The sequence below is a fragment of the Notamacropus eugenii genome, chromosome X (genome assembly GCF_028372415.1).
Source record: "Notamacropus eugenii isolate mMacEug1 chromosome X, mMacEug1.pri_v2, whole genome shotgun sequence".
Classification (NCBI taxonomy): Eukaryota; Metazoa; Chordata; class Mammalia; order Diprotodontia; family Macropodidae; genus Notamacropus; species Notamacropus eugenii.
In genome coordinates, this window is record NC_092879.1 from 92,338,493 (window position 1) to 92,472,116 (window position 133,624).

General features: G+C 44.1%; 2 protein-coding genes across 13 annotated transcripts; one reads left to right on the forward strand and one right to left on the reverse strand.

Annotated features, from left to right (window-relative positions):
• The first annotated feature begins 30,108 nt into the window (after window positions 1–30,108).
• Window positions 30,109–63,984, forward strand: SRPX2 (sushi repeat containing protein X-linked 2). 5 transcript variants are annotated; one of them, XM_072625905.1, is made up of 12 exons: window positions 30,110–30,291; window positions 30,875–31,077; window positions 32,013–32,107; window positions 39,240–39,320; window positions 47,464–47,655; window positions 52,178–52,354; window positions 52,663–52,789; window positions 52,948–53,069; window positions 54,267–54,446; window positions 55,026–55,159; window positions 56,837–56,958; window positions 61,437–63,984. In XM_072625905.1, exons 3-12 carry the CDS (start codon window positions 32,026–32,028, stop codon window positions 61,615–61,617), a joined length of 1,398 nt encoding a protein of 465 aa, XP_072482006.1. In that variant the 5' UTR covers window positions 30,110–30,291; window positions 30,875–31,077; window positions 32,013–32,025; the 3' UTR covers window positions 61,618–63,984. The 5 variants fall into 5 exon arrangements, 4 of the variants coding, with proteins under 4 accessions (XP_072482007.1, XP_072482006.1, XP_072482004.1 ...); XM_072625906.1 differs by lacking the exon at window positions 30,875–31,077 and having other exon boundaries at window positions 30,109–30,291; window positions 54,327–54,446; XM_072625903.1 differs by lacking the exon at window positions 30,875–31,077 and having other exon boundaries at window positions 31,905–32,107.
• A 572-nt stretch (window positions 63,985–64,556) lies between these two features.
• Window positions 64,557–113,457, reverse strand: SYTL4 (synaptotagmin like 4). 8 transcript variants are annotated; one of them, XM_072625896.1, is made up of 19 exons: window positions 113,270–113,457; window positions 112,452–112,565; window positions 111,234–111,454; window positions 97,582–97,754; window positions 97,061–97,276; window positions 96,813–96,922; window positions 93,688–93,790; window positions 90,474–90,578; window positions 89,766–89,871; window positions 88,984–89,074; window positions 88,778–88,881; window positions 86,074–86,172; window positions 80,098–80,276; window positions 79,667–79,769; window positions 78,989–79,150; window positions 69,336–69,444; window positions 68,870–68,969; window positions 66,966–67,174; window positions 64,557–66,141 (listed from the first exon to the last, which is right to left on the reverse strand). In XM_072625896.1, the coding sequence occupies exons 4-19, from the start codon at window positions 97,689–97,691 to the stop codon at window positions 65,993–65,995; spliced, it is 2,055 nt and encodes a 684-aa protein (XP_072481997.1). In that variant the 5' UTR covers window positions 97,692–97,754; window positions 111,234–111,454; window positions 112,452–112,565; window positions 113,270–113,457; the 3' UTR covers window positions 64,557–65,992. The 8 variants fall into 8 exon arrangements, with proteins under 8 accessions (XP_072481997.1, XP_072481996.1, XP_072481998.1 ...); XM_072625895.1 differs by having other exon boundaries at window positions 99,301–111,454; XM_072625897.1 differs by having other exon boundaries at window positions 97,582–111,454; window positions 112,452–112,560.
• Between the last annotated feature and the right edge of the window lie 20,167 nt (window positions 113,458–133,624).

A 133,624-nucleotide genomic window follows, 5' to 3' on the forward strand; every position in this document is an offset into this window, starting at 1 on the left:
AACTGAGCCTGCCCCAGTGGCTTGTGGTTAGTTTTGGGGAAAGAAGCCCAGAATCTCAGAGCTAGAAGAGACCTTAGAGGCCATCTAGTGCAACTTGAATCTAAAAAAGCAACACAATAAGGGCTAGTTCAGCCTTTGCTTAAAGGCTTCCAAGGAGAGGAGAGGCTCCCTCAGCTCTACACAAGAAATTCCAGTAGCTCCCTATTAACTCCATGATAAAGTTGTCTGTCACTTAAAGCCCTTCACAACCTAGCTCCTTCCTATCTTTTCAGTCTTCTCCACACATAAAACACTCATCTCTCACCTCCAGACCTTTGCACTGGCCATCCCCCCATGCCTAGAATGCTCTCCCCCCTCACCTGCATTTCATTCAAGCCAACTCAGATCCTGCCTTCTACCCAAAGCCTATCTTGGGCCCCAGAGCTGCTGGTTCCTTCCCCTCTGAGATTTTCTTCCATCTACACTGTCTACATTTTGTATGTGCCAACCTACATGCTGTCTCTCTATTTGGATATAATGATCTTGAAGGCTTTTCTTTGAATCACTTTGTATCACTAGCACTTAGCATGGTGTCTGACACATAGCTGTTGATGTTCAGTCATTTCAGTTGTGTCCATGGGCATTTGTGGCAGAGACACTGGAGTGGTTTGCCATTTCCTTCTCCAGCTCATTTGACTGATGAGAAAACCAAGGCAAACAAGATTAAGTGACTGGTCCAGGGTCACACAGCTAGTAAACGTCTGAGGCCAGATTTGAACTCAGGAAGATGAGTCTTCTTGACTCCAGGCCTGGCAATCTATTCACTTCACCACCTAGTTGCTCTCTGGCACGTAAAAGGTACACAATAATTGTTTTCTGACTGATTAACTGAAAAGGAACCCTCTAATTGGCAAAATAAACTATTCCACTTTAGAACTGATTTAATTACAAGACACATTATCCAGTAGACAATGGTCAAAGTATATATACAGGTAATTTTCAAAGGAAAAATCCAAGCTATTAACAATCTTATGAAATATGTCACAAATCATTAATAATTAGAGAAATGCAAATTAAAGCAACTCTGATGTTCTACCTCATACCCATAAGACTAGCATAGATGACAAAAAGGGAAATGACAATTGTTGGAGGGGCTGTGGAAAAACAGACATTATTAGAGTAGAGGGAAAGAAGGGGAGGGGTGAGCATTGTTTGAACCTTACTCTCATCGGATTTGACTCAAAGAGGGAATAACATATATGCTCAGATGGATACAGAAATTGATCTTACCTTACAAGGGAGTAGGAGAGTAAAGGGAAAAGAAAAAGGTGGGAGGCAGTTTGGATAGAAGAGAGGGCAGATTAAGGGAGGCAGTGGTCACAAGCAAAACACTGGTGAGGAGGGACAAGGTGAAAGGAGAGAAAAAAGTATAAACAGCAGGAAAATAGGATGGAGGGAAGCACATAGTTAGTAATCATAACTGTGAATGTGAATGTGATGAACTCTCCCATAAAATCTAAGTGGATAGCAGAGTGAATTAAAAACCAGAATCCTACAGTATGCTATTTACAAGAAACACATCTGAAGCAGAGAGATACACACAGAATATATTATGCTTCAGCTGAAATAAAAAAAAATGCAGGGGTGGCTAGTAATCCTGATCTCAGACAAAGCAAAAGCAAAAATAGATCTAACTAAAAGAGATAAGGAAACTATATTTTGCTAAAAGGTACCATAGACAGTGAAGTAATATCAATACTAACCATATATGCACCAAGTGGTATAGCATCCAAATTCTTAGAGGATAAGTTAAGTGAGTTACAGGAAGAAATAGATAGCAAAACTATACTAGTAGGGAAACTCAACCTCTCTCTCTCAGAACTAGATAGATCTAACCACAAAATAAACAAGAAAGAAGTTAAGGAGGAAAATGGAATTTTAGGAAAGTTAGATATAGTAAACCTCTAGAAGAAACTGAATGGGGAAAGAAAGGAACATATCTATTTCTCACCAGTACATGACACCAACTCAAAAAACTGATTATGTATTAGGGCATAAAAACTTTACAGTCAAATGCAGGAAGGTAGAAATATTAAACACATCCTTTTTTGTGTCATAATGCAATAAAAATTACATGAAATAAAGGGCCATAGAAAGATAGATTAAAAATTAATTGGAAACTAAATAATCTAATCCTAAAGAATGAGTGGGTCAAACAACAAATCACAGAAACAATCAATAATGAGACAATATAACAAAATTTATGGGATGCAGCCAAAGGAGTACTTGGGGGAAATTTTATATCTCTAAAAACTTACATGAATAAAATAGAGAAAGAATAGATCAATGAAGTGGGCATGCAACTAAAAAAGCTAGAAGAAAATAAATTAAAAATCCCCAATTAAATATCAAATTAGAAATTCTGAAAATCAAAGGATTAATAAAGTTGAAAGAAAACTATTGAAAGAATAAATAAAACTAAGAGTTGGTTTTATCAAAAAAATCCAACAAAATAGATAAACCTTTGGTTAATTTGATTTTAAAAAAGAAAACCAAATTACCAGCATCAAAAATGAAAAGGGTGGATTCACCACCAATGAAGAGGAAATTAAAGCAATAATTAGGAGCAATTTTTCCCACCTATATGCCAATAAATCTGACAATCTAAGTGAAATGAATGAATATTTATAAAAAAAATAAATAAATTGTCCAGATTAACAGAAGACTAACCCCATTTTAGAAAAAGAAATTGAACAAGCCACCAATGAACTCTGTAAGAAGAAAATCTCCAGGACAAGATGGATTTACAAGTGAATTCTACCAAACATTTAAAGAACAATTGACAACAATACCATATAAACTATTTGAATAAACAGGCAAAGAAGGAGTCCTACCATATTCTTTTCATGACACAAATGTTGCTGATACCTAAAACAGGAAGAGCCAAAACAGAGAAAGAAAATTATAGACCAATTTCCTTAATGAATATTGATGCAAAAATTTTAAATAAAATGTTAGCAAAGAGATTACAGCAATTTATCATGAGGATAATACACTATGACCAAGTAGAATTTATACCAGGAATGCGGGGTTTGTTCAATATTCGGAAAACTATCAGCATAATTAATCATATCAATGACAAAACTAACAGAAATCATATGATTATCTCAACAAATGCAGGAAAAGCTTTTTGAAATACAGCACCCATTCCTATTAAAAACATGAGAGAGCATAGAAGTAAATGGAGCTTTCCTTAAAGTGATAAGTAGTACCTATCTAAAGTCATCAACAAGCATTATATGTAATGAGGATAAGTTAGAAGCTTTCTCAACAAGATCAGGGGTGAAATAAGGATGCCCATTATTGACACTATTAATCAAAATTATGCTAGAAATGCCCATTTTAGCAATAAGAGAAGAAAAAGAAACTGAAGGAATTAGAACAGACAATGAGGAAACAAAACTGTTACTCTTTGCTGGTGGTATGATGATATACTTAGAGAATCCTAGAGAATCAATGAAAAAAACTACTTGAAATAATTAATAACTTTAGCAAAGTTGCAGGATATAAAATAAACCAACATAAATCATCTGCATTTCATATATTACCAACAAAACCCAACAGCAAGAGACAGAAAGAGAAATTCCATTTACAGTTACTGTAAACAATATAAAATATTTGGCAGTTTACCTGCCAAGACAAATCCAGGAACTATATGAACACAATTACAAAATATTTTTCACAAAAATAAAGTCAGATCTAAACAATCAGAAAAATATCAATTGGAGGGGGGTGGAGGTGCAGCCAAGATGGAGGAATAACAGCATGGACTTTCTAGAACGCTCTCCCCAAGCCCAATCAAATACTTATAAAAATGGCTCTAAACAAATTCTGGAGCTGTAGAACCCACAGAATGACAGAGTGAAGCAAATCTCCAGCCCAAGACAGCCTGGAAGGTCACTGGGAAGTATCTATTTTGCCACACTGGGGACAGGGCGCTGTCCACTGCGGGCCACACCAGCACAGATGGGAGCTGAGCAGTCCTTGGGACAACTGAATCTCTCCAATTGTGGTGGTTTCCAGACTTCATGACCCCAAAAACACTGAGGACAAATAGGAAGGTCAGTGGAAAAAACCTGTGGGACCAGTGTAGGACAGTGGAGTGGTCTGGTCCCAATCCCAGGGCGCTGGAGGCTGTGGAGGAGCCTGCAGAGAAGGAGCCCACAGTAGCAGCAGCAGCAGTAGCAACTGTTTCTGGAGATCTAAGCTCACAGATTGTGGGGGAATCCAGTGGCTGACAGTATACTCCCACCCCCATTGGAAGCAGAGATCTACCTTGACAAAGAACTCAAAAGTCAAGTAAATTGCTGGGAAAATGAGCAAAAACCAGAAAAAGAATCAGACTATAAAATCTTACTTTGGTGACAAGGAAGACCAAAACATGCAAACAGAAGACAACAAAGTCAAAGCTCCTCCATCCAAAGCCTCCAAGAAGAATATGAATTGGTCTCAGGTCATGGAAGTGCTCAAAAAGGATTCTGAAAATCAAGTAAGAGAAGTAGAGCAAAAATTGGGAAAAGAAATGAGAGTGATGCAAGAAAATCATGAAAAACAAGTCAATTGCTTGCTAAAGGAGACCCCAAAAATGTTGAAGAAAATAACACTTTAAAAAACTGACTAACCCAAATGACAAAAGAGATCCAAAAAGTCAATGAGGAGAAGAATGCTCTAAAAAGCAAAATTGGCCAGATGGAAAAAGAGGTCCAAAAGTTCACTGAAGAAAATTCTTTAAATATTAGAATGGAGCACATAGAAGTTAATGACTTTATGAAAAATCAAGAAATTATAAAACATAATCAAAGGAATGAAAAAATAGCAGACAATGTGAAATATTTCATTGGAAAAACAACTGACCTGGAAAATAGATCCAGGAGAGACAATTTAAAAATTATGGGATTACCTGAAAGCCATGGTCAAAAAAAGAGCCTAGACATCATCTTTCATGAAATTATCAAGGAAAACTGCCCTAATATTCTAAAACCAGAGGGTAAAATAAATATTGAAAGAATCCACTGATCACCTCTTGAAAGAGATCCCAAAAAGAAAACTCCTAGGAATATTGTAGCCAAATTCCAAAGCTGCCAGGTCAAGGAGAAAATATTGCAAGCAGCCAGAAAGAAACAATTCAAGTATTGTGGAAATACAATCAGGATAACACAAGATCTAGCAGCTTCTACATCAAGGGATCACAGGGCTTGGAATATGACATTCCAGAGGTCAAAGGAGCTAGGATTAAAACCAAGAATCACCAACCCAGCAAAATTGAGTATAACACTTGGGGGGAAAATGGTCATTCAATAAAATGGAGGACTTTCAAACATTCTTGATGAAAAGACCAGAGCTGACTTTCAAACACAAGAATGAAGAGAAGCATGAAAATGTAAACAGAAAAGAGAAATCATAAGGGACTTACTAAAGTTGAACTTTTTACATTTCTACGTGGAAAGATAATATTTGTAACTCTTGAGACTTTTCTCAGTATTTGAGCAGTTTGAGGGATTATATACACATAGACAGAGGGCACAGGGTGAGTTGAATAGGAAGGGATGATATCTAAAAAAATAAAATTAAGGGGTGAGAGAGGGACATATTGGGAGGAGAAAGGGAGAAATAGAATGGGGCAAATTATCTCTCACATAAAAGAGAGAAGAAAAGGCTTTTTCAATGGAGGGGAAAAGGGGGGACATGAGAAGGAAAAAGTGAACCTTCCTCTCATCACATTTGGCTTAAGGAGGGAAAAATATGCACACTCAATTTGCTATGAAAATCTATCTTACACTACAGGAAAATAGGGGAGAAGGGGATGTGGAGGGGATGATAGAAGGGAGGGTTAATGGGAGGAGGGTGTAATTAGAAGTAAACACTTGAGGAAGGATAGAGTCAAAAGAACAATAGAATAAATGGGGGGCAGCATAGGATGGAGGGAAATATAGTTAGTGTTTTACAACATGACTTTTATGGAAGTCTTTTGCATAACTACACATGTATAACATATATTGAATTGCTTGCCTTCTCATTGGGAATGGGTGAAGAGGGAGGAAGGGAGAGAAGTTGGAACTCAAAGTTTTAAAAACGAATGCTAAAAATTGTTTTTACATGTAACTGGGGAGAAAGATACACAGGTAATGGAGTATAGAAATCTGTCTTGCCCTACAAGAAAATAGAGGAGATGACAATAAGGGAAGGGAGGGGTGTGACAGAAGGGAGGGCAGATCAGGGAAAGGGGTGATCAGAATGCTCGCTGTCTTGGGGTGGGCAGAGGGAAGAAATGGGAAGAAAATTTGGAACTCAAAATCTTGTGGAAAGGAATGCTGAAAACTAAAAATAAATAAATTTTTTAAAGGATCACCAAAAAAACAAAAAAAATCAATTGCTATGAGTAGACTATGTTAACATAATAAAACTAAAAATTTTACCTAAATTAATTTAATTATTCAGTGCCATACCAATCAAAATACCAAAAATTATTTTATAGAGCTAGAAAAAAATAACAAAATTCATCTGGAAGAACAAAAGGTCAAGAATATCAAGAAAACTCATGAAAAAAATGCAAAGGAAGGCAGACTAGCTGTACTAGATCTAAAACTATATTAGCAAGCAGCAAGCAGCAAAACTATTTGGTACTGGCTAAGAAATAGAATGATGGATCAGTGGAATAGGCCAGGTACGTAAGACACAGTAGTAAATGACTATAGTAATCTATTGTTTGATAAATCCAAAGACTTCAAAATAAGAATTCTGGGATAAGAACTCACTATTTGACAAAAACAGAAAGTAGGCATAGACCAACATCTCACACTGTGTACTCAGGTAAAGTCAAAATGGGTATATGATTTAGACATGAAGAGTAATACCATAAGCAAATTAGGAGAGCAAGGAATAATGTACCTGTCAGATCTATAGAGAAGGGAAGAATTTATGACCAAACAAGAGATAGAGAACATTATGAAATGTAAAATGGATAATTTTAATTACATTAAATTTAAAAGGTTTTGTACAAGCAAAGCCAATACAATAAAGATTAGAAGGAAAGCAATAAGTCTTGAAACAAATTTTATAGCCAGTGTTTCTGATAAAGGCCTCATTTCTAAAATATATAGAGCTGAGGCAAATTTATAAGAATTTAAGTCATTCCCCAATTGACAAATGGTCAAGAATATGAATAGGCAGTTTTCAGATGAGAAATTTAAGCTACCCACAATCATAGGAAAAAATATTCTAAATCACTATTGATTAGAGAAATGCAAATTAAAACAACTCTGACGTACCATCTCACACCTATCAGATTGGCTAATATGACAGAACAGGAAAATGATAAATGTTGGAGATGTGGGAAAATTGGAACACTAATGCATTGTTGGTAGAGTTGTGAACAACCATTATAGAGAGCTATAAAACTGTGCCTATCTTTTGATCCAGCAACACCACTACAAATCTATATCCCAAAGAGATCATTAAAAAGGGGAAAGGACCCCCTATGTACAAAATTATATATAGTAGCTCTTTTTATGGCAGCAAAGAATTGGCAGCTGAGGGGATGTCCATCAATTGAGGAATGGCCAAACAAGCTGTGGTGTATGAATGTAATGGAATACTGTTGTGCTATAAGAAATGATGAGCAGGCTGATTTCACAAAAACCTGGAGACTTAAATGAATTGATGCTGAGTGAAGTGAGAAGACCCAGGAGAACATTGTACACAGCAATAGCAACATTGTGCAATGACTAACTTTGATAGACTTATCTCTTCTTAACAATGCAAGGATCTAAGACAACTCCAAGAGACGCAATGGAAATGCTATCCACATCCAGGGAAAGAACTGTGGAGTCTGAATGCAGATCGAAGCAGACTATTTTCACTTGTTTTTTTTTTTTAATTTCTTGTGATTTTCCCCTTTTGTTCTGATTCTTCTTTCACCATATGACTAATGTATGGAAACATGTTTAATATGATTGTACATGTATGACCTATATCAGATTGCTTGGGAGGGACAGAGAAAAATTTGGAACTCAAAATCTTAAAAAAGTGAATATTGAAAACTATCTTTACATGTAATTGGAAAAAACTAAAATACTATTAAGGTGGGGAATGCCTCTGATTGATTCTGTAGAGGTTTTTGGGCCTTGTTCACACCTAGTATTTAATTCTGACAGACTAACTGATTCAAGAAGTCTGGGGTCTCTGTTATTATTGAAATAGAGGTATGAGACACCCTTCTGACACTGGTATTTACTCATCTAAACACATGGCATTCCCTCTTAGTAGTAAAGTCTTAGAGTAGACATTTACTAGTGTGACCCTGGGCAAGTCACTTAACCCCATTTGACTCAGTTCCTTCAATTGTAAAATTAGCTGAACAGTATCTTTGCCAAGAAAACCCCAAAAAGGGTCACAATGAGATGGACGCAACTGAAATGAATGAATAGTGTGGTCTGAGCACTTCAAAATCTCCTTTGGTTGCTAAGGTTTCAATCTCTCAAGGATCTCTGTTCTCTTTTTAAAAGTGAAGTTTGGGTTTGTTTGGGTTTTCTTACTATGTTGATCACTCTATTTCACTGTAATTGGTTTCTTTAATAATCTGATGTATTTTATTTCCTGCACTGAATAGGTCCTACTTCCTAATTTGCATAATAGTGTTAATAATCCATGAGGCACCTTCTTCCCAGAGGTCGTGAGCCTCAAGCTCAATGCAGGGAAAGTGCTTCATAAACTTAGAACCCAAGGCAAACAGGAGTGGTTATTGTGAAGGCAGTGGCCACTCGTGCTTAATTAGAGGAGGCACTTAACAAATGCCAGTGAATCAAATTGACTGATGAATGCAAGTTACAGTGAGTCAGGCTTCAGGTTAATATGAAGAAAAATTTCTTTACAATCTGAGCCTTGTAAATGTTGAACAGGCTACATTCTAAAATTGGGCCTGGCGGTCTTGGGACTGCCATACTTATGGAATCGATGTGAGTAGGCCTGATGGTCACCTTTTAAGAACATACTTATGGAAAAATATTCATAATGATCTTTTTCAAAGTAAAGCTGTGACCCCCCCAAATGATATTTTGTCTACCACAAGCTTGTTTTTCTTCCTGATAACAAATCCCTAAAAATAACATTTTGCTCTGACCCCTGATATGCAAATTGTCCAGCTCCAGGGAGGCCACCCCAAATCAGTGTTTAAGAACATCGTTCTCAGAAGGGTGCACCAGAGGTTTGTTATATGTTTTCTCCCATTCATTTCAATTCTTCTATGCAGCACGACTGTGGTGAAAATGTATTTAATAGGAATGTATGTGTAGAACCTATGTAAAATTGTATGCCATCTCAGGGAGGGAGGGGGAAAGTATGGGGGAGGGAGGGAAAAAGAAATCTAGGTTATATGGTAGTGATTGTGGAACACTGAAAATAAATAAAATTAATTTAAAAAAAAAAGAAGGGTGCACCAGAGCACCCCCTCCCCTCCAGTGGAAACATATCTTCCTGCAGGAGCATCCCTCCCCTGAAATGGGAATACTCTTTCCTGTGGAGTACCCACTTCCTACTGGACACACCTGGGTCTCTGTGCTCCCCTGATGCAGTGCCAGCCTTACTCGAGTTAAACTCTGAGTTTGTGTGTCTGCCTGAATTAAGTGATGAGTCTCCTTTTCCTCTCTCCCCTTTGCCCTCTCACCCACTGCTTGCAATAAAGTTTTGCATTGGACCGATTCCCATTGTTATTGTCAGCACCCCAAATCATTGAGGTTGCTTTCCCCAAGGTCTCTGACTAGCCCCTGGGCTTCTCCTTATACATAAACTGGATACTGGGACAAGAACTTAATCTCTTGACAGCAGCACCTATGGGTGGAGGGGAGGTTACAGGGCATTGTGAATCTAGCTGTAGAAAGCAAAGGCCCATAGGGGAAGCCTATGGCCTCCCAGAAAAGACTGCCTTAAACCAGAGGACTGCCACAAAATAGTCTGCCTCAGTAGACGCTGAGGTCCCTCTCCCTGGAGGCCTTCTGGCTATTTGGAGTCCAAGCCCCTTTCTCCTCTAGGATTTGCTGAATGAGCACTTTCTGTGCTCAACGTTCCTGTCCTTGGTCCTGAGAGGAATGCAAAGCACAAAAAGACTTTGGGCCCTTAAGCAGTTACCATCTAGATCAGGAGGTCTTAACTTGGGCTCTGTGAACTTGTTTTGAAAAAGATATTTCTGTAAATACATTTCACTAGGATTGCCTTCCTTTTTAATCCTACGTGTTTTATTTTACATACTTAAAAACATAATTCTACATTATTAAAAATATGAGAAAGTATCCATAATTATCACCCGACTTCCGGAGAGGGGGGCAGCAAATGCATGCATGACCAAAAAAAAAAAAAAAAAGGTTAGGAAGCCCTGCATTCAAAGTTAAATATGTTCCCTGGATTCTCAGAACTGGAACATAAAGCACCGTATGAGTTCAGGAAATGATAAGAGCCCTCGGCAATGCTCCCTGGGAAGGAGCATTAAAAGGGCTGCTTCCTGGCCATTAATTTGAGCCAATTACCCTAGCCATGTATAGACTATGTACCTATGTCATAAAGGTAATTGGGACCTGCTTAAAAGGGAGACATTGGCTTTTAGAAAGCAGCAAAGCTGGGAAGAGGTTGTCATGACAGTGATTTGGTAAGAAGACAAATAGAAAACAGACACGGATGGTTCCAGGATAAAAGCTTTTGTAAAAGCTGGCTTGCAGAGAGGGCCAAAAGGACCTAGCAGAGCAAACAACTCACTAGCATAAATGGCCTCATTACGGCTGCATTGATTTCTACGCCTTAAAAAAACAACTTTCCAGAACATCACTGGCTCTTGGTTTGTCTCCAAATCTGCCACAAAATTTCTGACAAGTCTTTAAGAAAAAACTGTAATGACCAGTTTATAATTGCTTGAAAATAGCTTTAATTTTGAGGGGAAAAAGTTCTTTGGAAAGCTTTCCTTCTTTTCCTTTAAATCCATTTTGAATTTCTAAGAGGGAAAGGCTACGAATTTAAAAGACTGAAGGATGTTTTCTTCAGATCCAATGAGCATCATTAGGCAAAATTGTAAAGCAGAACAAATTTATCATTGACTTTTCCCCATGTCGACTTCTGCATTCCTGGGTGGGGAGGGGGAATTTCTGGGCTCCAACCTAGGACCTGGGAAATAGTGACAAGAAAGAGTGCTGGGCTGGGAAACAGCATCTGAGTTCTTGACCTTGGGCACATTACTTCATTCCCTGAGCCTCAGTTTCCCTCTCTCATAAAGTCAGGGTAATGGACTGGATGACCCATGTTGTCCCTTCCAGACCTAAATCTATGAGCCTCTGACACCCACAGCTGCCCCTCGTGCTCCAAGGTGACAGCTAGTCATCTTATAAACTGCCCAGTTTAAGGTGATATTAGTCTAGATGTGTCACTTCGCCCTGGGATAGTTTTATTTTGAAAGAGATCCGGGTGAATAGGGGAGCCTGAAGAGTCAATGCCTTAAATGACTGTAATGGCAAGTTTTTCTAGCAGTCTAGCTGGTGGGAGAAATTTAGGGAGAGAGGGACAGTCTTTTGAAATTCTGTAAATCTGGGGCTTTAAACTCAACTTTCCCTTTTGTCCTACTCTTAGGGCACCAACACTCTCACTCTAGCTAGCATCTTTGTTTCTCTTTGAATAGCCCAGATGACAAGATTAGATATTCATTTGTACACAATGCATTCCTCAGGAAATTGGAAGCATGGCATGGGTCAATCCTCATGTCATGGTGGCCATCTAGAAATGCCTGTGGCAAAAACTTACTCAGGGAGAACCTTAACATGATGTCTCTTCAATACTCCTGACCCCCTCCACAGGCTACTGGGAAGTACAACTCAACTTTTCTGTTTCATATGCTTTCAGCCAAGTACTTGAAAGACCTGAGTGTGGTCAGCTGATAAGAGAAGACTTTAGAGGGCCTTCAAGATTCTGAAGAACCTCCAAGTCAGAGATGGACTGGGCTTGTTCTACTTGGACCCAGAGGAGCAAATTTAGGCATGTGTGAGGAAAACCTTAGTAACCATTGGGCTATCCTAAAGTGTAACGGGCTGCCTCGGGACATGGCCTGCTCCCTCTCTTTGAAGATCACCAAGCAGAGGCTGAGCAACCCTTTGGTATGTGTATCAGAACAGATATTCCTTTGGAGTGTGGGCTGGATGAGATAACAATTAGTCAAGATCCCTTCCAACTCTCAGTCTCTGATTCTGTATGTATAGGAGAGACAGCGACAGAGACAGACAGACAGACATGGAAAGGGAGAAGGAGATGGAGAGGAAGAAGAAGAGAGAGGGAGAGGGACAGCGAGAGAGAGAGAGAGAAGGAGAGAGAGAATTTTGGATGGCTAAAGAAACTTATCTGAATTTTGTGTGCAACAGCATTTTCTAGATTTGCTTTCTCCTCAGCAACCTCCTCAGATTTGGAGGGGAGAAGAACATGAGAGGATAAAGGTCTTGGGAGATTAAATGTTTTGATTTTGTCTTCTAATCTTCACGAAAAGTTTTGGGGAAAAGAAACTGAAAAGGCATCTCCCAAGTCATCTGGGGAAGGCATCAACATAACACACTGGCAATTCTTCCTAAAGCTAAAATCAGGGCAGATATGAAAACATCTTCAGCCTAATCAGCATCATCAAGAAACCATCCTAGGTTCAGACATAACAAAAGTGAGCTGGGCAATGTTTTAGTGTGCTTTTTAATGGCGTATGTAGACCTTGCTTCCTCTCACTCTCACTATATGAAGATAGCCTGGTATATTTTTGATGACTTCATGAATCTCACCACTTTAAGACTAGAAAAGGATCTTGGGAAGAAGCAAAGGGAAAGAAAGGTCACAGCCTCAGCTACACCTTCTTCAGATCTGAAGCCACTGGGTTCTGTTGACATGGTTCACATGAAAAATAGCTCACACTTACAGAGAGCTCAAAGGTGCGCAAAGCTATGTACATAGGTTGGTTTATTTTATCCTTGCTACAACTTTGTGAAGTTGGTTTAATTATTATTCCCATTTTACAAATGTGAGAACAGGGTTAGCAGCGCAATAGAAATCCAGAGTTTCAGAATTGTCCAAAATTTCCCACCATCAAAAAGTCAGTTAGTTCTTGGTTCAGTGCTCTGAACAAAGGCATGGGATACCCAAGGAAGCTATCAGAACACAGAAACGACAAAGACAGGTAGTCCATTAAGCAAATAGAACCCATCAAGCCTGATAACCAACTAGCACCTGGATGAGCTGAAAGAAGAACCCTAGGAGAACTGGACTTACAGGTAACAGGGAGCAAGGCAAATTTTCTTCCCCCAGAAGAGGGTAGCTAGCAAACATGAGAGCTTATAGGGCAAAAGAAGCTCTCTCATATTCACACTGTAGGTGACTAGGGACATATATGAATAAATGAATGAGCACTTATTAAACACTTACTATATGCCAGGCACCGTACTAAGCTTTGAGGATACAAAAGAAAGTAAGCAAGGAATTCCCTTCCATCAAGGAACAACATTCTAATGAGAGAAGGCAACACAAAGGGGGAAAGGGTGCACTCAATCAATCAATAAATACTTATTAAGCACCTACTATGTGCAGGGTAGTGCACCATTGGTAGCATGGTTTAGAAATGGCTAGAAAGTGAAATGGAGGTCTGGTTCTGATCAAAGTAAGCCAAAATCTCACCTTTCCAAACCTAGGCTCCAGAAGTAGAGTATAGTATCTGGTAAGATGAGAATAGCAAGCACACAGGCCACATGGCTTAGAAATGGCTGGGAAGTGACATGGTAGCCTGATTCAGGGGAAACTAAGGCATTAGTGTTAGAGACTAATGGCTATTCATTTATAGTTTCCTGCTTCATTTTGATCTTTTCCAAAAAATTCCTTCTGTAACATTGTGAGCTATGAGTTTCCAAGTGCCCTGGAGGCTCTTTCAGATGTGCTTTCCTAAAGTAGATGGGAGAAGCCTCCCTCAGAGCATTCTTGGGTAGAACACAAGAGGTCTCTTTCAGATTTCTCCTCTCTGTTATCACAGCTAGTCCCTTACCTCTACTCTCCACATTGCCTTGCTTCTTTCAGGGTTTGGGGTCATGGGCATCAAGAGCAGCTGATGAGGAGTCTTCCCTTCAAAGGTATGACTCTTTTTTAGATTTAGAGGAGTCCTTAAAAAGATAACAAAAACAACAACAAGAAAATTGTGAAATAGGGAAGGAAGTTTATCTTGGGACAGAGAGGCTGGAGAAACAATGGGAAACTCTCTTTTTCCTTCCTCATATTCCAAGCAGATTCCTAAGGGAATCTGGGGAAAGGAAATCATCCTAGACCTGAGCCCATGGGTAGTCTGAAAGTAGAAGGGAAGGAGAGGAGGAAGATTGAAAAGCCATTTGGCCCAACCAACCTCAGCTTCCTCTGGATCCCAGTCCTGGTCTTGTGGGGTGCCAACTCTCCACAGTCAAGGCTGTGTACTGTACCTGCAGTTGAAGGACAGAGATTAGACACCAAAGGAAGTAGTTGAGAAATATGTCACAGGAAATAATTCATTGGAAGCAGGGTTTATAAAAATCACTGTAACAGGAAGTGAATAGAATGTATATTGCAGGAAAATGCCTAAAGGTAGGTGTGGAGAGAATCACTGTAACATTGTAAGATGGGGCAAAGCTATCACCAAAACATAACAAGTAGCTGAGACTGATAGAACAGTAAAATCTCTAGAAATTGACATAAAGAAAAAAACAAAGAGGAAGTAGGTGGGGAAAATATCACAGTAAAATCTCTGAATACTGCTATAAAAGCATCATAATAAAAGGAAGTAGGTTGGAAATATTTCATAGTGTAAAGCACACAAACTGGAGTAAAAAAAAAAACAGCACTGAGACAATAAGTGGGAAGCTATCTGTAGTGCCATGGGAAGTAGGTGGCAATGACCACAGTATAGTATCTAGAAGGAAATATGAAGATCGGGAGCATAGGAACAGGAAGTAGGTTGGAAATATTTTGTAGAATAAAGCCTGGAAGTGGGTATGAAAAAAAAATCAGAGCACTTAGGAAAGAAATGAGAAGATTATCACTGTACCACTACAGGAAAACGGTGGGAAATACATCAAAGTACAGACTTTGGAAGGAGGTATAAAAAAAATCACAGCCACAGGAAGTAAGTTGGAAATATTTCATGGTATAAAGTCTGTAATTGATGAAAAAATGAAAGGATAAGGAGAGGAAATAGGAAGATTATCATTGTAGCACTACAGGAAGTAGACAGAAATGACATCACGGTCTCCTGAAGGAAGTGTGGAAAAAAATTACAGGAATAGAAAATAAGTTGGAAACATTAAAGAATAAAAAGTCTGGAAATTGGTGTGGAAAAAATCACAGCACTCAGAAAGGAAGTGTGAAGACAATCACTGTACCACTAAAAGAAGTAGATGGGAATTGCATCACAATATAGTTTCTGGAAGATGTGGGGGAAAAAAATCACAGGAAGAGAAAATAGACCAGAAATATTTCACAATATAAAGACTGGAAGTTTGTATAAAAAAATCACTGTACTAGGACAGGAAGTAAGAAGACTATCATTGTAGCACCACAGGAAGGAGGCAGGAATGATATCACAGTATGGGCTCTAGATGTTCATGTTTAAAAAAAACACAAAAACTGGAAGTAAGTGAGAAATTTTCATGCTATAAAGACTGACAAATGGGGAGGTGGAACCAAGATGTCAGAGTAAAAGCAGGGACTCATCTGGTCTCTCCCAAATTCCCTTTCAGACAACTTTAAAATGACACCTTAAAATGAATTCTAGAGCAGATAGAACTGAGAAAAGACAGAATGAAACAATTTTCCAGCCCAAGATAACTTAGAAAGTCAGGAGAAGAAGTCTATCTCACTAGGGTACAATGATGTCTCCATCCCCAGAACAGAATCCAACTTTAACGTAAAGTTGAAAGTCAAGGAATATGGGAAATGAAAAAAAAGAAAAGAAAAAATGAACCTGACCATAGAAAGTTACTATGGTGACAGGGAAGATCAAAGGTGACCCAAAAAGAATTCCTGAAAGAGCTCAAAAAGGATTTTCAAAACCAAATAAGAGAGGTAGAGGAAAAATCTGGAAAAGAAATGAGAGTGATGCATGAGAATCATGAAAAAAGAGCCATCAACAAACTCCCTAAGAAAAAATCCTCAGGTTTATTCCACCATAAAATTCTCAAGTGAATTCTATCAAACATTTAAAGAACAATTAATTTCAATACTATACAAGCTATTTCTTTTTTTTATTTTGAATTTATTTATTTATTTTTAGTTTTCAACATTTACTTCCATAAGATTTTGACTTCCAAATTTTCTCCCCATCTCTCCCCTCTGCCCACTCCAAGACAGTATGCATTCTGATTACCGTTCCCCCAATCTTCCCTCCCTTCTATCACACCCCTTCCCTCTCTTATCCCCTTCCCCTCTATATTCTTGTAGGTTAAGATAGATTTCTATACCCCATTGCCTGTATGTCATATTTCCCAGTTGCATGTAAAAACAATTTTTAACATTTGTTTTTGAAACTTTGAATTCCAACTTCTCTCCCTCCCTCTCCCCTCACCCCCATTGAGATGGCAAGCAATTCAATATAGGCTACACATGTGTAGTCATGCAAAACACTTCCATAACAATCATGTTGTAAAAGACTATATTTTCCCTCCATCCTATCCTGCTCCCCATTTATTCTATTCTTTCTTTTGACCCTGTCCCTCCTCCAAAGTGCTTACTTCTAATTACCCCTTCCTCCCATTTGCCTTCCCTTCTATCACCCCTTCTATCATCCCTTCTACCCCCCACTTATCCCTTTTTCCCCCTACTTTCCTGTAGTGTAAGATAGATTTTCATACCAAATCGAGTGTGCATGCTATTCCCTCCTTGAGTCTTCCTGACTTCAGGTCTAACACACTATCCACTGTACCACCTAGTTGCCCATAAAATGACTGGAAACAATATAAAATACTTGGGAGTCTACCTGCCAAGACAAGCCCAGGAACAGTATGGACACAATTATAAAACATTTTTCACACAAATAAAGTCAGATCTGAACAATTAGGAAAATGTTAATTGCTCATGAGTAGGCTGAGCCAATATAATAAAAATGAAAATTCTACCTAAATTTACTTATTCAGTGCCATACCACTCAAACTACTGAAAATTATTTTATAGAACTAAAAAAAATAATAAGAAAATTCATCTGGAAGAACAAAAGGTCAAGAATATTAATGGAATCAATGAAAAAAGCAGGGGAAGAAGGTGGTCTAGCTGTGCCAGGTTTTAAACTGTATTACAAAACAGCAATCATCAAAATAATCTGGTGCTGGATAAGAGATAGAGTGGTGGTTTAGTGGAATAGATTGAATGTGCAATACACAATAGGTAATCTAGTGTTAGATAAATGCAAAGATCTCAGCTTTTTGGACAGGAATTCATTATTTGACAAAAACTGCTGGAAAAACTGTAAAGCAGTTTGGCAGAAACTAGGTATAGACCAACATCTCAAACTATACACCAAGATAAGGTCAAAATATGTACATGACTTCGTCATATGAGGTGACACCATAAGCAAATTAGGGGAGCATAGAATAGTTTACCTGTCAGATCTATGGGTAAGGGAAGAAATGATAACCAAACAAGACATATAAAGCATTATGGAATGCAAAATGGATAATTTTGAGTTCACTAAATTAAAATGTTTTTGCACAAACAAAATCAATGCAGCCAAGATTAGAAGGAAAGCAGAAAACTGGGAGAAATTTTTACAGCAAGTTTCTCTAATTAAGGCCTCATTTCTCAAATATGTAGAGAACTGGGTCAAATTTATAAGAATGAGTCATTCCTCAATTGATAAATGGATATGAAATAAATGTGGTTGATTTGATTGATACATGGATAAAGAAAAGGATATAAACAGGCAGTTTTCAGAAGAAGAAATCAAAGTTATCTATATAGTCATGTGAAAAAAATGCCCTAAATCTAAAAGTAGGGAAATGCAAATTAAAACAACTCTTAGTTACCACCCCATAGCTATGAGACTGACTAACATTAACTGACCCTAAATCACTATTGATTAGAGAAATGCAAATTAAAGCAACTCTGAGGCAACCTATCAGATTGGCTATGATGACAGAAAAGGAAAATGACAAATATTGGAGGGGATGTGGAAAAACTGAGACACTAAGGCATTGATGGAGCTGTGAACTGATCCAGCCATTCTGGACAGCAATTTGGAACTATGCCCAAACGGTAATCAATACATGTATACCATTTGATCCAGCAATACCACAACTAGGTCTGCATCCAAAGAGATTTTTAAAAAAGGACTTATATGCACAAAACTATTTATAAATGCTCTTTTTGTGGTGGCTAAGAATTGAAAATTATAGGGATGCCCACCAATTGAGGAATGGCTGAACAACCTGTGGTATATGATTGTGATAGAATACTATTGTGCTACAAGAAATGATGAACAGGAAGACTTCAGAGAGGCCTGGAAAGACTTATATGAACTGATGCTGAGTGAAAGAAGCAGAACCAGAAGAACTTTGTACATAGCAACAACCACAGTGTGCAAGTAATTTTTCTGGTTGACTTAGTACTTCATTGCAATGCAAGGACTTAAAAAATTCCCAATGGACTCTTGAGGCAAAATGCCCTCCACCTCCAGAGAAAGAATTATGGAATTCGATCGCAGAATAAAGCAGATCATTTTCATTTTCATTTGTATTATCTTTTGTTTTGTTTTATGATTTCTCCCATTTATTTTAATTCTTCTAAGCAACATGACTAAGGTGAAGATGTATTTAATAGGAATGTATGTGTGGAACCTATATAAAATTGTATGCCGTCTCAAGGAGGGAGCAGGGAGGAAGGAGGGAAGGAAGGGGAGGGAGGGGGAAAAATCTAAGATATATGGAAGTGATTGTAGAACCCTGAAAACAAATAAAATAATTTAATTTTTTAAAAAAAGAAATGATGAGAGGATGGGATTTCAGAAAAAACAGGAAAGACTTACATTAACTGATGCAAAGTGAAATGAGGAGAACCTTGTATATAGTAACAGCAGTATAGTACAACGATCAACTATGAATGACTTAGGTACTTTCAGCAATACAATGATACGAGACAATTCTAAAGGACTTATGATGAAAAAAAGCTATCCACCTCCAGAAAAAGGACTGATGGAGTCTGAATGCAGATTGAAGCATCTGTTTTTTTAACTTTCTTTATTTTTCTTGGGATTTTTTGGTCTGTGTTTTCTTTCGGTCTAGTCAACATGACAAATATGGAAATATATTTTGCATTACTGCACATGTATAACCTATATCAAATTGCTTGCCATCTGAGGATGAGAGGAGATGGAGGGAGAGAATTCGAAACTCAAAATTCTAAAAAAGAAAAAAAAAGACCGTAAAATTGTTTTAATTTGGAAAAAAATAAAATATTGAAATCACAGACTAGTCCTCTCTTTTTACAGAGGAGGAAACTGAGGCCCAGAGAAGTCATGTGACTTAAGGGTCTCAGATGTAGTAAATATCAGAAGCAAAAACTGAACCCATATTTTTCTTCTAGGAAGTTGCAGGGATTATGAGTGGAGCCATAATGCTGTTACTTTCCAGTAACAGTGAGAGCTTTTATTTGATTGTTATTCTGAGAGCAAGAGTAAGGGTAAGGGGGGAGAGCTCCCAGGCATGTGCCCAGTGGCAGGCCAGATGGCCACATGCCTTTCTTTGCTGAGTAGGCCCTGTTTTCCTGGTGGATGGCTAGACTGGATGTGGAGAGCAGTCTGGAGCCAAAAAGGCAGAGCAGATGAGTCAGCTTAGTTAGTCATCACCTTCTATGTGCCAGGCACTGCGCAAAGGGGAAAAAAGAGGCAAAAACAATCGCTACCCTCACAGAGCTCACACTCTAATGATAGAGACAACATATACAAAGAGCTACACAGAAATAGCTTATCCATGGGGTAGAGAGAAAGTAATCTCAGAGGGAAGGTGACAGTATTAAGAGAAATAAGGAAAAACTTCTTGTGCAAGGCAGGGTTTTATCTGACGCTTGAAGAAAGCCAGAAGGCCTAGGCAAGGAAGTATCCCCGTGGAAACATAGGGAACACTCAGTGGAAATGTCCCGGTTGGGAGATAAAGCTCCATCAGAGGCAGCTGGTGTCACAGTAAATAGAGTACTGGGCCTGAAATCAAGATGACTGGAGTTCAAATTTGAACTCAGACAGCTGTTGTCAATCAAGATCAAATGCAATAATTGTAAAGTGCCTAGCACATAGTAGGTGCTACGCAAGTGCCTATTCTTTTAACACAGTGCCTGGCACGTAGTAGGTGTCCCATAAATGACTATTCTCTTCCCCTCCCTTCCCCTTTTGTGATAGGCTAGTGTCGAGATCATAGAGCTCATGGAAGAAAGTATGAGAAGACTGAAGAGGGAGAAAAGAGCCAGGTTGTGATGGTGTTTAAAAGCCAACAGAAAATGTTATATTTGCTCCTACAGGAAGCCACTAAAGTCTATTGAATGGAAGAAGGTGACATGGTCAGCCCTGTGCTTTAGGAAGGTCACCTTGGCAGCTGAGTGGAGGATGGATTGGAGTGGGGAGTCTTGAGGCAGGCAGGAGAACTACTGCAATAATCTAGCCATGAGGGTTGCCCCAGAATGGTGGCCACATCAGAGGAGAAAAGGTGATACATATGAGAGATGTTATAAAGGTGGAATTGATAGGATTTGACAACTGATTGGATATAGGGGGTGATAGAGAGTGATGAGTCAAGAATGGCTTTGAAAGCCTGGGGGACTAAAGGATTGACCAGCAGTAACAGGGGTGGTTGGTGGCACGCTGGATAGAGCACTGGGCCTGGAATCAAGAAGACAGGAGTTCAAAACCAGTCTCAGATACCTACTAGCTGGGTGTCCTTGGGCAAGTCACTTCATCTGTTTTGACTCAGTTTTCTCAACTGTAAAATGGACCTACTTGCCAGTTGTTGTGAGGATCAAATGAGATAATAAAGCCCAGATGTAATTGTCACTGTGTTCAAGAAGCTTCACTATACTTGATTCTAGGAAAAAATACAAATTCTCCTCCTCCACATTGAAAACCTTTCACAACTTAACTCCAGCTTACCCGTTCAGACTTATTCCACATGGCCTTCTATGCCCCAGCTCAGCTGGCCTACTGCTGCTCCCTATACACAATCGTCTACTGCCCCCTGCCCCAATTCTATACATTTGCACCTGCTGCCCCTGGGCCCGTAATCATCTCCACTGTCATTCTAACTTCTTGGAGGCCCCCAGTTCCCTCCAAGGCACCCCCAAGCCTCTTCCACAGTTGTGACAAAGCTCCATGATGGCATGGACTCTTCATCTTTGCCTTTGTACTCCCCATGCCTAGGACAGGGTCAGGCACATAATATGCACTGGAAAGATGCTTGCTGGATTGAATTAAATATATGCAAATAGAATTGAAAAATGATTACATTTTGTGATGCATGTGGGTAATACGAACTAAATCTGGAAATTCCAAGTCTTCATGCTAGATGACTACTCCTTAGATATGGGGGGACAGCGCAGGAATAGATTTTTGTTCATATAGGGATTAGACCAGACCAACAAAAGGTTTCTTCCAACAGTGAGATTCTGTGACTGACAATAACTCCGGAGCATATGCCACTGAGCATTTAAAAATGCACGAGATTGAAGCTGTGGGTGGTTAAAAAGGCCCCCCTCCCCACTCTGGAATAAAAACGGCTCTAAAATACACACCCTCTAGAATGGGGCACCAGCCTCAAAGTCTGACCAAGTAATTTGGCATCAACAGCAGGAAAGAGGACACAAGTAATGTGTGCCTGAAGCCTGCTAGACTTCTCCATCTGCCTGTGCTGTGGGTATCTCAAACCTGGCATGTTCAAGACAGAACCTGTCACCTTTCCCCCAACTCTGCCCTTTCTCCTAAGCCATCCTCTCCACTGGCATCACAACTATCTTTGGTGAAGCCCTTGCGATCTCTCACCCAAACTTTACACTGCCTAGATCAATGGAACATTAATGGCAATGAGTGTTTAGCTATGATATAGAAGTACTCTCTGACTGAGAATTATAATAGCAAAAGGTACTGGTATAATGGTGCATTAATCTTACAATCTTCATCAAATCCCCTCCCACCTGATGACTCGCCCTGGCCATCTTGCCATCTGCATTTCTTCTGCTCCCTCTGGATCAGTGAGTCTCCTGAAACTTGCCCTGTGTGACTTAATTCACTCAGCTTTGGAACAATGACCCTGGGACCATACTGTCCTAAACCAGCAACAACATGCACAAGCCATCATATCTAGCCTGCCTTAGACATCCTATCTGACCATCCACCCTGGCCCTATCAATGGACTCTCTATCTGTCAATGGACTGTCCTATGTTCTGTTTCCAGACCAGAACAAGCTTCCCTGGCCAGCACTGCTTTATATGCGTTGTCTCCCCCTATCAGAATGTTAGCTCCTTGAAATCTTGCTTTTATAACACAGCGCCTGGCACATAGTAAATATGCTTTCAATTCATTCATTCATTCCTTGGGTAAACTCTTCCATCTCACTTCTTTCTAGATGGCTTTTCTAGGACATTATCCACCACATTTTAGCACTGAAAATTTCCAGCCTGTGGGAAGATGAAGCAACTGCATCATGGAAGGCGACGCCACTGACCAGGTCAGCCAGAGCCAAATTGCCAACATCTCTGTTTCCCTCATCACTACAACGAAGTCTGCACCAATCCCAGGGCAGCTCAGAGCCCAAGGCAGGAAAGACTTCAGTGCCTACAGGAGAGGCAGCATGGACGACTGAATGTTTTCCATGCCAGCTTGGCTAGGGCCATCACCAACCCAAGATCCTTCCTAAAAGGATCTTTGTGAAAAGCTCACTTTGGGGGGAAGGGATGTCATGTTTTCATGCTGACTTAGTGTGACATTTTTCAGAAAAGATTTCCAAGTAAGCCCATTTGTACATGAAAGCAGCAAGCAGAAATCAGAGAAGTTACAGATTCAAAAATAGCCACAAACCACACAAGAATGAATGAACTGTCCAGCTGGAAACAATATAGCTCCCTTCGAACCAAGAGACAAGCTCTGATCTCATTCAAGGGGAAAGTCCCCAAAGACTCTAGAGAGGTAGGTTGGAGTTGAGGGCCATGGTGAGCCCCTCCATGCCTTCAGTGTGTCTTTCTACCAACCTGAAAGTTCTCTCTCCCAAGAAGCTCTTGGACCAAGTCCAGGCCTCATGGAGGTGCTCAGGATCGTGCCCACATCCAGTATTCGGCCCACTAATTCAGTCACATCTCCTTAAGTAGACACAGGAGTACTTAGTGAGTGAGACTGTCTCCTGGGGGAAATTCCAGTTACTTTCTATGACACTATGTCCTTATCTTCTCTCCCTTTGCCCCTCCCCTCCCCAAACCCTGTAAATTCTTCCTTTGAGCTTCTCTGCTCTCCCTTCACACTGCTTCCACCCTGGTAGAGGGTGCCTGGAATGCTCCAATAGCCTGGGAGATGCTTTGTCTGTCCAGTCTCTCTCCTCCAAGGGTTCATTGGTCCTATTCACTTGTGGCACCTCTCCTACTTCTTCCTCATTCTACTACTCTGTTGAAATCCCCTCCCAAGAGGAGAGTTCATTTATAAAGAGTTCATTCCAGTGCCTGGCATACAGTAGGTGATTAAGAAATGCTTGTTTCCCTTCCTCTTCTTTGTTTCATTTTCCACACCCCTCCCCTCTGGGACCCCCTTGCTGTCCCTACTTTGTTCCTCTTTCCCACCCCCACATGTCTCCTCTCTGCTTTGCTCTTTTCATTTTTCTTTTTCTGTGGCTTCTCCTCCATCCAAAAATGATGCCAGGTTAGGGCTCACCACCACACTGTCTGGTGCAGCCCTCATTTCCTAGACCACAGACTGCACTAAATGGAGATGGAATGATTCATATGATTCCCCAAAATTTGACATTCCATTTGAATGTTGCGTCAATGAGAACATCTCACACTGATTTGAATAGGATTGAGGTACCAGAAAATGGTGGAGAAAGCAGTGGTTTGGATGCCTGGGTCTGCCACCACTTGGCTCTATCGGCATCTTCAAGCTCAGGGCTATTTTCAACCTCCCGGTCTTTGATATTAAACCTCTCTGTGGTGACTAAGATGTTGGTACTTGAAGGAATGTCAGAAGACATTCAAAAAATGGAAAGTGATCTCCAAGAAGCTGAAAATGGCTAGACTGGAAATGTCTTAACTTAGAAAACAGACAAACAAAAATTGGCTCTGAATGGAGAGTTTTAACAGCACTGGAAAAAGAAAACTCTTCTGGTTCCCACATGTCCAACAGTGAACTCATTTACTCACATAAACCAGACCTCCCTTTTAAAGGTCTTGTTTCTGACGATGATACCACCATTCAACCAATCACATAGGCTTAAAACCTTGAGTCCAACTTTAACTCATCTCTCTCCTTTCCCCAAGCTCAGCAGCCAGTCAGCAAGATCCATTCATTTTTCACGGGAAGTGTCTCTTGTATAATCCAGGCCTTCCTTACCCCATTCCTATGTTACTGCAACCATCTCTTGTTAGTCTAGTTAGCCTCTCAGACTCCAATCTCTCCTCACTCTGATCCTTGTGAATACTACTATCAAATGATTCCTCCTAAAGCCCCAATTTTCTCATGTCACTACTTTGCTCAAAAACTTTCAATGGCTCCCTATTCCTTCTCAAATACTCAAACTGATCTATGTCACTACTGCAGGCATTTCCTCTAATAATGCAGATGGCGACCCATCTATATGTAGCATGGCCTCTCAGTACCTGTCCTCAACTTGTGTGCTCCACTTTAGTCAGTTCCGTCTCCTCCATGACCTAAAAATACTATATGGCTTTTCTTTCCTCTGTGATTTCAGTCCTGATATTACCCTCCCTTCTCTGTTCTGAATGTCCAAATCATACCGACCACTCAAGGTGTATCTCAAATCTAACCTCCTCCGTGAAAACTTTCCTGTCTCCCATAGCAGCCATCAATATCACTCTCTTCTGACATCCTCTATACTCCAAATCTGTACCATATGATTTGGCTCTGTATTGTAGAATGTCTGGCATTCTTATTGTTTTTGGCTTGTCTCTCCAACTAAACTAAAAGTTCCTTCAAGGCAGGAGCCTTGCCTTAGCCACTTTTGCATCCTCCCACCCCACAGTGCCTAGAACAGAGTCTTCTTCAGAGTAAGGACTCCATAAAGATTTCTTGAGCAACCTAAACATTAAAGGTCACACAACAACAACAAAAAAAGAGAATAGGAAGGTGCATCTTTCAGATCTGTGGTAGGAGGGAAAATTCTTTTTTTTAATTATATTGATTTTTTTGTAAATGTCACCTTTTTCTGAATGCATGTCTCTTTTCTCTTCACCCACTCAGGGTGTCATCTCTCATAACAAAGAATAAAAACGACAGAGGAAAAAACCAGTTCAGCAAAACTAACCTCCACATCATTATCTGCCTCCCAATTTTTCCCTGCATGTCTGCCTAGAAACAGAGAGGCTGTTAAGCCATCGGCATAGCAACTGAAAAATGCGTATAATAGCCTTATTTTTGAGGGCTTGGGTGGGAGGGGAGGGAAAGGGCTCTGGGAGCAGCCAGTAAGCATTCAGACAGAGTCAGTCTGACTCAGTCTCCTAATTCCCTAATGTCCAAAGGCAGAGAGGCCGCCTCTCTCTCAGCCTGACATTGGAGAGCTTCAACAATCTCAGCCCAAATTAACATTTCACCCAGAAGCTCTTTCAAGCTGGCCATGAACTTGGTTGATACCAGCCCTGCACAGTCCAGGGAGGGAGATGTTAATGTCTGGCAAAATGATGCTAGATGAGTATGAATGGGGACAACAGACAGCATGGCATAATGGGTATATCTCAAGGTGCAGCCCTGGGTTCAAGTCCTGCCTCTGACGCATCCAGGCTGGGTGACTCTGGCCAAGTCACCAAACTTCTCAGTGATTTGGGCAATCCCCTAAAACTAAGACACTGCAGGAAAGGTGCCAACCTGCTTTGGTAAAAGGAGTTCCCAGGTGAGCTACTTACGTGGTGCAATAGGTAGAGTGCTAGGCCTGGAGTCAGGAAGACCTGAATTCAAAGCCAGCCTCGGACACTGTGGGACGCTGACTAAATCACCTAACTTTGGTTTGCCTCAGTTTCCTCAACCAGAAAATAGGGATAATAACAGCACTTACCTCTCTCAGGGTTGTTGTGAGAAACAAATGAGATGCTCTTAGCCCAGGGTCTGGCATAGAGTAGGTTCTATCAATATGTTTATTCCCTTTCCCTTCCCCCTCTACCAATGAAATCACAGGCCTAGTCACTATCCCTAACACGAAGAATACAGAGAAATCTGGAAGAACAGGGAGACGTTCTAATTATAACCATAGATTAGGAAAGGAAATGAGACAAAGAATTTCCATCAGGGCCTATAGGGAGTGACTAAAAAATCCTCGTGATACTCTATGCAATGAAATTAATTTAACTACAAATTGCACTGTGTATATTTAGTTGGTTGTACTGATACTCAATATTATATTTCTAATTAATTTAATTGTTTAAAATTCAGCATGGCTTCATCCAGAATAAGTCATGCCCAACTAGGCTAATTTTTCTTCTTCTCCTTCTTCTTCTCCTTCTTCTTCTTCTTCTTCTTCTCCTTCTTCTTCTTCTTCTCCTTCTTCTTCTTCTTCTCCTTCTTCTTCTTTTCTTCTCCTTCTTCTCCTCCCTCTTCTCCTCCTTCTCCTCCTCTTTCTTCTTCTCCTCTTTCTTCTACTCCTTCTTCTCCTCCTTCTTCTTCTTTAGACAGGAAGAAATCAGAGGAAAGGTGTCCTTCTGGTTTTAGTAAATCTAGATTCTGACAACCCTCTTGACAAAATCTCATGCTATTCTGATAGAAGAAATGGAGTGAGGTGATCTGGAATACATCTGAGTCTCCATACTGAGGTGCTACAGCTAACCCCTAAATCAAGGTATAGATGCATCTGGCTCAATCAATTCATTTACAACCCATGTATCTGAGCTCTACTCTTGGACTTAACTTTTAAAGGGAAAGAAAAGTGACAGAGGGAACCAGAGAAGAGTCTGAACTGTTTATGGGCTCAGGTATGAGTCATTTTCATTTTTTGTGAGATTATATAAAGCCTATCCTAGATTCCATACATTGCTAGCCTGAGTACTTGCATGGGATCCAAGGGTTCCTTACCTTTTCAGAGACACGAGAAAAATTCTGAACTCCCTAGAGGAAATTCTGGGTGGGGAAACAAGCCAGAGCATGATTAGTGAGAATGCCCCAAGGTTTGAACTCAGTACATGAAAACCCATCCTAGGTCACAGATGACATTATCTATGACTTAAATAAAGGCAGGGGACACAAAAGTGGATGTGGATAACTAAGCCAGTGGATCACAGAGTGAGGACCTCAATGGAGGTCTTCAAGCCAAGGCCCCCATGATCTATCATTTGTTGGGTATGTTGGTGAAGGGACTCTTATTCAAGTACCAGTTGGACCAAATGGCTTCTGGGGACCCTTCTAAACCAGAGCAACTGTGAATTTTATTATTCCCATTTTACAAGTGAGGAAACTGAGGTTCAGAGAACCTGACTGACTTGCCAAGGTCATACAATTAGTAAACATTAGAATTATGATTTGAACCCAGGTCTCCCTATTTTTCTAGGTCTGGCACACTTCCTGCTATATCACAATGCCTGACATTGCTACTCTGTCTCCCTTCACTTCTCTTCATGAGACTTCTGCTACAATTTAATTCAATTCAACATTTGTTCGACACTTACTAAGAGCAAGACACTCTTCTAGGCAAAGGGAATGCGAGGATCACTTGATGTTCCCCTCTCCCACTGTAGGCTTTTTCTCCTTGTTTTTGTTCATGGATTTCCCCAACCCTGGGATGCACCAACTCTTTCCCCCACCCCCATTTCTGCTGATTGAAATCGTCCCTATTCAAGAACTAATTCAAATGCCACCTCTTCCAGGAAGCCTTCCCTGAATCCCCTAGGCTGAAGTGATGCCTCTCCCCCCACTGCCCTTGACTTTGTGCCTTTCTTTTGCCCTTCTGCCATTCTACCTTGTCTTATAGCTAGCTGCTTACAATGAGCCATCTCTTCATTAGTATGCAAGTTTCTCATTGCTCCCATCTTAGAATGCCTAGCACAGTGCCTTGCTAATAGTAGAAGGGAAACAAAACTAGGAACCAGTTTAGAGATTACTACTGCATAGTCATACTCATACATAGTCATAGTCATATGCATACTACTGCATACATATTAGTAAATATGTAAACATACATATTTACATAGGTAAAGGGGACAGTGGTCTAGATACAACTAGAAAATGAATTTTAAAGTATTTACTAAGGGCTCACTACATGCCCAGAACTGTACTAAGTACTGGGAATATAAATACAATAAATACAATACTAGACAGTATCTGCTTTCAAGCAGTGCATGGGAATGGGAGTTGACAAAGGGGGGAAGAGCCAAACTAGGGTCTAGATGGCCAAGAAGAGTTGTGGTAGCATGGTTCAAGGCAAGACTGGGTGAGGGCCTAGGATTCCAGAAGAAGGAGTCCATGTTCCGGTGGCAGTAAGAAGAGGAGGAGGACCAGAGCACAGGGAGCAGAGTTTGGAGACTACTAGGAAGAAAGATCTCCTGTTCCAGAGCATAATACTGTACAGTAAAGTTGACATCTGGTAGTTTGGTTGTTTCTTTTTTTTGAATGCAGATTTCTTTCAAAATTCTTTATGTAAAGTCCCATAATTCAAATTTACATAAAGTGAGAACTATCTGTAGTTTGGGGGGGGGCGGTGCGGAGAAAAGGAAAGTAAATTACCTGAGGGACTCTACTGGCTGGGTATGATATGGGCCTTACTCACAAAAGAACTGAAATAGCCCAAAGGCTATGGGTTAACTCATAAAAGAATCATAAACTCCCACTCAGGGAAGAAGCAGCCCAGTAGCAATTCAGCAGAGAAGCAGCAGACTGTAGTAGCTGTTCAATGGTAGCACAGTGGAGAAAATGACCTAGGAGATGAGGTCAGCATTTCCATGAAGAAGCAACTGTCCTCATCAAAGGAAGTGAGGTGTTCTAGCTAGGAGTGTGAGCTGCATCAGCTTCTAGTGTACTCTCTCCTACGAATGGAAAGGAATCTATGGGAGAATAGGTCCTTGTGTGTTTAGATTTTTTTTCTTTTATGTTGATGTTCTGTTTAAATGTCTTTGCTTCGAATTTTTTAAAATAGCATTTATATAGCATTTTCACTTTACATGTTAGCATATCTGATCCTCAGAACAACCCTGAGAGGTAAGTGTTATTATTATCCCCATTTTACAAATGGGAAAACTGACACACAGAGATATTAAGTGACTTATCTAGGGTCATACAGTTAAGTAAATATTTGAGGTCAGATTTTGGAGCCAGGTCTTCCTGACTCCAGATCCATCACTCTATCTACTCTATCATCTAGCAGTCAATCAGAATTAAGGTGGAAAACATTGGCTAGGGGCTTGTGAGCCATGATTTTGAAAAATGTTGACCCAAAGAGTATTTAAGAGCAGCTTTTAGGGGGCCTGGTTGGGGGAGGAGGCTTCACAGATATTGTCCAGCTCAATAAATAACCAAATTGTCTCTCCTAGGACTGCTTTCTCTCCCCTCTTGCTGTTAAAGGGATGTCAGTGTTATTCATCTTATCTACGACCCAGAGACTAGAGGAGGTAAGTGGTTGATGAGGTAGTTTGTACCAGTGTCTGCCCCTTGACCCCAAGGACAGTCTAGGACACTATCCAGGGTGTCAGAAGTTGACCACTCTGTTCCCTTTCTCAGAAGCATGCTTAGTTCCTGACTCAGAAGAGCCTCACACTTTCAAGCTGTCTCTCTGGACTCCTTAACAAGCCACAGTTATTACTATCATCATAGGCTGAAGGCCAGTGACAGTCATTCCTCCCCCTGGCCTTCAGCCCTCATGCCTCTTTGTCTCCACCTCTCTGTTCTCCTCCTTTGCGGGGGAGAACAACTATAGCTCTGGGGACAGTATAGCTTTAAGGGAACTTCTGGCAGATGCAACTAGGCTCACATCTGGACAGTGTTCAGGCTAGGACTGGGAGCTGCTGCTTTTAGGAATGTTAAAAGTAAAGTAAAAGTTTTCCCTGAAGGAGGAGGCAAGAAAAGAAAGACCCCAAGCTCGGTAAGGTCTGGCCTTTCTTCTCCTGCACCCCATCCCCCTTGATTCACTGGCTGAAGGGAAGGGAAGGAAGAGGCAGCTGGGCTGGACCTTTGTAGCTTCTATGCCTGAACTCCTTGGGACAAGCAGCCTGTTCTCCCCACCTTCCGAAGGGCAGGGGGATGGAGATCCGGGGGAACTGTGATCTGCAAAAGGCCTGGTGGGGGGGACGGGAGGGGAGGAGCCTTGAAAGAGAAAACAGCTGCCTTTAAACAAAGAAAGTGGATCAGATCTGGGGCTCAGGGCAGAGGATGCCCGAGTCTGACCTCACAAGCTGTGGAACTTGGGGCTGTCCTGGGACCTCTCTCTGTCTCTCTGTCTCTGTCTCTCTGTCTCTGTCTTCCCTCTCTTTCTCTCCACTTTGATCTCTTCCTTTCCTACTGCCTTTCTAACTTCTATTTCTTTCCCTCCACTCTCTTCATTCCCTCCTTTCCCCTCAATCCTTCCCATCTCTCTCCCCTTTTCTACCCCTCCTTCCTTGCTCTTCCTGTCTTACCCCTTTTCCATCTGGCCTGATTCCCTATCTCTCTTTTGTATAAAATGGAAGGAGACAGACAGAGAAACAGGCAAAGACACAGAGACGGCCAGGGACAGGGAGACGGGACTCCAGGAACAGCTCCCGAAGTGAGCAGCGAGGGTCGATGGGTTTCCAGATGGCGAAGTGTGACACAATGAAAAGACCCGTGGGTTTAGAGTCAAAGGAACCACATTCCAATCGGCCTTTGCTATTTTCTACTTGTGTGCTCTGGGGTGAGATGCTTAAGCTCTATGGGACTCAGTTTTCTAATCTGTCAAATGGGGAGGGGATATTCTAGATGACCCCTGAGGTCCCTTTCTCCTCTAATCTGATGACCTCATTATTTCTCTGGTGCCAGAGCTGTTTGCTTCCCTGAGGGGTTAGGGATGTTTGGGAGACCTTACGGGGGCAGCTGGTTTCTGTGATCCACTGGGTAGCACTGCCAAGGCCACATTCTTTTTCATTTCCTTGGGGGCTCACAGAACACATCCCAGCAGCAGCTACAACCTGCTCACTTATTTATTCCTCGTACATGTGCTCTGTTCTTCTCTTCTTGCACCTTGATTTGTGGCCTGGCCTGCTGGGCCACCTGGGCTAGCACAAAGTCCCAAAGCTGAGGCTAGAACCACTCTAGGGGTGGGTAAAGACCCTAGAGAGCTGACTCCTTTCACACATGGCTTGTTAGGAAATACTGATCTCATACACAGAGCCTGGGACTGGGAGGGGCAGCTCCTGCATGTCTCTTCTGTCTCTGGCCTTCATCTAGACCTAGGGTTGGTCTTCTTCCAGGCTTGGAGCCTCAGTTTACCCATCTAGAGCACACACCTAGTGATATTTGCACCCTCTCTCACCAGGGTTTCCTGAAGATCCATGAGTTATAGAGAGGAAGGATGCCCATCACCCACTCAGACAAGGGACATTTACTAAGTACGGGTCTCCCACTGTACTAGGTACTGGGAAGTGCCATCCCTAAGGAGAAGGGGCTCTCTCTCTCTCTCTCTCTCTCTCTCTCTCTCTCTCTCTCTCTCTCTCTCTCTCTCTCTCTCTTTTTCTCACGCAGCTTCCCCTGAAGCTTCTCCTGGCACTTTGAAGTTTGTCACTGTTGGGCCTGAAAGTGCCCTGTGTCCAGCACTCTGGGCCACAACCTGATAACTCCTGTCACTCAAAGGTCCTAGCCAAGGATGCCTCTGCAGCTGGCCCTGACAGGAGCTCTCTGTCTTCTGATGCTCCTGACCCAAGTGGTGACCCCCACGTGGTATGGAGGTGAGTTGGAGAAGCTGGTTATTGTTTGGACTATTGACGATGATAATGATGATGATAGGGAGGGTAGAGAACAGGATAAAAGAATAGAAAGTGGGTTTAAACCATGAGAGAAATGTAGATTAAATGCAGAGATACATGAGGTTTGGTGTAGTGGAGAAAGCATGCCAGAGGCTCAGAGTTCAAATCCAACCTCTGCCATTTACCAACTGTGTGACCTTGGGCAAGTCACTTTATGTCATTGAGCCTCAGTGTTCTCATCTGATCAGTGTTCTCATCTGAAGAATGAGAAGATCACATATCCTCTAATGATCTTATGAAGCATGAGATCAACGGAAAACAGAAGACTGAAGCAAACTGGAATGTGTGTCTTCAAACATAAACAACTCTGTATGGAGGCTGAGGCTTAGCCTAGATGACCTCCAAGGCCCTTCAAACTTAAGAATTCCTTGGTGTCTCACCTCCCTCTGTGCTCAGAATCCTGAAACACTTTTTCTAAAATGAATTCTCTGCATTCTGGTCAAACTGATCTGATCTCAGCACTCCATCAAGAGAGAGACCACATTTAGTTAGCAGTCACTATGTGCCAATCACTATGCTAAGCACTAGGCATATATATACAAGCAAAAAAAAGACAGTCTCTGACCTCAACGAGCTTCCATTCAGATGAGAGAAGGTAAGACAGAATAGAGACCTGAAAAGTGCAGGGTGGGAAGGAGGAGAAGGTACTAAAGAGGCAGAGTACGCATAACTGTCCTGGGCATTTCCTCAAATGGAAGGTTCTGGGCAGAAACTCACCAATCAGAGGAGGGGGTGGCAAGGGCAGAGATGTCCGCCAGGGTGAGAAGGCTGGGAGACTCAGGGGAGAAGTCGAGAGAGCCTTCCAGATTGGCCCAGCTCGTGCACCATCTCCTAGGGAAGGAAGGCCCCTATGTTACTAATACTCGTCAGACTATCACACATCTTCTTACATCCTCCAACAACTACAGACTGACAACTCTTGAGGGCAAGGACTCTATTTGTGCCTGCCTTCCTATCCCTCACCAGGAAGGTAATTAAGCTTGTGGGATTGAACCAAATTGATGCACCCATGCTACCCTGTGTAGGCAGGTCCCTCGTTTGAAAGGAGTCAGAAAGAAAGTGTGAAGAGCTCTCCCAGGATAAACCAGAATGACTCTTTCCCTATTGCTATGACCCTCTTGAAGACTTTTTTATTTCTCACATTAGGTTCAGATGGAAGAGTGAATAGGGGTGAGGGGCCCAATCTCCTTTCCTCTGAAGAGGTCACCACTCTGTCCACAGAGCTCATTTCCCCACGGGAAACCCCCCCACACCTTTGTAATGAGGGATCCCCTCTGAGCCCCATCAGAAGGGGTGGCGATGCCTGGGTTCCTGGAGGCTCCCCAACCTTCCTATTTGGAGGCTGATGGAAAGAAGCTGCCTGTCAGACAGGAGAAGGGATGGAAGAAAGGAGGAGTTGGGGAGGGCTAATGAGATGGGCAGACGGAGGCTTTGGATGGGGCCCAGCCAGCATAGGCCACACTCTCAAAGTACTCTGTGGCTTGCAATGTCTGCCCTTGTGAGGGCTGGGGCTGGAGGAAGGAGGAGGAGGGAGTACAGGAGAAGGAGTTGGGCCTAAGTGATGAACCCAGAATGGTCAGAGGAGAGTCAGGAACAAAGTGCTCCCCTGTGGCGGCTCCAGCAGCCCCGCCGCTGCTCAAGCCCGCTGCACACATGCTAAACTTTTCCACATGCCCTTAGCTTCTGGTAGAGGTCTTTGGCAGGAGCTTCTATTTGTCTGGGACAGCTGCATCCAGAGCTCCAACAAATATGCAAACTGCTTCCCCTCCCTTGCTTAACCTGGCTCTGACTAGGGGGTACCAGGGGAAGGTGGGCAGGCTAGCAGGACACAAGTACTGTCTGTAGCCTGGTTAATAGCCTGTGCTCAGCCATACTCAGGCCTGACCTAGACAAGATATGGCTCATAGACTCAGGGCTAGGAGGGACCTTCAAAGTCATGAAGTCCAACCTTCTCATTTTATACAGGAGGAAACTGAGGCCCAGGGAGGGTCACTCAGGTAATCTGTGACAGAAGCAGGGTTAGTACCAACAAGTTCTGTCTACAAGTAGAGATCTCATTCCCTGTACCAAGCTCTTGTCCCCTGTATCTTCTACCTGCAGGCCTAAAGAGGGCAGGCTGAGACAGTCAGGAGGTGAAAGGCCCAACAGGATCCCCAAACTCAGTGAGGTCCTTTCTGTGAGGCTTAGATCTTTGCAAGGAGCTGGATGTTCCTCCTCTGCCCTCCTCCAGGTTGCTGGGGGCTGGTTCCTAATGGGGGACATCATTGCAGAGACCCCCTAGATCATCGAAGCTAAAGCCCATGGGCCCAGAGCCCCATGTTTGGGGGTGCCCACTACCACCCTGCTCCTGTCTGCAGCCTCCTGCACTGCTTCTCCCCACCTAACAGCTAAGTGAGCTCCATAGGGTGAGATTACTCCTTCCCCTCCTGTGATCTTGTCCACAAAGGGAGGAGGAGAAGAAGGAGAGATAGGTGGGGGCTGCAGTGAGTGAGAGGACAGTCCTTGACTGAATGAAGGACTCTGCAAACAATTGGCTTTGTGCCAATACCTGCCCTGAGAAAAAAACTCAGCAGAGGGGGCAGGAATATAAGGAACGCAGGAAACACCCTGTCTCTCCACAACTGCCGCCATCCCTTAGGTTCCAATCCCTCTCCCCTTACCTTGCCCCCTATAGCCTCACTTGGTTCAGTCTGATATACTTGGGCTAACAGTCAGGCCAGCCCTGGGTTAGAATCCAAACTCTGATATGTACTAGCTGTGTGACCCTAAGCAAGTCACTTAACCACTGGCTGCCTCAGTTTCCTCACTCGTAAAATCAAGATACCTATAGAAACTGCTTCACTGGGCTGCTGAGACAGTCCCAGAGATTCCATAGGTCCTGTACTTTGTCAGCCTTATAGGCAGTGACACTGTGGAAAGAGATGGCCCTGGGGTCACAGGAGCTGAATTCTACCTGTGGGACCGTCCCCTCAGCTGTAAAAGAAGCAGGGAATCAATGGCCTCTGGGTTCTCTTCCAGTTCCCCAGCTCCCATCTGGAGCTTATGCTTGGAGCTCCTGGGGAAGTCTGAGACTTCAAGCCAGTCATTCATGGTAGCCACACCCTCGTGTGGCCTGGAATGGGGAGGGGGGAAGACTACTTATCTGCTTGCCAAGTCCAGGCCCGAGAAGAGTCAGAGAAGGAAACTCAGCCTTTTAGGCCTCATCCAGATTTCATTTCAAATCCTTATCTATCTCCATGAACTGTAAAATCTCCAAAGCTGTCTTCTTTGTCCAGGTTAGGCTTCTTGGAGGGAGGTTGGGCCCCCTCCCTTCTCTTCCCATGACCAACCCAGGGAAGCCTGTCATGATTTATCATGTTGTCTCCCCAGCCTCTTCGCAGGCCCGATAATTCTGGAAAGATATTTGCTGACCTTTGATCCCAGGTAACTGACTGAATCAGCCAGTAACAAGGAGGCTGGGGATTTGGGCCCTCCTTGGCCATGTTCACAAGGTTGCCTGTCCTCCCAAGGGCTCTACCTCCCTTCAGGGAATTCTTTCACCATGGGATGGAGGAGGCAGGGCTTAAGGCCTCACCAACATCTGGCCTTTTGTTTGTCTGGAGCTGAGCAGAGTGCATTAAAAGCTAATCCCCAAACCGAACTGCAGGCTGGGCTCCTGGGCCAAGGCCAATGGCATGTGGGAATGTGGGATGTGGGATGAGGGATGTGGGATGTGGGATGTGGGAAGGGGTAGAGCCAGGGGGAACAGGAAGATGAGCTAAAAGAGGGAGAGGGAAGGAAAAGAAAACGAGAGAATGGACTGGGGGAGACAGAACAACAGAGGCCAAGGGAATTTAAGAGTAAGGACGCGATTTCACAATGCAGGCTTTCATTTTGATTCATTCGCTTGTTTTCCAAGTTGGACTGGTTTGCCCCCCTGCCTGGGACTTGGGGAACTGGAGCAGCTTCATGACTGGACCCTGGGCTCCACCCTGGAGCACAGGGGGGCCTAGCTGGCCCCTAGAGGGAAGCCACGGTGAGGCAAAGCCTTGTTTACACAGGCCTGCGGTTCTCCCTTCCAGAAGGCTCCATCCACTCCTTGAGGCCAGCCCCGGGTCTGGAAAAATTTCCTCTCCTGGAAGCAGGGAATTCTCCTCTGACCCTTCGCTGGCCAGCTGCCCAATTCCTAGGCCAGAAGGGGGGCGGGGGCTGAGTAGAGTTCCTGGAACTCTGCTCAGGAAACAACTAAGTTGTTTCCCAATTAACACTAATTCAAGACCCATTTCCTGCAGCTAACCTAGCAGTCTAGAGAAACCTACTGTTTAGTCTGCTTGAAAGCTGCTGAGCTGGCTTCCACTGTGGCCTGTGCCATGCAAAGGGATGGCACAGGAGGGTGGCACAGTCTGTCCTACCAGTCACTTACAATTGTCCCATAAGAACAACAGCTAGCATTATATAGCACTCTAAGGTCTGCCAAGCACTTCCAATAGGTTGAAATTTTATCTTTACAACAATTTTATCTTTGGGATGTGAGTGGTAGTCTTCCCCCAACTTGGCAGATGAAGACAGAAAAGCAGTGGAGGTAAAGCATCTTGCCCAGGGTTGAGCAGCTGGTGCCTGAAGCCAGGTGTGAAATCCAGGCTGTACCACCAATTTCCTAGCCAGGGATGGAGAACCACATGTGGTCCTCTAGGTCCTCAAGGGAGGCCCTTTGGATGAATCCAAACTTCACAGTGAAGAAAGAAGAGCCCTCCTAGGATAGGGTCCCTGTGGCCTACTTCACCCTTGATTCACACCCAAAGGTTAGGCCTCTGGAAATGAGTCCTTATTGGTTAAGGTTTGACACTGGACCATATGAGATACTCATAGGTCACTAAACAGTTAACAAAAGGAGACTTACTTAGCCATAGTACAGAAAGGATACTCAACAAGGACACAGCGGCACTTGATGCTCCTTCTCACCTCCTTATAAAACTAGATATGGTCAGCAGGGACCCAGACTCCTTGTGGGCAGGCCTTTTTACGCCATTTGATGACTAGGAAACCAAATCGATACCAATACCCCAAAAAAAAGGAGACATGGGGACCAATATGGTCTGGGACAGCTTTGTGACCTTTTAGGAAAAACTAGCCTGATTTATATTTGGGGGCACCCTGATAAATACTGGTCCTATCACATTATCCCCCAGGAGACCACTACAACAACTTCAAGTTACTCCATGAATTCATACTCCTAAAACTATCACTATTATAGTACCCAAGCCCCCACTACTATGCTGACCTTGGAATAATCTGCCAAAGGATACAATCAGGTCAAAACAAAGTGTATTTGCTGAAACAGCATGGTAAGAAGCAAACAAATGAAAGGAAGGAGCTTCAGCATTGCTCCCACTGTTCCTCGAAATCTTGATCTCAAAGTCTCCACGAATGTCACTTGGCTAGATGCTACTCTGCCAATATAATGGATGTTGGAGACGTTGCTCTATTCCCAAGTCCTGTTGATTCTACTGTCACAGCACCATGCTGAGGCAGGCCCACATCACCTCATATCTGGACTATTATAACAGATTGGTGTCCCTGCCTCAAGTCTCTCGGTACTCCAACCAACTAAAGTCTACTCCACTAAACTGTTGAAGTGATCTTCCCAAAGCACAGGTCTGAACATGACAGTAAACCCCACTGGCTCCTGTTATATAAAATTCTCTGTTTGGCTTTTAAAGCCCTTCCCAACTGGGCTCCTTCCCACCTTTCCAGTCTTACACCTTGACATGTTCTCTATGATCCAATGATGCTGACCTGCTAGGAGCTGCTCTAACTCCCAACACTGCCTTTTCACTCACTGTCCCTCATGCCTAGAATATGCTTCCTCCTTACTTCTACAGAACTCCTGGCTTCCCTGACTTTCTTCAGGTCTCAAAGAAAATTCCACTTTCTACAAAATTTTTTTAAAAAGCCTTTCCCAATCCCCCTGAATGTTAATGCCTTCCTTCTGAGGTTAACTCCAATTTATCCTACATATCTTTTTTGTACATAGTTGTTTGCATGTTGTCTTAGACTGTAAACTCCTTGAGGACAGGGGCTGTTTTTGCCTCTTTTGGTATCTCCACATCTTAGCACAGTGCCTGGCACATAGCAGGCACTTAATAAATCCCTATTGACTTGACTTTATGCTACTTCACTGGTTGACTGCAGTTATTATCACTTCTAGCTTCAGGCTCAGCTGACAGCCTAGCCTAACTCGAACCCAGACCCTAGTTCCAACAGAAATCCTGACTCTAATACCTGCCATCTCCCAAGCAGAATCCCAGCTCTGGGCTCCCAATTCCCCACTCTTCTGTCTGACTCATCCTCCTCTGGACTCTGCGCTGTGCTTCTGCTGCACTATGCCATTGCTTAGTGTGCGTTGAGGGTGAGGGGAGAGGGGAGAAATCCCCTCCCCCTCCATTTGCCAAGAAGCACTCCCAAAAGTTACCAGAAGCACTCCCCAAAACTGGCTACCTGGACTCTCTCTAGAGCTTGTTCCTAGCAGGGGAGGCTCCTCCATTGTCTTGGTCTGTCCCTATTTCCTGGCACTAAGCAAACTTAGAACAGGCTTTTTTCTCTCAGAGACCCTGAGCCAGTGTTCATGAACCTATCACCCACTCCTCCTCACCTTCTGAGCCTGGCCCCCAACCCCTGCTACTCTACTCAGCTGGCTACTGGTACCAACTTCAACAACCAGGAAATGATAGCCATGGCCAGCTCCCTCTCCACATGCCCATATGCTTGTGTCTAAGCAGTCACAGACTGAGCTGTCCACTGCCCACAGCTGCCTCTTTGCTGGGGACAGCTGTAAGAATAAGCCCTTCATAGTGCCATCATATACACACACACCCAAGCCAGTTTTAATGACAGGGAGGCAGTTCGAAGCTGATGTATGTGTGCCAGTGGTGGTGGTCTTACAACTTTTTAGGACCGAACTTTCCCCACAGAATACCCAGCTTGCCCAGTTGCTCACCTATGGGTGGTCATGTCCTGGAAAGGTACAAAGGGTGGAAAGCTCTGACCTCATGTTGTCCTCTTCTCTTCCTTTCAGGTTCTGGCTACTATCCTGATGAAAGTTACAATGAAGTGTCTGTTGAAATGCCTCCCCAGGTCCCTGCTCTGGACTACCGAGGTAATTTCCACTCAGGGCCAGCCAGAGCCCCAAGAGGGCAAGGATCACTGATCACACTTCTTTGTGTCTCCCCCCCCCCCCCCCCACCAATAGGACAATGGCCAGACATATAATATAAACCCCTTGCATGTTGAATGAATTAACCAAGTTAGGAAGGGAGAATGAGCAAGGAGCATGAAGGAGGAGACCAGCCTGGCTGTTGCAGAAGGATCTGATTGGGGGAGTAGTGGGAGATAAGGTTGGAGAGGACAGCTGGAATCAGATCACAACAGGCCTGGTGAGATTTTAGAGAGGATGTCTGTCCTGGGGGGACATGAGACTGGATTACTCCAAAATTCTCTTTAAACTTGGAGCTCCCCTCCCAGGGAGAGGACTTTGGACTTGATGTTGCAGGCAATCCTAGCTTCCTGAATACGACTAAAAGGCAAAGAGTGGTCTGGCAGTCAGTGGTGATCCTGGAAAGAAAGAATATTGGGATGGATCTGAGAAACAGCAAGACGGCAACAAATTCTGTGACCTCTTGAAAATCAAACTCAAACAGCCTGCTCTCCATCATCATCCCCTTGACTTCTCAGTAGCATATGACACCTTCCTCCTTTTCCTTGGGGCTCCAATAGGATCATGTCTATAAAGTGCTTTGCAAACCTTAGAGTACCATCCGTATTCATGTGAGCTGCTCTGATGATAACAAGCATCTATTAAACAAGGTGCCAGGAACTGTGCCCTTGGCACACCACATCGTCTTGGTTTCCTAGCTCTGGGAGCATTTCTTTTCTAGCTCCCTTACTCCCTCTTTTTCTTGTTCCCAGCTCATTCCTAACTTGAGAGTCCAAGCCCTCCCCAAGGGACAGTGCTCAGTCAGAGGTCTCTCATTATTTCTCCCCCAGAGATCTCTTCCACTGCCTGCAGCTCCCACTATCATGTTGCTGTATGGAAATGCTACCCAGGTCTCTATTTCCAGTCCCTCCCCTAACTTCTCTCCTGATTCAGTCATACATCTTCAAATGTCTCTACTTGGGGGCCCCACTGAGCCCTCTGAAACAGGAATCTCTGTTCTCTCCATTTCTCTCTTTCTGTTAATGGGTCCTCCATTTGCCCTTCCAAAGTATATCCAATCAGTCACTAGGTCTTATTGTTTCTTCCTGGCCAGTGGCTCTTGCCTTCTTGGTCCCATCATCATCATCCTAGTTTAATGTCGGGAATACCACAATCCTTTTCTAGTTAGTCTCCCTGCCCCACTCCAGATCCTTCCTACACACCTGATTAATTATCTTGAACCATCATTTTCATCATCATATGGCTTCCTCCACTCAAAAATGTTTTCCACTCAAGTCCCTACCCCTAGTCTCCAAGAGGCCCCAATCCACTTTCCCAAGTTTATCTCCTGTCACTCAGCAGCAGCCAGGCTAGCTTCCTCACTGTGCCCTGCCTGAGTGGCCTGCATACCCATTTCCACTCTGCTTAGCTGCATGTTCCCCATCTTTCAATACAAGGCCCACGTGCACCATGAAGCCTTCCTTGCTTGACCAGCAGAGGCTGCTTTGGCTGCTGTTGCTTCCTCTGAGCTCCTCCGGCACTTGGGGTCTGTGCCCCTCACTGGGCTTATGAGTAGCCCCTGCCTCTTTTTGCTAGCCGGCTTTTTCCTGTGCCTCATTGCTCCCCACCTACATTATTAGGCAACAATGTAATGGCTTACAGGGCAGTGGGACAACCCCAGTCTTGGATCTGGAGATAGGAGATCTGGTTCAAATCTTAGGCTTGCCCTCTATGTGACCAGGAATAAGTCACTTCCTCTCGGGGCTTTTATCCCCTCATCTGGCACATGAGAGGGTTAGCCTAGAGGGCTTTGGTGCTTTCCTCAAGCTATCATTCTCTTAGACCTGAAGTCAACAAAGCCTAGGTTTGGATCCTGCCCCTCACCTGTACTAACCATGTGACTCTGGGCAAGTCCCTTTACCTGGGAGCCTTTGATATTTATCATCTGAGGCACCTGCTTCCCAGGGCTATTGTGATGCTCAGAGGAGATGATGTGTGTCTGCTGTCCATGTCAGTTATTCTCATCATTATTTCTATAAGAGCAGGGCCCAAAGCTTCTATTTCCCTGTGTTCCCTGAGGTACCTGGAACTCAGCAGGGAGGCCCTTTCGTGTTTGTGGGTGACAGGAGACATCAGACAATGTGCAGCCCCTCCAAGGAGTTAGCAACGAGAGGAATGATGATCTAGACCTGCCTAAGTGGCCCCTGGACTGAACTTCCATCAGAAATGGGTAGCTGCCTGGGGGAGGGGAGGCTTGGTGCTCCACAAAGCAATCTCTGTAATAGCCTGAAACTAATGCTAAGGGCCTACCCTTTTCTTAAGGCCTGGGAGCCTCACAGTCTAGCCCTTTTTCCCCAGGCAGAAAGGAGAAAAGGCAGGGGTGTTCTAGTAAATGTTTAGTTATGGCTGGGGGGATGGAGGGGTGGAGGGGCTGATATACCCTAGAAATGCTCTGAAGTTTAATCATCATTATTTGCTCTACCTCTTTTTTAAGTCAAGACAATCGATAAAATAATAAATCAAGCCCTGACTTCACAATAAATCAACTCCTGACTTACAGTATTTGCTGATTTCAGAGGCTCACACTGAAAATTTAACAATCAGGTCTGGCCGGGTCTAGTGGGCTCCAAGATTCTCCTAGGTGGAGATACATTACATAGGTGAGCTAATGTGTATGACCTTAAAGACACAGACAGACCTGTGTGTAAGTGAAGATGGTGACATAGGTATTGTAAGCATTCAGAGGACCATGGGATGAGCGCTGGCGGTGAGGGAAGGCGCCCTCTGGTCCGATCCCTTCATAGATGAGAAAACTGAAGGTTGAAGAGGCAAAGTGATTTGCTTAGAGTCACACAGGTGGTAGGTAGATGACTGAGCTGCCACTGGGACTCATTTATTATTAGGCAGCTAGGTGGTTGGTTGCTGTCCTTCATCTTGGAAGAGGACCAAAACAACATTACCATGATAAAGTTCAACCTCAGTATGTCTGACTGTGGCTGATCAGACCAATACGAGCTCAGAATGCTCTACCACAGGTTGGGTACAGATAGTCCATGTGAATATTTGGGGTGGATAGCCCAAATTTGCATATCCTACATTTACTTTGTGCTGTCTCAATTCTGCTTAGCTCAAAGAGGACAGCACCCTTTCTCATGTGGGCATGCCATGCTGAGCGATCCTGTGCCAGTGCCTCCCATGTTGCCCAGTCAAATCCAAAGTTCTTGAGAGAGACCTTGAGAGAGACCTTGAGAGAATCCTTGTATCGTTTCTTCTGGCCACCATGTGATCTCCTGCCCTATGTGACTTCTCCATAAAATAGTCTTTTTGGCAAGAGTACATTTTGCATTCGAACAAAGTGGCCAGCCCATTGGAGTTGCTCTCTCTGAAGCACAGTTTGAATACTTGGCAGTTCAGCTCAAGCAAGGACTTTAGTGTTTGGTACCTTATCATGCCAGGTGATCCTCAGAATCTTCCTAAGACAGTTCAAATGGAAGCGATTCAGTTTCCTGGCATGGCACTGGTAGACTGTCCATGTTTCACAAGCACATAATAATGAGGTCAGCACAACAGCTCTGTAGACCTTCACTTTGGTAGTCAGTCTAATACCTCTTCTCTCCCAAACCTTTCTTCGGAGCCTCCCAAACACTGAGCTAGCTCTGGTAATGTGTGCATCAACCACATTGTCAATATGTACATCCCTGGAAAGTATACTACCAAGGTAAGTGAACTTATCCACAGCATTCAAAACTTCTCCATTTGTTGTAACTGCTGGTTCCATGTATGGATGGTGTGGTGGTGGCTGATGGAGCACCTGTGTTTTTTGGCGTTAATTATTAGGCCAAAATGAGCACAGGCAGCAAAGAATTGATCCATACTTTGTTGCATCTCAGCTTCAGAGGCTGCATTGAGTGCACAATCATCTGCAAACAGAAAATCATGCACCAACACTCCCTCCACTTTGGTCTTGGCTTATAGCCTTTTCAAATCAAAAAACTTTCCATCAGTATGGTAGTTGACCTTGATGCCATGTTCATCCTGATTGAAAGCATTTGCCAACATGTCTGAAAACATCATGCTAAAAAGCATGGGAGCAAGCACACAGTCCTGTTTTACTCCATTGGTGACTGGGAAGGCATGAGAGCTTTGTCCATTATCCAAAACCCCGGGCAAACATTGCCATCATGAAGTTGACGTACAATATTGATGAACTTCTCTGGGCAACCAAATTTTGACATAATTTTCCATAAACCTCACGACTAACAGTGTCAAAGGTATTGGTCGGATCTACAAATGTTGTATACAGACCTCTGTTCTGCTCCTGGTATTTCTGCTGGAATTGTCGGGCAGCAAACACCACATCGACTGTTCTTCCGCCCTTTCTGAAGCCACACTGACTCTCAGGTATGGGATCAGCCTATTAAGGAGGACTCTAGCAAGAATTTTGGCAGCAATGACTAAGAGAGAGATCCCCCTGTGATTGTCACAGGACAATCTATTCCCTTTACCCTTATAGAGATGGACAATGGAGGCATCCTTGAACTCCTGGGGGATAACCTCCTCTTGCCATATAACCTAGAAAATTTCAGTCAGCTTTTATATGAGCACTAGGCAGCTAGGTAGGGCAGTGGAGAGGACCTTGAGTTCAAATCCAACTTCAAACATTTATTTAACTAGTTGTGTGGCTCTGGGTAAGTCACCCTCTGCCTCAGTTTCCTAATTTGTAAAATGGGGATAATAATAACACTCACTTCCCAGGGATGCTTGTAAAGTACTTTGTAAACCTCAAAGTACTATACAAAGTGCTGGTGATTATTGCTACTATACCTATCTGGCTGGTAGGGAAACTGAGACTCTCAGAAACTGAAGAACTTCCCCAGGGCTGAAACCCAGCATCCTCTGGCATTTGGCCCTCACTATGGGCACAGAATGGAAAACTGGGTATCTGCATGAGCTTCTGAAACAAACTTCTCGGGAAGGGGAATGCTTTAAAATATTTTAAATAGATTTCCATCCACTGGAGCAGACGATGATACTGTGTGGATGAAAAGTCATAGGGGATTGACCCTCTCGCCATCCCTTCACTGGCCCCTAACAGGACTTGGTTTTAGGGTTTTAACCTTGCAATCTATCCCCAATCACACTTATGGCGGTTCTTGCAATACAGGGATTCTGCCACTAGATGGGGTCAGAGGGAGAGGAATAACTTTGGCTTGGTTGCCCAGAGGTCCTAGAGGGTTTCTTAACTAACCCTAAATCCCGTTCTAATCCTCTTGCATTCAGCAAAATGTTGCATATTGGAATTTGCAAAAAAAAAAAAAAAAATCCCCTAAACTGTGATTGCTTTTTCCAATACAAGGAACCCTGGACAAGGGTAATCTGTCCAAAGCACCCTCTATGACTTAGTAATACAGTCCTGGGCAGTTGTCCAAGGCTCCGAAGGGTGCAATAACTTGCCCAGGGTCACACAACCAGTGTCAGAAGCAGAGTTTGGACCAGGGTTCCTACTCACTGCTCCACACTTTCTCTCAATTCTGAATATCACTTTCAGAACTATTTTTCTGGCAGAGATTTAATAAAAGGAAAAAAATTTTCCAGAACATGCCCTGTGGGTTAGTCCATGTACAGATAGTCCAATCTCCCGTACTTTTTAATATGTTTGGTCAAAAGCTCCCTGAGGTTTCGCACGGTCAGGTGGAGATCAACATCAAAGCTTCCTGACTGGACTGCTTATCTCTCAGGGCCAGCTGGGTTTTCTCTTTCTAGCCACTGACTAGGCTGATCGAGCTAATCACAGAGGCCGCCTTGCTTAGCCTTAGGGCAAGATGGCGTCCCTTTCACCTCCTCCCCTGTCCTACCTGGGTGATAATGGACCTGTAATCTCATCTCTCCGACCTTCCAATTCCTCATCTGTCAAATGAGGATAATTAGGTCTGGAGTATATATCTCCCAGGGCTATTATGAGGCTCAAATGAAATCATGTCTGCAGTGAAGCACTTTGCACCCCTTAATATGCTACCGAAATGGCAATAATGGCCCTCACTCTCAGAGACCTGGCCTCCCTCCCCTACAAAGCTGTTTTTCTCCACTCGTTGCACTTTGCTATTTTCAGTTTCCCATCAAATATTTAATTTTCTTAGCAGGAGCTGAGCAGATCTTGATATTCATGTAATATTTGCTTGCTCGAATGAATGAAGTATTTATTAAGCACCTACTATGTGCAGGGCACTATGCTAAGTACTGGGGATACAAAAAGAGAAGTCAGACAGTCAGTGTTCTCAAGGGAGGAGCTCTCACTCTAATGGGGGAGGTTTCAACTACAAGTCTATTGGAAAAGTCCCACAGGCCTTGGGGTACAGCAGCCAGGAAGGTGGCAATGGCTTTGTCAGTGTCACTTCCTCTGATAAAATCCTATCAGTTTCTGTTGTTGAGTCAAGGACTTTGGTGCTAAAACTTTCTTTTCTTTTCAAGCCACTGCAAGAGGTTAGGCAGAGAATAGTGGGATGGGAGGGAGGTGAAGGGAGAAAATATTGATTGCAAGGGCTCTGTCCATTTAAATCCATCTAAACCCAGCTTGGTGTTCATGCTTTGTTTTGTAGCTTCCCTGGACAGCATTTGAAAAATGGTCAAAATGGGGCTGCTACATTTATCCTTCATTTCTAAAACTCAAACCATTCTTCCTTCATCAGAGTATTGCCACCAAGTACATACACAGCGATATATTCTGGTATTCAGCCTTTAAAGACACTGGCCATGCAGTCAGGTTGGGTGATTTATCTGGTGTGCTGCCTTAAAAGGGGCTCAAATTTTTCTTAAAGTTCTCTCTCCCTCACCCCCATCTTATCTTTTAAGATAGCAAGATATTCTGGTAGAATTCAACTGATAGCCAAAAACCTAGGCTATCCAGAACTCTTAGAGTAGGAATCAGATAAAAGTCTCTGAAATGCAGGGTTTTTTATAAATAGGATTTTTTAAACTAAATCTTTCTAGATAGTCATATTTCTATAATTTTCATTACACAATAAGCAGGAAACTTGGGAAATTTTTCAGCAAGTTTCTTTGATAAAATCTCATTTCTCAAATATATAGGGAATGAGCGCCACTCCCCAAATGATGAATGGTCAAAGGATATGAACAGGCAGTTTTCAGAGGAAAAAATCAAAGCTATCAGTAATTACATAAAATGCTCTAAATCATTAATAATTAAGGAAATGAAAATTTCTTTGATACCATCTCACACCCATCAGATCGGCTAACATAAAGAAAAGGAAATTGGCAAATGTTGGACGAGATATGGGAAAATTGGGACACAAATGCACTATTGGTGGAGTTGTGAACTAATCCAACTATTGTGGAAAACACTGCTACTAGGACGGTATCCCAAAGAGATCAAAGAAAAGGGGAAAGGACCCACAGGTACAAAAAAATCTATTTAGTGGTGGTAAAGAATTGGAAATTGAGGGGATGCCCATCAATTGGGGAATGGCTGAACAAGTTCTGGCATAAGATTGTGGTGGAATACTGTTGTGCCATAATAAATGACAAGTAGGAGATTTGCAAGAAACACCTGGAAAGACTTATGTGAACTGATGCTGAGTGACGTGAGCAGAACCAGGAGAACACCGCACACAGTAAGAGCGATATTGTACAATACCAACAGTGGATGACTTAGCTGTTCTCAGCAAGACGATGATCCACCGCAACTCCAAAGGAATCATGATGAAAAATGCTATCCACTTTCAGAGAGAACTGATGGCCTCAGAGTGCAAACTGAAGCATATTTTTCCATCTCTGTTTTTCTTGCTTCTTTTTCCCGGAACATGGCTAATGCAGAAATAAGCTTTGCATGACTTCATGGGTGTACTAGGGATTGGATTTCTTGATTTCTCAATGCAAAGGAGAGGGGGGAGAAGGAGGGGAAGAATTGGGAACTGCCAATAAAAATAAAATTTCACAAACAAAAAGCGAACAAATCAATTGCAGCACACACACATGTGGTTACAAGGGGTTTGAGACAGCCGAGTCCAGAGTGTGTCTGTGGGGCAGCCCTATTCACATGCCCAGCCCTGACCCATCACCACTTCCCTTACCTTACTTTCTGTTTCTTTAGTGCCCCGGTGGTGTTATACTTTGAACATCCAAGATGGAGAAGCCACCTGCTACTCCCCAAGGGGGGGCAACTATCACAGCAGCTTGGGCACTCGGTGTGAACTGTCCTGTGATCGGGGCTATCGGCTGATTGGTCGGAGGTCTGTGCACTGCCTGCCCAGCAGACGCTGGTCTGGAACGGCCTACTGCAGACGTAAGTGAATGTGGATGCCCCGTGCCCTGTACCCCCTGCCCCTCCTCGACCTGAGTGTGAAAGAGATGCAGACTGAGACAGGCAGTGGAGGAGGGTCCACGCCTGACTATGGGCACCCTAGAATCTCTGAGCAAAGTAGCCCACACCTTTGCTCTCCCACTGGATACTGCTGGAGATCTCTGAGTGGCACCCCAGGAGCCTGAAGCCCATGGGAAGCCAGCCTGACTTGCAGATCAGAAAGCATCAGAGTCTGGGACTCCCTGGGGTGCTCCCCACACAAGCAGGGGCAGTACCCTCCCCTTCCCCCTAACGCTTGAGGCTCGCTGATTGCTACCAAACTACCCATGCTGTACTTGTCATGCTTCCCCAAAGAAGAAACTAGAGGGGGTGACCAGAGGCATGCCTAGGGTATACAAAGGGTGTCACCCCCATTTGAAATCAACTTCTTCCCTCCACCACCTTCCATCCTGGGCTTCAGACAGAGCACAAGAACACCTGAGTTCAAATTCAGACTTAGATACTTAATAGCTCTCTGACCCTGTGCAAGTCACTTAACCTCTGTTTACCTCACTTTCCTCAATGGTAAAATGAGGATAATAATTGTTCCTACCTCCCAGGGTTGTGAGGATCAAATGAGATATAACTTGTAAAGCACTGAGCGCATAGTAGGTGTTTAATCAAAGCTTGTGTCCTTCCTTCCAAACCAGCCACCCCTCCAAATCCTCTTCCAGCAACCAGTGAGCACTACCTACTGAGCACGAGTCCTCATAATAAGCTCCTGAGGGAGGGGATTGCTTGAGTTTGCTTCTGGGTCCCCAGGACTTCCAGGAGGTGGCAGAGGAGTCATCATATTCTCTGTGACTCCTTGCTGACTTGGGCAGATGGTCTTTGAGACACTCCATGAGCCCACAGCCAGCCTGGACACAGGTATCCCTGGGCTTCCCTAGGCTCACCCTTGGCAAACAGGCACACACTCCATCTCCAGGCCCCGCCTCAGTGAGTACTGCCAGAGCTTTGGCTCAGTTGGCACACTCTCAGAAAACCCAGAGCCACCTCCATGCCACAAAGAGGCATCAAGCCGAGGCAGGAGAATCCAAATCTCTCAGCTGGTTCTCGAGGAACTTCCTGTGTGGTGGGCTGGCTCCAAAGAGCCCTCTATGAAAATACACAAGAATGCAGCCCTTCGCTTCATCAGCAGGATGAATGTACACTCAGAGGACTTCAGGGACTTGCTCCGAGTCACAAACTCATTGCCAGGGCCCCCCAGTACAGCATTCCAGTCACTCTGTCAGGAAGAACGCCTAAGTAGAGACTTCAATTCTACAAATGCAAAGTAGTAGGCTGGGTTCTAGTCTCCTGAACCAAACAGTACAAATGGCATAGAGGACTACTCAAAGAGGAAAGAGACTGATCAAGGAGAGCTAGAGGGGTAGATGATTGGCTCTCACAAAGACCTGGTTCCCTCCCTGGCCACCCCTTTCAGTGGCACATTTTCACTCACTGGAGCAGGGGCTAGAATGCTGGAATTCTAGAAGACCTGAGGTCCAATCCAATCTCAGACATTAGCTATGTGACGCTAGACAAGTCACTTAACCTCTGTTTGCCTCAGCTTCCTCAACCGTAAAATAGGGATCATAATAACACCTGCCTCCTAGGGTTATTGTGAAGATCAGATGAGATATCTGTAAAACGCTTGGCACAATGCCTGACACATAGTAGGTACTTCATAAATATTTATTCCCCTCTTTCTTCCCATGGTACCCCCTCCCCACACCCTCTCAGCTAAGGAACTCATCTCACACTTCATAGAAAAAACTGAGGCCATCTGATAAGAGCATCCTTTTCTCCCCTCTTTCTCATGGCACTTCCTTCAGATGTCTTCAGCCTCCTTCATTCCTTTATCAAGACGATCCCTTCTACATGCATCTTTGTTCCCATTTCATCCTGTCTTCGCCAGCAGATTTTGCCTTCTGTCACCCCACTATTACTAATCCTTGATCTTTCCCTGTCCGCTGGCTATTTCCCTACTGCCTACAAATGTGCCCATGTCTCCCCCAGGGTTTAAAAAACACTTTTTCAAACCTCACTTGATCCAATTCTCCCTGCTGCTTTAGTCATATGTCTCTCCTCCCCTTTTCAGGTAAACTTCTTAAGAAAGCCTTCTATATTCAGTGCCTCTACTCCTTCTGTTCATGCTTGCTTCTAAAACCTTTGCAATTTGCCTTCCAACCTTATCATCCAACTGAAACTGCTCTCTGCAGAATTAATAACGACGCTTCAATAGCCATAATTAACAGCCTCTTCTCATTCCTCAGTCTTCATGACCTCTCTGCAGCCTTTGACACTATCTGTCTCCTGAAAATGGTCTCCTCTCTCTCGAGATGTTTGTGAAATGCTCATGTACTGGAGCTCCTCCTACCTGTCCGACCAATCCTGCTTAGTCTCCTTGGCTGGATCTTCTTTTAGGTCACGTTGACTAACACTGGGTATCTCCGAGGCTCTGTCCTGGGCCTTCTTTTCTTCTCCTTCTGTAACAGAAGTTGGCAAACTTTTTCTGTGTAAAGGGACAGATAGTAAACATTTTAAGCTTCTGGAGTTAAGACAAAATCAAGGACATCACGTAGCTAAAAAGAAAAAACAAATTCTACAAATTTTTTTACTGATAAAATTCAAAACATAATAATCATAATTGAGTACTGGTTTTTTTGCAATATAGACCTACTAATGAGGAGAATGGAATACTTTTGGGGGGATAACATTTTGCTTAATTGGGGTTCAAAGTTAGTGTTCCCTATCATCAAACTCAAGAGCAAATGTTTCTCTGCAAATGTGGATGTCTATTCACACAGATAGTTACTGCCAAATATTGGTATCAATCCATAAGTATAATCTTAATTGAACATATTCATCACTTGGAAGGCATTTCTAGAATTCTATTTGATTCTTCTCTTGAGATTTGTCTTTTCGCAGGTCATTATGTTATAGATGAATCACTTCCAGGTGAAGATTAGGGGAAAGCTCCTCAACTGCACAGTTAAATAGATTTTAAACTGTGGAAATTTCTTTTACACTTAGATTGAAATATGAAAAATGTTACTGGAATTGTGCCCCAAAAATATATCTCCTGCAAATTTAGGGAGAGGTGGAGATCTCACTTCCTATTTTAGCTTTTGAAGTGTGTAATGTCACTTGTTGACATTATTTGTAATTCAAACAACATTAGTTGTCATCAGATTAACTTTTCCATAGTATAAGTTTTTCATACAAGGGCTATTTCGCCTTTTAATTTTAGGTTGAATTCATTAAGAAACATTATCAAGTTAAGTGCAAAAGCTCATTTCCCAAAACCATTCAGTGTTCAGTAACAGATGTCAAGGATGGTTTTTCTTGTTCAGAGAAATTTCAGTCTAGACCGTGAGCTCCAAAAATCCTAATTCTTTCTTTTCCTGTTTTGACATGGTGGGTATACATCACAGTATGGCAATCCACATGGCACTCAAAAGCCTCGAGTGCTAACCGTGCCCCCTTCAATTCGAAGAGAAGCTGTGAGAGTGCCAGCCAGCCAGCCAGTCACACAGGAACTCTGTTACAATGATTCAGTTCTGCCACTGGCACTCAAAAGCAGAGACAGATAAGATGCAAACAATTGATCATGGCTGTGTTCTGATAAAACTTGATTGATGACACTAAAATTTTAATTTTACATAATTTTCAGATGTCATAAAATAGTATCCTTTTGATTTTTTTTTCAATCATTTTAAAATGTGAAAAGCATTCTTAGTTTGTGAGATATACAAGGACAGGCAGAAGGCCGAATCTGGCCCCCAGGCCTCAGCTTAGCAGCCCCTGCTCTATACTATTCACTTGGTGAATCATCTGCTTCCATGGGTTCAATTCCCATTCCTCTGCAGATGATTCTCAGAGCCACCTTTCTATCCTGACCTGACGTCTCTTCTGAGGGCCAGTTTCAGACTGTATGACCAATGGATATCTTGTCCAAAACAAAATTCACTCCTTGTGATCCTCGAACAAGAGCCTCCATCTCCCCAAATGCATGCCCTTCCCCTGGCTGGCCCCCATGCCTGGAATGCTTTCCCTCCTCACCTCCACTTCTGGCTTCCCTAGCTTCCTTCTGCAGAAGACCTTTCCTGGTTCGTGCCCCCACTCCCCACTCCAGGGGCCTCCTTCTCAATTATCTTCCAGTTACACCCTATTGATCTTGGACGTACACAGTTGCTTTCATGTTGTCTCCTCTAACAGAAGGTAAATTCCGTAAAGGCAAGGACCGTGTTTTTGCCTTGCTTTGCATTCCCTGACTTTAGCACCGTACCTGACATGTAGTGGGCACTTCATGAATTCTTGCTGACCAACTAACGGAAGATTCCGTGAAGCAAGTGGCAAGGCTGCAGGTATCTGTTTCCTGCTGTGTCTGATGATGCCTGTGGTTTCCTCATTATCTCTCCCAGTGCTGGGCCCCTAAGCACTGCCACTGCTCACAGAAGCTCCCTTGGCTCTCTTGTAGAGGTGAGATGTCCCGTGCTGCCCTTGATCACCAGTGGCACCTACAGCTGCACAAATGGCATCCTGCTGGATTCCCGCTGTGACTACAGCTGTACCAGTGGCTACCACCTGGAAGGTGACCGCAGCCGAATCTGCATGGAGGATGGGCAGTGGAGTGGAGGCGAGCCTGTATGTGTAGGTAAGGTCCAGTCCCCACACAGTTGTCCTGTCACTTGCTGCCTTGACTTGAGCCATCCATCCATGAATGCCCACTCCAATAGGAATCTCTGTCATCCATGGAGTGAGCACCCTACTACTTACATAGCTTGTTCAGGGGCTACTATTGCTTCTCCCCCCCCCCCCCTCCCCTCAACTCCACCCTGGACTAGGCTTCTTCCTGAGATATCTTTGGGCTCTTTGCCTCTTATAGCCACCCAAGGGAGTAGATTAGCCTCCCAGAAATGAGAGGGGACTTAGGAGTTGTCATCTGATTTCTAACCTTGGCAGACATAGATCCCCCCAAGATCCGCTGTCCCCACTCCCGTGAAAAGATGGCTGAACCAGAGAAGCTGACAGCCAGGGTGTACTGGGACCCACCTGTGGTGAAAGACTCTGCAGATGGCACCATTACCAGGTGAGTACCAAATAGCATCTTTCTCCCACAGCAGCTACCTCTCCCAGTCTCACTTTCACAAAGAATACACAGACCATGGCAAGAGGGAGGGCTGAGTTCCCGGGCCCTAATTCCATAGCTCCTGTTCCCTCATGATTATTCTGCTTTCTTCAATCCAGGGTGATCCTGCGGGGACCTGAGCCAGGCTCCCGTTTTCCCGAAGGAGAACATGTAATTCGGTACACTGCCTATGACCGGGCCTACAATCGGGCGAGCTGCAAGTTCATCATCAAGGTGCAAGGTCAGAAAGGATGCACAAACTCCCCTGTCACTTCCCTTCTGTTTCTGTTTTGCTAGACCAGACATACATGTACAGAGAGAGCCAAATGGAGGCCAAGAGAAGGGGCAGCTGAATTTGCAGTCAGAGCAGCTAGGTTTGAATCCTGACTGTTAATTACCAGCTGAGTGATGTTGAGATAGTCACTATCTCTCTGGGCCTCAGTTTCCTCAAGTCAATTCTCTTCCTACTCTAAATCTATGATCATATGATCTTATACTCTCCTACATCTGTGTTGTGGAAGAGGACTACCAATCTGGAGATGTCCTCCCAAAACTCAGCTTGTTTCAGAGAATAAAAGGCCACTTGTACTCCCATGATTCAGCTACCCCACCTCCTGAGTCTGAACCCTTGCCACTGGCTGGATGTGGATGATCTCACATAGTCTGATCCAGTCCTATATGATGGCTTCAGAAAGGCCACATTGGGGCAGACTCAGAGCTGTCCAGTCCTAGCCTCTGTAGAGACACGTTTTAGAAGTCCAAGAGTCTTCTCAGAGATTAGGGATGCATATCTGAGTTAGCTCAGTCTGAGCACTATAGGATCATTCTGGTTACTGCCTACCGCTTCTCCCAGGCACTTCCAAGATGTGTACCCTGGGGCTTTCTTGAGAGAATTCTCAGACACAGAGCTGGAAGCCTACATGTGTCCTTGGTTCATTTCTGGTCACACTGGAAAATTACCCTGCCCTGGAGCTGGTTTTCCTGCTGGCCCCTTTTCCTGTTGCCCTCAGGCTTCTGGCTGACTTTTCATGCAGTCTAGGGGTAGAAGAAGTCACCGTAGTTTCTCACTGTATTTCTTGATCATTATCAAGGCTAGCTGGCACTTCAGGGTTTGCTGGAATAGGTATGGAGAAGCTGCATGGTCTGCTTCCATTGAGGCAGTCATCTTGATGGGAAATTCTCTCCTTTCCCACCATCAAGGCCAGCTCAAGTCCCACATTTTTGAAGAAAGCTTCCCCAACTGCTCCAGCCCTCTCCTTTGAATTCCTACAACGTGCCATTAATTTCTTCAATCTTTCCCGGTTTTATTTTTGCATTTGCAGATTCCATCCTGGGTACCCCATGGTCTCTCACCTTGGAAAACCCAGCATGGACCCTGTCAGGGTCTTCCTTTGCTAGAGGAGATCCTACAAGCATGACTTGAGTTCTTCCTCCACAGTGAGACGCTGTCCTACTTTGAAGCCACCTCAGCATGGCTACCTCACCTGTACCTCCGCAGGAGACAATTATGGGGCCATATGCGAGTATCAATGTGATGGGGGCTACGAGCGCCAGGGGACTTCCTCCCGAGTCTGCCAGTCTAGCCGCCAGTGGTCAGGATCCCAGCCCATTTGTACCCGTGAGTTGAGAGGAGGGAAAAGAGAGTAGTCATGTGGATTGGGTTGCCTCACCTCTGAAGGTCATCCCCTGACCAAGCTGGAACTAGCCATTTCTACAGCCCAGAAGAGTGGAGAAGATGGTAGGATCACCCAGGGTGTGGTACTAGAGGGGAGAGAAATGTGTCTAAGAAAGGAGAGGAAAGACCCTCAGGAAAAGGCCTCCAACGCCAACGCCACAGCAGGGGTAAGGCAAGCAAAGATGCCAGCATGGCTAAGATCATGCTGTGGTGCCTATTCAATTAAAATGGTATACTCTGTGTAAAAGCCTTATCAGTCCCTCTCTATCGACATTTCTGGCCTGATCTAAGAGTTCAAAGATTATAGGGTAGTGGGAGGGCAAGATTTGAGATGTCTGTTGTAGGGCCCCGGGGCATCCAACAGAAGGAAGGGGGTGCCTTCAAGTACTTTTCCAGGGGCTAGGGAAGCAACTTCCAATCGGGTTTGAGGGAAGAAGTCTAGAACCCAAGAATACCTTCATTGAATCAGGTGGGAGGAAAGGAAGAAGTAGTGTCCTGAATGGCCACCTTCCTCTACTCTAGCCATGAAGATTAACGTCAACGTTAACTCAGCGGCAGCCCTCCTGGATCAGTTCTACGAGAAACGGCGGCTCCTCATCGTCTCCTCTCCTGACCCTTCCAATCGATACTACAAAATGCAGATCTCCATGTTACAGGTGAGCAAGTGCCTTCCCACTCTTCGGTCTCTCTAAACTACCCAACAACCTGCATTCAGTCCCTCACATCCCATCTCTCCTCCTTTCCGACAATCCATTAACATCGGTGAGTTGCACTCATTTTTTCATTCACTTTTATTCTGCAACTAAAATCCCCAGCCCCCAATTCAGTTTACATTCAACCACTTTTGCTAAAGAAAAAGTTGCAGCATAGAAAATGTTCATGATGCAGATTAAACTGAGAAGTGTGTTGTATACATTTTGTTAAACTTTTGTCCACATACCACTGTGTAAATGGCAGTTGTTCTTCTTATTCTAATGCTTGTATCAGGAGTCTATGTTAATGGATAGAGAGCTGGCCTCATTCACAGTCAGGAAGCCCTGGGTGGACAAGACATTTAACTTCTCTGGGGTCTAGGCAACTCTCTAAGTCTTGAAGTTGCCCAGCATGTACCAATCTGCATTATTAAAGGGAAGTCACAGCTCTAATGCAAAACAAGAAAAAAAGATGCTTGTCCTGTGGAGATAATAAGGTTGTTAGGCCACAGATGGCCCTTTCTGAAGGGGACATAGAACAAAATGCTTCCCTCCAAAGCAATGGGAATTAGAACTAGAGTGGTCTGAGAGGGTCAGAAATGGCACTGGAGCATCTGAAAGCAACTTTAGAGGCCACCAAAGCCAGCCCTTCATTTTATGCTGAGGGAAAAGGAAGCAAATGGTGGTCAAGTGACTTGCCCAAGGACACACAGCAAGTAAGTACAGTATCTGAGTCAAGATTTCAACTCAGGCCTCTGACTTCAAATCAAGCATCTCTTCCACTGCCCTAAATACTTGTGTGAATTTCGTCAGGGAAAGCAAGAATGTGGAACGATCCCAGAGAAAGGTGTGGCAGTTGGTTATATACTGCCAGTATGTATTAAGCCAACTTGAACTCATGTCACCCCAGCAGTGGGATGAAAAGGGCCTGCGAGGGCCCTCAAATGGGGCTCCTTTGGGCACTAGGCTATGGGGAACTTCCCTTCAGCCCAGCCCCCTGGGACCACAGAGTGGTTCAGGGGAAGGAGGACAAAGACCACACCGGTGGCTTTGGAGCACAGTCTTTTGGCCCTCCTGTGCTCGGCATTCCATACACTATTAGCACATATGTTGTTAGCTATTTGAAGCACACAAACCAACTGCCAAGTGGGAGAGTCTCAGGCTATAACTATATAGGGAACAGGTAAAGTACAGCTACATGGTCTCATTCCATTCAGTGTCACCCAGGCCAACACAACTGTCTAACTCTTAGTGCTGGACTTGGACCCAGGAAGACTAGGATTTAAATCTTGCCTCAGTAATTTGTAGCCAGGTGGCTCAGTAGATAGAGCATGGGCCCTGGAGTCAGGAAAACCTGAGTTCAAATCCAACATCAGACAGTTTCTTGCTGTGTGATTCTGGGCAAGTCACCTGTCTCCCTCAGTTTCCTAATGTGTAAAATGGGTCTGATAATAATGAATACCTCCCAGGGTTATGGTGGGGCTAATATGCAATAATATTTGAAAAGCTCTTGGCAATGCTGGGTGTCATGGGTGTCATTATTACTTTGTCACCCATGTCAAGTCATTTAAATGGTCTGAGCCTTTGTTTACCCATTTGTATTATGATACCCATTTTACATCCCACCTGTCTCCTCTGTAGCAATCCACTTGCGGGCTAGATCTTCGCCATGTGACCATCATTGAGCTGGTGGGGCAGCCTCCTCAGGAGGTAGGACGCATCCGGGAGCAGCAGCTGTCAGCCAGCATCATAGAGGAGCTCAGGTACAGGCTGGGGAGGTTGGGAAAGACACAGGCAAGGCTGGTGAGAATGGGGATTGTGGGAGATTCCCCAGACACTGCTCCCTCTACTTCTGAATGTTTACTGAGGTGCTGGATGCTTTGCAAGACCCAGGATTCGGCCCCCATTCCTATTGGTTCAGAGACTTGTTGGTTTTGCTCTATGTATAAGGAGTGATCATCCTCTGAGGAAGGCAGGATCTTCTCTTTCCAGCATCCTTATCATGACACTGGCTTCAGAGAGAGCACTGGCTACCCTTAAAAATCTCTGGGTTAAGGACTGCAGTATTTATCCCCAAGAGTTTGTTCTCAGTGGGACAGAAAGACAAAAGCCAAGTGCCAACCAAGGTAGAAACAGGGAAATAGTAGCAATATCTAGCATTTGCATAGTATTTTAAGGCTTGCAAATCACTTTACAAATATTTTATTCTCACAACAACCCTAGGACACAGGTGTTAATATTCTCTCCATTTTAACAGATGAGGAAACTGAGGCAGACAAAGGTGAAGTGACTTGCCCAGGGTCACACTTCTAGAAAGTCTGAGGTCTTCCTGACTGCAAGTCTAGTGTTCTATCCATTCGGCCTCTTAGCTGCTGCACAAACAATGGTGTTTCAAAGATAATTTTAAAAGGCTCAAGTGCCCTAGGTATCAGGTCCTTTGAGGGGTTTGAGGGTAATGGTATTTGGGATGGAGAGGACAGTGCTTAGGAGCAACTGGGCAGTGTCCAAACAGAACTTTAAAGCCGTCTCTCCTTCGGACTTTCTCCTTTCTCTTGAGGGGATCTCCCAGCTTTCCAGATTCACTTCAGAGAATACCTCCATGTTCCAATAATTGACAAAGCTTGGCCATTCTACTTTCACACCTTCTCTCAAAATCTGTCTCCTCCATTCACACAACTACTATCGTGGTACAGACCCTGCCCTGGGCTCCCACCCCCATCTCCCAAGAAGCAAATCCGAACTCCTTAGCTTAGCATTTCAAGGCCCTTCTCACACAGCCTACTCTGACGCAGCTGCTCACATGGGAGGCTATTGGCGGTTCCCTCTTTGGCTTCCTAGCCTCTGTTTGAGCTGTCCCAGGTGCTTGGGATCTAATCCCTCCTCACTTCTCCCTCTTAGAAGGGGCGGTGTGGTTTAGAGGGGATAAAATGCTGGGTTGCCAATCAGGAGGACTTGGTTTCCAATCCTGCCTGCCAAGCTGATCATCTGGGCAACTTAACCTTGTGAACGTTCACGCTGAAATGCAGGCAGTAACACCGACAAGACTTGGCAAGCCCTGCCCCTTAAAACGTCTCGCCAAATGTCCTCTTGGGCGAGGGGCCTCCAGTGTGGAGACGCGAAGTAACTCGGGTGTAAGTCAGTATGTGGCAGAGGGATGGGCCCCATGCCCATCCCGCCTGGCCTCGGGCACATCCCTGGCGGGCTGCCTCTCCTGGGGGGCCCGGCTGGCAGCCAGGCAGCCCGGGCGGCGCCCGCCCCGAGGGCCACTGGGGGGGAGGGGCCCGCTGCCCAGACCAGGAGGCTGCCCTTTGCCGCCGCACTGACGTCCCCCCGCCCCGCGGCCTCAGATCTTTCCGCGGGCGCCATCCGTTCCGGGAGCGCCCCGCCCTCCGGCCCGGGGAGCGCGTGAGGAGGCGGCCACCATCTTGGCGCAAGGGCCAACGTCACGGGCCCGCCCCGCCCCCTGCTCCTGCCCAGGTCCCCTCGCGGCCCATCTCGCTCGCGCACGCCCTCGGTCGCCTGCCATCCCTTCCCCGGGCCCTGCGTGCGCTCCACCGCCGCGCCGCCCCGCCCCCGCTGCCCGCGTGCCCCGCCCCCCGCTGCCCGCGTGCCCCAGGGCGCTCGAGGCTCGCCCGCGGCTCCGGGATGCCGACGAACTGCGCGGCGGTGGGCTGCCAGGCCGTCTACAACAAGCACGTCAACATCAGCTTCCATCGCTTCCCGCGGGAGCCGAGGCGGCGCCGCGAGTGGGTCCGCCTCCTGAGGCGCGACAACTTTGAGCCGGGCAAGCACGCCTACCTGTGCTCGCGCCATTTCGAGGCCGCCTGCTTCGACCTGACGGGCCAGACGCGCCGTCTCAGGGGCGACGCCGTGCCCACCCTCTTCGACGACTGCCCTATTCGCCTCAAGGGGCGCGGCAAGGGCAGAGGGGGCGGCAGAGGGCGAGGCCGCGCAGCATCCGGCGGCCCGCAGGAAGCGCTCGAACACCAAGGTCAGCCCGTGCCCAAGATGGAGGCGCCCCAGCCGGAAGTGGAGGCCGGAGCCGAGAGCCGGAGCCAGGTGCAGGCCCAGGGCGAAGCCCGGGCGCAGGCGGAGGTGCAGGTGAAGGCGGAAGCCAACGTGGGGGCAGAGGCGGAGGCCGAGGAGACCAGGGCAGAGGCCGAGACCGGGGTGGAGGCGGAGGCCGGGGCGGAGGCCGAGACCGAGACCGGGGCGGAGGCCGAGACCGAGACCGGGGCGGAGGCGGAGGCCGAGACCGAGACCGGGGCGGGGGCGGAGGCGGAGGCCGAGACCGAGACCGGGGCCGAGGCGGAGGCCGAGGCCGAGACCGAGACCGGGGCGGAGGCCGAGACCGAGACCGGGGCGGAGGCGGAGGCCGAGACCGAGACCGAGACCGGGGCGGAGGCCGAGACCGAGACCGAGACCGAGACCGGGGCGGAGGCCGAGACCGAGACCGGGGCGGAGGCGGAGGCCGAGACCGAGACCGGGGCGGAGGCGGAGGCCGAGACCGAGACCGGGGTGGAGGCGGAGGCCGAGACGGAGGCCGAGACGGGGGCCGAGACAGGGACGGAGGCCGAGACCGGGGCGGAGGCTGAGACCTGGCCGGAGGCGGACGAAGACGATGACGAAGAAGTCCAGCTGGAGATCGACGAGGTGGAGATCGAGGCAGAGCAGGAGGCCCAGGGACAGGCCAGGCCCCATTCTCCTTCTTCTTCATGGCCCCCCCTTCAGTCTCCTCCAATCCCCATGATGTCCCTCGTCGGGTGGCAGCAGGTCCTCCAGGACCACAGCTATGCCTTTCGCAGCCCTGCGGAGGCCAAGAGGCGCATTGTCCGGCTGGAGAGAGAGATTGCCTGCCTGCGGTGGCAGATTCGGGAGAGCTTGCCCAAGGCCAAGGTGGCCCCAAACCCCAGGGGCCAGCCCAAGCCTTAGGCCCACTGACAGAGAGGAGAGAGGGTGCCGGGGGGCACCCAGCAGGCCCAAGTCCAAGTTACCATCCTCAACCCCCCAGGGCCGCCTGCCCCCCTACTGATGTTGCCAACTCCTCCTCACCCTCTCTCCCATCTCCCTTAATCACCCTGCATCATCCTTCCATCCTCCCATCTTCACTGGACAGTTCCTGTTTTCAACCACGTTCTACTTCAAGTTGCATTCTGTTCTCTGCATTGTTTACCAAAGACTTTTCCAGCCACCCCGTTGGTTTGGGCATCCCAGTCAGCTGCCTTACCTGCCATGTGCCCAAGTTCTGTGTCTTCATAGAAAATGCTGACTTCCCTAGAAAGACTGACAAGTGTATTTACGGTTGCGTTTTTATTTTTAAAGAATCTACTTTGAGAGGGACAGCCTGTGTCAGGTAATATGCTTTAAAACATTTTTACCCTTATTCCCACTGAGGCAGAAGGGTCTAGAGGAGAAGAGCACTGAACCTAGAGTGCAATCTGATCTGGGTTCAAATGCTGCCTCTGAGCCAGTCAGTCTCACTGAGCCTTTCTCCTCAGCTGGAAAATGAAGCTAAGAATTTCCAGAAGATGTGATCTTCATAATTGTTTACATTGATGTCATGTTTTATGAAACAGTGTGGTATCAAAAGCCGGACTTAGAGTCAGGAAAGCTTGCTTCATCCCAGTCCTGCCTCTGACACACACCAGCTGTGTGACCCCTGGTGTGTCACTTTAACCCCTCAGTTGTCTCCTTTCCCTCCAGGCAACTGTAATTTAATTAAATGGAAGTTACAAAACAGTTTGCCCAAGTACATAGGTAAAGGCAGAGGGAGCTTACGCAGTGGGATTTTGGAGCAGCAAAGAAATGGAACATCTGGGCCCTCCCCACCAATTCTGTCACAAAAGTAAAGCTTTTTTTGTGTTTGTTTCTTGACAGTGCTAGTGTCTGGTTAAGTATTTGCAACAGGATACAGAGGAGCATGATTATTAATCTGGGGGATTCTCAAGGCCTTCCTTACTTTGGATGGCGCAATGGCACTTCACATTCAAATAATCATTAACATTTTAAAATAGCTCACAATCATTGCAAATCTAACACACGACTTTCTTTATAGTAGATGATTCATAAGTGCTGTATTGGATTGAAATGTGATTGAATGGGGTAAGATCAAGGGACTTGAGGTAAGAAGGCCAGGTGGTTATAGTAGTGGGATGGAGGTAAAGGATGATGAAGGTAAAGAGGCTGGCGAGTGAGAGGTCTAGGTCTCTCTAGGACACTCAGGACTCTTTTTTTCTTCCAGGCAATTTCAGCACCTCACCAGATCCTACTTCAACATGGTGCTCATTGACAAGCTGGGTGTGGACCGGGAACGTTATGTGGAACCAGTTACCCCTGAGGAAATTTTCACCTTTATTGACGACTACCTTCTGAGCAACCAGGAACTGGGCCAGCGACGGAAGCAGCGAGATGTATGTGAATGAACCTGAGCCAGGCATCCCGGCTCAGAAACTCTGGACCCCAGAAAATAAAGAGTACAGAGCTTATTCCATTTGGGTAAAATGGGGGCCTTTATAAAAGAAGCCCTAAGAACAGGCAGGGGGCTGGTCACTAACTCATCTAAAAGCAGTCAACACCCCCAGGGAGGTCTGCAGGGATCTGGGGGTGGGTGGGATTATTTGGTCCCAACAAGCTCCGCCTTGGCAATCTTCTGGGCAGCACTAGAGCACAGGGAACTAGGGAATTCCATAAGGATATAAGATCCATTAGCAGTGGCTAGGGCATTATTCTTTCTTCTGCCACCCCTCCTCGCAATCTCCAGGTTCCTAAAAGTTCATAAACCCCTATGTTCATTCACCAACAATGTCTGTTTTAAATGGTTCCTTTTCCCAGATACTACAACTGAAGGCAACCCCATCAGCAAAATCAACCCTGCTTCCCTTCAAATGGTCCAAGGGAGGGGAGGAAGGGAGGAGAGGGAAGGGAAAAGAAGGGAGGGGAAGGGAAGGAATGGATAGCACTGATTTTGCCAGTCCTTAATGTTTCTTTCTCAGTGCTTCTCCTTTTGCCTAATCCTAAAAATGTCACCATCCTCTGGGTTCATCTTACCCAGTCTGGCCTGGGGGCTTGCTAATCAGTCATGGAGCTAGTCTCCCTGCCCTTCTAGCCACCCCCCACAAAGTTGATGTACAACAAACTGTACCTTCTCTTCCTGCTGCTCCCACAAGGGCCCCATGAAACTATTATACTTAGACATAGGTTTACTTTTCCAAACTAGATCCAATTCGGGTCGGGGCTAAGAACAGTATAGGCAAGCTGTGAGAAGCAGAAATGAGGGAGGGTTGTTGGATGAAGGCCTTTCTCCCTCCCCATTTTACTTCATTTCCATCCCAGCTCAAAGCCCAATAATACACCAGGTATTCAGGCACCTTCTCCTTTAGTGCCCTTATTTGATGTGAAGGGGCACCTGAAGGCCAGGTTAGGGTTAGTACCAAGCCAAGACCCTGCTTGTCAGACAAAACTGAAAGCACCATAGCCTGGCTTTCAGTGCAGATACGTGTCCCAGGGTAGCCTCAGGGAACAGGGAAGTTCGACACAATTTTAACTTAGGATATTTATTACTTAAAGCAGGGCCCTGGAGTTGTGACTCGAGGACCCAAAAAGTATATCGATGGGGTGGAGAAAAACTCAAATTCTGGTCTTTGCTGAATGGGCAGGGAACACAGACTCCTTGCCCTAAGGCGGGAAAGCAGAAAGTACTATTTACACAAGAGTTTTAAGGAGAAACCTTATTTTAAAATCCAAGGAAGCTGGGGGGAAAATCTTAGTCAAGCTAAGTAGTTGCTGGGTAGAGTGTGACAATGGGCAAGGCAGGAAGGCTTTAAAAAGGTTGGAGCAGAAGCCCCAACTCAGTGAGAGGAAGTGGGCAGGTTCTGTCTTAGAATGCAAAGTGCAAGTGAGCTCCAAGTGGAAAACAACCAGAAAAACTGGACCTTCCAGTTCTGAAGGTCAGGGTCAAACCGTGAGTGAAAGCAACGCCCTTGCCTATAGCAGAGCTGTATTTCAGTTGGCACACCAGAGCTGCCCATCATGTCTTAAGTCCCAGAAGCTACTTAGCATAACAGGACTGAGAAACCTTGTACCAAGTCCCACCCAGTAATTGATTGAAGCCACTTTCAGGAGGTGGCTCCCTAACCAAAATGCACAGGCCTAAGCTTTACTCTTCCCTAAAGGAGGAAAAGGTGTTACAAAGCAATAGTGCTTGTTTGCAGGCAATGCTTGGATAACCCCAAGAAGATCGCCTCAGTCCCGCTGTAACATTTGGGTAAGAGTTGGTCAGATTATCTCTTGAAATGTCATCCAAATACATATTTTAAAAATCCCCAGTCCTCTCTGGTGGGGAGCCATAGGGTCCAACCCAGCTCTTTCCGAAAGTGCCATTATTGTCATCAACCACTTCACACCGGACAATTGGCTTTAAGGTTCACTGAGTGCTTTCCTCCTACAAACCTGTGAAGTAGCAAATGCAGAATCCCAATTTGACAGGAGAGTAGAAACAGGTACCAGGAAACTGAGTGATTTTCCCATGCCTATAATGTGACCGAATTTGGGGGTCAGAATTTAAACCTAGGTCTCCTGACTCCAGTGCTTTCTGCTACCCCCAGCTGGCTCTCCAAGACAGCAACACAGAGCCATACCCAGGACCAAACCATCCACCTAGCCCTATCTTCATGCACACTCAATACCAATTTATGTCATACACAGATCTATAAGTTAAGAAACTGACTGGATAGTATTGGAAACCTTTTGGCTTGTTCGACTTTATATATTAAATAGTCCTTTGAGATGTTTGAGTTGACTCAGCTCATTTCATTGAATGTTATCAAATCGGGTCGTCCCTGATCCCAAACCACAGAAGTTTTGTTTGGGGTGCGAGGGTCATTCATTGCGTATGCCATGTGTAACTATTTATTCCTCTCAGAGTTGAGCTAGCCCTGGTGAACTAGCAGGCTGAGAGGAAAAGAAACTCAGCCTTGGTCTCTTAAGAGAGCTCAGGGTAGACTAGCAGACATTCACTTCCCATCCCTCCCTTCAAGCCCTGGCTGTCCTGCAGAGGTTGTCATTGACAGTGGCTACATTTAAGGAAGGATGGAAATGCTTGGTACATGATGATGGGAATCAGCCATTCAGGTAAGATGGAGAGAGACTTGTGTATGCTTCAGCCTAGAGACTTTGAAGTCCCTTCCAACTCTGACACTGTGATTTAGTGAAACACTGCAGAGCGGTGGTGAGGGAGGTGCCGTTTCTCAGAGGAAGGCCTGGGTGGTTAGGAGGGCATGTGCCACCTTCCCAGCTGGACAGAAGAGGTAGCAAGGATATCAAGGCACCCCAGTCAGGATCAAGAGAATGAGCAAAGGCAAAGGACAGGGAAGTAAGAAAGCTTTATTAAAACAAAAGAACACTTTAAAAGGTGGCAAACAGCAACACAACAGATTATAGCCAGGGTTCTCCCCTTTGCACTATGACACCAAACCAGTAAATCCAAATATGACCTCCATCCAATTCCTCCCTACAACAGAGATTTCTTCAGCTAGCTAGGCAAGAGCAGCTGGTGGAGCTTGCTCTGAAGAAAGTGGTTTTCCTCTCCAGAGTAGCTCCTTTTGCAAACAACTTTACATAAGTAAGTGCATTCGTAATTGGGGGGGGGGGTGGAGGGGAGGCCAGTAAGAAATCTCATCAGCATGGAATAAGCTGAGCAAGCATTCGAGAATTCATTCCCAGACTTAAACTCAGAGAACCCACTTTAGGAATCAACACATCCACTGCTGGTCAGCGGAGGCATTAGGGGCTGTACCTCAGATGGACTACCCTTCCTGCCCTCATTCGCTGGCAGGAGGCTCTGCTTTCCCTGGAAACCCAACATGGCTGCCAACTAGTTCACAATGCCTTCCCCAACTCCCAGGTTAGAAGAGTTTGCCTGGATCTCTTGCTTTTAAGCTGTTCTCCCAGATGTTGGTCATTGAGCTCATGCCATCTCTCCCCTGTTAGATGGCTGACTTCTTGAGCCCAGGGTCTCTGACATAAACTTATATCCTGGGTCCCAAGCACTGCTGAACATGCTAAGGAAAAAAAACAATGTGACCACCATTCCAAGGTAGCCAGAGGGGAAACTGGACATTCAACTAGAGTTTGGGGGGAGTTCAAATTCGGGGGAACCGCTTTAAAGGGAAGAAAAGCAATGAATGCCTCCCAAAAAAAACCCCTCCTGTCTGACTAGAACTGAAAACAGGCTGAAATGCAAAGGAGCCCAGCTGCCTTCCTGAGGACTAGGGAGGGGGTAGGGAGGCCCCTTCATCTCCCACAGAGATGAGCTTGACGCTTCTGTTCTCGCTTCTTCCACCTTTTCCTGCCCCTGGCAGCACCCACACAGATGGGGGCAAAGCTAAGGCCCAAAAGACCGTGAACTCTCAGGGAGCAGGGAGAGAGTAGAAGAGGTTGAAAAACTTGGTGGTTTCAGACTCTCAAGCACGAATTTAACCCTGACCCCAAATGGATGGGTCAGGATGGAATCTGCAAGAAAAACAAACAAGGTCAGACTAAACACAGGCACAAACACTGACCAAGAATAAAGCCACAGACCTGGGATTGCTCTGAAAGTTGACAACAATCCCACCTTCATTGCAGGATGGCAAGCTACATAGAGAGCCCAGCTGGATACACATATACACACACACAAACACACACACACACACACACACAAGTGTGCATCTGGATATGTAAGCAGGCGGTGGGAATCTTGGCTCTACTCCCTCTAGCTCAGCCCAGCTGGTGCTCCTACAGTTTGAGGGGAGCCAAGGCTCAGGATCCCAGCTTCTGCCTGGCCATGGTGGGACGGAGCTGCAGGGTCCCTTCCGCCCAGGAGCCTGGGTACTGGCGCATCTTCTGCCACAGACTCACTTCTTCCCCAGCAGAGTCCATCCAGTCAACCATCTCCCCGTTACTAATGCCTGAAAAAAGAGAGTCACTGACTGAGACTCCACAGGGGTGCCTGGGGATTTGGCAGGCCTCAGAGAAGAGTCTCTTTCTAAGAGGGATCGATACAAACAATTACCTAGAGTGGTCAAAGAGACTTCATCTGTGCCTTTGGCTCAGAAGAAAGGGATTCCCAAATTGACATTAGGACTCTGATGCCCATTGCATCATGGGAGAATATCTAGCTCGGAGACTGTTGTTCCACATAACCAGCCATGATGAGAGACTGCATAGGGCAGTAGATAGAGGGTCAGTTTGGGAAGCCAGGAAGACTTAGATCTGAGCTCTGCTTCCGATACGAGCTATGTGACCATGGGCAAATCACAACATCTGAGTGCACCAGGCCTCTAATATATAAATAAGCTGCCAAAATGCCTCCATAGACAGAGATTCTATGACAGGGAATTCACCACTCCAGTGAAATCGCAGGCAGGTCTAGACCCAAAACACTAAAGAAAACTGGCCACTGAAACTTCATGGCCAAACCATAGCCCTCCTACAAGAGTCAACCTGGCTCAAGGGAAAGCGCATTCCCCTCGACCCTAAGCTGAGGACTCTCAGGCCAGGTAGAAAGCGACTGAGGAGGTGCAGTTATTACTGCTAGAGTACAGCAGAGATTCAACTTCCTCTTCCCAGAAGCCTCCTCTGACCCACTTGGAAAAAAAGTTCTTATATGAAAGGGAGAGAGCAGGAACCCAAGCTAAGGAAGGGAGTCTCCAAGCCATCACATATACAGAGGTCAGTCTTCAAACTGCAAAGGCTTGGGGGCGGGGAGGCATGAGGAGCATGGGGATCTTACCAGTGCCAACACCCAGCCTGATTCCTCCCAGGAAATCATTGCTGGCCAAGGGCTCCCGGTCCCACACGGTCAGCTCCAGGCACACATGCTGCAGGTCCTCCAGCTTTACTCCAGAGTAAACGAATGTGTGATTGTAGTGAGGGTTCAAGCTCTTCTTCATCACTGGCGTCTTGCGTTTGCTGGCCTTGTTCCTCATAGGAAGGAGGTATCTGAACAATGGGAAGGGGAGTGAGAGAGGGAAACAGCCACTCCTTCCAAGCTGGTCACGTTTAATGGCCAAGCTCTCCTTCCCAGTGGTCTGGCCTATAACCCTAAGAGGCTCCTTCTCCCTCCTTCTTGTTTTCTGTTCAAATAGAATCCCTCCACCCTCTTCTACTACTACTTATTATTACTACCACTACTCATAATAATAACAATTTACATCTTGATAGCACTTTAACGTTTGGCCAAGTGTTACCCACAGGTAGCAGGTAAGGTAGGATATTATCCTCATTGTTTTAAATGGATGACGAAACTAGGATAGAAAGGGGTTGAATTATCAGCCCATGCTGGGATAGATTTTTAAACCCAAGTCTTCCTGGCTCCAAGGTCCAGTCTGTATCCAAACTCCATACTGTCTTTTCAAGCTAATGAATGTCACAGAAAATAAATGGAGTAAGTGGGCAGGGATGGGCTGGGTCTTAGTGAAAGCCCTATATCTAATCTGATGTGACTTATTAAAGAACTACCCACCAACATCAGAGCTGGGTCAGAAGGGAGAGATCCAGGACTTGGACAATGCTGGCAGTCTGTTATTCTGTTAATTGGGACTACCTGATTGGTAACATCCAAATGCTTGAGATCCCATGTGTTGGTGGAGGGGGAAGCAGAAGGGGCATTGTTATTTCATAAAATTAAATGAAGGCTCATCTGAACATGAGTGCCCCTTTCAAGCAGACTTCAGCCCTCTATGATTCAAGATATAGTCTCTGAGAGCTGTTCGTCACCACCCTTTGGCCAGTCTGGTCATGAGCCTCCCTTTGTGCACCTGGCATCTCCACATTCCTCCTTGAAATCATTTCCCCTTAGTAAGACCCACCAAGGTCTTGAAGACACCCTCAATAATCCCACCACCATGACATGAGGAAGCAGAAGTAGAGGGCACAAGGCCCCTCTTCCCCCAGGCCCCCCCAAATGAAGGTAACTATTGCCCCTTCCTCTCCTAAGACTGTTGTGTGAGACTCAGAGTATGTCTATAAAGCATTCTGCCAACCTAGCAGAAAGTGCTGGAGGAATAACGGCTAGTAGGGTGCTTAGTCAGAGGCCAGCGTAGGGTAGCAAGAGACGACTGCCCAAAAGTCAGAGACCCGGTTCCAAATTCCACCTCTAACACCCACTGGCTTGTGGCCCTGGGCAGTGCTACAGACAACCCACTGAGGCAGGGATGCTTCATCTTTTTGGTCTCAGAGATTTGACTCTTTTGGACCTATGGACCCCTTCCTTCCCAGAATAATGGTTTTAAAATGCATAGGATGACAAAGGAAACCAATTATATTGAAATGCAGTTATCCACATTTTTTTAAACAAGTTTATGGATTCCAGGTTAGAATCCTTGCCAATCTACATTGTTAAAACGAGTTTCCTTTCTGAGTGTTCCCTACACAGAGCTGGATCAAAAACTAATGGTGATGACAATGATGATGACAGTGTTGATTATAAAATGTCCCACTCAACTCTGTGCCAATTCTGTCACCAAAATCCGAGCTGGGCAGAATCTCCAGGGAGGGGTTCAGTGCAATGAAATGCTGCCTCCATCTTTCAAGACAAACGCCAGGGAGAAGCTAAGGAAGAAATTCCAGGGAACATCCTCTCTCTTGGCCTTCTTATCCAGCCACTAATTAAGGCCAACTTGGCTAAAGACTCACCCTTTGACAAAGCTGTCCGAGGTACCTCCAGACTTGGCAGCAGGCAGATTCTTGGCTTCTTTAATCCACACCTGGAGTTCTCCTCCATCTCCACCTTTGCCTGGAAAGGAGATTACCCACATTGAACATGCTCTGTAGCATCCAGCAGTGGCCACAACTGAACCAAAGTCAAATTCGGTTTAGGGCAACACGTATCTCTACAGACAGAACAAGGACCCCCTCCTAGGAATGAGATCCAGGAAAATCTGCCAGAGGCTGGGAGAGCATGGAGGGAGCCTGCTTGGATGACCAAAGTTCAAACCTTAACCTCTAACCCTAAATGTCAACCTAGTCCCTCTAGCAGCTCAGCAGTACTGGGACCACTGCTCCCCTCCCAGATGCTAAGCAAACCCTCATAACCAAGGCATTTGGTGCTCCAGCAAAAACTGAAATCATTACAGTCAAGTGCTTCAGAGGATACTTACTTTTTTTTTGTGGTCTCCAGCAACAGGCAGTTTGGAGGCCGGAATGTATTTCAGTGAAACTACTAACTCGCCCTTCTGTGGCAGCATGCTGGTCAGGGCCTCAGCACTGATCTGAAACACAAGTAAGCCCCTCCCAAGTCACTCAGGGCTTAGCGGATGGTGTTTGGGTGCAGCTGGGAACTGCTTATCCCAGCACCGGAACATCCTTCAGCATCCATAATACACAACCTGTTCTAGGCAGTGATCACAAGTGCTGGGGTGGTGGTTCTTTAGAGAAAGCAGAGTCCCAGCAACAAAGGGCCCTTCTGCTTTGCCCACTATCCATGCTGCCTTGGGAATACACATATCCAGTTCTGAACGCTTCAATTTGGTTTAATCCAACAAATATTTATTAAGGGAAACAGCATGGTGTGGTAGAAAGAATACTGGATTTGAAATCAGACAAATGGAGATCATACACCAGCTCTGTTACTTGTAACCCATGTAATCTTCTTGGGCAAGTCTCTTTCCTCCTCCAGGCCTCAGTTTCCTCATCTATGAAAAGAGAAGATTGGCCTAGATGACCCCTAAGGATCTTTTTCAGCTCTGAATCCGGCCATATAATCCTAAGTGCCTACTATGTGCTCCAATATCTGCAAGCAGAGAGGCCCAACATCTAAGCCCCCAAGAGCTGAGGCTCCTGTTGGCACCCAAGGAGCTGACTGCCACACAAGCTACTTGCTTAAGAAACTCTTCATAGTCCAAAGAGTGAGCCTTGTTAAAGGCTAGACAAGACTTCACAGAAACCTTCTCAGCCATTTCCATCAGTGTCCCTCCCTGCTTCATCAGCCACCAATGTCACAAAAAAGCATTTCTCCTCCGTTTGGGGCTGGGGTCGGAGCTGGAGAGAAAACTCACCAGGATCTCTTCTTATTCACCCTTCTCTATTCCAATTCACCCACCAACAAAACTTCACTTAGGACAGAGCCCTTGGATGGCACAGGATTAACAGCCAATCCATTTCCTTTTTGTTTCTTTGTTCTGAATATAGCTAAGTCTGAGTAAAATGGTCATTTCCACCTACATAGAAGAACAGAAAGAGGCTTATACATGAAACTACGAATCTCAATTATATCCAGCTTGCCTTTCTTTCAAGAAATTCAACATATGACTTTCAAAACTGTCCTACTTGTCTGTGATTTTTTCTGGCCTTCCTTTTGTCCCCTTCTGTGTATTTCAAAGTGATTCAGTGGTTCTCTTTCCTTCCTCCCTTTTTTTTGCAGTCAATCTACAGTTCCCTTCACCCTTCCCTCACTCCCATATCCACTCCTATGGAAAAGAAGGAAAAACAAAACCCTTGCAACGTACACACATGTACACGCACACACACACGCACACACACACACACACATGCACACACACACACGCACACACACACACACAGACACACACACATGCACACACACACACGCACATGCACACACACGCGCGCGCACACACACACACGCACACACACACACGCACGCACACACGCACGCACACACACACACGCACACACACACACGCACACACACACACACACACACCAAATTTCCACATTGGCAATGTTAAAAAAAAGGAAGTCTTATTCTGCATTTTGACCCTATCACCCTCTGTCAGGAGGTGGGTAGCCTGCTCTGTCATCACTTCTCAGGAATCAAGCTTGGTCATTGCGCTGTTCTTCAGTCTCTCAATGGTCTCTCTGAAACCGTCATTCTTCAGTTGTTTCTTATGGCATATTAGCATCATCATCAAAATGATAAGATTCATATAGCATTTAAAGGTTTGTAAAGTGCTTTATGTATATTCTCTCATTTGATTCTCATGACAGTCCTGTGTGGTATGTGCTATTTAGTATCCCCACTATACAGATGAGGACACTGAGGCTGAGACAGGTTAAATGATTTGCCCAGGGTCACATAGCTCGTATCTAAGGCATTCAATATTACTGTAATTCATTCACCTTGCCCCAGTGGATGACACTCATTTAATTTCCAATTCTTTGCTACACCAAAATCAGCTGCTATAAATATTTGTGTATATATGAATCTTATTTTTTTTATCTCTTTGGGGTAGAGACTTAATAGAGCTCTTTCTGGGTCAAAGGGTAGGCACCATTTAGGCATATGGGAGGCATAATTCCAGCTTGACTGAACCAACTGACTGTCTCTCCCAACGGAACATTCATGCGTCTTTCTTTCTGAAGTCCCTCCAACATCTGTCATTTTCCCCATGTGTCATCTTTGTCAGTCTGGTGGGCATGAGCTGGAACTTCAGAACTGCTTTAGTTTAATTTCTCTAATTATTAGTGATTTGGAGCATTCATAGCACATCTTTCTTCTTTAGATAATTTCCTTCATATCCTTTGACCATTGATCTACTGGGGAATAGTAGCCAATTGAAATCCACAAACATTTATTGAGTACTGACTATGTTCCAGATCCTGGGCTATATACTGGCAATAAAAAACAATCCAGTCTTTAGAAAATCACTTAGTGGTATGCCATCTAGGTACGCATTATACAAAGTAGTAGAAGAATCTGGTAGTCCCCCCAAGAATTCAAGTTCCACATAATTTCCAATTGTTAGATGACCCTGAGGAAGGTCAAAGAGGAGCAGGAAGTAGTGCAGTTAACTAGAGACTTAAAGGATGAAATGACTCTTCCAAGGCAGACAGACGTGATTAGTGGGCCTAGGATAAACTATGAAAATATGGTATCTGAAAGTTGAATATGTTTTGGAAGTTGAATTTCCCAAAAGGAAAAGGCATGCTCTAGCCTCTTGCCTAGGGAAAGAGATAGAATTACAGTTTTTTAAAGTAGAAGTTACAATAAATACTGTTGCTAATTTCATTTCTATTTCGAAGAGGTATGGGCACCAACTGTTAATAGTATCAAAAAAGTACATTCAGGATTGTTTTGATTCTTGTATTTATAAAAAGGGGAGAAGAGAAAAAGATAATTTATACTACTTTATAAAAAGAGCTGTTTAAAGCAGCAACTCCAGGTTACACGTAACAGACATAGGTAAGTAGGTTTACAGTTGTATTGTTACTGTTCAGTCATGTCTGATTCTTTGTGACACCATTTCTGGGGTTTTCTTGCAAAGACCCTGGAGTAGTTTGCTATTTCTTTTTCCAGCTCATTTTAGAGATGAGGAACTGAAGAAAACTAGGATTTAGTGACTTGCCCAGGGTCACACAGCTAATAAGTGTTTGAGGCTGGATTTGAACTCAGGTCTTCCTGACTCTAGGCCTAGCACTCTAACTCCTCCACCACCCAGCTGCCCATATATGCTTATAGACTATTCTGATAAACCATGACTTTTCGTTTAAGTGAAAAATAAAAAGAATTTCATAGAGCTAGGAAAAGTAATAGTGAAATTTATCTAGAGGAACAAAAGGTCAAGAATCTCAAGGGAAGTACCGAAAGCAATATATCCAAAAAAAAGCCAGACTCATCAAAATAATTTGGTACCAGTTCAAAAAAAGAGAGTTAAATCAGTGGAACAAATTAGGTATACAACATACAGAAGCAAACGAATGTAGCAGCCAAATTTGATTAAACCCAAAGACCCCACTCATCAAGGTAAAGATTCTGTTTAACAAAAACTGCTAGAGAAACTAGAAAGCAGTCTGGCAGAAATTAGGGATAGACCTACATTTCATGTCATATACTAAGATAAGCTCCAAATGAACAGAAGAACTCAGATATGAGAGGGGCAAGAGAAAAAATTACCTTGGAGGGTAACCTTCAAGGAAGAGTTCATGACCAATTAAGGGTTAAAGAGGATCACATGAGAAAAGGATGGACCATTTTAATAAAATTAAATTTAAAAAGGTCTTGCACAAACAAATCCAACGTGGCTAACAAGAGAATGGAAATAGTGATGGGGGGGGGAGGAAGTTCCATCAAGTTTCTTTCTTAAAGGTCTCATTTCCATGGAGAATATAAGAAATTGATTCAAACTTGTAAGAATAAAATCATCCCCCGATTGATAAGTGATCAAAGGATATTATGAACAGATAGATCATAAGGGAAGAAATCCAAGCTATTTATAGCCACATGAAAAAAATACTCCAAATCACTAATAATTAGAAAAATGTAAATTAAAGCAACTCTGAGGCTCCAGCTCAACACCCATCAGATTGGCAAAGCCAACCAAGAAGAAAACAATAAATGTTGGAAGGAATGTGGATAAACAGGTACACTGTTTACTGGGAATTATTGTTCCAGTCATTCTAGAAAGCAATTTGAAACCATTACCCGAAAGTTATTCTTAAACTACGCATTACCCTTTGACCCAGTTGATACACTTATACGTGATCGAAGTAATCAAAGAAAGCAGAAAAAAAGAAAGTCTCATATATACAAAAATATTTATAAAGGGTCTTTTTTGAAGAAGTAAAACCCCTGAAAACTAAGAGGTGCCCACTTATTGGGAAATGGCTAAGCAACTATGGTTCATTCATATAAAGAAATATTATTGTATAATAATAAATGACAAAATGGACAGTTTCAGAGGAAAACTGGGGAGATTTGTATGAGAGAACACAAAGTGAAGGACAACCAGGAGAACAATTTATACAACAATATGAAGAAAAATAACTTTGAAAGACTCTGAGCAATGCAGTGATCAACCACAATTCTGGAAGACTGAAGACTAAGTGGGCAAGACATGATGGGCTTCAGAAGCAGAACGACACCTGACATTTTTAGACACGACCAAAGAGTTTGGTAGGCTGGATTATACATATTTTTTTATGAAGGCTTCTTTTTTCTTTTTTTGTTGTTCAGTGGTAGGGGGAAAGTGAGAGGGAGAGATAACAAATTCATGGGGGAAATTTTTATTCCAAAAGTTAAAAAAAACTTTAGGTAATAAAGACACATAAAAGTACAACTGGATTTACCAGAACAGCAAGGAAAGAAGGAGGAAGGGAGGAAGGGAGGAAGGAAGGAAGGAAGGAAGGAAGGAAGGAAGGAAGGAAGGAAGGAAGGAAGGAAGGGAGGGAGGGAGGGAGGGAGGGAGGAAGGAAGGAAGGAGGAGGGAAGGAAGGAAGGAAGGAAGGAGGGAGGAAGAAAGGGAGGAAGGAAGGAAGGGAGGAAGGAAGGGAGGAATGAGGGAAGGAAGGGAGGGAGGAGGGAGGAAGGAAAGGAGGAAGGAGGGGAGGGAGGGAGGGAGGGAGGAAGGAAGGAAGGGAGGGAGGGAGGGAGGGAGGGAGGAGGAAGGAAGGGAGGGAGGGAGGGAGGAAGGAAAGGAGGGAGGGAGGGAGGGAGGAAGGAGGGAAGGAAGGAAGGAGAGAAGGAAGGAGGGAAGGAAGGGAGGGAGGGAGGAAGGGAGGGAGGAGGGAGGGAGGAAGGAAGGGAGGGAGGGAGGGAGGGAAGGGAGGGAGGGAGGAAAAGAAGGAAGGAAGGAAGGAAGGGAGAGAGGAAGAAAGGAGGAAGGAAGGAAGGAGGGAGGAAGGGAGGAAGGGAGGGAGGAAGAAAGGGAAGGAAGGAGGGAAGGAAGGGAGGGAGGGAGGGAGGGAGGAAGGAAGGAAGGGAGGGAAAAAGGAAGGAAGGGAGGGAGAGGAAGAAAGGGAGGAAGGAAGGGGAGGGAGGAAGGGAGGAAGGGGAGGGGAGGAAGGAGGGAAGGAAGGAAGGGAGGGAGGGAGGGAGGGAAGAAGGAAGGAAGGGGAGGGAGGGAGGGGAGGAAGGAAGGAAGGAAGGAAGGAAGGAAGGAAGGAAGGGAGGGAGGGAGGGAAGGAAGGAAGGAAGAAAGGAAGGAAGAATCCTTTATCCTGTAAAGCTCCTCATTTGTTGTTTCCTTGTCTGTAAAACAACAGCTGGTTGGGACAGATGATACAGAAGGGCTCTTCTAGGTCTGGAGTTATATTACAGTCTGTGGCAACAGACTTAGTGAAGCTAATGAAATAAGAGAAACTCAAATGCCTGAATCTTATGATAATCTACAGATGGATCTGTAGCTACCCACAATTAAAACAAATTTGTTTTGCATGTAAATTTTTTTTAAAAAATAGTACTTTTAAACATGACAGAACAGGAAGGTGATAAATGTTGGAGAAGATGTGTGAGAGTTGGAACATTAATTCATTGTTGGTGGAGCTGTGAGCTGATCCAACCATTCTGGAGAGCAATTTGGAACTATGCACAAAGGGCTACAAAAATGTGCATACTCTTTGACCCAGCAATACTACTTCTAGGACTGTATCCCCAAGAGATCATAAAAATGGGAAAGGGTCTCACATGTACAAAAATATTTATAGCAGCACTCTTTGTGGTGGCCAAAAACTGGAAATCAAGGGGATGACCATCAATTGGGGAATGGCTGAATAAATTATGGTATATGAATGTAATGGCATACTATTGTGCTATAAGAAATGATGAACAGGAAGACTTCAGAGAGGGCTGGAAAGACTTATATGAACTGATGCTGAGCAAAAGGAGCAGAACCAGGAGAACCTTGTACACAGCAACAACCACAGTATGCGAGGATTTTTTCTGGTAGACTTGAAACTTCATGGCAATGCAAGGACCTAAAAAATTTCCAGTGGTCTTTTAAGGCAAAATGCCTTCCACATCCCGAGAAAGAACTATGGAATTCAATCGCAGAATGTAGCAGATCATCTTTTTTTGTATTATGGTTTGGCTTGTTATATGATCTCTCCCATTCATTTTAATTCTTCTATGCAACATGACCATGGTGAAAATGTATTTAATAGGAATATATGTGTAGAATCTACATAAAATTGTGTGCTGTGTCAGGGAGGGAGGGGGGAAGGAGGGCTACGGAGGGAAAAAAATCCAAGTTATATTGTAGTGATTGTAGAACACTGATAATAAAAAATTTAAAAAAAGAATAAAAGCCTTATAAAAAAATAGTACTTTAAAAAAAACTAAGAGGAAATAAGTATATGGGTATATGATTCTGAAATTAGGAAGTTATTTTTAATATGTGGAAAGTTAAAAAAAAAAACAGTTCCCTGGGCCTGGGTCCTAGCTGTTGATACAACCCTAACCAGTCAATTCCCTTCCCCCCTCTTTATCCCAACCTCATCATGTTATAGTAGGAACATGGTGGGGGGCATGAAGGGAAGAAGAAAAGGGAGTGCTGTAGCAGTGAATGTAATCCATCCACCCAAGAAAAGCTTTTTTTAAAAAATTTGGTAAATTACAGCGCCAGGGAAAACTCAGTTCAAGGTAAAGTTGGCAAAGCTTCTTTGGACAAGATGTATATAGTCAATACAGCCATGAATCCAAATTTGGATCTCCAAAGTATCATCAATCAGTTAAATATTTATATATTTATTATTAAATTAAGAAGTAGCATAATATAGTATAGTCAAGCTCTCTGAGCCCTAGGCAACTCCCTTAGGACTGTAAGTTACTTTAGGACCAAAGAAAAGATAGAAAGTATTACAAAATGTAAAATAGATCATTTTGATTACATAAAATTAAAAGGTTTTTGCACAAACAAAACCAATGCAACCAAAATTATAAGGAAAGCAAAAAACTGGGGAAAAAATTTTGCAACAAGTATCTCTGATAAAGCCCTCATTTCTCAAGTTTATAGAGAACTGAGTCAAATTTATAAAAAATGCAAGTCATTCACCAACTGATAAATGGCCAAAGGATATGAACAGGTGGTTTTCAAAGAAATCAAAGGTACATATACTCATATTTTTAAAATGCTCTAAATCGCTATTGATTAGAGAAATGCAAACTAAAACAACTCCAAGTATCACTACATGCCCATCAGATTGGTTAAAAAGACAAAAAAAAAGAAAATATTAGATGTTGGAGGTAATATAGGAAAACTGGGATACTAATGCATTGTTGGTGGAGTTGTAAACTGATTCAATGATTCTGGAAAGCAATTTGGAACTATGTCCAAAGGGTCATAAAGCTGTGCAGACCCTTTGATCCAGCAATAACACTACTAGGTTTATATCCAAAGACATCCAAAGAAAGGGAAAAGGACTTATTTGTACAAAATATTTATAGCAGTTCTTTTTTTGTGGTGGCTAGAAATTGAAAATTGAAAGGATGTCCATCAATTAGGGAATAGCTAAACAAGCTGTGGCATATGATTGTAAAGGAATATTATTGTGCTGTAAGAAATGGCAAGCAGGATGAGTTCAGAAAAACCTGGAAAGACTTACATGAACTGATGCATAGTGAAGTGAACAGAATTAGGAGAATGTTGTCCATGGTAACAGCGATATTATTTGATGAAGAACTGTGAATGATTTAGCTATTCTGAGCAACATAATAATCCAAGACAATTTCAAAGGACTAACAATGAAGCATACTATCCACCTCTAGGGAAAAAACTGATATTGACTGAATATAGAGTGAAGCAGGCTATTTTTTACTTTATTTCTTTCATTTTGTCTTTTGAGTCTTATTGCAAAAAATAACTAATATGGAAATGTTTTACATAATTACATATGTATAACCTATATCTGATTGCTTACCATCTTGGGGAGAAGGGAGGGATAGAATTTAGAACCCAAAACTTTAAAAAAACTGAAGAAAAAGACTAGATTATAACCCATCTGAATCAGTGGAAGGCATTTCCCCACACAGAGGAAATCATGGGGCTGGGCCAAAAATGAAATTTCTTTTAATTTTTTTTTAACAATTTCTGCCATTATAGTCTAACAGAAAACCCAATGTGTATCATATAAACCCAAGGGGAAAAAATGTCAGTAGGAACAAGGTCATTGCTGCCAAATATTTTAAGCCAAGCTCAAAGTTTTTCAAAGCCCAATTCTGGTCTCAAAAGGTGTATGTGTATACCTCAATGTGTATGCTTGCACACACACACACACACACACACACACACACACACTCTCTCTCTCTCTCTCTCTCTCTCTCTCTCTCTCTCTCTCTCTCTCTCTCTCTCTCTCTCTCTCTCTCTCAATCACAAGCATGTATAGAAACCAGAAGGGGGCAGCAGAACCCTGCCAACTGCATTCAAAAGATTGGTAGAGGCTCCTGGAAGTTCCAAATCAAGACCAAGCTGACTTGAGACACAAGCAGTCTCTATTGAGTTGCTTCTCACAAAGCTGAGAACCAAGTGGGCAACCACTGCTTAGGAAAATGTTGAATGAACTGTGAGATAGGAATGTCATGGAATATAACTATGTGATAAGAAATGACAAATATGAGGAAATCAGAGAATCATGAGAAGACCCACATGAACTGATACAGAGTGAAGGAAGTGGAAGCAGGAAAGTGAGAGGGAAAGATGACTACAACGATTACATAGCATGACTACAATAATGAAGACAGAAAGAACACTATGATGAAACTGGATGCCATAAAATTGTAATGCTCAGCCCTGGCCCTGAAGAAGAGATGAGGAAATGTACCTCTCTTCACTTTAGAGTGGAGGGGCGTGGGGTGGGTGGGGAGAGGAACCATGAGTGAAGAATGCGTACTTTCTCGGGATTGGGCACCTTGTCAGCTGGTTTTGCCTGCTTCTCTTGGTTCTGAGGAAAGGGTGGATGGGTGGATGGTTGGGGTGTGGGGTAGGAGGGGTATATGAATGTAATATAGAAAGAAAAAGTTTCAACAAAATTTTCATTTCAAAAAACAAACAAGATGCTGTTGAGAGGGGGAAGCAGCCATACCTTTCCATGCAAGGGGAGCCACTGATCAAGAGGCTTGTCAAGCTTCCAGGAGTTCATGTTGACCTCAGCCTCTCCCAGGAAAGTATTGTGGCCCAAACGGCCACGGTGCCAGACAGAGAACTGTAAGACCCTCTGAGACAGCAGGGATTTGGGAATCTCATACTGTGAAAAGCAGCACAGATGCCCAGGGTCAAGGGAGGTAGAGATATGGAGCCCCATTCACAAAGGGCAAGGATTTTAGAAAGTCACCCCAGGGGAGCCTCAGCCCCAGCAAATCCAAAAAGGCAATGAATGGCCTCTCCTTCCTGCCCAGACTTGGGTTACTAATTACAAGTGCATGCCCACCTTTTCAATTTCTTTGTGCCAAGATCTAATTCCCCATCCCACTCCACATCTCACACAGCTCCCACATACTGAAGTGAAGACTCAGCACAGAATTGATTCGTTATGTCTGATTTGGGAAGGAGACCTCCAGACCTTGAACAGTGAAGGAACTCATTTCCCAAAGTGACTGATCAAGTGAAACCTGGGGCCATCTGGGTCTCTACTTCCCAAAAGCAAAGGTTTGTGCCCTCCCTCAGTGTTTGCACAGGCACTGAGGTGACCCACTCGGGTACAAGTGAGATGCTGCAGATAGGAGCCTGAAATGCCATCTGCCCCAGGGTTGGGGGTACTCACTCGGAAAATCTCATCAAACATTGGGTTGATAGTGCCTTGTTTAACGCTGGTTTTACGCTTTCCCTGTCGGGATTTGTCAGGCAGGAGGTAAGTCTTCACATACCTGGAGAACATTGCAAATGCCAATTGCTTCACTGGGTCTCCTCCAAACCCCTTACCTATTGCTCTCTCTCTCTCTCTCTCTCACATACACACACATGTACTCTCTCTCTCTCTCTCTCTCTCTCTCTCTCTCTCTCTCTCTCTCTCTCTCTCCAAGCATGAAATGTCCCCTTATTATTGCTCCAGCATATCTGATACCCTTACTCCTTAATGTCTACCCCTCAACATCCTTTAGTTCTCCCTCTTCAGCCCCTGGCTCCATGGGGGCTCGCCCTTGCCCTAGGCACCCTGTCTGCCTTCTCAGAGTGTCAGGTTTGGGCAGCACTCACGGGTTTGAGCGCTTCTTGATGTCATCAGCAAACGCCAGCTGGCGGCACTCCTTCACATGGACCATCAGGGTCTGGGAGGACTGCTCATACTTCAAGGAGATGGCAATCTCGCCTGTTATCAAGATGTTACTGACTTCCCCAGCCTCACTGTAGATGCTCACCATGCTTCCCAGCGTGCTCTGGAGAGAATAAAGTCCAAATATACCATGGAGTTCTTGCCTGGGGAGCCTCAATACCCTCCACAGGTCTCTCTAGAACAAACCTCACAGGAAGTGCCAGAAAGCTTGGCAGTAAACCTTGCCATTAGCCCCCTGAGACAAGAGCAAGGAACAGTGCATGTGCACTAGACAATTCACTCTGAAACAGGGGCCTGAAGGCCTCACAAAGACTTGGGGTGGGGGGGTGGGGGCCAGTGAATTCAGATGAGAAAAACATTCTATCACTATCTTCCAACTAAAATTGAGCATTTCCTTCAATCACTTTAAAACATTTAAAAATGCCAGTTAGGTACTTTGGAGATGACCTACACGCTTTGCTTTCTAGAGAATCCTAGATTTAGAAATGAAAGAGATTGAAGAGGTCATATTATCTAATCTCCTCCTTTTATAGATGATGAAAGTGGGACCCAGAGAGGTTCGGTGACTTGTCCAAGATCTCACAGAGAGAAAATGGTAGAATCCAAATTTGAACCTAAGAGCTCTCTATACCTGCCCATCCTTGCGCCCCTTGGGCACGTCCTCCTTGTAGATCCTCACAAAGTGAGGGGTTAAGGGGGAGGTCATTCAACATACATCTCTTAACATCATAGAGAAACTATGGGGCATGTGACATGGGCCACTATCTATTGCTTTCCTTTCCCTGGAGGCTTTTGTGCATTTCTTTACTCCCCTCCACCTTGGCTGCAGTAGAGGGACGAGAGGAGGACAGAGAGAAGTGAAGTTCAAACTCTTCAGTTTTTGCTCCATGTCAGGGGCAGGTCTGTCATTCCTGAGTTGCCATAGCCAAAGTGGCAGCTTACTGCTGCTGAGCCACTCTGTGTTTGGATGAGCCAGTTATTAGAAAGCAGGCACAGCCTGCCGTCTAGACAGTACATTCTCACCTGGTGGAACCTGCCAGAGTTTGTCTTCCTTGGCACAGGCCTCCATGCTACAAGTTTCCAAAGGCCAGGCCAGAGAAGTTTGGAGCTCTGGGAGTTCCTACTATGTCAAACATGAGGCCATCTTTTTAATCTCACTATTCTTTTGGCCAGGCTCTATGACTGGGAATCATGAAATAGCACTTTCTTCAAGAACTCAAAGTTATAGGGCACCCAAGGAGTAAGGGAAAGACCTATGAAAGATAGGAGGACTGTGCATACTGTGAGCAAAGAACTGTATGCTCAGTGCAACACATGAGATTTCTTTACAAAGACATATGCCCACAAACCCAAATAGAGGTCAGCTGGTCTCACAGAGAGCATGAGGGATGACTCACTCACTTGCCTAGGTCACATGGCTAGCAGAAGATGAATCTGAACCTAGGTCTTCCTAACTCCAAGATCAGCATTCTATCCACTATACCACACTGCCTCTCGAAAAGCAAATGGGCCCATTCCAATTAAAAGACACATGAAAGACTCATGTAAATAAAATTACAAAATATTCTTTCAGGGTTGCCAAAATAAAAATGATAATACTACCTAAATAATGCTACACCAAACTACCAAGAAGGCTACATTATAGAACAGAATTCATTTGGAGAAACAACAGGTTTCATGGGGGAAATGAGGGAAAAAAAGTATAAAAGAAGGGATGAATGCGCCTTCCAGACTTCAAAACATATAGGACAGTTAGGTGGTGCTGCAGTGGACAGAGACCTGGGCCTGGAGTCAGGAAGACTCCACTTCCTGAATTCAAATCTGGTCTCAGACACTTACTAGCTGTGTGACCCTGGGCAAGTCACTTAACCCTGTTTGCCTCAGTTTCTTCATCTGTAAAATGAGTTGGAGGAGGATATATCTAACCACTTCAGTATCTTCATCAAGAAAATCCCAAATAGGGTTATGAAGAGTCAGACATGACTGAAAAATGACTCAACCAAAAAATAGAAAAGTTCATCACCAAAACAGACTAGGATAGGCAAGAACCAGAAACAAAGTCCAAAGCATGCCTAGAGGTTAAAAAAAAAACCAAGAAGAGAAATTACTGGAGTAAGAACTCTTGACTCCACAAAAACCACTAGGAAGCAAGTAACGAATCAAAAAAACCCCAACCAAACACTGAAAGCGAGCATTTAGAAAAATTACAGAAAAGAGCAGAAGAAAGTTCAGAGGGATTCACAAACCAGCAGGGGAGCTTTGGAACTAATGTGGTGAATTGTATACATTTTGTTTTTAACCCAGGTTGTGCATAACAGAGATGCAAGTGTTCACTTACAATCTCCCCCCTCTCCCCTCATTGTGTTTTGTATATAGAAGTGTTCAAATTTGTTGGGTTTTTGTCTCTCCCATTAGAACATTAAGCTCCTTGCCTGTAGGAATTGTTTCATTCTTTGCATTTGTAGCCTGAGTGCCTGGCCCAATGCTTGCCTGACACATAGTAGGCACACAACAAGTAGGTTTGTAGATTAAGTGATCATTGAAAATCAGAAAGTACCTTGGCAGAAATCAGCTTAGACCAGTACATTATAGGTTATAATGGACACATGATCTATACGTAAGAGGTCACATTAAGATAAAGTTAAGTAATGGAGGGAGACATCTTCCACAACTATGGTTGGAGGAGAATTCTTTTTCTTTATTCGTTAATTTATTTGTTTTTAGTTTTCAACTTTCACTTCCATAAGTTTTAAATTTTCTCCCCCTCCCTCTAAGGGGAGAATTCTTAACCCAACAAGGAATGGAGATGATCATAACAGAGAAAATGAAAAAATACGACTTCATAAAACTAAAAATCTTTCACACAAATAAAATCAATGCAATTGCCCGTTAGGTGAAAATATTTTCATTAGATACTTCTGATAAAAGGCTGCTTTTCATAATATGTTGGGAACTCACAGAAATACATAAAACACTCCCCCGGACAAGTGAGCAAAAAATATGAACAAATAGCTTTCAAAAGAATTTCAAACTACCAACAATCATATGACTGTTCCAGATCATTAATAAGAAAAGGAAACATTAAAAAAATAGTTTTGAGATTTCACTGTACATCTATAAAAATAACAACTATCACAAAAGATTGAAATAGTTTTGGTGAAGATTCAAAAAGACAAACACACTCATACAATGCCAAGAGGCATCGTGGGAACTGATTGATCTAACTATTCTGTAAAACATTTTGGCATTATGCTTTTAAGAAGTCACTAAGCCATTTATGCCCTTTGACCCAGAGATCCCACACTGGCCATATGTTCCTAAGGAAATAAAAAAACAGAATGAATTCTCTCATATACACCAAAATATTCAAATAAACACAGAATGAAAATAGAAGTGAATGTCTATTGATTGGGGAATGGCTGAAGAAACCACGATATGTGAATTTAATTAGATGTAATTTCTCATGCTGTAAGAAACAACCATGAGGAAGTCAAGAGAATCATGAGAAGATTCATTTAAACTGATGCAAAGTGAAGTAAGCAAAACTAGGAAAATAATTCATATCAAGATAAGACTTTACACTACAGATGGAAAGAGCTCTAAAACAAAGCTGAACACTGGGTAACTATAATGCCCAGCTTGGCCTTGGAGGAAAGCTGAAGAAATGCACCTCCTTCCTTTTGTTAGAGTGTAGGGGGACTGTGGATACAGAATAATGAATATCTAGTCGCACATAAAATAGAAGATACGGTGTGGGATCAGTGGTAAAGAGAAAATGAGTTAGCCAAGAGTAAGATTACAAGCCTGATACATAGTAGGTGCTAAACAACCTCATCACCACATCACAGGGTGTGTGTGAACTTTGATAAATTCATAATGTATATGAGTTATGGTTAAGAAATAAAAAATGAGGAAGATTATAAGAAAGAAATTGAGAAGCAGACAGACGGTGGAGGGTTAGTATTCTGGGCCCAGAACAAGTAGCTGAGGGCCACCCAGGCTGCCAGCACTGTCTTCACTCTTCTCTCTCCTGGTGGTACCCTCTGCTTTTCCCCATGAACTCTACTATTTAATCTTAGGAGAGAAAATTAGTAAGGTTTTGCCTTGGACTTGGCCTCCCCATTCTAGGGCATCTTCCACACAGCCGCCAAAGCGATTTTTCCTCTATTGACCCTGGGATCACATATCTTATCTTTACTCATTTCTATTTTTGCATAAGTTTTATAATGTACACAACTGAGAACACAGTAGAATACGTATAATTTATAAAGAAGTAAATACACACACATTAGGGAGACAATTTTTTTTTCTGATGGAGCACAAGGTCATAAAAGTTGGGTGCTTCCTGGTCTAATAACAATAATAGTAATAATCAGCATTTATCTAGTTCTTTAAGGTTTGCAGAGCACTGTATTGACGTGGTGTCTTGTTATATCCTGACTATTTCCACTTTACAGTTGAGGAAACTGAAGCTGAGAGAGATTAAGTGCTAGTAGGTGACTGAGACAGAATTTGAACTCAGGTTCAGACTGAGTCCAGAGCTCTACCTACTGAGCCACCTAGTTGCCCACAAAATAGCATGGGAAACTTTATGAAATTGCCTTGCTAAAATCTAGGCAAACTACAACCTATTCTTAATGAAGTCCTGTTGGCTCTTGGCGGTCACTGCTTCTCTTTCTAGATGTTCTCCAGCTAGCTCTTTCACGATCTGCTCTACAGTTTTGCCAGGAATCACAGTCAGGATCCCTGGCATGTAGTTTGCAGACTCTTCTCTTCCCTTTTTTGAAAATCAGGACATTGGTAATGCGTGCTATTATTGTTATCATTCAGAACTAGCATTCGCTGAGTGCTTTCCGGTTGGCAGGGGTCCCTTCCCCGATCCTATGGGCCCTCTCCCACTATCTAGGACAGAGGCTCAGTGGCAACACCTGCCGGCTCTTCTGATCCCCAAAGATATAGCCAGTTTGAGCCAGATGGCTTGAATCTCCCAAGGGCAAGCTCAGGGTTTTCTTATCACCCTCCTGATGTTGGGGACCAAGTCCTTGCTTAACTCATTTTTCTTCTGTCCTTTCTAGGTCAAGTGACCTTACCAGAACAGATCTGAGGGCACAGCTCGAGCCCCTTCCCAAAACATGGGGGATTATGAGCTGTCTGTAATGAACTGTAATCTCTCTTCTTTGGGGTTGTTTTTTTGCCTTGTGCCAGAAGGGAGAATTTGGTTAATGCTTTCAAGGCTTCCACACAAAATGGTCCCAGCCCCAATTACTTGAGGTCAGAGGCCCCCCTTACCCTCAACCACGGGCACAGCAGAACAAAGCTCAAGAACCTGCCTAGGCCTGTCCCAAGCAGTTAAGTTTAGGTCTCAGAATCCCTTGAGCAACTGCTTCAGGGTCCACATCATCCAATCCAAACCTGAACAGGAAACTCCCTGAAAAGCAGGCATTTAGCCTTAGGACCTCCCAGGAGGAAGAAGCCCCTCCATCTCCTGAAACAGACCATGCCACTTTTGGACAGCTCTGCTTCAGAAGGAAAAGCTTCCAGGCATTGAGCCTGACTTGGCCTCTCTGCCGCCTTCATCTTTTGTTTCTAGATCTGCTCTTTGGAACCAAGTAAACAAATCCCTCTAATTCATGTGACAGCCCTTCAATCCTTGACCACAGCCATCAATATCTATCTTCGCCTGACCCAAAGCCATCTCTGCTCCAGGCTAAATGCCCCTGCTATCTCCAACCAATTCTCCTCTTCGAGACCTTGAGATCCTTCGCCAAGCTGGTCACCATCCTCTAGAAACACTTAATGTGACCCCAAGGATCAGTAAAACTACACATTTGCCTTCCCCTTCCACAGAACGGGGATGGTCGCCCCAGATCTCCCTCCTTGGGGTGCAGTTACTGACTCACCAAGGAAGAGCCACTCCGCAGGCTGCTTCTTGCTGTCTTCTGCCGGTGGATCTCCACCAGGCTATCAATGTCCTCTTCCTCCTCCTCTTCCTCCTCCTCCTGGTAGTATAAAGAAGTCTGTCAGGCTCAGGGACAATGGCAAGGTTCTGGAATCTCAGAAACCTCAGTCATCGCAAAGCTGTGACATTCATATATACCCACTTCACCTACATCACAGGTCACTGAAGAGATCACCTGTTCAGAGCTGCTCTCCAGGCTTCTGAGAAGGACACAAAGGTAATACAGCAGATATACTCAGAAGCTAGAAATCTCCTCCTCCTACCTACAACTCTCAGATTTCCTTGAAGACGCGAGAAACTGGGGATGCAGAATGCTGCCCTCGGCTGGGGTCACCAGGCCAGTCGGCTTTGCTTAACTCTTTTTCTCTGTTATACAAGGGTACCATACTCCATATGAGGCATGATCGTGAAAACAAAAGCTTCAGTAAAACAAGAAAGCTTGGGGTGGGAGGAATCTCTTTCTCTGATGGGTGATATTTCAATCAACTAACACGTATTTGAGGTATTAGAGAGACAAGACCGCAAACACACACAAATACACACATAGTGTAATATAGTTCACATAATCACAGACTGGGAGCTGGAAGGGAATCTAGAGATCACCTAGTCCAGCTTTCCCTCATTTTACAGATGAGGAAGCAGAGGCCCACAAAGGTGAAATGTCTTACAGAAGAGACAAGATTTGAACCTAGAGTTCTTTCTACTGGATTATGATACAGAATTGAACTTGAGGTTGAGTGCTCAAGACCAAGCTGTCCCCGAGCTCAGATAAGGTGAAGATTACTGTTGCCTAGGAAGTCAGGAAAGGTCAGGGAGCTGGAGGTGGGTGGACAGGTGGTTGGTTCCAAAGAAGCCCAAAAAAACAAGTGGTACTGGGCAGGAGACGAGATGTTCAAATACAAAATGAGAAAAATATGTGAGACGATGTATGATTCATTGTGAGATTAGTGCATCTGCGGTGATAGGAATTAGGAGCTGTTTTTGCCTTCGCTGTCTCACACATGTGAATCGGCAACTGGACTTTGGAGATTTGCAAGAACAGAGAGCTGGGTTTTGCCTTTCATCGAGGATTAATAAGTCTGGGAAATCTGAGAACTGCGAGCTCACACAGTACTAATCGCTAAAGGTCAACTCCACATACAAAACAAAAGCCCAAATGTCACCCAGCAGGAGTAAAAAACTGGAAACCAAGTGGGTGCCCATCGATTGGGGAATGGTGGAATGAACTGTGGTGCCTTAATGGGATGCAATATTATTGTGTTGTGACACACAATGATTATGAGGTGTTATGAGAAACATGGCAGTTTAAGTTTAAAGGCAGATCCGGAAATGACTGATCTGATGATTTCAAGGTTTCAATAAAACCTGAGGCCGGGTTTTTGTTTTTCCATCCCCAGCACCTACCACCAGACTTGGCACATAGTATACTAAAGGAACTTAACAAATGCTTGTTGAATTGTATCTGCATGCCTGCTTTCCCACAGCTTATCCAACAATATTTTGTCTTTGTCATTTTTGCTAATTTTCTGTATACAAGATGCAACCTAGAAGTTGTCTTAATTTGCATTTTTATTGGTGATTTACATCATTTCTACAAGGCTGCAGACAATTTGCAATTCTTCTGGAAACTTTCATCATAATTTGTCTACTATCGCTATTGGGGAATTGCCTCAGGTCAGATATTTTCATAAACCCCCTAGATAGCTTAAATCTGAAAATTTAACAAGAATGCTTCATGCCAATTCTTCCCTCCACACTATGATTTCTCTTCATATTTTATCTGGATTAATTTTATTCATGCAAAAGCTTTTAAAATTTTATTCAACTGAACTTGTCAGTTTTGTCTGTCATGACAAACTGTTATTCTGTTACTAATTAATTCTCTCTGCAAAATATGTTTAATATGATTGTAAATGTATAGCCTATATCAGATTGCTTGCCTCTTGGGGAGGGGAGAAAAAATCATCTGGAACTCAAAATCTTATAAAAGTGAATGTTGAAAACTATCTTTACACGTAATTGGAAAAAATAAAAATAAACCATTCTCTCCACAATCATGGCACTTCCTCTGTTCTCCCCAATTCTTTCAGATGCCTTGTGGCCTTTTATGTTCACATACGCATATACGATTGCCATTTATAATGAGACTCTAGCGTAAGCTTAATTTCTACCAAATGTTTTCTTAGTTTTTCCAACAATTAATTAACACCTTCTTGGGTTTATTGAATACTGAGTCGCTATGTTCTATGGCTTCTAGGCCTGTTTTAAATGAACTAATTCAATTTTTTAAATAGCACCCAAGAGTTTTTATAATAACTATTTTATAATACATGGGAAGAGAGGTGTTGCAGTGGATGCACAGCGATGGACCAGGAGTCAGGAAGGCTCATCTTCCTGAGTTCAAATCTGATCTCAGACACTTCCTAGCTGGGTGACCCTGGGTCAGTCACTTAATTTTGTTTGCCTCAGTTTCCTCATCTGTAAAATGATCTGGAGAAGGAATGGCAAATCACTCCAGTATCTCTGCCAAGAAAACCCCAAACGGCACCACAGAGAGTCAGAAACGACTGAAATGACTAAGCAGCAACAAGAACACGAAACCGAATGTCACATAGCTGTCAGACCCGCTGCAGAAGGGCCCTTACCATGTCCACAATGAGGCCTGGGACCGACCTGCTTCTGTCTCCCAAGGAGCCATTGTCAGGGTTTAAGTCCCCTGGGCGAAGATCCATGACAGACTTAGTATATTCTGAAGAAAAGATCAAAAATTCAAATTTAAAAAGAGCTCCACTGCGCTCCACCCACCCTGCCCTTTGCGGCTGAGAAAGAGGAGGAAGGGGAGGAGAGCTACCTGCAGGCCTCAGGGCTCTCCTGGGATTCTTCTTGAATAGCATTTCGGTCTCATCGGCAGATCCCAAGCTCTGCCCCAAAGGCTGTACTTCCTAGGAAGGAGGGGGAGTAGGCACTGAGTTTATGGAACCAGGGATGCAACTACAAGGCCAGTAGGGAACCGTGTTTTGCATAACCTCGCAAGTATAATTGATACCATATTGCTCAATTTCTCAAGGGCTGGGGGAGGGTGGCAGGGAGGAAAAGAATTTGGAACTCCAAAATGTTTTCAATGAATGTAAAAAATTGGGAAGTATTTAGCAAACCAAGACTATTTTTTAAAGGAAGGCTACAGTTTGGGAGGGAGGTGAGATGCTCAAAGCCTCCCACTTGAACGAACTCTTTGTTGGCTCACCTCCACAAAACAAAAACAAATTTTATATGCTTATTCAAGTTGAATCAAACCCTTATTAAGAGAAATAGAAACTGAAAAATGTTCTGATACCAGTTCTCACATATAGTACTTTAGAAGTGGAGATCAATAATATAGAGGTATCATCATTTCTACCAAACAGCTTTGGACTGAAACATGAACCAAAGCATGAAAACACTCTAGGAAACACACATGTGCACGGGTACATGCACGCAGAGACACACACACACACACACACACAGAGTTTTAAAATAGAATAAAAATCTGTTTATTTTTTAGACCCACTGAACTGGATTGTCAACTGGCTTTTCATCCTTCAATGGAACTGCAGAGGCTCCCCCCAGGTTTACTTGAGTCAATCACGAACTTACATCACCTGCTTCAGCCCGATTGTTCATGGCCAGAGAAGCGCTGCACTCTGGGCCCTCAGAGCTCCTCTTGCTTTCTCCAAAGGCTCCAACTTTCTCCAGAGGGTTTCTCCAGGAGATAGACAGACAGATACACATGTCAGAAGCAAAACCCAGCCAACCCCAAGAGGAAACAGCACTGGAAGATCTAGAGTTGCTGGCCTGGAGCCATGGGTATAATCAGAACCAGATCCTGGCCTTCAGACGTATTTCAGGTAAGGGAATGCAGAAGGCTAATTTCTAAATAAGAAGCCTCCCCCCTCCCCTACACAAACACACATACGCACGCATCATTCCTGAGGGGTGGCTGGGCTGCTCATTGTTTGGCTGGGCACAAACCCCTCAAGCAGTCCAGCCTCAGAAAGCTAACACACTCCAGGCGCCCTGGGTTCTGAGCCCACTTACTGAGAAGGGTCAAAACGAATGCTCCAGCAGTCAAAGATTTCAGGACAAGTCTAGCAAGAGAGGTTGGTACACTAAAGGATTAAGAAGTCTGCATCCTAATGCTGGGATGGAGAGGAGGCTTGCTGAGAATTCAGATGGTGTGTGTGTGTGTGTGTGTGTGTGTGTGTGCGTGTGCGTGTGTGTGTACATGTGTCTATGCGCAGACATGAACATGCATGTACATGCACACACATGTGCACGCTCAGAGGAGGGAGGCAGTGCTCTCACCTCCAAGTGTCACCTATGGCATCCATTTGGCTACTGTCCACGCTCATGCTCTTGGGCTCCAGAGAATCCTTTTCATCTCTGGGCTCTGAAGCATCAAATGACAAGCTACAGGGGGAAAAACCCAAAATAAATGAGTACTCAGCAGGAATCCAGCTACCCCAGTTGAGGTCTCCTCTTTCATCATGATGACTGGCACAGGCTAACTGACTGGAAGGCAAGTCACTTACCATCTCTCCTGAATCCTTACTCGTGCTCCTTTGGGCCCCAGGGGAGAGGAGAGACAGATGAAAGCAGAACAAACTCTCTATTCCTTCTTCTACCATCTCAGAATCCCTCATGGGAGGAAGAGGTTTCATAACTATCACTAAACAAGGATCTTTTAATGGCATTTTTCAGGTGTGGGAAAACTCTCCAATCCCAGATGAGATGCAACTGAATTCCCAGGTACAAGAGGCAGCAATAGCCAGAAGGAGAGGGTGATTTGTTTTGTAGCCAATAATGGGCAAAGGCCTTCATCTTGGGTCTAGTGTGGTACCGCTAAGCCACTCATTTTCCCCTCTCCTATAAAAGGAAAAAGGTCTAACTATCTGCATGGTGCAGTGGAAACACTAGTGAACTGAGAATATGGAGACCTGGGTGCTGGAACCATCTTTACCCTGAGCTACCTGGATAAACTTAAGTAAATCTGAGGCCCTCAGTCTGTTCTGCAAAATTAAGGAGTCAGCCTTGTTGTTATTCAGTCAAGTCTAACTCTTCATGAACCCATGAACCATGTCAAGCCAATACTGTCCATGAGGCTTTCTTGGCAAAGATACTGGAGCAGTTTGTCATTTCCTTCTCTGATGGATTAAGGTAAATAGAGGTTAAGGGACTTGACCAGGGTCACAAAGCTAGTAAGTGCCTGAGGCCTAATTTGAATTCAAGTCTTCCTGACTCCACTGGGTCACCTAGATACCTCTAAGGCAAGCAGAGGTTAAGTGACTTGCCCAGGGTCAAACACCTAATAAGTGTCTGAGGCCAAATTTGAACTCAGGAAAATGAATCTTCCTGACTCCAGGCTGGTGCTCTATCCACTGAGCCATCTAGCTGCCCCTAGATCAAAGTTCCTTTCCAGATAATTAACATTCTATGATTCTATAATTCTATGGATTTTCAGAGAGGCAATATCTGACTAGTAGTGTGTTGAGCCTGGAATCAGACAGACCTGGGTTCAAATCCTGGCTCTGCTTCCCCAGATGATGACCAAAGGAGTCCAGGACAAAAAAAGGATGAACCCCTGGACTAGTGCTATCCCATCTCCTCAAAATGATGGATGAAGGCCAAGCTTAGCCATAACCCTTTACTGAGGCATCCTGCCAGAGGGCCTCATCCATTCTCCTCCTGTGCTTTGTGGGAGCAGATAAAACCTTAGTCCCACCCACTCCTACCACTCCACACACACCCTCTTTTAGAAATATTAAGAAAGTATTTGGAGATGATCCTAGCCTGCAGTCTCCGGACTAATCTGAAAGAGAAACCTTATCAGTCTTTCAGTGACAACCAGTCCCCAAACCATGTCCTGCCTGCCTCTCTCCAATCAGTCCAGGAAGGACTCCACCCTTGAAATAACGAGGGTGGTGGCTGGGCAAGGGCAAGGGCAAGAGGCCTTTGATGGATCCGCCAAAGCCAAGGGTTCTTTCTTGGACCCCTTGGAGCAGCAGTCTGGGGAAGCCTATGGATCCCTGCCCAAAATCGTGGTTTTAAATGCATAAAATAAATACATAAGATTACAGTGGAAACCAATTCTATTGAAATACAGTTATCAAAATATTTTAAAAATAAGTTCATGGACCCCAGGTCAAGATCCCCTAATAGTAGCCTCTTTCCCAGTGGCTGGAGGGAATTGGAACAATGGCCCTTCAGAGAGCAGTTCCCCTTTTCTCCATTTCCTGAATTCTGAAGATATTGATCAGATGGAGGAGGTCTTTTTGATTACTTTAGGTCACCAGTGACCAGACTGGGGGAGGGGAGGGGAGCCCTTGAAGGGAGAGCTCATAGAGGAAATGAGGAGTTTTAGGGAATTGATTATCCAAGATGGGATGGCCAACAAATCAAATGTCAAGTGGTCTGTTTGATGAAGCAAGATGGTAACTGTTACATTCCCCAACTAACTGTCACTATGTTTTATCACAGTATATCACCATGGTTTCCTTGTTCAAGATTCCTATAAATTTGACTTCAAAAATATTTGGTGGGGAAGACATGCCTAAGGGCATGAGGGGATCTGCCAGTTTAGACCTTTTTCTCTTGGAGAACAATGACTGGATTTGGAACAATCATGGTCCTAACAACTGGCTCTGGGAAGCCTGGGCCTACAACACTGAACACAGTATCAATACACCTTCTTTGACAGCTGCTTGCTTCTTTCCTTGAACTCATTTCCCCTCCCCACAGCTGCCTGCTCTCTGAGATCAGCAGGGCAGGGGAAGTTAAGTCCTGCCCAGGGAGACAACATGACATGGTGGATAGGGTCCTGGACTTAGAGTTGGGAAGACCCAGGTTCCAATCCCATCTCAGCCACTTACTAGCTGTGTAATGCTTCTGGGCCTCAGTTTCCTCCTCTGTAAAATGAGTGGGTTGACCCTTAATGGCAATTTCCTCAATTCTAAAATGCAGGGTTTGGACTTAGAGGCCTCTCAGGGCCCTCTGCTTCTGAATCTATCCTATGAAACTACAAACAACTGGGCCAATCAGGTGGAATACAATGTGGAACTCAGAGCATCAGCCTGGCAGGCTCAGGCAACAAGTCAGTAAGGCTGGGCACAGAGCTAAGAGCCTGCAGTGGGATCTTGGGGGCTCTTTCTCTGTAGAATTCTTTTGTGGGGGAGTCAGATCACTTCTTCTCCATGTTGTTTTCATTACTTCACTGGGCACATTTCTTATCAATTTGAGGGATTGGGGGGAAGAGGAAAGGTGAGACAGGAACTCATCTGTTATCAGTCACTTTGCTAGAACTAAAGGATCAAGACCCACATTATAGCCCCATTTCTCTTTTACCTAGCTGTGTAATGCTGGGCAAGTTATACCACTTCTCTTGTTTCTGTGAACTAAAGCCACAAGGTCACTTCTATCTACTGCACAAGGTTGTTGAGTGGATCAAGTGATAAACAAGAACCTGTCCTAAAAAATCAAAAGCACTCTGCAGAACACTGGAAATGCTCTGGGGATTTATTACCTGAACTCCTTTAGTGGCTCCTGGGTGCTCTTCATCCCAGTTCGGGCCTCACTTAGTTGGGACTGCTGGAGAAGAGACTGCCCCACAGTATCTCTTTTACCAGCTTCAAAGGTTATTCCAAAATGGGAAGGGTCAAGGGGTAGAAAAGAAGAGGAAGAATTAATCCTAAAGAGCATGGGGTGAGACAAACACTGGTTTCGAGACAGAGAATCAAGGGTCAAACCTTGGCCCTATCATTTACTAGATATGCGAATTTGGGCAACTCAGTCTCCCTGGGTTTCCTAGTTTCCCCTTCTAGAACTAGATTGCCTCTCAAGTCCTCTCTAGTTCTAAATATAGGATACATACAGATGGTTCCATTCCATTTCAACCAACTTTCTGGTTCTTACGATGTCTTACTGGAACCCTCCTTTTATTTTGATAGCAACTAGCCCTGTTTCCCCAGTACTTGGCACAATGCCTGACACATAGTAGGTGCTCAGTCAATAAACATCTATTAAATGTCTATGCTGCAGGCACTGTATTAAGCTCTGGGGATATAAAGAAAGACAAAAATCAGTCTTAGCTTTCAAGGAACTCACAGTCTGATGGGGAGGCAACATACAAACAGCCACATCAAATAAGATACAGGCAGGGAAAATTCAAAATAATCAACAAAAGGAAGATGCTGGCCTGAAGAAGGATTGGGAAGGGATTGGAGGAAGCCAGGAGGCAGAGATGAAAGAAGAGAACATTCCAGACATGAGGGACAGTGATCGAAAAGGTACAGAGTCAGGATAGAAGTTTCTTATTCAAGGAACAACTAGGAGACCTGTGTCACTGGATTGACGAGTACCTGGCAAGGGCCAGGGAGGAGAATATAAGGCGTAAGAAGAATGGAAATGGGCAAAGCCAGGCCAGGTTGTCAAGGGCTTTGAATGCCAAGCAGAGCCTTTGGGATTGAATCCTGGAGGAGACGGGGGGCCACTAAGGTATACTGAAAAGGAGGGTGATATGGTCAGATCTTTACTTTAAGAACACTTTGACAGCTGAGTAGACATGGAGAGAGACGAAGCAGAAGGTCCCCCCACTAGTCCAGGCATGAAATGATGAGGGCCTGCACAGGGTGGTGGTAATGTCAGAGGAAGGAAGAAGGTATATGTGAGAGAGATTATGAAGGTAAAATCCATAATTTATCAATAAACATTTATTAAATTCTTACTATGTGTCAGACTCTGTGCCAAATGATATCAAAAGAGGCAAAAGATAATTCCTGCCCTCAAGGAGCTAATAATCTAATGAATCAACAGGCCATGGCAACAGATTGTAGACAAAGGGTAAGAGGAAGTGAGGCATCGAGGATGACTCCTGAATCAGGAGCCTGAGTGACTGGGATGATGATGATGCCCTCAACGGTTAGGAAGAGGGATGATATGAGAGGGAGAGATGATAATGAGTTCAGCTTGGGACATGTTGAGTTTAAGATGTCTATGGGACATGCAGTTCAAGATATTCAATAGACAGTTGAAGATGCCAGTCTGGAAGTCAGCAGAGATGTCAGGGCTAGATAAGTAGGTCTGAGAATCATCAGCATAGAGATGGTCATTGAATCCATGGGAGCTGATGAGATCACCCAGTGAAATAGTCTAGAGGAAGAAGAGAAGGGGGCCCAGGACAGAGCCCTGAGGGACATTCACAGTTAACAGGATGACTTGAATGAACATCCAGCAAAGGAGACTGAGAAGGAGCAGAAAACCAAGAGACAGTAGTGTCATGAACACCTAGAGAGAAGAGAATATTAAAGAGAAGAGGGTGATCACCAGTGTCGAAGGCTGCAGGAAGGTCAAGAAGGATGAGGACTGAGAAAAGGTTGCTGGATTTGGGCATTAAGAGATCATGGGTAACTGTAGAGAGCAGGTCAGTTGAATGATGAGGTAAGAAGCCAGACTTCAGAGTTAAGAAGAAAAGGAAGTGAAGGTTTCAATTGCAGACAGTCTTCTTGTAGAGTTCAGCCACAAAAGGGAGAAAAGAGATGGGATGATGGCTAACAGGGATGGATGGACCAAATGAGAGTTTTGAGGATGGAAGAGATATGGGTATGCTTGTAGGCCATAGGGAAGCAACCTTACACAAGGAGAGACTGAAGATAAGTAAAAGAGTGAGGATGACAGAGGATTCAATCTCCTGGAGAAGATAGGATGGAATGTGTTTTTCTGTGCACATATAGACCACCTTTGCTTTAGCAAGGGGAAAGGCCTCATCATTATGAGGGTGGGGGAGGAGACAGTGGCAGAAGGTATCTGAGTGATATGGGATGAGGAGGAGGGGAGAAGAGGGAGTTCTTGGTGAATGGTCTCAATATTTATTTTCAATATTTATTTTCAGTAAAATTCGAGGTAAGATTCTTAGCTGAGAGGAGAGGGGGAACCATGGGGAAGAGTTGGAAGAGCTGCTGCAATGAGTGGGATAGTTCATTAAGAAGGTATAAAAGGAGTGGGGGCCCAGTTGAGATTATGCAACATAAATTTGTAGTGGACCCAGTCAGCATTATTTTGTGATTTTTCTCCATCTTTGTTGTGCAGCGTGCATTGAGAAGAGAAGGCAGAAGATGGTGGGAGTGATCCAGGCTGAGTCTAGTCTAAGAGGACAAGGGACCTAAGAGAAGACAGCAATCTAGAGCTGAGCTGGTTCACCAAAAGGTCAAGATGGGGAAGAGAGGAGAGGGTAGTTAGTGCAGGGGTGATTGCCTGGGAAAGTACTGAGAGGCTGAGAGACCGAAGGTCATCGTGTGCATGAAAAACAGGCTTTGGAGTTGCAAGGCAGAAGGAGAGGTGGGATGACGATAGATTGTGATCAGAAAAGGTAATTGCAGAATTTTTGAACATGGAGGTGGGACCGTGGTAGGTTGTGGCAAGATCAAGGGTGTGACCATCTCCCTTAGTAGCGGAGGTGGATAGAGTAGGTCATGGGAAATTACTAAGCTGAGGAACTGTGAGGCTTTGAGGTGTTGGAGTATAAATGCTTAAGGAACGTTTGCTGAATGAATGAGTAGCTGGCAATAGAACCAAAGCCCCCTATTTCCTACAAATAGGGCAAAAGGCAAAGTAAAGCTTGGCCAGGACACAGTCTCCCTAGGAACACAGTACCTGTTGGCTTCTTGCGCAGTGACATTCTCACTAAGTCGCTGGCCAGATGGTTAGCGAAGCGATTCACTTTCTGGTCATAAAACCAATCACCAGTTGTCTTCTTCAGCTCTCTGGGAAGGAAGGGGAGGAATTGGCATTTGGCTAAAGGCATTTTTTCAGGCAGGCGTGCAGGCTGACATGTTCGCCACATGCAAGGCCTCACTTCCCTCTCTGCTCACTCCTCCCCCTGGTTCTGGAACAACACTCACGCTTCCTTGACGCACACCTTGCACCTCCAGGTGCCATGGGCGCCAGGGGTGCGGCAGTCCCGACACACCAGGTGATTACAGCCTCGGCAAGTGTTGCTTTTGGGGTATATTCTCCCCAGGCTCTGCTGGCACCGGGCACAAGTCCGCTCACCATACCGCTGGCTGCCCCGCTTGGCCCCTTTCCTCCGGATCTCCAGCAGCTCATTCTTTAATCTCCTGCTCAGACCAGAGAGAGTTGTTCACCTGGAGTCAGGATCTCAGTGGATTGAGCAGGATTTTTGACTGGTGCTGATTTTTTTTTCAGGGTAGTGATGTGAAAAGAGAGTGAGGCCCTTTGCTTTTTACGAAGTTCACCACAACACAGAGCCAACTTGAAGCCCTGGGGAAGACACGCGTGGCAAACATGCAGTAGACACATAGCAGACATGCAGCTATGACAAGATCTCTCTAAAGTTTCAAGCGAGAAACACAAGCAAAAATGCCCAACCTTGCCAGGCCAGGGCCTCTCTTGATACTCTCACCTGATCCGCTTCTCTTCGGCTTTTCGGAGCTCCTCGTCCCGCTGGAGAACTTTCAAGATCAAGTCCCTCTCTGTCTCAGAGAGAAAGGAGAGATCAACCGCCTCCGACATGACTCACTTCACTTTATCCTCAGCTCTCTTATGCTTAAAAAGTATCCAAACAAGCAGAGCTGCCTGAAGAGGACAAGGACTCATATCAAACGTCAAGCCAACAGCACCAGACCCTTCCAACAGGTCACTTGCCCCAGTCGAGTGGAGGACTCTCTAGGAAGGCCAGGGAGGCATCTGTTCTGCTTACCGCTCAAACTGTCACCATCTGAATTCTGTCCTGGGAGCAGAGGGGACAGTCGTTCTCAGATCACTCCGCTAGTCAGCTTATGGCTCAAGTGACAGGGAAAACCCCAAACCTCTCCTAAAATGGTCCCTCCTATACACTTGACAAATCCACCTCAGTGCCTTGAGAGAAAATTGGGCCACTCTAAACAAAGAGGGCCTCATTCTTGGCAAACATCTAACATTTCAACAGTTGTTTGCTTAGCTCTTAGCTATGAATTCAAATCACTAAGGCATATGGTTTTTAATTGATCCCTATGATGCTTTGTCACTTAACGGGACTGCGTTCATAAGATGACCATTTTAGACAAGTGGATTTCATCTAACAGCACTAAGCCTACAATTTATGTCACTGGCCCCAGAAGAGCCAAGGGTCTGTCTGGCTTGTGGTTGTGTTGGCCAACGGGCTAGGCTTTTCCCAGGCACAAATAATAATCAAAGAACATTTAACAATAATTTTATTCAATGAGGCTTCCTCTCTCAGAAATAAAATAGCAATTCTAAACATTAACTAATCATCAATTACTAACATTTACATATTTTTAAAGGATGCCAACATTAAATACATTGTACCCCCCTGGTTTCCATGACTCCATTCCTCCTCAGCCCCACTTACTGGGTGATTGTCCTCTAATCTACTACGTGTGATGATCCCCCAAGGCTTTCTCTCTTCTGCCCTCTTTTTTAGCTTCCTTACATTCTCTCCTTTGGTGATCTCAGCACTCAGATTTCTACATTCAGGCCCAATTTCCCTCCTAAACTCCAGTCCCATGTTACCACATGCTTGCCAGAAATCTTCACTGGATGTCTCATGGCATCTCAAACAGAAGACATCGAAAATGGAATTTGTCTTATTTCTCCATAGCCCCTCACTCCTCCAAATCACCTTGGTTTACAACCTCAATTATCCTTGACTCTTCCCTCTCCCTCAACTCCCAGATCCAATCAGTTGCCTGATCTTATCCATTCTACTTCCACCATCTCCTATCTGGCTGCTCCCTCTCCTTCTTTGCTGGTTCTTCATCAATGACATGCCCACTAATCATTATCTTTACCCCCAAACCTGTGTCATCCTTGCCTCCTCACTTTCTCACCCTACACACATTCCACTGCCCAAGCTTATTGTGGTCGCTCATTTATGTCACCTTCTCGCCACCCACACAGTCTACTCTAAATCACAGTCCAGTCCTCATTTCTTCTAGCCTATATTGTTGTGATAATAGCCTTCCAATTGGTCTCTGGACCGCCAACCTCTCCTCTTTCCAATTCAGCCTCCACACAGTTGCCAACTTGACAATCCTAAAACACAGATCTGACAATGTCACTCTCTCTCCCCTAAGATAAAATACAACACAATCCTACGGCTGGCTCAGTGACTCCCCCCTACCTTTCCAGTGTGATTGCATGCTTCTGTCCTTTCTGCTCTTGTGTTCCAAGCACACTGTTGCCCACAACAGTCTCTCCTCCACCTCAATGTCTTTGCACAAGTGGTCTCCCAGATTTCCAATATGTTCCTTCCTCACTTCCAGCTCGCAGAATCCCTTCCTTCCTCCCAAGCCCCGTTCAGGTGCTGCCTCCTACACAACGTACTTGGCACAGAGATGGGTAATGAATGTTATGTACGAGAAACAGCAAGTAACTGATTTCTCTGGAATACAGAGCGAATTAGGAGGAATAATGTGAAATCTGTCTAGAAAAATAGGTGGGAACCACACTGGAAAGGCTTTGAAATGTCACACAAATTCACACAAAGAAATTTCTATTTTATCCCAGTTACAACAGGAAAACACTGACAACTTTTAAGCATGGTCAAACATGTGCTTTAGGAATATCAATTTGGCCAGGCCTGGTGGCACACGCCTCTAAATCCTGCTACTGGGAAACCGAGGTTGGTGGATCACTTGAGCTTGGGAGTTCTAAGATGCAGTCAGGCTAAAGGTGATCAATCGGGTGTCTTCACTGAGCCTGACACCAAGAGGTGAGTCCCTAGCAGCAGAAAGCTATGAATGTGCTTAAGGAAAGACAAACCAGCGCAGGCTGGAAATGGAGCAAATTAAAGCTTCCATGTTGATCAGTAATGGAATGGGACCCAGAAATGGTCACTACACTTCCAGTCTGGCCAAGATGGAGACCACTGCTGTCCTCCCCTTCATCAGCTTAGTTTGGACTCTGCCCTGGATCTTCTCTAGCTCCAACATAGCTTTTGGAGGCACAATAGCTAAAACTACACACTGCATTCCAAGGATACCCACCGTGCCTCTGTACCAGGGTGTGATGGCATTTCCCATTTGGTTTCCAATGTCTTCCCAAAAAAATGGAAACTCCTGGAGGGCAGTACTGGTTTCTCCTTTTTGTTTTTGTAGCCTGTGCCTGGCACTTAGTAGGTGCTTAATAAATGTTTCTTGGATTGAATCTCTTTTCCCAACTATGTTCCAGTATTTTTGTTGGCCTTCTTAGTTAATGGTAGTACAGCCAACTGATGCCTTCAGGATATGAGACTTCTAAGCCTCTGGCCTTGGTCAGAACTTTTGGCTACAAGTCCAACATCCTGCATATGTAGTTGAGAATTTTTGTTTTGTTTTGTTTTTTTTGCTCAAGTCACTGTTGGCCCATTCACATTGCCTAGAGCTTTGGCATTTCATTACTCCAAAGCTCTTAGAATCATCTGAGGTCAGTGACTGCATCCAAGTATGTGACACAGACCACCACCTTCTAGATTTGACTTTGGGGAAGGCTAGCCCTAGGCAGGTTGCTTATTTCCTCCTAAGCACTAGGCCTTATTCAAGGAAACCAGTGTTCTGTTCCAAGTCAAAGAGAGAAATGGGTCAATAGAGGAGTATTCCGAGAACAGACACAGGTGAAGTGGGCCTGCAACAGGGCTGACTGAAAGCTAAGACACCTGGTCTCTACACTTTTATTTGCTAGCCCTAGCAACAAAACAAGAGAATGAAAGTAAGCATCAACATCAGCAGAGAGGAGACAAAACTATCCCTGTTTGCAGATGGCACAATGGCTTGCTCAAAAAATCCTAGGCACTCAATGAAGACATTGATGAAGGCAAAAGCTTCATTTATGTATCAGAATTCAAAATAAATCCACACCAAGAAAAAAAGTCAACACGTCCATATGGCAATGACGAGGATCAGGAGGAAATGATTTTAGAAAGCAATCCAATTCAAAATAGCTCCAAATCAAATGAAATATCTGGGAGTCAGCCTACCAGGCAACACTTAAGACTTAAGGAAATGTAATTACAAATACTCCCAACAGATATAAGGGAAGCCTTGGAAGAACTGCTGCGAGTTGGACCACACCCAAACAATCAAAAGAACAAGACTATCTAAATTAATTTGCAGATTTAGTGCTATGCAAATCAAATGGCCAAGAGATGACTTTATTGAACTGGGCAAACTATAAGAAAATTCATCAGAAGGAACCAAGGGTCTAGAATCTCAAAGAAAATAATAAGGAAGAAAAAGGAATAAAGGGGAAATGGTGTTTCCAGCCCTCAGACTTTGCTATAAAATAGAAATCATCAAAACTATCTGATACTGAGTCAAAAACAGAAACAACTGCACTCAGTTCACCTGAACTCAGTCTGATAAACCCAAGAAGAATCACCACTGGGGTGATGGGCACGATATGCAACAAAACGAATGGGAAAATTGGAAGGTGATTTGACAGAAAATCAATTTAGACTAACAACTCAGACTACTTAAAACGGCAAGTTCCAAATGGCTACGTAAGCAAAATATGAAAACCTGGAGTGAAAAAATTAGAGTAGAATGGAAGGATGTTTTCTTCACAATGTTGCTGGGGAAAGGGAGGGGGCAGACCTTTGTCGGGGTCCTCTCAGACAAGGGTCACAGGACATTAGAAAAGAAAAAAATGGACAATTTCAACTATATAAGTTTAACGTTTTTGCAGGAACAAAATTAACACAACTGAGATAAGAGGGGAAACTGTCAACTGGGAAAAAAATATCTCTGACAAAAGTCTGACATATATAGGAAATTTACACAAATATGTGACACTCCAAGAGACATTCCCCAATAGTTAAGTGGTTAAAGGCCACAAATTGTTTTCAAAGAAAGAACTGCAGACTATCAACAGTCCTATGAAATGTTGCTCCAAATCACTAATAAGGGAGATGCAAATCAAAACCACTTCTGCTTAAATAAAATCAAGTTAGAATAAGAGAAGTCAGAGAGTAAGGAACAAGAGACTCTGTTATCGAACCCCGTGGAGCAAAATCTAATTCCAAAATACAGAAAGAAGTGGCGCAAATACGTGAGCACAAGTTATCTCACATATCTAAGGAGGGGAGCAATATTCAAAAGCAGGACATCAAGCTATCCACAACCATACTGAAAAATGCTCCAAAGCCCTACTCACGAGAGAAATACAAGCCAAAAAAAATTCCGAGGTTACTCACTGCACTCAGCACGTTAGCAAAGACACAAGATATCAATGGCCTATAAAACAGCTGTGAAGTCAGGCCCACTAGTACACTGTGGGAGGCAACGACTAGTCCAGTCATTCTGAAAAAAATAATTTGGAATTAATGACTTTTTAAAAGTGACTAGCCTATTCAAATCCTTGCACCCAGAGGTCCCACCTCTGGGCATATATCTCAAGAAAGTCAAAAGTGGAAAAAAAAGACCCTATATTAACCAAAATATTCGTTATCACACTTTTTATGGTAATGAAAAAAAAGGAAACCAAGTAGGTGCCCATTCGTTGGGAAATGGCTGAACAAATTGCAGTAAGTGAGTGTAACAGAATATTAATGTGCCGTAAAAAGTGACGACTATGAGGAACTTGGAAAACTGCATAAACTGCTGCAGAATAAAACAAGCAAAACCAAGAGGACAATGTGTACGGTAAGACAAATAAAAACAACTTTTAAAAAAGCTACTAAAATCAGAATAAACACATTGACCAATACAGAATCCAGAGGTTAGATGACTATGGTTGCTGAATATGGTAGTCACAGACAAACAGCTGCTGTGCTGCTCAGTCTTGCTGGACCTCTTTATTTTTTTGTCACAATATAAGTTCAGATGGGGGGGCTATATAGGGAAATGACTGTGATATAAAAAGTCACTAATAAAAATATAATTTTAAAAACAGGTTTCATGTCATATGCAGCAAATTGTCAAAGAAAAAATGAAAATAGTGTTGGAGGAAAGAGAGGTACACTAATACATTGTTGGTAGAGTTGTGACTTAGCCCAACCATTCTGGAAAGCAATTTGGAATCATGTGAGAAAAGTCACTAAACTGTCTCTACCTTTTGACCACAAGATCCCACTACTGAGCCTATCCAGAGGAGGCCAATGGCAGAAAAATAAAAAGGTCTCATTTCAAACAAAATATTCACAAATGTGGTATGTGGTGTGTGTGTGTGTGTGTGTGTGTGTGTGTGTGTGTGTGTGTGTGGTACCAATAAAGTGGGTACCCATCAATTGGAGAATGGCTAAACAAATTGTGGCATATGAATGCCATGAGAAATGATCAAGATAAGGAGAGTGAAGAAATAAAGGAAGATTTATATGAACTGCTGCAAAGCAAAAGAGGCAGAACCAAGATTACAACAGTGTAAACAAAATGAAACGCTTGCAGAGAGATAGGAAGCAAGCGCCTCCTCTTTCAGCAGAAGGGGTTAGGCAATATGGATGTGGCCTTTGCATACGCTGAGAGACATGGGATATTTCTGATAAAATGGACAGATAGGGGAGGAGCGTTCTACCTGGAAATAACTGACATAAAATAAAAGACAACAATAGCACTTTTTTTTAAATTAAGGTGTTGCCACTTCATAAATAGGTTTATGGTATCCTTGAACCACTGAGGGTTTCCTGCAGTGGGGGATAACAGAAAGCAGAGATTAACCATTTAGAACATGACAAAACCACCCAAGCAGCCAGGGACTCCTAGGGAATACCAGCACTTTAAATACGGGATCTCACTGGATCTTCTCAGCAGTCTCCTGGTTTCATCAAAGGAAAGCTCAAGGAACCTCAGAAGTCACCAGGGCCAATCCCTCCATCCCACAATGAGCTCCCAAACCTGGCCAAGGCCTCAGAGTCAGCACAGGGGAGAGCCAGGGCTTGACGCCAGTCAGCTCTTCTGCTTCCTCCCTCACTAACCTTCTGTCTCTTCTCTCAGCTGCCCTCTTCTCCTTGTCAGATTTTGCACACAAGACTGCAAATGTTATTCATTTTAGCAGACACCTACCATGCCAAGTGAAGCCCTTTTGTTTTTAAAGGGTGGAGAAACCTGGCCGTGTTTATAGGTAGCAAGGAATGAGCCAGCAGCTTATCAGCAGAGAGAGAAACTAAGAAGTAGAAAGAATGAAGATCCAAAGGTACAAGCTACTGAAAGAGATGAGAAGGAGTGGGATGGATCAAAGGTCCAATCAGAATCTAAACAGAGAAAAGTCTACCTCTTCATCACAGATGAGCTAAGGAGGAGAAGATAGGGGGAAAAGGGAGAACATAGAAAGACTTTAAGGACAGGGGAGAAGAGGGAAGCCTTGACAGATGGCTTGGATTTTTTTTTTTTTTTTTAGGAAAGTTGGAAGTGAGGACCTCTGGTGAAAGGGAGACAGGGTGAGAGAAGAAAAAGGCTGGAAAAGATGCAGTGGAAAAAGCAACAGAAAAAAAAAGATGGGTATGCAGCACTTGTGAACTCAGCTGGGATCAGAGGAGTAAAATTTGCGAGTCTCTTGCTCTAAGCTACCAGGCTGAAATCAGTTTTGTGTGTGTCTGTCTGTCTCTTCTTTCTCTCTCTGTTCGTCTCTTGTCTTTCTTTGTCTGTCTCTCTGTCTGTCTCACCCTTCAAAAAGCTCCCAGGCTGAAGAAGGCGACTCTGTAGCCACTGCTGCCTCCCACTCCTATCCTTAGCGTGCCAGAGAAGAAAGAGTAATCTGGAGCTGCAACAGGTTCCCCGCCCCCCCAAATACGTGACTTCAAGCCATTTTCATGAAAAATGTACCATGAGAAAAAATCAGCAGGCTCCTGCTCCTGATCAGGCCAGTAAATCACCTTTAACATAATAAGTCTGTGAGTAACTTGTCTGTATGGTGCAGGCAATTCCCAATTTATTAATAGATCATATTCCAAAAATGAACTTTATACGGCAACCACTTGGAATAGGGACCACATTTTCCTATAAGAACAAAATTATAAAAGGCACTTTCCAAGTTCCAGGCTAACCCATAAAAACCTAACTCATAATATGATTCAACAAGAATATTAACATTATTTCAACTTTACCAAACTACCATTTTATAAAAGTATTTTTATGAGAAAAAAATGGATTCTTAATTCCGTTCAGGATTTGGGAGATAGTGGAAAGAGCACTGGATTCAGAGTCAGAAAACTTGGGTTTGAATTCCTCCTCTTGGGCAACCTTGGGCAAGATGTTTCGTTTCAGTGAGGCTCAGTTGGCCTACCTGTAAAATGGGGGTGAGGGGGGTGGCCTAGGTGGCCTCTGAGGGCCTCCCTGCCAGCTTGGCATGGGTGAAGCTTCGAACCTGTAAAAGACAAGGCAATACCATTTCCTCTGAGTCTGCTTACAGCCACAGATCGGAAAAGGGGCGTCCCATGTTTTCGGACTTTTTCAATATCTCAATCAGCTATGTGCCTTTTTTTTCTTTTCTCTCCAAAAAATACTATTTGGCATATGGGATGGCTCTCTTGGAGAGGAAGAAAGAGACATGCATGGGATAGATACTATAGTGGTGATGTAAGAAATAAAAGACATCCAAAAAGAGCTTATTTTTAAAAAGGAGGAGGGGATGTCCTTACAACCCTCCTTCTAAGCACTCAGCCCCCTCTCGCCTTTCCTAGTCTGGTAAGTTCAAGTCTGTGTCCAAGTAACTTTGCACCAAATGACCATTCCCAACAAGTTCCTTAGATCTACATCTGAATGACGCCTAATACTGTTTTCCTCTAACCATTTCCTTTTTTTTTTGTCTTTAATATATTTTATTTCATTAAACATTTCCCAATTACATTTAAAATTATTTAACATTCATATTTTGAATTCCAATTCTCTCTCGCCCCTCCCCCACCCTTTGAAAAGGCAAACAATAAGATATCAATTATATATATGAAGTCATGCAAACATATTTCCATATTAGCCATACTGCAAAAGATAAATCGCATTCAAAAAAAAAAATAAAGCGAATAAAGTATGCTTCAGTTCTCTCTCTCAGGAGGTGGACAGCATTTTTTTATCACGGGCCCTTTAAAATTCTAACCATTTTCTTAATAGACTTTAATTGCCCTAAGGTTGGAAATGTAGCTTACGGTCAAATACTTGCCTGAAGCCTAAAGAGTCAGGTGGCCAGATGCCTGACTCACTGCCCTGGGCTTTCACTGTCTCAAGTGCTGCTCAGCACAGTACCTGGCACCCAGTAGGTGCTTAACAAATGCTTGTGGACAGTTCGAGGGTTTGGGTTGTTCAGTTAGGTTTATTGGTTTGGTTTTGTAAATAGGGTCAAGAAATCTGGTTGGAAAGAAAATAGAGGACACACTGTCTTTCTCCAGGCTTCTACTTAGCTCAGCGTAGAGAGAGCACAAGTCTTGGGAGATCCATCGGCCTTCTCCTAATCGGCCCCTTCCTGTCACTAGGAATCCAAAGCCCCTAAAGACTCATAGAGCTCCAGCTAAAAGAAGCATTAGAAATCATGGAGGCCGACTCCCCTCCCTCATTTAGCAGATGGGGGAGGAGCCAAGGTCCCAAGAGGTTCAAATTCTGTCCTTTCTCCACTACCTCTCAATGTGTAGCCCACGTCCCTTTTCATGCTATCTCACTTGAGCATCATCTCCCATCCCATGACAGAAAGCAAACTGCCAGTCCTGGTTTGGCTGTACTCTGGCAATACACCCAATCTTCAATGACACAGAAGAGCTTCTAGTAAGACACTAACTTTCCAAGGAAAAAGAAAAACCAAACACAACGCAAGCGTGTGCTTCCAACTGGGCCAAAGTTAGAGGCAAGAGTGCAGAGCAGTTAGCACAAGCCAAGTGAAGGCTTTGGGAGCAAACAGAGACTGTCAAAGCTGCATTGAGACGAGGATAGGACAGCCTGGGGATCAAGCCCAGGGGGGATCAAGCCCAGAGGCAAGCCAAAACTTGGAAATGAAGAGTGAGCAAGCAGCAGGCTCATGATATTTCAGGGGCCTGGGGAGCCCTGAAAGGCTTCTGATATTTTGGGTGGCCACCTCCCAAAATATACCTTCTCATGTTATTTCACAGAACCCCCAAACCCTGGAACAGGTGACAAAGCCAACATGTCACCACCAGAGAGATTAAGTGCAAAGTCCCAATGGCCCTGGGAGGGGAAGGATGTTGACTTTTTTCTCTCCACCCGTCACTGAGAGCAGTTTTAGAATCCTGGGAGTTTAGATCCAGAGCTATGCATTTGCTTTTCTTTGTAAGCCTAGCAGTCAGTGGCAGAATACAGTAAGTGCTTAACAAATGCTGAACAGGACTGACTGGCCCAGGCTGAGGGTCATGGGATTTTAACCTTTCTTAGGATACCCCATGCTCAGCCAAATAAAACGCTTGTTGACTGAAGGAATGCAATTCATGCCCCACCTCTGGTCTTACAAGTGAGCTCTTTTTTGAGCATCTGCCTAGCTCCCCCCATCCCAGGAAAAGAGAGGGCCATGAATAATTCAAGGAACATTTAGAAACTTCCCTCGGCCACTCACTATCTGAGTGGCCTCGGGCAGGCAGGCAGGCCAGGCGGGCAAAACACTTCATCTCCCCAGGACTCACTTTCCTCATCCATAAAATGAGCCTCTAGGGTCCCTCCCTGTCAGCTCTAATCCATGAGCTGAAGACTCTCCAAAGTCAATCCAATTAATTTCCACTAGCCCAGGAATACCCATCCATAGCCTGTGGTAACTGTCGGTTCCTCAATCGCGTTCCCTCCACTCCCAACACTGTGAAATTGTCCCAGGACTTTCCCTGCCAAGAGCTGCCAGATGCACCTAATAACCCCAGGGAGGAAGCCAGCCACAATCAATCCCCTGCTCCCTAACATATCACAAACCAGCAGTCGGTATCTGCCTCACTATTATCTCCTTTCTTTACTCCCAGGAAACTGGGGACTAGATCAGAGAGCTCATCCTATAGTGGTAAAGATTTCGAGTTGAAAGGAACCATCTCATCCAACTCCCTCACTTTACAAATGGGAAAACTGAGGCACAGACAAGAGATGTCAAAGACAAGATTTGAATACTGCTCCTCCTGACTCCATTTACGTTCCAACATTCAAATCACTACCACGTCATGTAAATGAACTTAACCCATTCTGCCTCCCTTGAACGGAGAGTCCAGAAAGCGAAAGAGGAGACTAGGGGGAAAGGGACACAGCGTGAGAAGGCAGTGGAGGATGTGATGATAAACTTCATGAGCTGGTCTTGGATCACCCAACCCAAAGGAGCAGATCGAACGATACGTTTGGCTTCACTATGAACAAGGAGCACAATGGTTAGTGCTCTGGACCTGGCTCAAATCCAGCCTCAGACACAGACTAGCTGTGGGACCCTAGGCAAGTCACTTAACATGTTAGTCTCAGTTTCCTCATCTGTAAAATGGAAATAATAATAGTACCTACCTACCTCCCAGGGTTGTTATGAGGATCATATGAGATAATATTTGTAAAGCACTTTGCAAACCAAAATTCTAACTATTATTTGTTATAAGGGTTTTGTTTTTCTTTCATGGGAAAGCAAGGAGAGATAAAAGTCTTGTTAACTGGAAAAAAATAAAACTGGCATCATTAGAATTGTTAGGTCCACAAGTCCTAGGATAACAGTAGCTAGGCTGAGTTTAATCCACACCCTAAATTCTGCCCAAATACCTTCTATGACATTCTTATAAGTGATTATCCATCTGTATGAACACATCCAATGATGGAAAATTCACTATTTCAAGAAGTGTCCCAAAAAGAATGCCTTTCTCCCAAGGTGCAGCGAGAAAGACTCCAGACTTGGGGTCAGAGACAATAGGTTCAGGTCCTAGTTCAGCCACTTACTTGCAGTAGGGCCTTGGATGAGGAAGGAGGGGATTGGCCTGAACACCCTCTAAAACCCTACCTACTGACTCAAAATCTAAGATCTTGAGAAACTAACGCAAACCAAATCTACCTCCCTTTCAGTAACACCCACTGGTCCCAGATCTGCCCTATGGAGCCATGAGAAACAAAGCTAACCTCTTTTCTATATGACTTTCCAGAGCAGGAAGGCATGGATTCCTTTCCCAGACACACCCAGATACAAATCTCTTCTCTTCCCAGTCTCCTTCACAGGATCTTTACCTGCTTAGCTTTTGAGTTCTCACCAACCTCAGCCCCCCCACCCCAGATTCTCTGATCCTGCTCTAGTCTGTGGTGCCCAGAACCGAACTCAACACTCTAGATGTGTTCTGACTGGATCAGAAGATGGAAAACGCATTTTCTCCCTTTGCCTGGGCACTACTGTTGCCAATACAACCCAAGATCACATCATATTTTTGCTTTGTGCTAAAATGCCCATCCATTCCCCAAGAGTTGGTCTGATCACATCTCCTCAAAATAATCCTGAGTGGTCATTGTGGTGATTTTTTCATTGGAACTCAGGCACCTCTCTGGGACCTGTCTTCTCATGTGTAAAAGGATGAGGCTTGAATGAGATGATCTCTAAGGTCCTTTCCAGCTCTCCCTCTAGAAATGTGATAATGATAAAGATTTATTCCTATTCAATTTCATTTTGAGAGGTAGCTTGGGAAGACACAGCTCTATATCAACTCTGTACAAGCCAAAACCTCTGGGCACCCGAGGCTATGGTCTAAGACTTTTAAATAGTAGACCAATTGCCACTGTGCATCAGTGACAGGAGCATTCCCAAGACAGATGACAGAAAAAAAAATTCATCTTAGGATCATAGAAATGGAAGGGACTTTGGAAGTCATCCAGGTCACCTCCCTCCCCAACCTACCCCCACTTTGCAGATGAGGAAATGCCTGCAGACATTAAATAATTTGTTCAAGGTCATGCAGATAGTAAGTGGAAGAGCCACCCAGGGCCTCTGGCTCCAGAGACAAGGCTCTTTCTACTATTCCCCACTCATGGAATGATGGTTAAGCCAAATGACAGGACCATTTTAGAGCATCCTGATTCTGTCACCCCAAATCCTAGCGTCTCAGTTCTTCAGAGGCTCACAAAGAATACCCTTCACAACACAGTCAACAAGTGCCCACCCACCAAAGAGAGGTGCTCAAAGCTTCTTGAGGTAGCCCATTTCATCTGTGGACAGATGCAGCCTTAATATTATGAGAAAATGCAAAATTCCCAATGGTCTTTTGGGGCAAAATGCCTTCCACATCCAGAGAAAGAACTATGGAATTCAATCATAGCAGATCATTGTGTGTGTGTGTGTGTGTGTGTGTGTGTGTGCGTGTGTGTGTGTGTGTGTGTGTATTATGTTTTGGTTTGTTATATGATTTCTCCCATTCATTTTAATTCTCCTACACAGCATGACTATAGTGAAAATGTATTTAACAGGAATGTATGTGTAGAACCTATATAAAGTTGTATGCCTTCTCAGGGAGGAAGGGGAGAGGTGAGGGGGAGAGAGGGGAAAAAAATCTGGGTTTATGGTAGTGATTGTAGAACACTGAAAATAAATAAAATTAATTAATTTTAAAAAAAGAAAATGCAATCCTGATTTTCAGAAGAGGCAGTTGGAAGGCTGGACCTAGGGGCAAGAGCACCACAGTTCAAATCCCATCTTAGCTGTGCAACTCTGGGAAAGTCATCTCACCTCCTAGCGCTAGCATCCTTATCTGTAAAATGAGGAGAATAAGAGCACTGTTTAGAAGGCAGTTAGGTGGCATGGTGGAGAAAGCCTGGAGTCAGGAAGACCTGAACTCAAATCCAACTTCAGACATTTACTGGCTAAGGGAACCTGAGAGAGTCATTTCACCCATCTGCTTCAGTTTCCTCAACTCTAAACTGGGGACATAATGGCACCTACCTCCCAGGGTTGCTGTGAAGACTAAATGAGATAACATTTGTAAAGTACAGGCACTGACTAAATGCTTGTTTCCCTCCTTACTTCACTGGGTTGTTGTGAGTAACAAACAGTACAGCCTACAAAACACTTTGTGATTATTCTTCTTCCTCCAAGCCATTAATAAAACTGAACAGAAGTGAGCAAAGGGCAGAGCCTGATGGCACACCACTAAATACTTCTCTCCAGTTTTTCAATAGAGTGCCAAATAATTACAGATCCCACCTACTGTTCCTTCATCTTGCTTACCCAGATATCATAAAAGACCGACAAATGTCCTGCTGATAGTCTAATAGGAAATCACCCTGCTCAGGAGCATAACAACGCCCTCAGAGAAGAACGAGGCTTTCGTGCAGCTTGGATCCTTCTTCAGGTTTGGGTTTTTGTCATTTCATTGATGCTTTCCATATACAATGAAGTCATCCCGGGATATAAACCCCACTTCCATTCCCACTTCCCATAAATACTCACTTGAAACAAAAGAAAAAACAGTTAAAGCAAAGTTAAGAGACACATTGATGGAAGAGGACAAAGCATGAGATCTCTTCCCCTTCCTCCTTCCTGATGGGGAGGAAGCAGAGCATGAAATGTTCTTCATGACTGATGGTTCTGAGTGTTCCCCACTTCCAGCCTTGAATCTGGAAGACCTGGGTCCAAGTACTGCCTCGGAGATATACTGGCTGTGTGACCCTGGGCAGTTAGCTCTCTAAGGTTCTGAGTGGCAGAGCAGGGGGATTTTGCTTTTCTCCCCTCTCTCTTTCCAAGGTTCCCTGGTTCAGTTCATCTTTCCCCTTTCCCCCTTCAGGGTTCCCTTAGGTGCTCTGAGCCCCACCCTCACATCTCATCTGCCTACAGTAGAGTTTCCTCTCATGGGGAGTTGGGTACATTCATTAAATTAAAGGTCTGGCCCCTCTTTCCCCAGATCAGCAGGCTCTCAAATCCACATTTACTACACCAGGGCTAATGCCATCTTTCCTTCTTCTGATACCTGATTTTTTTTTAAAGGCTATTCAAGTCACCGTAATTGGTTTTACTGAGCCCACATATTTATTCAACTAGGGCTAGATGCTATGAAAGGCAATCATCTCATTAAACAACAGAAGTCTGGGAGCTTTTTCTATTGGAAAACATATCTTTCCCAAGAATCTCCCAATGCATCTCGTGGTGCTTGGGTTAGGTGGGTAGGTTGGGGTTCTGAGGATTTAGCCCTTCCTTGGCGGGAAGGAATCCCCCCCAGTGGCTAAAAACGCTCCCAGTTACGACTGTTAATGCTCTGTGCCTCTTTTTCCCAGAGTGATGTTTCAGGCTTATACTGTCTGGTCTGGAGGACCAAGGAAAATGACCTCAGTCCTCCAAGCCAGCCTGCAGACCTCTCCCTAAATATTTCTTAGCAGCAGACCTTCAGCCCCAGGAGGAACGGACACTGCCTTGGACCATCCTGCTACACAAAAAGCCTCCGAACTTTACCTTGGCAGGGGTAAGGGAAGGAAGAGGAGATGCCGTAGATCAGCCTCTAAGGTCCTCCTGACGGTCCAACGATCCAGAGGGGATCTGCGAGGCACAACCTCAGGCCAATCTGTGCTGAAGGGAAAGGAAAGGCTACCCTCAGCCAAGGTGGGATGCTGGTTCATGCTCCCTTTCCCCTCAAAGCGCACAGGGAGACAGTATTCTGACAGGAGACCTGAGGGGTGGGGCCCAGAGCACCCAAGAGAGCCCGGAAGGGGGAAGAGGGAAAGATGAGCTGAAGCAGGGAAACTTGGAAAGGGACAGGGAGCTGGGGGAAGTAAAATGCGCCAGGGGAAGTCTAGGAACGGGAAGGCACCAGTCAGGAAGGGGCAAGGGGGTGCTCCCTCCCGGCAGAGTGAGCATCACAGGACTGTAGCTCTAGACCTGGAAGGGACCTTAGAGGCCACCTACTCCAATCTTCCCTCATTGTACAGACAAGGAAACTGAGGCAGGGGAAAGGGAGTGACTTATCTAAGGACTCAGAGCCGGTTAAATGGCACAGCTGGATTTCCAACTGACCCCGACGGTCGGGGCGGGTTTGAGTGGAGAGACCAAGGAGTCAAAAGCTCCGGGGAGAAAAGAGTGGGAAGGACAGAGGGTGGAGAAAGAAGGGGCAGGAGGGAACAAGCCCGAGGGCGAGCGGAGGAAAAGGGCGGAGAGAGCGGAGCTGAGCCGGGAGCAGCGGGAGCGGAAGGGGAGGGCAGGCCAGCCTGGGCAGGGGCCCGGGGCCAAGCCGGGATGGAGCCTCTGAGAGTGGGGCGGAGGAGCCGCGGAATCACCTGGCTGGAGATGCGGGGAGCGGTGGGACTTCGGCAGGGGCCGGAGATCAGCGGGTCGGGCTTTCCCTCTGGCTCTCGGTTTCTGTATCTCTGTGGGTCCCGTCTCTCGCCCAGGTCCCGGCTACCGCTAGCCGCCAGTGGCTCGGCTCGCGCAACCGAAGCAGGCGGAAAGGGACACGACTTTCCAGGGAGCGGGGCGGGGCCGCTTATTTAAAGGGAGCCGGTGACTCCGCCCCTTAACTCTCGGGGAGGCCCCACCTCCACCCCCCGCGCTCCGGCTCGCGATTGGAGAAGCCCCGGGCCTCCCCCCTCCCGGCTTCGAGCTGGCTCCGCCCTTGCCCTGCCCTCCCGACGGCTCGGGCAGGCTGGATTTCTAATGAGGGCGTGTGTGCCTGTGTGTGTCCGTGTGTTCGTGTTCCGGTGTGGCCCGTGTGTGCGCCGGCTTCGACGGGGAATCGAATACATCTTTTGGGGATACGTGCCCACTCGGTCTGCTAGGACAAACAAGTGACAGTCTAAAATGCGGCTGCCTACCGAGGCACAAGGCTCCCAGCTGTCGGGCCAAGGCCCTCGCCCCTTCTTCCAGCCCCCAATCCAGGGGACAGTCACTGCCACTGCAGGCCCTAGGGCTCCCCCAGAGCGTGCCAGTGAGCCCCCTCCAGCCCCCAGCCCTGCTCCTCGGAGACTGTCCCAGCAGCAGGCCAGGAGATCCCTGCTCCACTTCAGTATGGGTGGATTTGTGACACCACCTGCCCAGGCAGGATTTTGTTTGGCCATGTTCTTCTCCCAAGGCCTGGGACCAGTCTTGCTCCCTAGACTTGTCCCCCTACTCACCCTACACAAACACGCCAGGCAACAGCGACCAAAACCAAACAGAATACCTCAATGCCAAGGAGCGAAGGCCTTGTAGAACCCAGGCTACACTCAAAGAGCATCCTGTAGTCTCCCTAAGGAGTCAGAAGCAATTCATTCTTCAGCCTTGACAAACCACAGGAGCAGGCCTGGTAGGTCTGCCTTCTGGGTAAAGAACTGGGATATTTAGTAAACAAAAAAAACAGACCTCCCCATACAGGAACAATCAAAGTGAGGACCCTTATGTCTTAAGATCCCAAAGCAACCTCTAGGGAGGAGGGGACTACAGATGTATTACTATTTCCCCTTGATAACAAAGGAATGAGACTTGGAAAGATGATAGGGACTTGCCCAGGGCCACACAGCCAGTGAGTGTCAAAGGTGGGATTCCTGACAATTCACTCCAACTAAGCTTCCTCTCTGACCAGCATATGCAGAGTGCTACCTCCTGGGTACAGACTTGTGGGTTCCTCCAGCCCTCATTTTAATACTGGAATCCGACAACCACAGCCACAAGCGTAAGTGTTCTAGGAATGGAGGACCTGAAAGTCTATGTTGAAACTCATTACAAGCAGGCTGGGTTCTTCACACTAAACTAGCCCTTTCCTGAACTGGAGAACCACTGGCACCATGAACACTGCATGGTCTACCTCAGTCTAAGCACCATTTGCCAGTCTTGCAGCCTTGCACCCTAAAGCAGGGTTAGCCTGTGTAACTCCCTCCTGAGTGGTCAACAAGGGCCCCTGCTAAGATCATGGAGAATAACGGAGAATGGGGTGAGAGCTCCTGTGGCTCAGGGCTTAGTCTGGGCTCCCAAGGCAGGCAAAGAAATATCTGAATATCTGAACTCAGTGGCCTGTTTTGGTTGAGAGCTACAAAATTTAGACTCATTGCTAAGTTAAAGAATACATGATAGTCCAGATTTGGTGGTATAGCCATTTATAGAGAGTTGTATCAATTTGCAAAAGGCCAAATGGACCTTTCGGAGATGTGCAAATGAAACAACAAGAAAAACCATTAGCGCTGACTTAAGTCCAATGGAGAAGACCCTTTCTTGAGTAGGAAAGAGTTTTGCTTATCAAAATGTGTCCAAACAAAGCCCTCAGAATGAAATGCTTCACAATTGCCTTCAAAATGTGTCTTGTGTTCATACTCACATTGTGATGACAGGAAGTCCAGGGTAAGGACACCAGAATATCTAACAGCCCTCGCTCTAGGAAAGTCTGGTTTTGAATAGACCTGAACAAGAGATAACCGAAAGGGAAGAGCCTTCTGCCCAGTGGCTGACATGCACTCGGTCAGCAGGTCTCTTACCCTCGCCATGCCCCAGGTAATTTTCTTAATTAAGACTCAGTTACAGACACTGGGCTGATCTGCACAGAGAGAGGGAGCTTCCTACAATAGAAGCAATTGCAGGTGTGGAGAAACAAAAAAGGAATCCCCTCTCCCTCCCCCCCCCCCCCCACTCGCATGGGGTCCTTCTGGCCCTGTCATATACCTACAAATGGGCAGGTTTCCATATATACATCTTAACAAGAAAGAAAACAGTAAATCAGGCTGGGAAAATGCTTGACTTCCTTCAAGAAAAAGATGCTAAACTGTGGGTGCCCAGCCCAGCCCTCTCCAGGAATCCACTCTTTCCTTTCCCCTATCGAGAAAACAGATACAAGGATTCCCATTTTCTGATATATTTAGGAAACTGAAGTTATCGAACCAACTGAGGTCTCTCCCCTCCATGGCAGACTAGCATGCTTGCCCTGAGTCTGCCCATCTACTAGCACCTACACTATACAAAAGATTCTGCCTTGCCTCCTTCCACCTAGATAGAGGCCCATTGAAGGAGACAGAGAAAACGCCTTCTTCTGCTGTTACCCTGCCCTTTTTACCTTTACCAAAGGTGTGTCCAGACCTAGAAGTTCATGTTAGCCTCACAGAAACCCTGGTGACTAGGTGGTGCAGGGATCGGTGTACCCACTGAAGAGACGAGGAAATGGAAATGTAGAGCCTGTAGGTACCATAACCCAGCTGAGACCCAAAGCTGGGGCTTCTGATCCCTGACCCAGAGTCTGTCACTGGGCCAGAGCACCTATGCTCATTTCCCTTTCCCTGTCTACTTCTGGTTCCCAGTGTTTCATGGGTGAGCATGGAGAAAATGTTCTCCAATTCCAAACGGTTGTTTCTTAGGCAATGAAGAATTCAGCAACGAGAGAAAAGTGCCTGGGGACACAGGAAGTTTGGGAAAGAGTTCAGAAAGACCAAAGACAGAAATGGGAAGCAAAAATTGACCTTAAAAACATTTCTCCCTTTCTTTTTAAATTTCACGGGGATTTTTTTTTTTCGAAAATGGAAATGTTTTGCAGAACTTCACATGTATAATATATAATATTGTTTGCCTTCTCATTGGGTGGGGGAGGGAGAAAATTTGGAACTGAAAGTTTAAAAAAATGTCAAAAATAAGTAAAATAAAATTGATGGAGGGTTTTCTGCTTTGCCACTTTCCAGTGAGTCTTAGTTCCTTCACTCAGTTCTGAAAACAACCTTCCTTTGTAACAAAGAGTTACAGTGAAGCAAAACGAATCAACATATTGGGCATGTCTCACGATGTAAGCCATATTCTGCACATGTAATCCACCACATCTCTACTGAGAAGGAAACGTTTCATTTTCAATCAGTCCTCCAGTTACAATTAGTTACTACAATGATTGTTTCTGATGTCTAGAAACAGATGTTGAGAACCAACCAGTGGGGATGACTTCCAAAGTTTTTTCATTCTAAAATTTCACAGAAATTTCCCTAGTTTAATTGTGTGTGTGTGTGTGTGCATGTGAGGAGGTGTTTTGTTTTGTTTGTTTTTTGCTATTATAGAACTTTTCCCCTTTTGCTGTTCCAGAACTAACTTCCACAGACGTGCCTCAGTTTCATTACCTAAAAAAATAATCTAGGAATTTTACCCATTTCTCCGTCAGAAACACACACAGATTTCCAATGTCCATTCTTCTGCATATTCTTGTTAAGTATGACAGTCATTAATGACAATTACAGCAATTACATAGCCGTAATCAAGGTTGTTCTTCCGCTTCTGCTCAAAACCTCCCAAATAACTCAGCCTTCGGAGATAGTAGGGCCACTGAGGCTGTTAGAGGGCTGGGCCTGGAGCCAGGAAGACATCTTCCTGAGTTCAGATCTGGCCTCACACATTCACTAGCTGCGTGACCCTGGGCAAGTCACTTCCCCCTCTTTGCCTCAGTTTCCTCATCTGTAAAATGAGCTGGAGAAGGAAATAGCAAATCACTCCAGTATCTCTGCCAAGAAAACCCCAAAACAGGGTCACAAAGAGTTGGAAACAACAACAGAATAGTCTCTACCCATCCTAGGAATAGTCTTGAAAAAAATACAAGAGAAGGGGATAGGTAAACTTTCACGAAAGCTGTCCTAGAATAGGTCACCTCTCCAGTCAGACAAATGCTTGAAACATAAGGATAATATAAATGTTTATTATTGATTATAAGAAAATATTTGATTCAATAGAGGAAAATGCAACCTTAAAGGCTCCCTTTGAAACACCAGTATTCTTCAGTGAAGAATCCAAATAGAAGGTGACTTAAAGAGCAATGGAAAGAACCATAAGTAGATCGCAGCATATTACGTATTTAAAAAAAAAATCAATTGCTGAATCAAAGAATAAATCAAAGTAGAAATAAATTTTAAAACAGCCCTTTTGCACTTTCAGAATTAGAATACTTATTGAATATGGTGGAATTCATTGATTTGGGGGTTTTATTTTTATTTTTTTAATTTAACAAGCATTTATTCTCTCTCCCTCCCATCTTCTCCTCTCCTCCTCCAAGTGGAAAAAAAAAGAAAAACTAAACCCTTGTAGCAAATATCCATGGTCACGCAAAACAAATTCCCATACCGGCAAAATGCATAGTTCTTTCTGCATCTTGATGTGGATTTACCCTTTCTCTCTCTCAGGAATTGGGTGCCATGCTTAATCATCAGTCTTCTGAAATCATGGCAGGTCACTGAATTGATCAGAGTTCTTACATCTTTCAAAGTTATTTCTCTTTACAATGTTGTTGTTATTGTACGTTGTTCTCCTGGGGCCATCGACAGTCATCTTGACTTACATCTTGCCATTGGACTCTGATGACTGTGGAGGAGTGAGGCTGATGACTTTGAGGAGCTCTGTCTCACTTAAATCCAGTTCACTTCTCCCTCCTGATGTCATCAGCCCTCTTCCAGAATGAAGGATCAGCAATAGTCTGTTAGTACTACCTGGGAACCTAAGCGGCCAGTTCGAGTCGGGCAATGCAGCTATTATTTTCTTCTTCTTCTCCTCCTCCTCCTTCTCCTCTTCCTTCTGTCCCTCTGTCCTTGGGGGAGTCACACCCTTACATGTGGATGCTTTGTCCAAAGAAATATAATTTTTGATCACTTATACTTTGCAAGGTATCTAGGGATTTGGAGGCTAGATTTCTTTTCTTCCTTATTTAATCATTATTTTTCTCCAAAAAGCTGAGTCAGTGAACTCTTGTCTCATGCAGTTTCATTTATAATTTCTTGAAATATAGATCTGAAAAAACAGACTTTGAAAAAGCTCATCGTGATTCAAATAGAGCTACCTGACTATGCCTTTAAACCCAAATCACTTTGGCTTTCACTCATTGGCCAATAATAGGTCTCAGTCCAAGCCTCACTTGCTCATTGTTTGGACTTTGATGACTCAGAGTGAGTGCAAATAGCAATTGTTTTCCGTCCTGGCCAGAAACTCTGAGGGTCTTCCCCTCCCAGATTGGTTCTTTTGAGAAAGCAAAGTAGACCAGCTTTTGTCTCAGTTCTAACCTAGCCCTCAACCAATGAATCGGCATTGCCTCAGACCAATTGAGACCTGAGAAAGACCTTAACTAAAAAAGGCCAAGATCTCCCAATGCATTCTGAGCCATCGCCAGCCGTCTTGACTTATGTCTTGCCACTAGACTTTGGAGGAGACAGTGAGGCTGATGACTTTGCACAGCCCTACCTCACTTAAATCCAATTCACTTGCAAGTCAAGACATCACCTGACGTCATTGGTCCTCCTAGAGAAGGTTGAACAACACAATATTGCTCTCCCAGTTCTGCTTAATTCACTGTGCATTATTTCACAAAATCTTCCTAGGTTTGTCTAAATGACAGTATTTCTTTACATTCATATACCATAATTTGTTCAGTCATTCTACGATTGATGGGTATACCCTATTTGCCAGTTTATTGCTTCTACAAAAAGAGATACTACAAATATTTTGGAACAGATAGATCTTTTTCTCTTTTATCTGATCTCTTTGGAGTATAAGCTTAGCAATGCTATCAGTGGGTCAAAAACTATACACAGCTTAGTAACTTTGGGGGCATAGGCATAGTTCCAAATTTTATTCCAGAATGCTGGGTTTCATCAACGTTTTTGTACCAATGTGCTAATCTTCCCATGGCCCATACGACATTTGTCATTTTCTCGTTTCTTTTTTTAGGTAATTTTTTTTAGTTTTAACTTAACTACAAAATAAGAAAAAAAACCATTGCCATGTACAAAGCAGTCCATAGGAGAGAATTCAATATAAAACAATACATTTCCAGTTCAAGAAAACCTATATAATAAATACTACACGTTTTCAGAACTGTCCAGCTTTTCTTTGCTTCTTTTTTGGTTTTCTTTTGTTCTTTGCTGCATACTTTTTACCTTATTTTTCTCCCTCTCCCTCTTCACCCTAAAGAAGGCACAATTAAGCATGGATACACACACACACACACACACACACACACACACACATATAGTTGGTTGATTGTTGTCCTTTGTTCTCAAAGAGGACCAAAATGACATCACCATGATAAAGTCAAGATTCATTGTGTTATACTGTGGCTGATCAGACCAATACGAGCTCAGAATGCTCTATCACAGATTGGGCACAGATAGTCTGCATGAACATTTGGGGTGGTTACTCCAAATCTGCGCATCCTATGTTTCCTTTGTGCTGTTTCAATTCTGCTTTGCTCATAGAACACAGTACCCTTTCTGATGTGGGCCCGTCACTGTGCCAGTGTCTCCCATGTCACACAATCAAATCCAAAATTCTTCAGAGAGACCTTGAGAGTGTCCTTGTATCGCTTCTTCTGACCACCATGTGATCACCTGCCCCATGCAAGTTCTCCATAAAATAGTCTTTTTGGCAAGCATACATTTTGCATTCAAACAACATGGCCAACTCATTGGAGTTGCACTCTGTGAAGCATAGTTTGAATGCTTGGCAGTTCGGTTCAAGCAAGGACCTCAGTGTCTGGTACCTTATCATGTTAAGTGATCTTCAGAATCTTCCCAAGACAGTTCAAATGGAAATGATTCAGCTTCCTGGAATGGCACTGGTAGACTGTCTATGTTTCACAGGCATACAACAATGAGGTTGGCACAACGGCTCTGTAGACCTTCAGTTTGGTAGTCAAATACCTCTTCTCTCCCATACTTTTCTTCAGGGTCTCCCAAACACTGAGCTAGCTCTGGCAATGTGTGTGTCAACATCATTGTCAACGTGTACATCCCTGGAAAGTACGCCACCAAGGTAAGTGAACTTATCCACAGCATTCAAAACTTCTCCATTTGTTGTAACCACTGGTTCCATGTATGGATGGTGTCATGGTGGCTGATGGAGCACCTGTGTTTTCTTGGTGTTAATTATTAGGCCAAAATTGGCACAAGCTTCAGAGAATTGATTCATACTTTGTTACATCTCAGCTTCAGAAGCTGCACTGAGTGCACAATCATCTGCAAACAGAAAATCATGCACCAACACTCCCTCCATTTTGGTCTTGGCTTGCCACCTTTTCAAAATGAAGAATTTACCATCAGTACGGTAGCTGACCTTGATGCCGTATTCATCCCCATTGAAAGTTATTTGTCAACATGGCTGAAAACATTATGCTAAAAAGCATGGGAGCAAGCACACAGCCCTGTTTCACTCCATTGGTGACTGGGAAGGCATGAGAGTATTGTCCATTATCCAGAACGTGGGCAAACTTGTCATCATGAAATTGACATATTATACACATGTATGTATAAAACCCTAAAAATATATAATATACACACATATGTGTGTATGTGCATGTGTATATATACATACATACACATACACATAAGACCATACTATGCTTATTTCCACCTGTCATTTGTTTCTCTGAAGGTAGATAGCATCTTCCTTCACAGGTCCAAGTCTTTATATATTTTTCAAAATCAACTAGCTCATCATTTCCTACACCACAGCATATTCCAAATGAATCATTTCCTATCTGAGAGATTGTCTATGAAAGGTTTTTCCCAATTTTCTTCATTCCTTCTATTTTTGGCTACATATATCTTATTTATACAGAAATTTTTTGTAAAGTTATAAATAATTATAAAGATGGGTAAATAAAAACAAATATCTATAAGTATAAAACATCTAATATCTAAATAAACTACATATAAATATAAAAATTTATAATATATATAGAAAAGTTAATTTAAAACAATCAGAAGTATCCTTTTCACACTTCAACCATGCTCTCCCTTATAATATAGTTTAAGGTCTGATACTGCTGAATCTATTCCTTTACATCTTTTTTCCTGGTTTCTTTAAAGTTCTTGGAAGTTCCTGAACTTTTGCTCTTCCAAATGAACTTTATTATTTTTTCTCAGTAAAATAAATTTTTAGTAATTTAATTGGGATGACATTGAATAAATAGATTAGTTAGGTAAAATTGTCATTTTAAAAATTATATTGACTTTACCTACCCAAGAACAATAAATCTTACTTCAATTATTTAGATCTGAATTTATTTGTATAAAAAGTGTTTTATGCTTCTGTTTGTACAGTTCCTGTGTCTGTTTTGGCAGGCATACACTCAGGTATTTTATATTGTCTAGGTATTTTAAATGGTCTAAAGCTATATTGAATAATATTGCTGGCAGTGTAGCTTCTCTATTTTTCACTTTTGATTAAGCCTATTTTTACTTTAACTTTGTCTGAGATTATGCTTACTATTCCTGCTCTTTTTACATAATAAATTCTATTCCTGCCCTTTATTTTATCTTTGTGTGTATCTCTCATTTTTATAATGTTTCCTGAAAGCAACATATTGTTAAATTCAGATTTTTAATCTGCTATCCATTTTATGGGTAAATTCATCACATTCATTTTCTAAGCTACAATTATTTGTTGTTAATTTTCCTCCTTCCTATTTTTCCTCACTATCCTTCTCACCCTATCCCTCCTCATTCCTCTGCTTTACTTTTACCCACTACCTTGTCCTCCTATTCCTTTACCTATCTACGTTTATAAAAGTCCCTCCCTTTTCTCCCACCCTATCCCCTTACTTCTTACTTCTTTCAAATTTAGAAGACATGTGTGTGTGTATTTCCCTCTTTAATCCATTCTTGATAAGAGTAAGCACTATCTGCCCTCCCCTCCACTAGTATCTTCTGTTTCAATTTTTCCTTTTATGTCTCATTTGTGTGAGATAATTACCCCTCTATCTCTCCTTACAGTTTTATTTTTTTTTTTAGAATTACCCCATTATACTCAGCTCGTCCCACACCTTTCTTTCAAACTACCCAAATAATGCCAATTGTAAGAGCACTGCTAATATTTTCACACACATGAAGTAAGCAATTTGACTTTATTGAGTCCCTTATAATTGGTCTTTAATGCTTACCTTATATTTCTCCTAGATATTATATGTTGAGTTTTCCATTAAGTTCTGTGATTTTTGTTAACAAAAACCTGAAAGTCTTTCAGTTCATTAAATGCCCATTTTAAAAATGATCATTCAGGATTTACTTCACTTTGCTGGGTAAGTTACCTTTGTTCCTAAGCCCTGCTCTTTCAACATAGTAGCTGCTACAACCACGAGAATATTCTATATACAGTAACAGTAACGCTGTGGGATGGCCAGCTCTCATAGACTTAACTCTTCTCAGCAATACAAAGATCTAAGGGAACTCCAAAAGACTCAAGATGGAATATGCTCTCCACATCCAGAGAAACAGCTATGAAGTATGAATGCAGAGCAAAGCACACTATTTTCTCTCTCTCTTTTTTCTTTGTCATGGTTTTTCCCTTTTGTTCTGATTCTCCTTTCACAACATGAGTAATGTGGAAATATGTTTAATATGATTGTACATGTATAACCTATACAGATTGCATGTTGTCTTGGGGAGGAGGAAGGGGAGGGGAGGAGAAAAACATTTGAAACTCAAAATCTTATAAAAGTGAATGTGGAAAACTAAAACTCAAAAGACATTTTTTAAAAAGAAAAGAAAACCCCATAGTAGCTGTTAGTTCTTGTGTAATCTTTATTGTAGCTCCATGATATTTAAATTGGCTTTTTTTTCCCTCGTGGTAGATCCTTCCCAAAGCCACCTCCTAGGATGCATCTGGTCAGCACAGCTTTGCTTGGTATCCCTCGACAATGGAAGGTCCTTCCATATTCTGCTCAGGTGTCAGACTCCCACACTGTCTGAAAAATGAATTTCTAAGATAGGCTGCCAGTCAACTCAGCTGCCCTCAGGACTTTCAGCCTGCGGGTGTTTGTACTTCACTCAGGCTCGACTTCTACCCCAGGGGGTTGGGGCTTTCCTGGGGTCTTCTCTGATTGTCTTAGGAGGACAATTTACCCTGCAGTTATTTCTGCTGCTCTGAGGTGATGTTCTTATTTATGATGGAAATTTGGAGGGCCGAAAGTTTTCTGACCTACTCCGCCATCGTCCCAGAATCCTCTCCCTTTTTCTTTTCTCCAAAACTTTACCAGTCTCAGGGCTGCTTTAATTGCATTTCTCTAATTAGAAGTGATCTGATACATTATCTTCATATGGCTGTTGATAGATTGATCGTCTTCCTTTAAAAACTGCCCATTCATTTTCTTTAACCATTTATCAATTTAACCATTAATCAATTTATCAACGACTTCTAGTCATAAATTTGAATCAGTTCCTTATATCCTTATTAGGACCTTTATCACAGAAACTTCTTGAAAAGATTTTTTTCCCCCACTTAAACTATTTCCCTTCTAACTTTAGCTGTGACTTGGTTGCATTTGTGCAAAAACTTTTCAATTTTATGTAATTAAAATTGTCCATTTTATCTCCCGTGATTCTCTTCATTCCTTATTTGCTCATGAACTCTTCCCCCATCCATCTATCCAAAGGGTAATTTCTTCTTTGCTCCTCTAATTTATTATGTGACTTTTTATATCTAAGGCATTTGAAACTGATCTTGATATATGGTGAGAGGAATTGGTCTAAATTTAATCTCTGCCAGAGAGTTTTCCAGTTTTCCAAATAGTTTTTGTTGAAACAAAAGTCCTTCTCCAAGTAGCTGGGTCCTTTGGGATTATCAAACCCTACTCCTGTATGCAGTCTAACTAATCTGTTCCACTTATTGGCCTATCTTTTAACTAGCACCATATTCTTTTGATTGCTGTTCAGTCATGTATGACCCTTCATGACCCCATTTGGGCTTTTCTTGGCAAAGATACTGGAATGGTTTTGTCTATTCCTTCTCCAGCTCATTTTAGAGATAAGGAATTGAGGCAAACAGGGTTAAGTGACCTGCCCAGGGTCCAGATTTGAACTCAGGAAGATGTCTTTCTGACTCCAGGCCCATCACTCAATCCACTGAGCCCCCTAGCTGCCCATTTTGATGCTTACTGCTTTATAGTATAGTTTGAGAGTTGGTATTGGGTATGGTCATTCACATTTTTTCTTTATTTCCCATGAGATTCTTGATCTTATGTTTCTCCCAATGAATTTCTAGATGACACTGATTAAGTAATTTAAATAGCAGTCATTTTTATTATATTGGCCCCACCTACGAGCCATTACCATTTCTCCAATTATTTAGGTCTGCCTTGATTTCTTTGGAGAGCTTTATGGTTCTATTTTCATAGTTCCTGTGTGCGTTCGGAAGGCTGACTCCCAAGTACTTTATAAATCCTGCAGTTATTCTAAGTTGAATTACTCTTTCTATCCCTTACTGCTGAGTTTTGCTAGCAATGAACAAAAATGTTATGATGTATGCTGGTTCTTTTTATGTCCTGAAACTTTGCTGAAGTTATTTTTTCAATCAATTTTTTAGTTGACTCTCTAGGGGTAAATGAACCACATAATCTACAAAAATGATCATTTTGTTTCCTCTTTCCCTTTACCTCAATTTCTTTTTTCATTGCTATTGTTATCATTTCAAGCACTATATCAAAGAGAAGTAATGATAATCACCATCCTCGCTTTACTCCTGTTCTTATTGGAAAAAGCTTTTAGTTTATCCCCATTATATATACTGCTAGCTCTTGGTTTCAAATAGATACTATTAAGGGAAGGCCCATTTATTCCTGGGTTTTTTTTTGGGGGGGGTAGGGCAGGGAGGAGAGAAAACCGATATTATATTTTATCAAAAGACCCATTACTCACTTATGCAGAGGTGGCAAAAAAGAGATCCGGAATATGCTGGTGGAAAAAGGAAGTGGCTATGCTCATGTATTGAGAGCAGGGGATAACAGATGAAGAGCCCAGGACCTACTCAATGTTAACAACCTTAGCAAACTACTTCCAAGATATTAGGGGAGCCTTTCATAGAGGATTTCTCCATCCACGAGGAGTTCTTTTGCCCCTGGAAACAGTTGTTTTGTTGGTGCCACATAGATGGCTGTCCAAATAATGCTCTCCACCCCAATATCTGATCTGGTGGCCCTATATAGAAACTGCCATTGCAGAAATGTGATAGGATTCAGTTCCCTAAGAAATCTACCAAGCTTACTGTGCCTAAGTTGTGGGGGATCCAAAGACAAAAATTAAGGTCACTCTTGCCCTCAAGGGAGAGATAACAAGTACAGGTAAGTAAATGTCAGGTAATTTGGGGAGAGAAAGAGCATTAATATCTGAGGGAATCAAGGAAGGCTTCCTTGAGCTAAGCCTTGAAGGACAAATTCAGAGTTAGAAATGAGGAAACAGTACATTCCATGCATAGTCTATATGCAAATGTATGAAGGTTGCAGATGGAATGTAGAATTTGGAAAATAGCTAATAGTTTTGCTGGTATGCATAAAGGGTAAAATACCCTTGATCTCCATGATGAATTGGAGAGGGGAGCCAATGGAAGAAAGAGCAGTCAGAAGTCTGTTACAGTATTGAGAAGGAAGGGGCGCCATAAGGACCTGAACTCAAGTAGGGCCTTTGTGAGTGGGAAGAAGGGGCCCAAAAGTGAAATGTCATGGAGATGGGATTGACAAAAGGTGGTAAGTGACATAGGGTGAGTGCAGACAAGGGAGAGGTCGTGAACTTGAATGATTGTAGAGATGAGAGTGTCCCAAAGAGATACCTAGAAGTTGGAGTTGAGGAGGGGAAATGAGTTCTGTTTTGAAATTCGATCCCTAACAACACAAGTCTTCACGGGGACATTTTGGCCTCATCCATCTAGCACTGTGCCAGTCACTTTAAGGGTGCCAATACTCTGGGATGTATCCTTATACAGATTGCTGGCATGATGAAGAGTGGAAGTACTAAACAGAGTGTCAACCACTCTAAACAGCCAAGCTGTCCAATTCAAATGTCCTTTTTGTACTACAAGAAGGAAAGAGCCCATTTCAATATTCAGCGACCCCTATGGCTAAATTTTTGTGGAAGAAGATTCCAATCCATTGCTGAACATCACATTGCCTCACTGGACAGAGAATTAGGATGAGGGTGTGCTTTGGGCCCAGCAGGGAAACACAGCAGTTGTCCCCCAACCCTTTCCTCCTCTAAGATCTTGGGTCTTTTTGTGAACTATGCTTAGGTGAGTTTGAGATAGAGAATGGTTAGGGAGGACAACTAGGGAGGACAAACTAGGAAGCTGGATGCAGGTGATTCTCTCCTTTTGTATCTGGCAAAAGAAGCCTTTGCTTATAGAATGATTATTATATGGGAAGGGATCAGAAAAAAATGCTTGCACAGTTTTTATATAGTAAGAATTTATTGTGAAGCCTCTAGAGCAACATGATTCTATTACAGTATAGATTCTTAGGGTTCAGAAAAACAGCTTTTTCCATATGAACTGGTACATGATGCAGTTCACCTCTGTCCAGTTCCTCCCTGGAAATGCCATGGGTTCTCATGTTGTGATATGTCACCTGGCCATTTCATGCCAGCAACTGCACAGGGATCCTTGGCCCTCATTCACCACCACCACCACCACCAAGTGTGGTGGCTTGAGCTCCATCCACCCTCAGACAGCACCACTCGGGAGCGGGAGCTGGGCTAGGTTCCTTGAAGCCCTATCCATGGGGTACAAATTGAGCGACCTTAACTGACCTCTTTTCCGGCCTTACCCCACCTCTTTTCCGTACTTTGTCATGGATTCTGACCAGGAAGTCCATTGCCTTGGGGTCACTCCTTGCTTTCCTCTAACTCTAGAATGATCTATCTTCCTCCCTCATTCTGTGCTGGAGTCTGGCTCCATGGTGCAAAGGATGAATGTGAGAAGACACGATCAGTGTCTTAATACACCACGGCTTCTTCCCTTTTCCCTAGTCTCTTCTTGTACTTTGGGGCCTGGCCTTTTAACCTCCCCTGAGCTCTGAGCCAGTAGCCCTCTGAAAATCTCTTCCAGTCACTGCTCCCTCCCTCACTTGCTAGACTGATTTCTCTTCTATACGAGCAAAAATGATGCCATGTTATTGCTTCACTTGGGTAGAAGACCCCATAGCCCAGAACGGGCCAATGATTGGCTTCCTTCCAACTCTCCTCAGCTACCAATGAGAGGTGCTACCAGAGGAAGGGCTTCAATATAGAACCTGGCCCTGTCCCCTCCTATAAGCAGTCATAGCCTGGCACAGAGGAAACACAACAGATCCTGCCCTCAAAGGGCTTCCATTCTATTACAACCACAGTCTGGCAGTGGAGAAGCCTTCCGGAAATCATCTGGTCCTGCCCCTTGCCTGCAGACACTTTAGGCCCAGACCATGAGTTTACAGGCTCATGCTCTAGGTTCTTATTTTTCCTAGTATAAGGTTTTCCAAACTGTGCCTGAGGGACTCAGAGATTACTGGCTTTCTGGCATTCTCATCCCTTCCATTCTTTTGTGGCCAATAAGGATCTCCCTACCTACCCACCACCTGCCCATGCCCCATTTGTTTCAGTTTAAAGAAACTGGATTAGCAAAGAAAAAAACTAAAAAGGGCAGCTGGGGGTACCACAGTGCAAAGAGTTCTGGGCCTGGAATCAGGAAGACCCGAGTTCAAATCCAGCCACAGACACTAGCTTTGTGACTTTGGGCAAGTCACTTTATCCTGTTTGCCTCGGTTTCCTCATCTGTAAAGTGGAGATAATAATAGCACCTCCCTCTCAGGGTTGTTGTGAGGATCAAATGAGATAATAATTGGACAAAAGCACTTAACATAGTTCCTGGCACATGGTAGATACAATGCAAGTGGTGGCTATCTATTGTTATTATTAAAGAAAAAAACAGCATAAAATAAGTACAAACTGAAAAACTGCCCATGAATACACTATGTGACCATGTTGGTGTGAAAATACAACCACACACACCTGAATGTGGTACTGTGCCAAAGGAAGTGATATCGTTTGGTGGAAAGAGTGCAAGGACCCGGGTTCAGATCCCAGCTTTGCCATTTCCTATCTATGTGACTTTGGGTCAGTAAGCTCATCTCTGACAGCCTCAGTTTCCTCTTCTATAAAATGACAGGGCTGGGCTAGCTGGCCTCTGAGGCTCCTTCCTAGGATCCTATGAAGAGACCAGGGGAATAGGAAATGAGACCCAACTCAGGGAAGGCAGTAAGGCAAAAAGAAATGAATGGCCTTGGAAAGTTGTCTTGTAATAATAACGATCATGAGAGCTAGCATTTTGACAGTGCAGGCAGTGTGTTAAGTGTTTTAGAAATATTCTCTCATTTTATCTTCCCTCACTGAGTAGTCTTGGCCTGGTCAAATACATTGCTCTGTAACGCCCTTGAAATTACTGAAGACTTTATCTTATGGGTTGAGATTCCATTCATTTCCAGCCGTCTTCGGGGACTGAAAGAGACCTAGTTTCTTTGGGTTTGGGCTAGCCAGTCAGTCTGTTTGGTGATAAAGAGCTAATTGGGTGCAGGAGCTATTTGGACAGATGGTAATTCCACTTGGCATCATTCCATAGTCTGAGCTCCGTGGGTTTCGCTCCATCCCATCCTGGGAGCATGGGTATTTTCTTTCCAACTCATCTGCATGCCTCGGAGGCAGGAGAAAGGGGGTGATCATTCAGATCATTTGGAACTTGTGTTCATTAAATACTCACGGCATCTCCCCTTCACCTCCCGCTAAGTAGGCAAAATGAGGCCGACTGTAGAAAACTCTTGCCAATCATTACTTTTGAGGGTCACAATTAAAAGGTAAATAAACTGTATGGTAGAAAGAGGGCTGGATTTGGAGTCAGGGACCTGAGTTCAAGTCCTGGCCCTGTGTGACTATGGGCAGGTGCCTTCCCCTCCCTGGGCCCCTAATGCCTCCTCTGTAAAATAAGGGATCCCACCAGCTGACTCCTAAAGCTCCTACAGTTCTCTTTTCCTATGACTTTGCAAAATTCAACTATCCCCTTATGAAGTGTAGCCAGTTAACTAACAAACTGCAGCCACTCACTGAGCCTTGGCATTCATTTAAAATAAACAAGCAGGTTTATTGAGTTCACCTTGCCCATATGGCTTTCTATTTGAAACTAAGTAAACTTGGGCCAGTACTGTCTCAGCATGAACTGAGATGACGTTTCTCTCCCCACCCACCCACCCACATTGCTACTGTTTCCCACTAACTACCCCAACCCACCCCCACCCCACCCCCTCAAGCCTTCTACTGTGACAAAAAAACTTAAACCAAACCAACACACTCTGGTCTGCCACTCCCCTGGGGAGAGGCAAGAGTGAGATGAGATTTCCAAAGGGGAAGCCCATCTCAGGGCCATTACTAGCAATAGAGCAAAGTAGACACTTAAAAAAGGAAGAGGGAGATTGGATTGTACACATACACACACACACACACACACACATGCATGCACGCACGCACGCATATGCACGCGCACACAAAAGTGTACACAAATACTCTGATCAAAATCAGAACCAGTCTTCAAGAGTCTTTCTGGGGAGTGAATTAGAAAGTGAGGCATGCTCTAAGTTCTAGGGGGAAATGAAGAAGTCCACCATTCCTTCCCTCCCCTAAGATCTGGATCTCAGGAAGTATGGCCTTGTGAGGAGTTCCTCAGGTATTGCTTTCCTTAGTGGTATCCAAGTCCCTAAACAGGAGAGGGGATTTTCAAGATAAAGCACACAGTTAATAATGACAAGTCCCAATTCTACAAAGCGTCGCCCTCCCCATGCCCCATGAGGTAGAGAGCACGCACAGCATCGTCCCACTTGAGGTTGCGATAACTGCATTTCTCTCGGCACCTGAAGGTTTCTAAAGACCTTGGCAGGTATGTTCACATCTGCTCCTCACAACAGGCTGTGAGGTAGGTAACGATTCTGGTCCCATGTCACGGATGAGGAAAACAAGCCTCCGAGTGGGCAACTGGCTTGCTGCTCCAAGGCAGTATTTGTACCCAGGACTCCTGGCTCTCCCCAAAGAGCCTCAATTCCCAAACTTCAGATTTTCCCAACATTAAGCCACAGTCTGTGAGAGGCCAGAGTTATTGCAAGGGTTCGACTCACTACATGGTCCAGTATGATGAATAAGCATACTTCCTACAGAAAGAATAAATAATATTTTACGTAAATATATCACTATTTTTCAAAGGTCCACAGGTGCCACTGTGATGAATAAAATACAAAATCTATTTGACAGCACTAGTCAATCCATTTGTCATTACCTATTGTTCTTAAGAAACAGTCTAACACCAGAACTATCTTGGGGGGGAGGGTCCACCAAATTGTCCTACATACAAAAGAGATTCTCTCTGGAAAAGGCTGGTGACTATTATCTACAGATTCCAGAGAATAAAGGGAGAGGAATTATGAAAAGTTAAGAGATTAAGAAAGCAGTGGGGCCATGTACAACGGTCCAACTCAACAGGCAGGTGGAGATCTTGAGGAAGCTGCCTTGGAGCCGAAGCAGCTGATGCAGAAGAGTTTCTGCTGTCTGTAACAGCTCAGCTTGTCGACTCTGGTCCATCAAGGTCTGCTTTCTCCCAATCTAATCTCTCTCTCAGATGCCAGAAAGGCCAATTATTTTAGGTTAGCAAAACACTGAGCAGTGGAGCTACAGAGATGAGGACGGGGATGGGGACAGGGACAAGATGTTCTCAGCAGAAACAATGAGCCTGTTTTTTTCAAAGGGAGAGAGAGAGGAGTCAAATAGCAGGCATGTCGGCTCTTCAGATTCTGAGTGAAGACAGAGCAACCTTGGCATCTGGGAAATGAGCTCCAGCATAGGAGATGGCCGTTGTTATGGGTGATATGATCAGAGAACACACCTGTGGCACCGTGGTACTAAAGGGCTGTTTGGAAAGCCAAGGCCCTGCGGCCCAGTAGGGCCTTCTGTGTATATTTCCAAGGAGTTCTGGGTAAGGTGGTGGGCTAGCCAGTGGGGCTTTATCTTTCTAGGCTTAAGGCTTGGAACTTCCTGAGCATGCATGAAAACCAGGGAAGATAGCCCCTCCCTGGGAGCTGGAGGGCAGAAGGGGAACAGTTAGGATTCCTCCAGGCTTAGGAGGAGGGTCACACAGAACTACCTGTCCCCTCCCTTTGCCCCTGAGTTGCCTCATTCCCTTCTCCAAATGTGTGGTCCTGGTGGCTACAGTCCAGGGGGAGATGAGGATGAGGATGATTCTTTGGGCCCATGAGGAGTCCAAGCTGGCACCATCCTGAGAAGGAAATCACTTCTCATTTCCTTGGTGCTCTAGCTCCCATCCACCCAGAACAATCCAGAAAGTGCACTGGAAAACAACAGCATGGGCAGTCCTCCTCTTCCAACATTGTTATCCTTCAAAAGCATGGAGATAAGATAAGGCAAAGGAGGAAGACAGAAGCAGATCCAGAGGTTCACTGCCCTCCCAGTCTCTTTTTCATCCAAATCCTGCTACACAATATTTCAGACTCAAGACAAGGCCCAACAGATGGTTAATGTGCTGTGGCCTTGGATGACCCAGTGCACCCACATGCAGAGTTGACATAGGCTGTCAAGTGACCTTCTACATACCGAATCCTATTTCTCTACCAATTCCTATAATCAAACTAAAGCTGTATTCCTATGAAAATATTTGGGGTATGATGCTGTCTAGCAACAGGAGAAAGTGGAGCATGTACACACTGGGCCACCACTGCCACATGTACCAGGGGGGTTTTCACAAGGTACAGAAACCTATAGGATGGACTAGGGCTGCACAAAATGAGGGGGAAGGAGGACATGTAATATGAGTCAGGAGTGAGGCATTCCAAAAGTCAAAGTCTGAGAACTACACAGAAGTAGCCCACCTAGGCAAAATACTTCGAGAAAAGTACTCTGGAAAGGGGCTGAACATGGCATGCACTGAATGGGGACAAGGACTGGCCTGTGCTTTCAGGTAAGGAAACACCAATGTAGGGCAGCACTTTCTCTGCAACTCAGGATTCTGAGGGAATCTCCTAGAGCACAGGTGTCCAATTCATGGGTCACAAGCATCTTGGAGCCTGCAAAACTCCCATGTGGGGCCTGACCCAGATTAAAATGTCATAGAAAAATGTTTTTTTAAAAATATAACACAGCATAGGTAATGTTAATTTATGGTTTTCTAAGTCAATATGCGCCTAAAGGACTCCCTCTAGTCTCAAACTATTTGAGTTTGACACAAGTGGTCTAGAGAACTAGGAGTCTGAGTGACTTGTTCAGGGTCACATCAGCAATATGTTTCCAAGGCAAGGTGCAGTGAATAAATGAAACAAAATGAAAGGGATAAGATGGTAACAGGATAGGCAACATGAGTTGTCCCTGAATCAACTGTCTGCAGTCAGAACCAAGATCAGAATTAGTACAAAGGTAGAATGTGAGAAAGAGATATGCTATACAGTGAAAATATCTCTAACCTGAACTATTTGACCAAGTTGCTGATGCCAAAAAATGGGAATTGGACAGAGGGAAGGACATCATCAGGAAATAGAACTTTATGTAGAAGTATAACTCATATAAATCAATGGCTATAAGAAATATGAGCTGGGAAGATACCTTAGTCCACAAATGCCTGACTTAATTCCCAAGAGGGGACAATAGAAGGTGAGGCTAGGAAGCCATTTATAAAATCCTATGGAAGATTATAAAGAATATTGCCTCACTAGGCAGCAAGAAACACTAGAGGGAAACAACAGTCTAAAGAAAGCTTGGCAAGAGACCCAAGTAAGCAAAGACCCCTGAGACCCAGGTAAGCAAATGCTTGTTGACTTTCCTGGAGGAAATTTCAGGATGCAAATGAGAAGACAGTAAGAAGCAGATGAAAGATACACACATATT

Coding starts and splice junctions, on each gene's coding strand:
- SRPX2 (XM_072625905.1), top strand. CDS start 32,026: ATGCCTCTGCAGCTGGCCCTGACAGGAGCTCTCTGTCTTCTGATGCTC. Junction 47,656..52,177: donor TGGAACGGCCTACTGCAGAC/GTAAGTGAATGT, acceptor GCTCTCTTGTAG/AGGTGAGATGTCCCGTGCTG. Junction 53,070..54,266: donor GTTCATCATCAAGGTGCAAG/GTCAGAAAGGAT, acceptor CTTCCTCCACAG/TGAGACGCTGTCCTACTTTG.
- SYTL4 (XM_072625897.1), bottom strand. CDS start 97,691: ATGTCGGAGGCGGTTGATCTCTCCTTTCTCTCTGAGACAGAGAGGGAC. Junction 86,173..88,777: donor CAGGCCTCATTGTGGACATG/GTAAGGGCCCTT, acceptor TTATACTACCAG/GAGGAGGAGGAAGAGGAGGA. Junction 68,970..69,335: donor TGCTGGAGACCACAAAAAAA/AAGTAAGTATCC, acceptor TCTCCTTTCCAG/GCAAAGGTGGAGATGGAGGA.